Source organism: Pristiophorus japonicus, unplaced genomic scaffold (assembly GCF_044704955.1).
Source record: "Pristiophorus japonicus isolate sPriJap1 unplaced genomic scaffold, sPriJap1.hap1 HAP1_SCAFFOLD_37, whole genome shotgun sequence".
In the NCBI taxonomy this organism is placed as follows: domain Eukaryota; kingdom Metazoa; phylum Chordata; class Chondrichthyes; family Pristiophoridae; genus Pristiophorus; species Pristiophorus japonicus.
In genome coordinates, this window is record NW_027253543.1 from 1,497,973 (window position 1) to 1,642,151 (window position 144,179).

General features: G+C 45.3%; 26 non-coding genes across 26 annotated transcripts; all 26 read right to left on the reverse strand.

Annotated features, from left to right (window-relative positions):
• Positions 1–2,435: 2,435 nt before the first annotated feature.
• Positions 2,436–2,523, reverse strand: trnap-agg (transfer RNA proline (anticodon AGG)). The gene is given in 2 exon segments: positions 2,436–2,471; positions 2,488–2,523. It is a non-coding gene; the product is annotated as a tRNA-Pro (tRNA).
• A 2,990-nt stretch (positions 2,524–5,513) lies between these two features.
• On the reverse strand, positions 5,514–5,601 carry trnap-agg (transfer RNA proline (anticodon AGG)). Its single transcript is given in 2 exon segments — positions 5,514–5,549; positions 5,566–5,601. It is a non-coding gene; the product is annotated as a tRNA-Pro (tRNA).
• Positions 5,602–8,593: 2,992 nt separating this feature from the next.
• Positions 8,594–8,681, reverse strand: trnap-agg (transfer RNA proline (anticodon AGG)). The gene is given in 2 exon segments: positions 8,594–8,629; positions 8,646–8,681. It is a non-coding gene; the product is annotated as a tRNA-Pro (tRNA).
• A 2,991-nt stretch (positions 8,682–11,672) lies between these two features.
• Positions 11,673–11,760, reverse strand: trnap-agg (transfer RNA proline (anticodon AGG)). The gene is given in 2 exon segments: positions 11,673–11,708; positions 11,725–11,760. It is a non-coding gene; the product is annotated as a tRNA-Pro (tRNA).
• Positions 11,761–17,862: 6,102 nt separating this feature from the next.
• On the reverse strand, positions 17,863–17,950 carry trnap-agg (transfer RNA proline (anticodon AGG)). The gene is given in 2 exon segments: positions 17,863–17,898; positions 17,915–17,950. It is a non-coding gene; the product is annotated as a tRNA-Pro (tRNA).
• Positions 17,951–20,941: 2,991 nt separating this feature from the next.
• On the reverse strand, positions 20,942–21,029 carry trnap-agg (transfer RNA proline (anticodon AGG)). Its single transcript is given in 2 exon segments — positions 20,942–20,977; positions 20,994–21,029. It is a non-coding gene; the product is annotated as a tRNA-Pro (tRNA).
• A 6,102-nt stretch (positions 21,030–27,131) lies between these two features.
• On the reverse strand, positions 27,132–27,219 carry trnap-agg (transfer RNA proline (anticodon AGG)). Its single transcript is given in 2 exon segments — positions 27,132–27,167; positions 27,184–27,219. It is a non-coding gene; the product is annotated as a tRNA-Pro (tRNA).
• A 2,991-nt stretch (positions 27,220–30,210) lies between these two features.
• Positions 30,211–30,298, reverse strand: trnap-agg (transfer RNA proline (anticodon AGG)). Its single transcript is given in 2 exon segments — positions 30,211–30,246; positions 30,263–30,298. It is a non-coding gene; the product is annotated as a tRNA-Pro (tRNA).
• A 2,991-nt stretch (positions 30,299–33,289) lies between these two features.
• Positions 33,290–33,377, reverse strand: trnap-agg (transfer RNA proline (anticodon AGG)). The gene is given in 2 exon segments: positions 33,290–33,325; positions 33,342–33,377. It is a non-coding gene; the product is annotated as a tRNA-Pro (tRNA).
• Positions 33,378–36,368: 2,991 nt separating this feature from the next.
• On the reverse strand, positions 36,369–36,456 carry trnap-agg (transfer RNA proline (anticodon AGG)). The gene is given in 2 exon segments: positions 36,369–36,404; positions 36,421–36,456. It is a non-coding gene; the product is annotated as a tRNA-Pro (tRNA).
• Positions 36,457–39,447: 2,991 nt separating this feature from the next.
• trnap-agg (transfer RNA proline (anticodon AGG)) lies at positions 39,448–39,535 on the reverse strand. Its single transcript is given in 2 exon segments — positions 39,448–39,483; positions 39,500–39,535. It is a non-coding gene; the product is annotated as a tRNA-Pro (tRNA).
• A 2,991-nt stretch (positions 39,536–42,526) lies between these two features.
• trnap-agg (transfer RNA proline (anticodon AGG)) lies at positions 42,527–42,614 on the reverse strand. Its single transcript is given in 2 exon segments — positions 42,527–42,562; positions 42,579–42,614. It is a non-coding gene; the product is annotated as a tRNA-Pro (tRNA).
• Positions 42,615–45,605: 2,991 nt separating this feature from the next.
• On the reverse strand, positions 45,606–45,693 carry trnap-agg (transfer RNA proline (anticodon AGG)). The gene is given in 2 exon segments: positions 45,606–45,641; positions 45,658–45,693. It is a non-coding gene; the product is annotated as a tRNA-Pro (tRNA).
• Positions 45,694–48,684: 2,991 nt separating this feature from the next.
• trnap-agg (transfer RNA proline (anticodon AGG)) lies at positions 48,685–48,772 on the reverse strand. Its single transcript is given in 2 exon segments — positions 48,685–48,720; positions 48,737–48,772. It is a non-coding gene; the product is annotated as a tRNA-Pro (tRNA).
• A 2,991-nt stretch (positions 48,773–51,763) lies between these two features.
• trnap-agg (transfer RNA proline (anticodon AGG)) lies at positions 51,764–51,851 on the reverse strand. The gene is given in 2 exon segments: positions 51,764–51,799; positions 51,816–51,851. It is a non-coding gene; the product is annotated as a tRNA-Pro (tRNA).
• Positions 51,852–54,840: 2,989 nt separating this feature from the next.
• Positions 54,841–54,928, reverse strand: trnap-agg (transfer RNA proline (anticodon AGG)). Its single transcript is given in 2 exon segments — positions 54,841–54,876; positions 54,893–54,928. It is a non-coding gene; the product is annotated as a tRNA-Pro (tRNA).
• A 2,991-nt stretch (positions 54,929–57,919) lies between these two features.
• Positions 57,920–58,007, reverse strand: trnap-agg (transfer RNA proline (anticodon AGG)). The gene is given in 2 exon segments: positions 57,920–57,955; positions 57,972–58,007. It is a non-coding gene; the product is annotated as a tRNA-Pro (tRNA).
• Positions 58,008–60,997: 2,990 nt separating this feature from the next.
• Positions 60,998–61,085, reverse strand: trnap-agg (transfer RNA proline (anticodon AGG)). Its single transcript is given in 2 exon segments — positions 60,998–61,033; positions 61,050–61,085. It is a non-coding gene; the product is annotated as a tRNA-Pro (tRNA).
• A 9,200-nt stretch (positions 61,086–70,285) lies between these two features.
• Positions 70,286–70,373, reverse strand: trnap-agg (transfer RNA proline (anticodon AGG)). The gene is given in 2 exon segments: positions 70,286–70,321; positions 70,338–70,373. It is a non-coding gene; the product is annotated as a tRNA-Pro (tRNA).
• Positions 70,374–73,362: 2,989 nt separating this feature from the next.
• trnap-agg (transfer RNA proline (anticodon AGG)) lies at positions 73,363–73,450 on the reverse strand. Its single transcript is given in 2 exon segments — positions 73,363–73,398; positions 73,415–73,450. It is a non-coding gene; the product is annotated as a tRNA-Pro (tRNA).
• A 2,991-nt stretch (positions 73,451–76,441) lies between these two features.
• Positions 76,442–76,529, reverse strand: trnap-agg (transfer RNA proline (anticodon AGG)). Its single transcript is given in 2 exon segments — positions 76,442–76,477; positions 76,494–76,529. It is a non-coding gene; the product is annotated as a tRNA-Pro (tRNA).
• A 9,174-nt stretch (positions 76,530–85,703) lies between these two features.
• On the reverse strand, positions 85,704–85,791 carry trnap-agg (transfer RNA proline (anticodon AGG)). The gene is given in 2 exon segments: positions 85,704–85,739; positions 85,756–85,791. It is a non-coding gene; the product is annotated as a tRNA-Pro (tRNA).
• Positions 85,792–91,878: 6,087 nt separating this feature from the next.
• Positions 91,879–91,966, reverse strand: trnap-agg (transfer RNA proline (anticodon AGG)). The gene is given in 2 exon segments: positions 91,879–91,914; positions 91,931–91,966. It is a non-coding gene; the product is annotated as a tRNA-Pro (tRNA).
• Positions 91,967–95,002: 3,036 nt separating this feature from the next.
• trnap-agg (transfer RNA proline (anticodon AGG)) lies at positions 95,003–95,090 on the reverse strand. Its single transcript is given in 2 exon segments — positions 95,003–95,038; positions 95,055–95,090. It is a non-coding gene; the product is annotated as a tRNA-Pro (tRNA).
• A 10,961-nt stretch (positions 95,091–106,051) lies between these two features.
• trnap-agg (transfer RNA proline (anticodon AGG)) lies at positions 106,052–106,139 on the reverse strand. The gene is given in 2 exon segments: positions 106,052–106,087; positions 106,104–106,139. It is a non-coding gene; the product is annotated as a tRNA-Pro (tRNA).
• Positions 106,140–115,335: 9,196 nt separating this feature from the next.
• On the reverse strand, positions 115,336–115,423 carry trnap-cgg (transfer RNA proline (anticodon CGG)). Its single transcript is given in 2 exon segments — positions 115,336–115,371; positions 115,388–115,423. It is a non-coding gene; the product is annotated as a tRNA-Pro (tRNA).
• Positions 115,424–144,179: the final 28,756 nt, after the last annotated feature.

The window sequence follows — 144,179 nt, forward strand, 5'->3', positions numbered from 1 at the left end:
CAATCTTTTGATAACATCACCGTTACAATCGAAGTCAGACGACTTATCCATTAGGCCACGCGGCTGCTGCTGCTTGCATGAAATTTGTTGTTTTTTTTATACTGAGAGCAAATTTGGGACAAGGGATCTTTCAAGGAGTGGATTTATGAAAATATGGGCATATTTTGAGTAATGAACCGTTACGCTGCGATATGGATGTGCACGGACACAGGCAACGTCAATGTAGCTTGATACACAACAGTTTAACAATCGGTTATCGCAACTGAAATCACACTCCTTTTAAAATATACAGGATGATCGCGATTATGAGAAAATACGTCTTAAAGGGGCAGTTGATGAACCGGAACTGACAACCATCCCGTTTGAACAGACACCGAATGATCCAGGACAGGAAGCACATCCATCTTACACAGCTGTAGAATGGGCCTTCACGGACAGCACTTCCCTTTCAAAAGATTAAAGTCGGATTTCTATCATTCCTGAAGGCAATTGTGCTGTGCGTGAGTGAGCGCGGATCTCAGGACCACGAGTGGCTGGGACGGTTTTTGAAGCCACAGGTGATTGACAGGCAGGAAGGACGGAGGGAAGTAAAATCAACCCAGACAAAAAGACAATTTAAAACATATATATATTTATCACAATAAGAAAATAAATAAATTTACAGTTTTATTGCAAAAAATTGAATTTAGTTTGATTTCAATAAAGAAATAATTATTTCTTAATCTATATGTTTTTGATTGAACGAAGGCTGTGCGACTGCTTGAAATCCACTGGAAATCAGGGCGTGCAGTCAGTAAATACACAAACAAGTAAGCCCATGGTGTAAGACAAGCCACGAGCGAAGATGTGGGGAACAAAGGCGATCTTTTAAAGTCGCGAGTGCCTTTCTGCTGGATCTGACAGCAGCTGCGTGTGCTGTGAAAGAGCTCAAATGCAAAAGAGCTCAGTGCCGGTAGAACAGAAAAGGCACATTTATTTTGAAAGTTAAAAAGTATGGAATGTATTTTAATATACGCATATATAAATATTAATACATATATTTATATAAACAAAGTCAGTCAGTCAGTCATGTCTTGTCTTGTCTTGATTTGATTTGTATTTGAAAATAAGGAGGAAAGAGCTCATCATGTCACAAAGCCCATCCGCAAGCTCTCGCTCAAATCGCTATGTTTCTAACTTATATAATTTGCCTTCTTTCAGATGTGGAACAGCAAAATCCCACAGCAGATTCTTCTCCTGTCAGGCAGTCCTCGAATGTGTGTTCAATCAAATCAGTGTGGCTTCAAGTTGCATGTAATGCATTTTTTCTCCCATGACATGAAATGCACAGTAAGATCGCGCAGCACGTTTGCACACACTCCCTCGCTACAGAAACACACCAACAAACTAAAATTCCTGCAACCTCCAAAGGCAGTTTTTGAAATTTGTAATTTAAAATCCGGGACAGACAGCACATTCCTTTTAAACAGATACATAATGATCCGATACTGATAGCAACCATTTTGGAGAGACAGAGAATGACCTCGGATAGACAGGACATCACCTTAAAAGCGATACAGAAACACAGTGAACAAAAACAAAGAATTCTGTAAAACTCAGCTGGTCGTGAACATTCTGTGGATGAAGAACCCGGGCTCACGTTCAGTCAGATGATCATTCCGATATTTTAAGAAAAATGTAAAGTTTACAGATTTCTTCCACGAAAATAGCGCCTGGAAAAAAATAGGCAGCGAGGAAGGACAAAAGGGAATGTCTGTGATACAGTGGAGCGTAGGAGTGATTGAATAATAAATGGCACAATGCGAAAAGGCAAAGTGGGTGGTAAGCGGGCAATAAAATAACAAAGGATGGACTAGAGCAGGTGTTAGTGGGAACAGCAGAACCATTAGCAGACAATGAGCGCGGCTTATGATCCAAGACGTTGAATCGAATGTTGAGGCCAGAACACAATAACATGCCTGGAATGTAGGGTCTGAACGCCTTTTAATCAGACCAGGCAGCTTGCCCACCCCGGATTGATTTCCTGTACGGTTTAAATTCGGCAGCCAAGGGACTAAATCCAAAGCCAGCTTCTCCCATCTTTTCAGCGCTGGAGACAGGACCCACTCATATTAAGGGCAGAGTCTGTTTCACGTTGAAGTTGAGATTGACGCTGAATGTATCCATATCCGAATGGAGGTGAGCTCATGCGTGCAGAACGGAAGATGGACTGATCAAGAATTGGCCAGAATCAAACACGGGTTTAGGTTGTCCAATGAGACACTGAGCCGAGCACATCTGAGATGCATGAACTTTACTCAGTTCGGTGAGTTTCACTTTGCTCCTGGGAATCTCCAGGATTTTTGGACGCTGTGTGAACAACGGCGCGCAATCAAACGTTTTAATTTGAAACATGTCGACCGGCTGAGAAGTGTTTTTTTGACTAAAAGTTGTCAGGGCTCGTCCGGGATTTGAACCCGGGACCTCTCGCATTTCAATTATTAAAACCCCTAAGCGAGAATCATACCCCTAGACCAACGAGCCGCCGACAGTAAGGGATCTAGCTCTCAGATTCTGACCTTCGTTTGCTATTCGGCCCATCGTCCCCCTCTCCATAGTCCTGCTCATGTTTTCCCTTTGATGAATAGATTATTCTTTGAGACATTACTTCACCAACGAGCTGCATTCTTGTCAGTAAAAGGTGAATTTGGCAATGAGGTTAAATGTGATTACGGAAAAAAACCGAGTGGAAACGGTTTAACACAATAACGACGAAGTTGAGGGCAGACTGGATCAGCAGTCCATTGCCTGAACTTCTCAGTCACCTTATCTCCTATTTACTGCAACGTCAGACATCCATCCCCTACTTTTTCCATTCAAACAGAAATAATGTGCACGAAAGTCTACTTCACCGCTTGTTTTGCCCGTGCAACCAGATCGACAGTGATGAAAATGTGCCATGAGCTTTTTAAAGCAAACAGCCTTCCTTTACTTTCGGTGAGTGACTGCACGAGATGGTTGGTTTTGAGGCAGAATCAAAATAAAGAATGTAAAATTTCACGCGGCAAGTTAGCTGACCGCGGAAGGACTCGAACCTGCAATCTTTTGATAACATCACAGTTACAATCGAAGTCAGACGACTTATCCATTAGGCCACGCGGCTGCTGCTGCTGGCATGAAATTTGTTGGTTTTTTTATACTGAGAGCAAATTTGGGACAAGGGATCTTTCAAGGAGTGGATTTATGAAAATATGGGCATATTTTGAGTAATGAACCGTTACGCTGCGATATGGATGTGCACGGACACAGGCAACGTCAATGTAGCTTGATACACAACAGTTTAACAATCGGTTATCGCAACTGAAATCACACTCCTTTTAAAATATACAGGATGATCGCGATTATGAGAAAATACGTCTTAAAGGGGCAGTTGATGAACCGGAACTGACAACCATCCCGTTTGAACAGACACCAAATGATCCAGGACAGGAAGCACATCCATCTTACACAGCTGTAGAATGGGCCTTCACGGACAGCACTTCCCTTTCAAAAGATTAAAGTCGGATTTCTATCATTCCTGAAGGCAATTGTGCTGTGCGTGAGTGAGCGCGGATCTCAGGACCACGAGTGGCTGGGACGGTTTTTGAAGCCACAGGTGATTGACAGGCAGGAAGGACGGAGGAAAGTAAAATCAACCCAGACAAAAAGACAATTTAAAACATATATATATTTATCACAATAAGAAAATAAATAAATTTACAGTTTTATTGCAAAAAATTGAATTTAGTTTGATTTCAATAAAGAAATAATTATTTCTTAATCTATATGTTTTTGATTGAACGAAAGCTGTGCGACTGCTTGAAATCCACTGGAAATCAGGGCGTGCAGTCAGTAAATACACAAACAAGTAAGCCCATGGTGTAAGACAAGCCACGAGCGAAGATGTGGGGAACAAAGGCGATCTTTTAAAGTCGCGAGTGCCTTTCTGCTGGATCTGACAGCAGCTGCGTGTGCTGTGAAAGAGCTCAAATGCAAAAGAGCCCAGTGCCGGTAGAACAGAAAAGGCACATTTATTTTGAAAGTTAAAAAGTATGGAATGTATGTTAATATACGCATATATAAATATTAATACATATATTTATATAAACAAAGTCAGTCAGTCAGTCATGTCTTGTCTTGTCTTGATTTGATTTGTATTTGAAAATAAGGAGGAAAGAGCTCATCATGTCACAAAGCCCATCCGCAAGCTCTCGCTCAAATCGCTATGTTTCTAACTTATATAATCTGCCTTCTTTCAGATGTGGAACAGCAAAATCCCACAGCAGATTCTTCTCCTGTCAGGCAGTCCTCGAATGTGTGTTCAATCAAATCAGTGTGGCTTCAAGTTGCATGTAATGCATTTTTCTCCCATGACATGAAATGCACAGTAAGATCGCGCAGCACGTTTGCACACACTCCCTCGCTACAGAAACACACCAACAAACTAAAATTCCTGCAACCTCCAAAGGCAGTTTTTGAAATTTGTAATTTAAAATCCGGGACAGACAGCACATTCCTTTTAAACAGATACATAATGATCCGATACTGATAGCAACCATTTTTGAGAGACAGAGAATGACCTCGGACAGACAGGACATCACCTTAAAAGCGATACAGAAACACAGTGAACAAAAACAAAGAATTCTGTAAAACTCAGCTGGTCGTGAACATTCTGTGGATGAAGAACCCGGGCTCACGTTCAGTCAGATGATCATTCCGATATTTTAAGAAAAATGTAAAGTTTACAGATTTCTTCCACGAAAATAGCGCCTGGAAAAAAATAGGCAGCTAGGAAGGACAAAAGGGAATGTCTGTGATACAGTGGAGCGTAGGAGTGATTGAAAAATAAATGGCACAATGCGAAAAGGCAAAGTGGGTGGTAAGCGGGCAATAAAATAACAAAGGATGGACTAGAGCAGGTGTTAGTGGGAACAGGAGAACCATTAGCAGACAATGAGCGCGGCTTATGATCCAAGACGTTGAATCGAATGTTGAGGCCAGAACACAATAACATGCCTGGAATGTAGGGTCTGAACGCCTTTTAATCAGACCAGGCAGCTTGCCCACCCCGGATTGATTTTCTGTACGGTTTAAATTCGGCAGCCAAGGGACTAAATCCAAAGCCAGCTTCTCCCATCTTTTCAGCGCTGGAGAAACAGGACGCACTCATATTAAGGGCAGAGTCTGTTTCACGTTGAAGTTGAGTTTGACGCTGAATGTATCCATATCCCAATGGAGGTGAGCTCATGCGTGCAGAACGGAAGATGGACTGATCAAGAATTGGCCAGAATCAAACACGGGTTTAGGTTGTCCAATGAGACACTGAGCCGAGCACATCTGAGATGCATGAACTTTGCTCAGTTCGGTGAGTTTCAATTTGCTCCTGGGAATCTCCAGGATTTTTGGACGCTGTGTGAACAACGGCGCGCAATCAAACGTTTTAATTTGAAACATGTCGACCGGCTGAGAAGTGTTTTTTTGACTAAAAGTTGTCAGGGCTCGTCCGGGATTTGAACCCGGGACCTCTCGCATTTCAATTATTAAAACCCCTAAGCGAGAATCATACCCCTAGACCAACGAGCCGCCGACAGTAAGGGATCTAGCTCTCAGATTCTGACCTTCGTTTGCTATTCGGCCCATCGTCCCCCTCTCAATAGTCCTGCTCATGTTTTCCCTTTGATGAATAGATTATTCTTTGAGACATTACTTCACCAACGAGCTGCATTCTTGTCAGTAAAAGGTGAATTTGGCAATGAGGTTAAATGTGATTACGGAAAAAAACCGAGTGGAAACGGTTTAACACAATAACGACGAAGTTGAGGGCAGACTGGATCAGCAGTCCATTGCCTGAACTTCTCAGTCACCTTATCTCCTATTTACTGCAACGTCAGACATCCATCCCCTACTTTTTCCATTCAAACAGAAATAATGTGCACGAAAGTCTACTTCACCGCTTGTTTTGCCCGTGCAACCAGATCGACAGTGATGAAAATGTGCCATGAGCTTTTTAAAGCAAACAGCCTTCCTTTACTTTCGGTGAGTGACTGCACGAGATGGTTGGTTTTGAGGCAGAATCAAAATAAAGAATGTAAAATTTCACGCGGCAAGATAGCTGACCGCGGCAGGACTCGAACCTGCAATCTTTTGATAACATCACAGTTACAATCGAAGTCAGACGACTTATCCATTAGGCCACGCGGCTGCTGCTGCTGGCATGAAATTTGTTGTTTTTTTTATACTGAGAGCAAATTTTCTGACAAGGGATCTTTCAAGGAGTGGATTTATGAAAATATGGGCATATTTTGAGTAATGAACCGTTATGCTGCGATATGAATGTGCACGGACACAGGCAACGTCAATGTAGCTTGATACACAACAGTTTAACAATCGGTTATCGCAACTGCAATCACACTCCTTTTAAAATATACACGATGATCGCGATTATGAGAAAATACGTCTTAAAGGGGCAGTTGATGAACCGGAACTGACAACCATCCCGTTTGAACAGACACCGAATGATCCAGGACAGGAAGCACATCCATCTTACACAGCTGTAGAATGGGCCTTCACGGACAGCACTTCCCTTTCAAAAGATTAAAGTCGGATTTCTATCATTCCTGAAGGCAATTGTGCTGTGCGTGAGTGAGCGCGGATCTCAGGACCACGAGTGGCTGGGACGCTTTTTGAAGCCACAGGTGATTGACAGGCAGGAAGGACGGAGGGAAGTAAAATCAACCCAGACAAAAAGACAATTTAAAACATATATATATTTATCACAATAAGAAAATAAATAAATTTACAGTTTTATTGCAAAAAATTGAATTTAGTTTGATTTCAATAAAGAAATAATTATTTCTTAATCTATATGTTTTTGATTGAACGAAGGCTGTGCGACTGCTTGAAATCCACTGGAAATCAGGGCCTGCAGTCAGTAAATACACAAACAAGAAAGCCCATGGTGTAAGACAAGCCACGAGCGAAGATGTGGGGAACAAAGGCGATCTTTTAAAGTCGCGAGTGCCTTTCTGCTGGATCTGACAGCAGCTGCGTGTGCTGTGAAAGAGCTCAAATGCAATAGAGCCCAGTGCCGGTAGAACAGAAAAGGCACATTTATTTTGAAAGTTAAAAAGTATGGAATGTATGTTAATATACGCATATATAAATATTAATACATATATTTATATAAACAAAGTCAGTCAGTCAGTCATGTCTTGTCTTGTCTTGATTTGATTTGTATTTGAAAATAAGGAGGAAAGAGCTCATCATGTCACAAAGCCCATCCGCAAGCTCTCGCTCAAATCGCTATGTTTCTAACTTATATAATTTGCCTTCTTTCAGATGTGGAACAGCAAAATCCCACAGCAGATTCTTCTCCTGTCAGGCAGTCCTCGAATGTGTGTTCAATCAAATCAGTGTGGCTTCAAGTTGCATGTAATGCATTTTTTCTCCCATGACATGAAATGCACAGTAAGATCGCGCAGCACGTTTGCACACACTCCCTCGCTACAGAAACACACCAACAAACTAAAATTCCTGCAACCTCCAAAGGCAGTTTTTGAAATTTGTAATTTAAAATCCGGGACAGACAGCACATTCCTTTTAAACAGATACATAATGATCCGATACTGATAGCAACCATTTTGGAGAGACAGAGAATGACCTCGGACAGACAGGACATCACCTTAAAAGCGATACAGAAACACAGTGAACAAAAACAAAGAATTCTGTAAAACTCAGCTGGTCGTGAACATTCTGTGGATGAAGAACCCGGGTTCACGTTCAGTCAGATGATCATTCCGATATTTTAAGAAAAATGTAAAGTTTACAGATTTCTTCCACGAAAATAGCGCCTGGAAAAAAATAGGCAGCGAGGAAGGACAAAAGGGAATGTCTGTGATACAGTGGAGCGTAGGAGTGATTGAATAATAAATGGCACAATGCGAAAAGGCAAAGTGGGTGGTAAGCGGGCAATAAAATAACAAAGGATGGACTAGAGCAGGTGTTAGTGGGAACAGCAGAACGATTAGCAGACAATGAGCGCGGCTTATGATCCGAGACGTTGAATCGAATGTTAAGGCCAGAACAAAATAACATGCCTGGAATGTAGGGTCTGAACGCCTTTTAATCAGACCAGGCAGGTTGCCCACCCCGGATTGATTTCCTGTACGGTTTAAATTCGGCAGCCAAGGGACTAAATCCAAAGCCAGCTTCTCCCATCTTTTCAGCGCTGGAGAAACAGGACGCACTCATATTAAGGGCAGAGTCTGTTTCACGTTGAAGTTGAGATTGACGCTGAATGTATCCATATCCCAATGGAGGTGAGCTCATGCGTGCAGAACGGAAGATGGACTGATCAAGAATTGGCCAGAATCAAACACGGGTTTAGGTTGTCCAATGAGACACTGAGCCGAGCACATCTGAGATGCATGAACTTTACTCAGTTCGGTGAGTTTCACTTTGCTCCTGGGAATCTCCAGGATTTTTGGACGCTGTGTGAACAACGGCGCGCAATCAAACGTTTTAATTTGAAACATGTCGACCGGCTGAGAAGTGTTTTTTTGACTAAAAGTTGTCAGGGCTCGTCCGGGATTTGAACCCGGGACCTCTCGCATTTCAATTATTAGAACCCCTAAGCGAGAATCATACCCCTAGACCAACGAGCCGCCGACAGTAAGGGATCTAGCTCTCAGATTCTGACCTTCGTTTGCTATTCGGCCCATCGTCCCCCTCTCCATAGTCCTGCTCATGTTTTCCCTTTGATGAATAGATTATTCTTTGAGACATTACTTCACCAACGAGCTGCATTCTTGTCAGTAAAAGGTGAATTTGGCAATGAGGTTAAATGTGATTCCGGAAAAAAACCGAGTGGAAACGGTTTAACACAATAACGACGAAGTTGAGGGCAGACTGGATCAGCAGTCCATTGCCTGAACTTCTCAGTCACCTTATCTCCTATTTACTGCAACGTCAGACATCCATCCCCTACTTTTTCCATTCAAACAGAAATAATGTGCACGAAAGTCTACTTCACCGCTTGTTTTGCCCGTGCAACCAGATCGACAGTGATGAAAATGTGCCATGAGCTTTTTAAAGCAAACAGCCTTCCTTTACTTTCGGTGAGTGACTGCATGAGATGGTTGGTTTTGAGGCAGAATCAAAATAAAGAATGTAAAATTTCACGCGGCAAGTTAGCTGACCGCGGCAGGACTCGAACCTGCAATCTTTTGATAACATCACAGTTACAATCGAAGTCAGACGACTTATCCATTAGGCCACGCGGCTGCTGCTGCTGGCATGAAATTTGTTGTTTTTTTTATACTGAGAGCAAATTTGGGACAAGGGATCTTTCAAGGAGTGGATTTATGAAAATATGGGCATATTTTGAGTAATGAACCGTTACGCTGCGATATGGATGTGCACGGACACAGGCAACGTCAATGTAGCTTGATACACAACAGTTTAACAATCGGTTATCGCAACTGAAATCACACTCCTTTTAAAATATACAGGATGATCGCGATTATGAGAAAATACGTCTTAAAGGGGCAGTTGATGAACCGGAACTGACAACCATCCCGTTTGAACAGACACCGAATGATCCAGGACAGGAAGCACATCCATCTTACACAGCTGTAGAATGGGCCTTCACGGACAGCACTTCCCTTTCAAAAGATTAAAGTCGGATTTCTATCATTCCTGAAGGCAATTGTGCTGTGCGTGAGTGAGCGCGGATCTCAGGACCACGAGTGGCTGGGACGGTTTTTGAAGCCACAGGTGATTGACAGGCAGGAAGGACGGAGGGAAGTAAAATCTACCCAGACAAAAAGACAATTTAAAACATATATATATTTATCACAATAAGAAAATAAATAAATTTACAGTTTTATTGCAAAAAATTGAATTTAGTTTGATTTCAATAAAGAAATAATTATTTCTTAATCTATATGTTTTTGATTGAACGAAGGCTGTGCGACTGCTTGAAATCCACTGGAAATCAGGGCGTGCAGTCAGTAAATACACAAACAAGTAAGCCCATGGTGTAAGACAAGCCACGAGCGAAGATGTGGGGAACAAAGGCGATCTTTTAAAGTCGCGAGTGCCTTTCTGCTGGATCTGACAGCAGCTGCGTGTGCTGTGAAAGAGCTCAAATGCAATAGAGCCCAGTGCCGGTCGAACAGAAAAGGCACATTTATTTTGAAAGTTAAAAAGTATGGAATGTATGTTAATATACGCATATATAAATATTAATACATATATTTATATAAACAAAGTCAGTCAGTCAGTCATGTCTTGTCTTGTCTTGATTTGATTTGTATTTGAAAATAAGGAGGAAAGAGCTCATCATGTCACAAAGCCCATCCGCAAGCTCTCGCTCAAATCGCTATGTTTCTAACTTATATAATTTGCCTTCTTTCAGATGTGGAACAGCAAAATCTCACAGCAGATTCTTCTCCTGTCAGGCAGTCCTCGAATGTGTGTTCAATCAAATCAGTGTGGCTTCAAGTTGCATGTAATGCATTTTTTCTCCCATGACATGAAATGCACAGTAAGATCGCGCAGCACGTTTGCACACACTCCCTCGCTACAGAAACACACCAACAAACTAAAATTCCTGCAACCTCCAAAGGCAGTTTTTGAAATTTGTTATTTAAAATCAGGGACAGACAGCACATTCCTTTTAAACAGATACATAATGATCCGATACTGATAGCAACCATTTTGGAGAGACAGAGAATGACCTCGGACAGACAGGACATCACCTTAAAAGCGATATAGAAACACAGTGAACAAAAACAAAGAATTCTGTAAAACTCAGCTGGTCGTGAACATTCTGTGGATGAAGAACCCGGGCTCACGTTCAGTCAGATGATCATTCCGATATTTTAAGAAAAATGTAAAGTTTACAGATTTCTTCCACGAAGATTGCGCCTGGAAAAAAATAGGCAGCGAGGAAGGACAAAAGGGAATGTCTGTGATACAGTGGAGCGTAGGAGTGATTGAATAATAAATGGCACAATGCGAAAAGGCAAAGTGGGTGGTAAGCGGGCAATAAAATAACAAAGGATGGACTAGAGCAGGTGTTAGTGGGAACAGCAGAACCATTAGCAGACAATGAGCGCGGCTTATGATCCGAGACGTTGAATCGAATGTTGAGGCCAGAACACAATAACATGCCTGGAATGTAGGGTCTGAACGCCTTTTAATCAGACCAGGCAGGTTGCCCACCCCGGATTGATTTCCTGTACGGTTTAAATTCGGCAGCCAAGGGACTAAATCCAAAGCCAGCTTCTCCCATCTTTTCAGCGCTGGAGAAACAGGACGCACTCATATTAAGGGCAGAGTCTGTTTCACGTTGAAGTTGAGATTGACGCTGAATGTATCCATATCCCAATGGAGGTGAGCTCATGCGTGCAGAACGGAAGATGGACTGATCAAGAATTGGCCAGAATCAAACACGGGTTTAGGTTGTCCAATGAGACACTGAGCCGAGCACATCTGAGATGCATGAACTTTACTCAGTTCGGTGTGTTTCACTTTGCTCCTGGGAATCTCCAGGATTTTTGGACGCTGTGTGAACAACGGCGCGCAATCAAACGTTTTAATTTGAAACATGTCGACCGGCTGAGAAGTGTTTTTTTGACTAAAAGTTGTCAGGGCTCGTCCGGGATTTGAACTCGGGACCTCTCGCATTTCAATTATTAAAACTCCTAAGCGAGAATCATACCCCTAGACCAACGAGCCGCCGACAGTAAGTGATCTAGCTCTCAGATTCTGACCTTCGTTTGCTATTCGGCCCATCGTCCCCCTCTCCATCGTCCTGCTCATGTTTTCCCTTTGATGAATAGATTATTCTTTGAGACATTACTACACCAACGAGCTGCATTCTTGTCAGTAAAAGGTGAATTTGGCAATGTGGTTAAATGTGATTACGGAAAAAGACCGAGTGGAAACGGTTTAACACAATAACGACGAAGTTGAGGGCAGACTGGATCAGCAGTCCATTGCCTGAACTTCTCAGTCACCTTATCTCCTATTTACTGCAACGTCAGACATCCATCCCCTACTTTTCCCATTCAAACAGAAATAATGTGCACGAAAGTCTACTTCACCGCTTGTTTTGCCCGTGCAACCAGATCGACAGTGATGAAAATGTGCCATGAGCTTTTTAAAGCAAACAGCCTTCCTTTTCTTTCGGTGAGTGACTGCACGAGATGGTTGGTTTTGAGGCAGAATCAAAATAAAGAATGTAAAATTTCACGCGGCAAGTTAGCTGACCGCGGCAGGACTCGAACCTGCAATCTTTTGATAACATCACAGTTACAATCGAAGTCAGACGACTTATCCATTAGGCCACGCGGCTGCTGCTGCTGGCATGGAATTTGTTGTTTTTTTTATACTGAGAGCAAATTTGGGACAAGGGATCTTTCAAGGAGTGGATTTATGAAAATATGGGCATATTTTGAGTAATGAACCGTTACGCTGCGATATGGATGTGCACGGACACAGGCAACGTCAATGTAGCTTGATACACAACAGTTTAACAATCGGTTATCGCAACTGAAATCACACTCCTTTTAAAATATACAGGTTGATCGCGATTATGAGAAAATACGTCTTAAAGGGGCAGTTGATGAACCGGAACTGACAACCATCCCGTTTGAACAGACACCGAATGATCCAGGACAGGAAGCACATCCATCTTACACAGCTGTAGAATGGGCCTTCACGGACAGCACTTCCCTTTCAAAAGATTAAAGTCGGATTTCTATCATTCCTGAAGGCAATTGTGCTGTGCGTGAGTGAGCGCGGATCTCAGGACCACGAGTGGCTGGGACGGTTTTTGAAGCCACAGGTGATTGACAGGCAGGAAGGACGGAGGGAAGTAAAATCAACCCAGACAAAAAGACAATTTAAAACATATATATATTTATCACAATAAGAAAATCAATAAATTTACAGTTTTATTGCAAAAAATTGAATTTAGTTTGATTTCAATAAAGAAATAATTATTTCTTAATCTATATGTTTTTGATTGAACGAAGGCTGTGCGACTGCTTGAAATCCACTGGAAATCAGGGCGTGCAGTCAGTAAATACACAAACAAGTAAGCCCATGGTGTAAGACAAGCCACGAGTGAAGATGTGGGGAACAAAGGCGATCTTTTAAAGTCGCGAGTGCCTTTCTGCTGGATCTGACAGCAGCTGCGTGTGCTGTGAAAGAGCTCAAATGCAATAGAGCCCAGTGCCGGTAGAACAGAAAAGGCACATTTATTTTGAAAGTTAAAAAGTATGGAATGTATGTTAATATACGCATATATAAATATTAATACATATATTTATATAAACAAAGTCAGTCAGTCAGTCATGTCTTGTCTTGTCTTGATTTGATTTGTATTTGAAAATAAGGAGGAAAGAGCTCATCATGTCACAAAGCCCATCCGCAAGCTCTCGCTCAAATCGCTATGTTTCTAACTTATATAATTTGCCTTCTTTCAGATGTGGAACAGCAAAATCCCACAGCAGATTCTTCTCTTGTCAGGCAGTCCTCGAATGCGTGTTCAATCAAATCAGTGTGGCTTCAAGTTGCATGTAATGCATTTTTTCTCCCATGACATGAAATGCACAGTAAGATCGCGCAGCACGTTTGCACACACTCCCTCGCTACACAAACACACCAACAAACTAAAATTCCTGCAACCTCCAAAGGCAGTTTTTGAAATTTGTAATTTAAAATCCGGGACAGACATCACATTCCTTTTAAACAGATACATAATGATCCGATACTGATAGCAACCATTTTGGAGAGACAGAGAATGACCTCGGACAGACAGGACATCACCTTAAAAGCGATACAGAAACACAGTGAACAAAAACAAAGAATTCTGTAAAACTCACCTGGTCGTGAACATTCTGTGGATGAAGAAGCCGGGCTCACGTTCAGTCAGATGATCATTCCGATATTTTAAGAAAAATGTAAAATTTACAGATGTTTTCCACGAAAATAGCACCTGGAAAAAAATAGGCAGCGAGGAAGGACAAAAGGGAATGTCTGTGATACAGTGGAGCGTAGGAATGATTGAATAATAAATGGCACAATACGAAAAGGCAAAGTGGGTGGTAAGCGGGCAATAAAATAACAAAGGATGGACCAGAGCAGGTGTTAGTGGGAACAGCAGAACGATTAGCAGACAATGAGCGCGGCTTATGATCCGATACGTCGAACCGAATGTTGAGGCCAGATCACAATAACATGCCTGGAATGTAGGGTCTGAACGCCTTTTAATCAGACCAGGCAGCTTGCCCAACCCGGATTGATTTCCTGAACGGTTTAAATTCGATAGCCAAGGGACTAAATCCAAAGCCAGCTTGTCCCATCTTTTCAGCGCTGGAGAAACAGGACGCACTCATATTAAGGGCAGAGTCTGTTTCACGTTGAAGTTGAGATTGACGCTGAATGTATCCAAATCCCAATGGAGGTGAGCTCATGCGTGCAGAACGGAAGATGGACTGATCAAGAATTGGCCAGAATCAAAAACGGGTTTAGGTTGTCCAATGAGACACTGAGCCGAGCACATCTGAGATGCATGAACTTTACTCAGTTCGGTGAGTTTCACTTTGCTCCTGGGAATCTCCAGGATTTTTGGACGCTGTGTGAACAACGGCGCGCAATCAAACGTTTTAATTTGAAACATGTCGACCGGCTGAGAAGTGTTTTTTTGACTAAAAGTTGTCAGGGCTCGTCCGGAATTTGAACCCGGGACCTCTCGCATTTCAATTATTAGAACCCCTAAGCGAGAATCATACCCCTAGTCCAACGAGCCGCCGAGAGTAAGGGATCTAGCTCTCAGATTCTGACCTTCGTTTGCTATTCGGCCCATCGTGCCTGTGCTGATTCTCAGAGACCTATCTCATGAGTCCCCCTCTCCATAGTCCTGCTAATGTTTTCCCTTTGATGAATAGATTATTCTTTGAGACATTACTTCACCAACGAGCTGTATTCTTGTCAGTAAAAGGTGAATTTGGCAATGAGGTTAAATGTGATTGCCGAAAAAAAACGAGTGGAAACGGTTTAACACAATAACGACGAAGTTGAGGGCATACTGGATCAGCAGTCCTTTGCCTGAACTTCTCAGTCACCTTATCTCCTATTTACTGCAACGTCAGACATCCATCCCCTACTTTTTCCATTCAAACAGAAATAATGTGCACGAAAGTCTACTTCACCGCTTGTTTTGCCCTTCAACCAGATCGACAGTGATGAAAATGTGCCATTCGCTTTTTAAAGCAAACAGCCTTCCTTTACTTTAGGTGAGTGACTGCACGAGATGGTTGGTTTTGAGGCAGAATCAAAATAAAGAATATAAAATTTCACGCGGCAATTTAGCTGACCGCGGCAGGACTCGAACCTGCAATCTTTTCATAACATCACAGTTGCAATCGAAGTCAGACGACTTATCCATTAGGCCACGCGGCCGCTGCTGCTGGCATGAAATTTGTTATTTTTTTATACTGAGAGCAAATTTGGGACATGGGATCTTTCAAGGAGTGGATTTATGAAAATATGGGAATATTTTGAGTAATAAATCGATGCGCTGCGATATGGATGTGCACGGACACAGGCAACGTCAATGTAGCTTGATACACATCAGTTTAACAATCGGTTATCGCAACTGAATTCACACTCCTTTTAAAATATACAGGATGATCCCGATTATGAGAAAATACGTCTTAAAGGGGCAGTTGATGAAACGGAACTGACAACCATCCCGTTTTAACAGACACCGAATGATCCAGGACAGGAAGCACATCCCTCTTACACAGCTGTAGAATGGGCTTTCACGGACAGCACTTCCCTTTCAAAAGATTAAAGTCGGATTTCTATCATTCCTGAAGGCAATTGTGCTGTGCGTGAGTGAGCGCGGATCTCAGGACCACGAGTGGCTGGGACGGTTTTTTAGCCACAGGTGATTGACAGGCAGGAAGGACGGAGGGAAGTAAAATCAACCCAGACAAAAAGACAATTTAAAACATATATATATTTATCACAATAAGAAAATCAATAAATTTACAGTTTTATTGCAAAAAATTGAATTTAGTTTGATTTCAATAAAGAAATAATTATTTCTTAATCTATATGTTTTTGATTGAACGAAGGCTGTGCGACTGCTTGAAATCCACTGGAAATCAGGGCGTGCAGTCAGTAAATACACAAACAAGTAAGCCCATGGTGTAAGACAAGCCACGAGCGAAGATGTGGGGAACAAAGGCGATCTTTTAAAGTCGCGAGTGCCTTTCTGCTGGATCTGACAGCAGCTGCGTGTGCTGTGAAAGAGCTCAAATGCAATAGAGCCCGGTGCCGGTAGAACAGAAAAGGCACATTTATTTTGAAAGTTAAAAAGTATGGAATGTATGTTAATATACGCATATATAAATATTAATACATATATTTATATAAACAAAGTCAGTCAGTCAGTCATGTCTTGTCTTGTCTTGATTTGATTTGTATTTGAAAATAAGGAGGAAAGAGCTCATCATGTCACAAAGCCCATCCGCAAGCTCTCGCTCAAATCGCTATGTTTCTAACTTATATAATTTGCCTTCTTTCAGATGTGGAACAGCAAAATCCCACAGCAGATTCTTCTCCTGTCAGGCAGTCCTCGAATGCGTGTTCAATCAAATCAGTGTGGCTTCAAGTTGCATGTAATGCATTTTTTCTGCCATGACATGAAATGCACAGTAAGATCGCGCAGCACGTTTGCACACACTCCCTCGCTACACAAACACACCAACAAACTAAAATTCCTGCAACCTCCAAAGGCAGTTTTTGAAATTTGTAATTTAAAATCCGGGACAGACATCACATTCCTTTTAAACAGATACATAATGATCCGATACTGATAGCAACCATTTTGGAGAGACAGAGAATGACCTCGGACAGACAGGACATCACCTTAAAAGCGATACAGAAACACAGTGAACAAAAACAAAGAATTCTGTAAAACTCAGCTGGTCGTGAACATTCTGTGGATGAAGAAGCCGGGCTTACGTTCAGTCAGATGATCATTCCGATATTTTAAGAAAAATGTAAAATTTACAGATTTTTTCCACGAAAATAGCACCTGGAAAAAAATAGGCAGCGAGGAAGGACAAAAGGGAATATCTGTGATACAGTGGAGCGTAGGAATGATTGAATAATAAATGGCACAATACGAAAAGGCAAAGTGGGTGGTAAGCGGGCAATAAAATAACAAAGGATGGACCAGAGCAGGTGTTAGTGGGAACAGCAGAATGATTAGCAGACAATGAGCGCGGCTTATGATCCGATACGTCGAACCGAATGTTGAGGCCAGAACACAATAACATGCCTGGAATGTAGGGTCTGAACGCCTTTTAATCAGACCAGGCAGCTTGCCCAACCCGGATTGATTTCCTGAACGGTTTAAATTCGATAGCCAAGGGACTAAATCCAAAGCCAGCTTGTCCCATCTTTTCAGCGCTGGAGAAACAGGACGCACTCATATTAAGGGCAGAGTCTGTTTCACGTTGAAGTTGAGATTGACGCTGAATGTATCCATATCCCAATGGAGGTGAGCTCATGAGTGCAGAACGGAAGATGGACTGATCAAGAATTGGCCAGAATCAAACACGGGTTTAGGTTGTCCAATGAGACACTGAGCCGAGCACATCTGAGATGCATGAACTTTACTCAGTTCGGTGAGTTTCACTTTGCTCCTGGGAATCTCCAGGATTTTTGGACGCTGTGTGAACAACGGCGCGCAATCAAACGTTTTAATTTGAAACATGTCGACCGGCTGAGAAGTGTTTTTTTGACTAAAAGTTGTCAGGGCTCGTCCGGGATTTGAACCCGGGACCTCTCGCATTTCAATTATTAAAACCCCTAAGCGAAAATCATACCCCTAGACCAACGAGCCGCCGACAGTAAGGGATCTAGCTCTCAGATTCTGACCTTCGTTTGCTATTCGGCCCATCGTCCCCCTCTCCATAGTCCTGCTCATGTTTTCCCTTTGATGAATAGATTATTCTTTGAGACATTACTTCACCAACGATCTGCATTCTTGTCAGTAAAAGGTGAATTTGGCAATGAGGTTAAATGTGATTACGGAAAAAAACCGAGTGGAAACGGTTTAACACAATAACGACGAAGTTGAGGGCAGACTGGATCAGCAGTCCATTGCCTGAACTTCTCAGTCACCTTATCTCCTATTTACTGCAACGTCAGACATCCATCCCCTACTTTTTCCATTCAAACAGAAATAATGTGCACGAAAGTCTACTTCACCGCTTGTTTTGCCCGTGCAACCAGATCGACAGTGATGAAAATGTGCCATGAGCTTTTTAAAGCAAACAGCCTTCCTTTACTTTCGGTGAGTGACTGCATGAGATGGTTGGTTTTGAGGCAGAATCAAAATAAAGAATGTAAAATTTCACGCGGCAAGTTAGCTGACCGCGGCAGGACTCGAACCTGCAATCTTTTGATAACATCACAGTTACAATCGAAGTCAGACGACTTATCCATTAGGCCACGCGGCTGCTGCTGCTGGCATGAAATTTGTTGTTTTTTTTATACTGAGAGCAAATTTGGGACAAGGGATCTTTCAAGGAGTGGATTTATGAAAATATGGGCATATTTTGAGTAATGAACCGTTACGCTGCGATATGGATGTGCACGGACACAGGCAACGTCAATGTAGCTTGATACACAACAGTTTAACAATCGGTTATCGCAACTGAAATCACACTCCTTTTAAAATATACAGGATGATCGCGATTATGAGAAAATACGTCTTAAAGGGGCAGTTGATGAACCGGAACTGACAACCATCCCGTTTGAACAGACACCGAATGATCCAGGACAGGAAGCACATCCATCTTACACAGCTGTAGAATGGGCCTTCACGGACAGCACTTCCCTTTCAAAAGATTAAAGTCGGATTTCTATCATTCCTGAAGGCAATTGTGCTGTGCGTGAGTGAGCGCGGATCTCAGGACCACGAGTGGCTGGGACGGTTTTTGAAGCCACAGGTGATTGACAGGCAGGAAGGACGGAGGGAAGTAAAATCTACCCAGACAAAAAGACAATTTAAAACATATATATATTTATCACAATAAGAAAATAAATAAATTTACAGTTTTATTGCAAAAAATTGAATTTAGTTTGATTTCAATAAAGAAATAATTATTTCTTAATCTATATGTTTTTGATTGAACGAAGGCTGTGCGACTGCTTGAAATCCACTGGAAATCAGGGCGTGCAGTCAGTAAATACACAAACAAGTAAGCCCATGGTGTAAGACAAGCCACGAGCGAAGATGTGGGGAACAAAGGCGATCTTTTAAAGTCGCGAGTGCCTTTCTGCTGGATCTGACAGCAGCTGCGTGTGCTGTGAAAGAGCTCAAATGCAATAGAGCCCAGTGCCGGTCGAACAGAAAAGGCACATTTATTTTGAAAGTTAAAAAGTATGGAATGTATGTTAATATACGCATATATAAATATTAATACATATATTTATATAAACAAAGTCAGTCAGTCAGTCATGTCTTGTCTTGTCTTGATTTGATTTGTATTTGAAAATAAGGAGGAAAGAGCTCATCATGTCACAAAGCCCATCCGCAAGCTCTCGCTCAAATCGCTATGTTTCTAACTTATATAATTTGCCTTCTTTCAGATGTGGAACAGCAAAATCTCACAGCAGATTCTTCTCCTGTCAGGCAGTCCTCGAATGTGTGTTCAATCAAATCAGTGTGGCTTCAAGTTGCATGTAATGCATTTTTTCTCCCATGACATGAAATGCACAGTAAGATCGCGCAGCACGTTTGCACACACTCCCTCGCTACAGAAACACACCAACAAACTAAAATTCCTGCAACCTCCAAAGGCAGTTTTTGAAATTTGTTATTTAAAATCAGGGACAGACAGCACATTCCTTTTAAACAGATACATAATGATCCGATACTGATAGCAACCATTTTGGAGAGACAGAGAATGACCTCGGACAGACAGGACATCACCTTAAAAGCGATATAGAAACACAGTGAACAAAAACAAAGAATTCTGTAAAACTCAGCTGGTCGTGAACATTCTGTGGATGAAGAACCCGGGCTCACGTTCAGTCAGATGATCATTCCGATATTTTAAGAAAAATGTAAAGTTTACAGATTTCTTCCACGAAGATTGCGCCTGGAAAAAAATAGGCAGCGAGGAAGGACAAAAGGGAATGTCTGTGATACAGTGGAGCGTAGGAGTGATTGAATAATAAATGGCACAATGCGAAAAGGCAAAGTGGGTGGTAAGCGGGCAATAAAATAACAAAGGATGGACTAGAGCAGGTGTTAGTGGGAACAGCAGAACCATTAGCAGACAATGAGCGCGGCTTATGATCCGAGACGTTGAATCGAATGTTGAGGCCAGAACACAATAACATGCCTGGAATGTAGGGTCTGAACGCCTTTTAATCAGACCAGGCAGGTTGCCCACCCCGGATTGATTTCCTGTACGGTTTAAATTCGGCAGCCAAGGGACTAAATCCAAAGCCAGCTTCTCCCATCTTTTCAGCGCTGGAGAAACAGGACGCACTCATATTAAGGGCAGAGTCTGTTTCACGTTGAAGTTGAGATTGACGCTGAATGTATCCATATCCCAATGGAGGTGAGCTCATGCGTGCAGAACGGAAGATGGACTGATCAAGAATTGGCCAGAATCAAACACGGGTTTAGGTTGTCCAATGAGACACTGAGCCGAGCACATCTGAGATGCATGAACTTTACTCAGTTCGGTGTGTTTCACTTTGCTCCTGGGAATCTCCAGGATTTTTGGACGCTGTGTGAACAACGGCGCGCAATCAAACGTTTTAATTTGAAACATGTCGACCGGCTGAGAAGTGTTTTTTTGACTAAAAGTTGTCAGGGCTCGTCCGGGATTTGAACTCGGGACCTCTCGCATTTCAATTATTAAAACTCCTAAGCGAGAATCATACCCCTAGACCAACGAGCCGCCGACAGTAAGTGATCTAGCTCTCAGATTCTGACCTTCGTTTGCTATTCGGCCCATCGTCCCCCTCTCCATCGTCCTGCTCATGTTTTCCCTTTGATGAATAGATTATTCTTTGAGACATTACTACACCAACGAGCTGCATTCTTGTCAGTAAAAGGTGAATTTGGCAATGTGGTTAAATGTGATTACGGAAAAAGACCGAGTGGAAACGGTTTAACACAATAACGACGAAGTTGAGGGCAGACTGGATCAGCAGTCCATTGCCTGAACTTCTCAGTCACCTTATCTCCTATTTACTGCAACGTCAGACATCCATCCCCTACTTTTCCCATTCAAACAGAAATAATGTGCACGAAAGTCTACTTCACCGCTTGTTTTGCCCGTGCAACCAGATCGACAGTGATGAAAATGTGCCATGAGCTTTTTAAAGCAAACAGCCTTCCTTTTCTTTCGGTGAGTGACTGCACGAGATGGTTGGTTTTGAGGCAGAATCAAAATAAAGAATGTAAAATTTCACGCGGCAAGTTAGCTGACCGCGGCAGGACTCGAACCTGCAATCTTTTGATAACATCACAGTTACAATCGAAGTCAGACGACTTATCCATTAGGCCACGCGGCTGCTGCTGCTGGCATGGAATTTGTTGTTTTTTTTATACTGAGAGCAAATTTGGGACAAGGGATCTTTCAAGGAGTGGATTTATGAAAATATGGGCATATTTTGAGTAATGAACCGTTACGCTGCGATATGGATGTGCACGGACACAGGCAACGTCAATGTAGCTTGATACACAACAGTTTAACAATCGGTTATCGCAACTGAAATCACACTCCTTTTAAAATATACAGGTTGATCGCGATTATGAGAAAATACGTCTTAAAGGGGCAGTTGATGAACCGGAACTGACAACCATCCCGTTTGAACAGACACCGAATGATCCAGGACAGGAAGCACATCCATCTTACACAGCTGTAGAATGGGCCTTCACGGACAGCACTTCCCTTTCAAAAGATTAAAGTCGGATTTCTATCATTCCTGAAGGCAATTGTGCTGTGCGTGAGTGAGCGCGGATCTCAGGACCACGAGTGGCTGGGACGGTTTTTGAAGCCACAGGTGATTGACAGGCAGGAAGGACGGAGGGAAGTAAAATCAACCCAGACAAAAAGACAATTTAAAACATATATATATTTATCACAATAAGAAAATCAATAAATTTACAGTTTTATTGCAAAAAATTGAATTTAGTTTGATTTCAATAAAGAAATAATTATTTCTTAATCTATATGTTTTTGATTGAACGAAGGCTGTGCGACTGCTTGAAATCCACTGGAAATCAGGGCGTGCAGTCAGTAAATACACAAACAAGTAAGCCCATGGTGTAAGACAAGCCACGAGTGAAGATGTGGGGAACAAAGGCGATCTTTTAAAGTCGCGAGTGCCTTTCTGCTGGATCTGACAGCAGCTGCGTGTGCTGTGAAAGAGCTCAAATGCAATAGAGCCCAGTGCCGGTAGAACAGAAAAGGCACATTTATTTTGAAAGTTAAAAAGTATGGAATGTATGTTAATATACGCATATATAAATATTAATACATATATTTATATAAACAAAGTCAGTCAGTCAGTCATGTCTTGTCTTGTCTTGATTTGATTTGTATTTGAAAATAAGGAGGAAAGAGCTCATCATGTCACAAAGCCCATCCGCAAGCTCTCGCTCAAATCGCTATGTTTCTAACTTATATAATTTGCCTTCTTTCAGATGTGGAACAGCAAAATCCCACAGCAGATTCTTCTCTTGTCAGGCAGTCCTCGAATGCGTGTTCAATCAAATCAGTGTGGCTTCAAGTTGCATGTAATGCATTTTTTCTCCCATGACATGAAATGCACAGTAAGATCGCGCAGCACGTTTGCACACACTCCCTCGCTACACAAACACACCAACAAACTAAAATTCCTGCAACCTCCAAAGGCAGTTTTTGAAATTTGTAATTTAAAATCCGGGACAGACATCACATTCCTTTTAAACAGATACATAATGATCCGATACTGATAGCAACCATTTTGGAGAGACAGAGAATGACCTCGGACAGACAGGACATCACCTTAAAAGCGATACAGAAACACAGTGAACAAAAACAAAGAATTCTGTAAAACTCACCTGGTCGTGAACATTCTGTGGATGAAGAAGCCGGGCTCACGTTCAGTCAGATGATCATTCCGATATTTTAAGAAAAATGTAAAATTTACAGATGTTTTCCACGAAAATAGCACCTGGAAAAAAATAGGCAGCGAGGAAGGACAAAAGGGAATGTCTGTGATACAGTGGAGCGTAGGAATGATTGAATAATAAATGGCACAATACGAAAAGGCAAAGTGGGTGGTAAGCGGGCAATAAAATAACAAAGGATGGACCAGAGCAGGTGTTAGTGGGAACAGCAGAACGATTAGCAGACAATGAGCGCGGCTTATGATCCGATACGTCGAACCGAATGTTGAGGCCAGATCACAATAACATGCCTGGAATGTAGGGTCTGAACGCCTTTTAATCAGACCAGGCAGCTTGCCCAACCCGGATTGATTTCCTGAACGGTTTAAATTCGATAGCCAAGGGACTAAATCCAAAGCCAGCTTGTCCCATCTTTTCAGCGCTGGAGAAACAGGACGCACTCATATTAAGGGCAGAGTCTGTTTCACGTTGAAGTTGAGATTGACGCTGAATGTATCCAAATCCCAATGGAGGTGAGCTCATGCGTGCAGAACGGAAGATGGACTGATCAAGAATTGGCCAGAATCAAAAACGGGTTTAGGTTGTCCAATGAGACACTGAGCCGAGCACATCTGAGATGCATGAACTTTACTCAGTTCGGTGAGTTTCACTTTGCTCCTGGGAATCTCCAGGATTTTTGGACGCTGTGTGAACAACGGCGCGCAATCAAACGTTTTAATTTGAAACATGTCGACCGGCTGAGAAGTGTTTTTTTGACTAAAAGTTGTCAGGGCTCGTCCGGAATTTGAACCCGGGACCTCTCGCATTTCAATTATTAGAACCCCTAAGCGAGAATCATACCCCTAGTCCAACGAGCCGCCGAGAGTAAGGGATCTAGCTCTCAGATTCTGACCTTCGTTTGCTATTCGGCCCATCGTGCCTGTGCTGATTCTCAGAGACCTATCTCATGAGTCCCCCTCTCCATAGTCCTGCTAATGTTTTCCCTTTGATGAATAGATTATTCTTTGAGACATTACTTCACCAACGAGCTGTATTCTTGTCAGTAAAAGGTGAATTTGGCAATGAGGTTAAATGTGATTGCCGAAAAAAAACGAGTGGAAACGGTTTAACACAATAACGACGAAGTTGAGGGCATACTGGATCAGCAGTCCTTTGCCTGAACTTCTCAGTCACCTTATCTCCTATTTACTGCAACGTCAGACATCCATCCCCTACTTTTTCCATTCAAACAGAAATAATGTGCACGAAAGTCTACTTCACCGCTTGTTTTGCCCTTCAACCAGATCGACAGTGATGAAAATGTGCCATTCGCTTTTTAAAGCAAACAGCCTTCCTTTACTTTAGGTGAGTGACTGCACGAGATGGTTGGTTTTGAGGCAGAATCAAAATAAAGAATATAAAATTTCACGCGGCAATTTAGCTGACCGCGGCAGGACTCGAACCTGCAATCTTTTCATAACATCACAGTTGCAATCGAAGTCAGACGACTTATCCATTAGGCCACGCGGCCGCTGCTGCTGGCATGAAATTTGTTATTTTTTTATACTGAGAGCAAATTTGGGACATGGGATCTTTCAAGGAGTGGATTTATGAAAATATGGGAATATTTTGAGTAATAAATCGATGCGCTGCGATATGGATGTGCACGGACACAGGCAACGTCAATGTAGCTTGATACACATCAGTTTAACAATCGGTTATCGCAACTGAATTCACACTCCTTTTAAAATATACAGGATGATCCCGATTATGAGAAAATACGTCTTAAAGGGGCAGTTGATGAAACGGAACTGACAACCATCCCGTTTTAACAGACACCGAATGATCCAGGACAGGAAGCACATCCCTCTTACACAGCTGTAGAATGGGCTTTCACGGACAGCACTTCCCTTTCAAAAGATTAAAGTCGGATTTCTATCATTCCTGAAGGCAATTGTGCTGTGCGTGAGTGAGCGCGGATCTCAGGACCACGAGTGGCTGGGACGGTTTTTTAGCCACAGGTGATTGACAGGCAGGAAGGACGGAGGGAAGTAAAATCAACCCAGACAAAAAGACAATTTAAAACATATATATATTTATCACAATAAGAAAATCAATAAATTTACAGTTTTATTGCAAAAAATTGAATTTAGTTTGATTTCAATAAAGAAATAATTATTTCTTAATCTATATGTTTTTGATTGAACGAAGGCTGTGCGACTGCTTGAAATCCACTGGAAATCAGGGCGTGCAGTCAGTAAATACACAAACAAGTAAGCCCATGGTGTAAGACAAGCCACGAGCGAAGATGTGGGGAACAAAGGCGATCTTTTAAAGTCGCGAGTGCCTTTCTGCTGGATCTGACAGCAGCTGCGTGTGCTGTGAAAGAGCTCAAATGCAATAGAGCCCGGTGCCGGTAGAACAGAAAAGGCACATTTATTTTGAAAGTTAAAAAGTATGGAATGTATGTTAATATACGCATATATAAATATTAATACATATATTTATATAAACAAAGTCAGTCAGTCAGTCATGTCTTGTCTTGTCTTGATTTGATTTGTATTTGAAAATAAGGAGGAAAGAGCTCATCATGTCACAAAGCCCATCCGCAAGCTCTCGCTCAAATCGCTATGTTTCTAACTTATATAATTTGCCTTCTTTCAGATGTGGAACAGCAAAATCCCACAGCAGATTCTTCTCCTGTCAGGCAGTCCTCGAATGCGTGTTCAATCAAATCAGTGTGGCTTCAAGTTGCATGTAATGCATTTTTTCTGCCATGACATGAAATGCACAGTAAGATCGCGCAGCACGTTTGCACACACTCCCTCGCTACACAAACACACCAACAAACTAAAATTCCTGCAACCTCCAAAGGCAGTTTTTGAAATTTGTAATTTAAAATCCGGGACAGACATCACATTCCTTTTAAACAGATACATAATGATCCGATACTGATAGCAACCATTTTGGAGAGACAGAGAATGACCTCGGACAGACAGGACATCACCTTAAAAGCGATACAGAAACACAGTGAACAAAAACAAAGAATTCTGTAAAACTCAGCTGGTCGTGAACATTCTGTGGATGAAGAAGCCGGGCTTACGTTCAGTCAGATGATCATTCCGATATTTTAAGAAAAATGTAAAATTTACAGATTTTTTCCACGAAAATAGCACCTGGAAAAAAATAGGCAGCGAGGAAGGACAAAAGGGAATATCTGTGATACAGTGGAGCGTAGGAATGATTGAATAATAAATGGCACAATACGAAAAGGCAAAGTGGGTGGTAAGCGGGCAATAAAATAACAAAGGATGGACCAGAGCAGGTGTTAGTGGGAACAGCAGAATGATTAGCAGACAATGAGCGCGGCTTATGATCCGATACGTCGAACCGAATGTTGAGGCCAGAACACAATAACATGCCTGGAATGTAGGGTCTGAACGCCTTTTAATCAGACCAGGCAGCTTGCCCAACCCGGATTGATTTCCTGAACGGTTTAAATTCGATAGCCAAGGGACTAAATCCAAAGCCAGCTTGTCCCATCTTTTCAGCGCTGGAGAAACAGGACGCACTCATATTAAGGGCAGAGTCTGTTTCACGTTGAAGTTGAGATTGACGCTGAATGTATCCATATCCCAATGGAGGTGAGCTCATGAGTGCAGAACGGAAGATGGACTGATCAAGAATTGGCCAGAATCAAACACGGGTTTAGGTTGTCCAATGAGACACTGAGCCGAGCACATCTGAGATGCATGAACTTTACTCAGTTCGGTGAGTTTCACTTTGCTCCTGGGAATCTCCAGGATTTTTGGACGCTGTGTGAACAACGGCGCGCAATCAAACGTTTTAATTTGAAACATGTCGACCGGCTGAGAAGTGTTTTTTTGACTAAAAGTTGTCAGGGCTCGTCCGGGATTTGAACCCGGGACCTCTCGCATTTCAATTATTAAAACCCCTAAGCGAAAATCATACCCCTAGACCAACGAGCCGCCGACAGTAAGGGATCTAGCTCTCAGATTCTGACCTTCGTTTGCTATTCGGCCCATCGTCCCCCTCTCCATAGTCCTGCTCATGTTTTCCCTTTGATGAATAGATTATTCTTTGAGACATTACTTCACCAACGATCTGCATTCTTGTCAGTAAAAGGTGAATTTGGCAATGAGGTTAAATGTGATTACGGAAAAAAACCGAGTGGAAACGGTTTAACACAATAACGACGAAGTTGAGGGCAGACTGGATCAGCAGTCCATTGCCTGAACTTCTCAGTCACCTTATCTCCTATTTACTGCAACGTCAGACATCCATCCCCTACTTTTTCCATTCAAACAGAAATAATGTGCACGAAAGTCTACTTCACCGCTTGTTTTGCCCGTGCAACCAGATCGACAGTGATGAAAATGTGCCATGAGCTTTTTAAAGCAAACAGCCTTCCTTTACTTTCGGTGAGTGACTGCACGAGATGGTTGGTTTTGAGGCAGAATCAAAATAAAGAATGTAAAATTTCACGCGGCAAGTTAGCTGACCGCGGCAGGACTCGAACCTGCAATCTTTTGATAACATCACAGTTACAATCGAAGTCAGACGACTTATCCATTAGGCCACGCGGCTGCTGCTGCTGGCATGAAATTTGTTGTTTTTTTTATACTGAGAGCAAATTTGGGACAAGGGGTCTTTCAAGGAGTGGATTTATGAAAATATGGGCATATTTTGAGTAATGAACCGTTACGCTGCGATATGGATGTGCACGGACACAGGCAACGTCAATGTAGCTTGATACACAACAGTTTAACAATCGGTTATCGCAACTGAAATCACACTCCTTTTAAAATATACAGGATGATCGCGATTATGAGAAAATACGTCTTAAAGGGGCAGTTGATGAACCGGAACTGACAACCATCCCGTTTGAACAGACACCGAATGATCCAGGACAGGAAGCACATCCATCTTACACAGCTGTAGAATGGGCCTTCACGGACAGCACTTCCCTTTCAAAAGATTAAAGTCGGATTTCTATAATTCCTGAAGGCAATTGTGCTGTGCGTGAGTGAGCGCGGATCTCAGGACCACGAGTGGCTGGGACGGTTTTTGAAGCCACAGGTGATTGACAGGCAGGAAGGACGGAGGGAAGTAAAATCAACCCAGACAAAAAGACAATTTAAAACATATATATATTTATCACAATAAGAAAATAAATAAATTTACAGTTTTATTGCAAAAAATTGAATTTAGTTTGATTTCAATAAAGAAATAATTATTTCTTAATCTATATGTTTTTGATTGAACGAAGGCTGTGCGACTGCTTGAAATCCACTGGAAATCAGGGCGTGCAGTCAGTAAATACACAAACAAGAAAGCCCATGGTGTAAGACAAGCCACGAGCGAAGATGTGGGGAACAAAGGCGATCTTTTAAAGTCGCGAGTGCCTTTCTGCTGGATCTGACAGCAGCTGCGTGTGCTGTGAAAGAGCTCAAATGCAATAGAGCCCAGTGCCGGTAGAACAGAAAAGGCACATTTATTTTGAAAGTTAAAAAGTATGGAATGTATGTTAATATACGCATATATAAATATTAATACATATATTTATATAAACAAAGTCAGTCAGTCAGTCATGTCTTGTCTTGTCTTGATTTGATTTGTATTTGAAAATAAGGAGGAAAGAGCTCATCATGTCACAAAGCCCATCCGCAAGCTCTCGCTCAAATCGCTATGTTTCTAACTTATATAATTTGCCTTCTTTCAGATGTGGAACAGCAAAATCCCACAGCAGATTCTTCTCCTGTCAGGCAGTCCTCGAATGTGTGTTCAATCAAATCAGTGTGGCTTCAAGTTGCATGTAATGCATTTTTTCTCCCATGACATGAAATGCACAGTAAGATCGCGCAGCACGTTTGCACACACTCCCTCGCTACACAAACACACGAACAAACTAAAATTCCTGCAACCTCCAAAGGCAGTTTTTGAAATTTGTAATTTAAAATCCGGGACAGACAGCACATTCCTTTTAAACAGATACATAATGATCCGATACTGATAGCAACCATTTTGGAGAGACAGAGAATGACCTCGGACAGACAGGACCTCACCTTAAAAGCGATACAGAAACACAGTGAACAAAAACAAAGAATTCTGTAAAACTCAGCTGGTCGTGAACATTCTGTGGATGAAGAACCCGGGCTCACGTTCAGTCAGATGATCATTCCGATATTTTAAGGAAAATGTAAAGTTTACAGATTTCTTCCACGAAAATAGCGCCTGGAAAAAAATAGGCAGCGAGGAAGGACAAAAGGGAATGTCTGTGATACAGTGGAGCGTAGGAGTGATTGAATAATAAATGGCACAATGCGAAAAGGCAAAGTGGGTGGTAAGCGGGCAATAAAATAACAAAGGATGGACTAGAGCAGGTGTTAGTGGGAACAGCAGAACCATTAGCAGACAATGAGCGCGGCTTATGATCCGAGACGTTGAATCGAATGTTGAGGCCAGAACACAATAACATGCCTGGAATGTAGGGTCTGAACGCCTTTTAATCTGACCAGGCAGCTTGCCCACCCCGGATTGATTTCCTGTACGGTTTAAATTCGGCAGCCAAGGGACTAAATCCAAAGCCAGCTTCTCCCATCTTTTCAGCGCTGGAGAAACAGGACGCACTCATATTTAGGGCAGAGTCTGTTTCACGTTGAAGTTGAGATTGACGCTGAATGTATCCATATCCCAATGGAGGTGAGCTCATGCGTGCAGAACGGAAGATGGACTGATCAAGAATTGGCCAGAATCAAACACGGGTTTAGGTTGTCCAATGAGACACTGAGCCGAGCACATCTGAGATGCATGAACTTTACTCAGTTCGGTGAGTTTCACTTTGCTCCTGGGAATCTCCAGGATTTTTGGACGCTGTGTGAACAACGGCGCGCAATCAAACGTTTTAATTTGAAACATGTCGACCGGCTGAGAAGTGTTTTTTTGACTAAAAGTTGTCAGGGCTCGTCCGGGATTTGAACCCGGGACCTCTCGCATTTCAATTATTAAAACCCCTAAGCGAGAATCATACCCCTAGACCAACGAGCCGCCGACAGTAAGGGATCTAGCTCTCAGATTCTGACCTTCGTTTGCTATTCGGCCCATCGTCCCCCTCTCCATAGTCCTGCTCATGTTTTCCCTTTGATGAATAGATTATTCTTTGAGACATTACTTCACCAACGAGCTGCATTCTTGTCAGTAAAAGGTGAATTTGGCAATGAGGTTAAATGTGATTACGGAAAAAAACCGACTGGAAACGGTTTAACACAATAACGACGAAGTTGAGGGCAGACTGGATCAGCAGTCCATTGCCTGAACTTCTCAGTCACCTTATCTCCTATTTACTGCAACGTCAGACATCCATCCCCTACTTTTTCCATTCAAACAGAAATAATGTGCACGAAAGTCTACTTCACCGCTTGTTTTGCCCGTGCAACCAGATCGACAGTGATGAAAATGTGCCATGAGCTTTTTAAAGCAAACAGCCTTCCTTTACTTTCGGTGAGTGACTGCACGAGATGGTTGGTTTTGAGGCAGAATCAAAATAAAGAATGTAAAATTTCAAGCGGCAGGTTAGCTGACCGCGGCAGGACTCGAACCTGCAATCTTTTGATAACATCACAGTTACAATCGAAGTCAGACGACTTATCCATTAGGCCACGCGGCTGCTGCTGCTGGCATGAAATTTGTTGTTTTTTTTATACTGAGAGCAAATTTGGGACAAGGGATCTTTCAAGGAGTGGATTTATGAAAATATGGGCATATTTTGAGTAATGAACCGTTATGCTGCGATATGGATGTGCACGGACACAGGCAACGTCAATGTAGCTTGATACACAACAGTTTAACAATCGGTTATCGCAACTGAAATCACACTCCTTTTAAAATATACAGGATGATCGCGATTATGAGAAAATACGTCTTAAAGGGGCAGTTGATGAACCGGAACTGACAACCATCCCGTTTGAACAGACACCGAATGATCCAGGACAGGAAGCACATCCATCTTACACAGCTGTAGAATGGGCCTTCACGGACAGCACTTCCCTTTCAAAAGATTAAAGTCGGATTTCTATCATTCCTGAAGGCAATTGTGCTGTGCGTGAGTGAGCGCGGATCTCAGGACCACGTGTGGCTGGGACGGTTTTTGAAGCCACAAGTGATTGACAGGCAGGAAGGACGGAGGGAAGTAAAATCAACCCAGACAAAAAGACAATTTAAAACATATATATATTTATCACAATAAGAAAATAAATAAATTTACAGTTTTATTGCAAAAAATTGAATTTAGTTTGATTTCAATAAAGAAATAATTATTTCTTAATCTATATGTTTTTGATTGAACGAAGGCTGTGCGACTGCTTGAAATCCACTGGAAATCAGGCCGTGCAGTCAGTAAATACACAAACAAGTAAGCCCATGGTGTAAGACAAGCCACGAGCGAAGATGTGGGGAACAAAGGCGATCTTTTAAAGTCGCGAGTGCCTTTCTGCTGGATCTGACAGCAGCTGCGTGTGCTGTGAAAGAGCTCAAATGCAAAAGAGCCCAGTGCCGGTAGAACAGAAAAGGCACATTTATTTTGAAAGTTAAAAAGTATGGAATGTATGTTAATATACGCATATATAAATATTAATACATATATTTATATAAACAAAGTCAGTCAGTCAGTCATGTCTTGTCTTGTCTTGATTTGATTTGTATTTGAAAATAAGGAGGAAAGAGCTCATCATGTCACAAAGCCCATCCGCAAGCTCTCGCTCAAATCGCTATGTTTCTAACTTATATAATTTGCCTTCTTTCAGATGTGGAACAGCAAAATCCCACAGCAGATTCTTCTCCTGTCAGGCAGTCCTCGAATGTGTGTTCAATCAAATCAGTGTGGCTTCAAGTTGCATGTAATGCATTTTTTCTCCCATGACATGAAATGCACAGTAAGATCGCGCAGCACGTTTGCACACACTCCCTCGCTACAGAAACACACCAACAAACTAAAATTCCTGCAACCTCCAAAGGCAGTTTTTGAAATTTGTAATTTAAAATCCGGGACAGACAGCACATTCCTTTTAAACAGATACATAATGATCCGATACTGATAGCAACCATTTTGGAGAGACAGAGAATGACCTCGGACAGACAGGACCTCACCTTAAAAGCGATACAGAAACACAGTGAACAAAAACAAAGAATTCTGTAAAACTCAGCTGGTCGTGAACATTCTGTGGATGAAGAACCCGGGCTCACGTTCAGTCAGATGATCATTCCGATATTTTAAGGAAAATGTAAAGTTTACAGATTTCTTCCACGAAAATAGCGCCTGGAAAAAAATAGGCAGCGAGGAAGGACAAAAGGGAATGTCTGTGATACAGTGGAGCGTAGGAGTGATTGAATAATAAATGGCACAATGCGAAAAGGCAAAGTGGGTGGTAAGCGGGCAATAAAATAACAAAGGATGGACTAGAGCAGGTGTTAGTGGGAACAGCAGAACCATTAGCAGACAATGAGCGCGGCTTATGATCCGAGACGTTGAATCGAATGTTGAGGCCAGAACACAATAACATGCCTGGAATGTAGGGTCTGAACGCCTTTTAATCTGACCAGGCAGCTTGCCCACCCCGGATTGATTTCCTGTACGGTTTAAATTCGGCAGCCAAGGGACTAAATCCAAAGCCAGCTTCTCCCATCTTTTCAGCGCTGGAGAAACAGGACGCACTCATATTTAGGGCAGAGTCTGTTTCACGTTGAAGTTGAGATTGACGCTGAATGTATCCATATCCCAATGGAGGTGAGCTCATGCGTGCAGAACGGAAGATGGACTGATCAAGAATTGGCCAGAATCAAACACGGGTTTAGGTTGTCCAATGAGACACTGAGCCGAGCACATCTGAGATGCATGAACTTTACTCAGTTCGGTGAGTTTCACTTTGCTCCTGGGAATCTCCAGGATTTTTGGACGCTGTGTGAACAACGGCGCGCAATCAAACGTTTTAATTTGAAACATGTCGACCGGCTGAGAAGTGTTTTTTTGACTAAAAGTTGTCAGGGCTCGTCCGGGATTTGAACCCGGGACCTCTCGCATTTCAATTATTAAAACCCCTAAGCGAGAATCATACCCCTAGACCAACGAGCCGCCGACAGTAAGGGATCTAGCTCTCAGATTCTGACCTTCGTTTGCTATTCGGCCCATCGTCCCCCTCTCCATAGTCCTGCTCATGTTTTCCCTTTGATGAATAGATTATTCTTTGAGACATTACTTCACCAACGAGCTGCATTCTTGTCAGTAAAAGGTGAATTTGGCAATGAGGTTAAATGTGATTACGGAAAAAAACCGACTGGAAACGGTTTAACACAATAACGACGAAGTTGAGGGCAGACTGGATCAGCAGTCCATTGCCTGAACTTCTCAGTCACCTTATCTCCTATTTACTGCAACGTCAGACATCCATCCCCTACTTTTTCCATTCAAACAGAAATAATGTGCACGAAAGTCTACTTCACCGCTTGTTTTGCCCGTGCAACCAGATCGACAGTGATGAAAATGTGCCATGAGCTTTTTAAAGCAAACAGCCTTCCTTTACTTTCGGTGAGTGACTGCACGAGATGGTTGGTTTTGAGGCAGAATCAAAATAAAGAATGTAAAATTTCAAGCGGCAGGTTAGCTGACCGCGGCAGGACTCGAACCTGCAATCTTTTGATAACATCACAGTTACAATCGAAGTCAGACGACTTATCCATTAGGCCACGCGGCTGCTGCTGCTGGCATGAAATTTGTTGTTTTTTTTATACTGAGAGCAAATTTGGGACAAGGGATCTTTCAAGGAGTGGATTTATGAAAATATGGGCATATTTTGAGTAATGAACCGTTATGCTGCGATATGGATGTGCACGGACACAGGCAACGTCAATGTAGCTTGATACACAACAGTTTAACAATCGGTTATCGCAACTGAAATCACACTCCTTTTAAAATATACAGGATGATCGCGATTATGAGAAAATACGTCTTAAAGGGGCAGTTGATGAACCGGAACTGACAACCATCCCGTTTGAACAGACACCGAATGATCCAGGACAGGAAGCACATCCATCTTACACAGCTGTAGAATGGGCCTTCACGGACAGCACTTCCCTTTCAAAAGATTAAAGTCGGATTTCTATCATTCCTGAAGGCAATTGTGCTGTGCGTGAGTGAGCGCGGATCTCAGGACCACGTGTGGCTGGGACGGTTTTTGAAGCCACAAGTGATTGACAGGCAGGAAGGACGGAGGGAAGTAAAATCAACCCAGACAAAAAGACAATTTAAAACATATATATATTTATCACAATAAGAAAATAAATAAATTTACAGTTTTATTGCAAAAAATTGAATTTAGTTTGATTTCAATAAAGAAATAATTATTTCTTAATCTATATGTTTTTGATTGAACGAAGGCTGTGCGACTGCTTGAAATCCACTGGAAATCAGGCCGTGCAGTCAGTAAATACACAAACAAGTAAGCCCATGGTGTAAGACAAGCCACGAGCGAAGATGTGGGGAACAAAGGCGATCTTTTAAAGTCGCGAGTGCCTTTCTGCTGGATCTGACAGCAGCTGCGTGTGCTGTGAAAGAGCTCAAATGCAAAAGAGCCCAGTGCCGGTAGAACAGAAAAGGCACATTTATTTTGAAAGTTAAAAAGTATGGAATGTATGTTAATATACGCATATATAAATATTAATACATATATTTATATAAACAAAGTCAGTCAGTCAGTCATGTCTTGTCTTGTCTTGATTTGATTTGTATTTGAAAATAAGGAGGAAAGAGCTCATCATGTCACAAAGCCCATCCGCAAGCTCTCGCTCAAATCGCTATGTTTCTAACTTATATAATTTGCCTTCTTTCAGATGTGGAACAGCAAAATCCCACAGCAGATTCTTCTCCTGTCAGGCAGTCCTCGAATGTGTGTTCAATCAAATCAGTGTGGCTTCAAGTTGCATGTAATGCATTTTTTCTCCCATGACATGAAATGCACAGTAAGATCGCGCAGCACGTTTGCACACACTCCCTCGCTACAGAAACACACCAACAAACTAAAATTCCTGCAACCTCCAAAGGCAGTTTTTGAAATTTGTAATTTAAAATCCGGGACAGACAGCACATTCCTTTTAAACAGATACATAATGATCCGATACTGATAGCAACCATTTTGGAGAGACAGAGAATGACCTCGGACAGACAGGACCTCACCTTAAAAGCGATACAGAAACACAGTGAACAAAAACAAAGAATTCTGTAAAACTCAGCTGGTCGTGAACATTCTGTGGATGAAGAACCCGGGCTCACGTTCAGTCAGATGATCATTCCGATATTTTAAGGAAAATGTAAAGTTTACAGATTTCTTCCACGAAAATAGCGCCTGGAAAAAAATAGGCAGCGAGGAAGGACAAAAGGGAATGTCTGTGATACAGTGGAGCGTAGGAGTGATTGAATAATAAATGGCACAATGCGAAAAGGCAAAGTGGGTGGTAAGCGGGCAATAAAATAACAAAGGATGGACTAGAGCAGGTGTTAGTGGGAACAGCAGAACCATTAGCAGACAATGAGCGCGGCTTATGATCCGAGACGTTGAATCGAATGTTGAGGCCAGAACACAATAACATGCCTGGAATGTAGGGTCTGAACGCCTTTTAATCTGACCAGGCAGCTTGCCCACCCCGGATTGATTTCCTGTACGGTTTAAATTCGGCAGCCAAGGGACTAAATCCAAAGCCAGCTTCTCCCATCTTTTCAGCGCTGGAGAAACAGGACGCACTCATATTTAGGGCAGAGTCTGTTTCACGTTGAAGTTGAGATTGACGCTGAATGTATCCATATCCCAATGGAGGTGAGCTCATGCGTGCAGAACGGAAGATGGACTGATCAAGAATTGGCCAGAATCAAACACGGGTTTAGGTTGTCCAATGAGACACTGAGCCGAGCACATCTGAGATGCATGAACTTTACTCAGTTCGGTGAGTTTCACTTTGCTCCTGGGAATCTCCAGGATTTTTGGACGCTGTGTGAACAACGGCGCGCAATCAAACGTTTTAATTTGAAACATGTCGACCGGCTGAGAAGTGTTTTTTTGACTAAAAGTTGTCAGGGCTCGTCCGGGATTTGAACCCGGGACCTCTCGCATTTCAATTATTAAAACCCCTAAGCGAGAATCATACCCCTAGACCAACGAGCCGCCGACAGTAAGGGATCTAGCTCTCAGATTCTGACCTTCGTTTGCTATTCGGCCCATCGTCCCCCTCTCCATAGTCCTGCTCATGTTTTCCCTTTGATGAATAGATTATTCTTTGAGACATTACTTCACCAACGAGCTGCATTCTTGTCAGTAAAAGGTGAATTTGGCAATGAGGTTAAATGTGATTACGGAAAAAAACCGACTGGAAACGGTTTAACACAATAACGACGAAGTTGAGGGCAGACTGGATCAGCAGTCCATTGCCTGAACTTCTCAGTCACCTTATCTCCTATTTACTGCAACGTCAGACATCCATCCCCTACTTTTTCCATTCAAACAGAAATAATGTGCACGAAAGTCTACTTCACCGCTTGTTTTGCCCGTGCAACCAGATCGACAGTGATGAAAATGTGCCATGAGCTTTTTAAAGCAAACAGCCTTCCTTTACTTTCGGTGAGTGACTGCACGAGATGGTTGGTTTTGAGGCAGAATCAAAATAAAGAATGTAAAATTTCAAGCGGCAGGTTAGCTGACCGCGGCAGGACTCGAACCTGCAATCTTTTGATAACATCACAGTTACAATCGAAGTCAGACGACTTATCCATTAGGCCACGCGGCTGCTGCTGCTGGCATGAAATTTGTTGTTTTTTTTATACTGAGAGCAAATTTGGGACAAGGGATCTTTCAAGGAGTGGATTTATGAAAATATGGGCATATTTTGAGTAATGAACCGTTATGCTGCGATATGGATGTGCACGGACACAGGCAACGTCAATGTAGCTTGATACACAACAGTTTAACAATCGGTTATCGCAACTGAAATCACACTCCTTTTAAAATATACAGGATGATCGCGATTATGAGAAAATACGTCTTAAAGGGGCAGTTGATGAACCGGAACTGACAACCATCCCGTTTGAACAGACACCGAATGATCCAGGACAGGAAGCACATCCATCTTACACAGCTGTAGAATGGGCCTTCACGGACAGCACTTCCCTTTCAAAAGATTAAAGTCGGATTTCTATCATTCCTGAAGGCAATTGTGCTGTGCGTGAGTGAGCGCGGATCTCAGGACCACGTGTGGCTGGGACGGTTTTTGAAGCCACAAGTGATTGACAGGCAGGAAGGACGGAGGGAAGTAAAATCAACCCAGACAAAAAGACAATTTAAAACATATATATATTTATCACAATAAGAAAATAAATAAATTTACAGTTTTATTGCAAAAAATTGAATTTAGTTTGATTTCAATAAAGAAATAATTATTTCTTAATCTATATGTTTTTGATTGAACGAAGGCTGTGCGACTGCTTGAAATCCACTGGAAATCAGGCCGTGCAGTCAGTAAATACACAAACAAGTAAGCCCATGGTGTAAGACAAGCCACGAGCGAAGATGTGGGGAACAAAGGCGATCTTTTAAAGTCGCGAGTGCCTTTCTGCTGGATCTGACAGCAGCTGCGTGTGCTGTGAAAGAGCTCAAATGCAAAAGAGCCCAGTGCCGGTAGAACAGAAAAGGCACATTTATTTTGAAAGTTAAAAAGTATGGAATGTATGTTAATATACGCATATATAAATATTAATACATATATTTATATAAACAAAGTCAGTCAGTCAGTCATGTCTTGTCTTGTCTTGATTTGATTTGTATTTGAAAATAAGGAGGAAAGAGCTCATCATGTCACAAAGCCCATCCGCAAGCTCTCGCTCAAATCGCTATGTTTCTAACTTATATAATTTGCCTTCTTTCAGATGTGGAACAGCAAAATCCCACAGCAGATTCTTCTCCTGTCAGGCAGTCCTCGAATGTGTGTTCAATCAAATCAGTGTGGCTTCAAGTTGCATGTAATGCATTTTTTCTCCCATGACATGAAATGCACAGTAAGATCGCGCAGCACGTTTGCACACACTCCCTCGCTACAGAAACACACCAACAAACTAAAATTCCTGCAACCTCCAAAGGCAGTTTTTGAAATTTGTAATTTAAAATCCGGGACAGACAGCACATTCCTTTTAAACAGATACATAATGATCCGATACTGATAGCAACCATTTTGGAGAGACAGAGAATGACCTCGGACAGACAGGACCTCACCTTAAAAGCGATACAGAAACACAGTGAACAAAAACAAAGAATTCTGTAAAACTCAGCTGGTCGTGAACATTCTGTGGATGAAGAACCCGGGCTCACGTTCAGTCAGATGATCATTCCGATATTTTAAGGAAAATGTAAAGTTTACAGATTTCTTCCACGAAAATAGCGCCTGGAAAAAAATAGGCAGCGAGGAAGGACAAAAGGGAATGTCTGTGATACAGTGGAGCGTAGGAGTGATTGAATAATAAATGGCACAATGCGAAAAGGCAAAGTGGGTGGTAAGCGGGCAATAAAATAACAAAGGATGGACTAGAGCAGGTGTTAGTGGGAACAGCAGAACCATTAGCAGACAATGAGCGCGGCTTATGATCCGAGACGTTGAATCGAATGTTGAGGCCAGAACACAATAACATGCCTGGAATGTAGGGTCTGAACGCCTTTTAATCTGACCAGGCAGCTTGCCCACCCCGGATTGATTTCCTGTACGGTTTAAATTCGGCAGCCAAGGGACTAAATCCAAAGCCAGCTTCTCCCATCTTTTCAGCGCTGGAGAAACAGGACGCACTCATATTTAGGGCAGAGTCTGTTTCACGTTGAAGTTGAGATTGACGCTGAATGTATCCATATCCCAATGGAGGTGAGCTCATGCGTGCAGAACGGAAGATGGACTGATCAAGAATTGGCCAGAATCAAACACGGGTTTAGGTTGTCCAATGAGACACTGAGCCGAGCACATCTGAGATGCATGAACTTTACTCAGTTCGGTGAGTTTCACTTTGCTCCTGGGAATCTCCAGGATTTTTGGACGCTGTGTGAACAACGGCGCGCAATCAAACGTTTTAATTTGAAACATGTCGACCGGCTGAGAAGTGTTTTTTTGACTAAAAGTTGTCAGGGCTCGTCCGGGATTTGAACCCGGGACCTCTCGCATTTCAATTATTAAAACCCCTAAGCGAGAATCATACCCCTAGACCAACGAGCCGCCGACAGTAAGGGATCTAGCTCTCAGATTCTGACCTTCGTTTGCTATTCGGCCCATCGTCCCCCTCTCCATAGTCCTGCTCATGTTTTCCCTTTGATGAATAGATTATTCTTTGAGACATTACTTCACCAACGAGCTGCATTCTTGTCAGTAAAAGGTGAATTTGGCAATGAGGTTAAATGTGATTACGGAAAAAAACCGACTGGAAACGGTTTAACACAATAACGACGAAGTTGAGGGCAGACTGGATCAGCAGTCCATTGCCTGAACTTCTCAGTCACCTTATCTCCTATTTACTGCAACGTCAGACATCCATCCCCTACTTTTTCCATTCAAACAGAAATAATGTGCACGAAAGTCTACTTCACCGCTTGTTTTGCCCGTGCAACCAGATCGACAGTGATGAAAATGTGCCATGAGCTTTTTAAAGCAAACAGCCTTCCTTTACTTTCGGTGAGTGACTGCACGAGATGGTTGGTTTTGAGGCAGAATCAAAATAAAGAATGTAAAATTTCAAGCGGCAGGTTAGCTGACCGCGGCAGGACTCGAACCTGCAATCTTTTGATAACATCACAGTTACATTCGAAGTCAGACGACTTATCCATTAGGCCACGCGGCTGCTGCTGCTGGCATGAAATTTGTTGTTTTTTTTATACTGAGAGCAAATTTGGGACAAGGGATCTTTCAAGGAGTGGATTTATGAAAATATGGGCATATTTTGAGTAATGAACCGTTATGCTGCGATATGGATGTGCACGGACACAGGCAACGTCAATGTAGCTTGATACACAACAGTTTAACAATCGGTTATCGCAACTGAAATCACACTCCTTTTAAAATATACAGGATGATCGCGATTATGAGAAAATACGTCTTAAAGGGGCAGTTGATGAACCGGAACTGACAACCATCCCGTTTGAACAGACACCGAATGATCCAGGACAGGAAGCACATCCATCTTACACAGCTGTAGAATGGGCCTTCACGGACAGCACTTCCCTTTCAAAAGATTAAAGTCGGATTTCTATCATTCCTGAAGGCAATTGTGCTGTGCGTGAGTGAGCGCGGATCTCAGGACCACGTGTGGCTGGGACGGTTTTTGAAGCCACAAGTGATTGACAGGCAGGAAGGACGGAGGGAAGTAAAATCAACCCAGACAAAAAGACAATTTAAAACATATATATATTTATCACAATAAGAAAATAAATAAATTTACAGTTTTATTGCAAAAAATTGAATTTAGTTTGATTTCAATAAAGAAATAATTATTTCTTAATCTATATGTTTTTGATTGAACGAAGGCTGTGCGACTGCTTGAAATCCACTGGAAATCAGGCCGTGCAGTCAGTAAATACACAAACAAGTAAGCCCATGGTGTAAGACAAGCCACGAGCGAAGATGTGGGGAACAAAGGCGATCTTTTAAAGTCGCGAGTGCCTTTCTGCTGGATCTGACAGCAGCTGCGTGTGCTGTGAAAGAGCTCAAATGCAAAAGAGCCCAGTGCCGGTAGAACAGAAAAGGCACATTTATTTTGAAAGTTAAAAAGTATGGAATGTATGTTAATATACGCATATATAAATATTAATACATATATTTATATAAACAAAGTCAGTCAGTCAGTCATGTCTTGTCTTGTCTTGATTTGATTTGTATTTGAAAATAAGGAGGAAAGAGCTCATCATGTCACAAAGCCCATCCGCAAGCTCTCGCTCAAATCGCTATGTTTCTAACTTATATAATTTGCCTTCTTTCAGATGTGGAACAGCAAAATCCCACAGCAGATTCTTCTCCTGTCAGGCAGTCCTCGAATGTGTGTTCAATCAAATCAGTGTGGCTTCAAGTTGCATGTAATGCATTTTTTCTCCCATGACATGAAATGCACAGTAAGATCGCGCAGCACGTTTGCACACACTCCCTCGCTACACAAACACACGAACAAACTAAAATTCCTGCAACCTCCAAAGGCAGTTTTTGAAATTTGTAATTTAAAATCCGGGACAGACAGCACATTCCTTTTAAACAGATACATAATGATCCGATACTGATAGCAACCATTTTGGAGAGACAGAGAATGACCTCAGACAGACAGGACATCACCTTAAAAGCGATACAGAAACACAGTGAACAAAAACAAAGAATTCTGTAAAACTCAGCTGGTCGTGAACATTCTGTGGATGAAGAACCCGGGCTCACGTTCAGTCAGATGATCATTCCGATATTTTAAGAAAAATGTAAAGTTTACAGATTTCTTCCACGAAAATAGCGCCTGGAAAAAAATAGGCAGCGAGGAAGGACAAAAGGGAATGTCTGTGATACAGTGGAGCGTAGGAGTGATTGAATAATAAATGGCACAATGCGAAAAGGCAAAGTGGGTGGTAAGCGGGCAATAAAATAACAAAGGATGGACTAGAGCAGGTGTTAGTGGGAACAGCAGAACCATTAGCAGACAATGAGCGCGGCTTATGATCCGAGACGTTGAATCGAATGTTGAGGCCAGAACACAATAACATGCCTGGAATGTAGGGTCTGAACGCCTTTTAATCAGACCAGGCAGCTTGCCCACCCCGGATTGATTTTCTGTACGGTTTAAATTCGGCAGCCAAGGGACTAAATCCAAAGCCAGCTTCTCCCATCTTTTCAGCGCTGGAGAAACAGGACGCACTCATATTAAGGGCAGAGTCTGTTTCACGTTGAAGTTGAGATTGACGCTGAATGTATCCATATCCCAATGAAGGTGAGCTCATGAGTGCAGAACGGAAGATGGACTGATCAAGAATTGGCCAGAATCAAACACGGGTTTAGGTTGTCCAATGAGACACTGAGCCGAGCACATCTGAGATGCATGAACTTTACTCAGTTCGGTGAGTTTCACTTTGCTCCTGGGAATCTCCAGGATTTTTGGACGCTGTGTGAACAACGGCGCGCAATCAAACGTTTTAATTTGAAACATGTCGACCGGCTGAGAAGTGTTTTTTTGACTAAAAGTTGTCAGGGCTCGTCCGGGATTTGAACCCGGGACCTCTCGCATTTCAATTATTAAAAACCCTAAGCGAAAATCATACCCCTAGACCAACGAGCCGCCGACAGTAAGGGATCTAGCTCTCAGATTCTGACCTTCGTTTGCTATTCGGCCCATCGTCCCCCTCTCCATAGTCCTGCTCATGTTTTCCCTTTGATGAATAGATTATTCTTTGAGACATTACTTCACCAACGAGCTGCATTCTTGTCAGTAAAAGGTGAATTTGGCAATGAGGTTAAATGTGATTACGGAAAAAAACCGACTGGAAACGGTTTAACACAATAACGACGAAGTTGAGGGCAGACTGGATCAGCAGTCCATTGCCTGAACTTCTCAGTCACCTTATCTCCTATTTACTGCAACGTCAGACATCCATCCCCTACTTTTTCCATTCAAACAGAAATAATGTGCACGAAAGTCTACTTCACCGCTTGTTTTGCCCGTGCAACCAGATCGACAGTGATGAAAATGTGCCATGAGCTTTTTAAAGCAAACAGCCTTCCTTTACTTTCGGTGAGTGACTGCACGAGATGGTTGGTTTTGAGGCAGAATCAAAATAAAGAATGTAAAATTTCACGCGGCAAGTTAGCTGACCGCGGCAGGACTCGAACCTGCAATCTTTTGATAACATCACAGTTACAATCGAAGTCAGACGACTTATCCATTAGGCCACGCGGCTGCTGCTGCTGGCATGAAATTTGTTGTTTTTTTTATACTGAGAGCAAATTTGGGACAAGGGATCTTTCAAGGAGTGGATTTATGAAAATATGGGCATATTTTGAGTAATGAACCGTTACGCTGCGATATGGATGTGCACGGACACAGGCAACGTCAATGTAGCTTGATACACAACAGTTTAACAATCGGTTATCGCAACTGAAATCACACTCCTTTTAAAATATACAGGATGATCGCGATTATGAGAAAATACGTCTTAAAGGGGCAGTTGATGAACCGGAACTGACAACCATCCCGTTTGAACAGACACCGAATGATCCAGGACAGGAAGCACATCCATCTTACACAGCTGTAGAATGGGCCTTCACGGACAGCACTTCCCTTTCAAAAGATTAAAGTCGGATTTCTATAATTCCTGAAGGCAATTTTGCTGTGCGTGAGTGAGCGCGGATCTCAGGACCACGAGTGGCTGGGACGGTTTTTGAAGCCACAGGTGATTGACAGGCAGGAAGGACGGAGGGAAGTAAAATCAACCCAGACAAAAAGACAATTTAAAACATATATATATTTATCACAATAAGAAAATAAATAAATTTACAGTTTTATTGCAAAAAATTGAATTTAGTTTGATTTCAATAAAGAAATAATTATTTCTTAATCTATATGTTTTTGATTGAACGAAGGCTGTGCGACTGCTTGAAATCCACTGGAAATCAGGGCGTGCAGTCAGTAAATACACAAACAAGAAAGCCCATGGTGTAAGACAAGACACGAGCGAAGATGTGGGGAACAAAGGCGATCTTTTAAAGTCGCGAGTGCCTTTCTGCTGGATCTGACAGCAGCTGCGTGTGCTGTGAAAGAGCTCAAATGCAAAAGAGCCCAGTGCCGGTAGAACAGAAAAGGCACATTTATTTTGAAAGTTAAAAAGTATGGAATGTATGTTAATATACGCATATATAAATATTAATACATATATTTATATAAACAAAGTCAGTCAGTCAGTCATGTCTTGTCTTGTCTTGATTTGATTTGTATTTGAAAATAAGGAGGAAAGAGCTCATCATGTCACAAAGCCCATCCGCAAGCTCTCGCTCAAATCGCTATGTTTCTAACTTATATAATTTGCCTTCTTTCAGATGTGGAACAGCAAAATCCCACAGCAGATTCTTCTCCTGTCAGGCAGTCCTCGAATGTGTGTTCAATCAAATCAGTGTGGCTTCAAGTTGCATGTAATGCATTTTTTCTCCCATGACATGAAATGCACAGTAAGATCGCGCAGCACGTTTGCACACACTCCCTCGCTACACAAACACACGAACAAACTAAAATTCCTGCAACCTCCAAAGGCAGTTTTTGAAATTTGTAATTTAAAATCCGGGACAGACAGCACATTCCTTTTAAACAGATACATAATGATCCGATACTGATAGCAACCATTTTGGAGAGACAGAGAATGACCTCAGACAGACAGGACATCACCTTAAAAGCGATACAGAAACACAGTGAACAAAAACAAAGAATTCTGTAAAACTCAGCTGGTCGTGAACATTCTGTGGATGAAGAACCCGGGCTCACGTTCAGTCAGATGATCATTCCGATATTTTAAGAAAAATGTAAAGTTTACAGATTTCTTCCACGAAAATAGCGCCTGGAAAAAAATAGGCAGCGAGGAAGGACAAAAGGGAATGTCTGTGATACAGTGGAGCGTAGGAGTGATTGAATAATAAATGGCACAATGCGAAAAGGCAAAGTGGGTGGTAAGCGGGCAATAAAATAACAAAGGATGGACTAGAGCAGGTGTTAGTGGGAACAGCAGAACCATTAGCAGACAATGAGCGCGGCTTATGATCCGAGACGTTGAATCGAATGTTGAGGCCAGAACACAATAACATGCCTGGAATGTAGGGTCTGAACGCCTTTTAATCAGACCAGGCAGCTTGCCCACCCCGGATTGATTTTCTGTACGGTTTAAATTCGGCAGCCAAGGGACTAAATCCAAAGCCAGCTTCTCCCATCTTTTCAGCGCTGGAGAAACAGGACGCACTCATATTAAGGGCAGAGTCTGTTTCACGTTGAAGTTGAGATTGACGCTGAATGTATCCATATCCCAATGAAGGTGAGCTCATGAGTGCAGAACGGATGATGGACTGATCAAGAATTGGCCAGAATCAAACACGGGTTTAGGTTGTCCAATGAGACACTGAGCCGAGCACATCTGAGATGCATGAACTTTACTCAGTTCGGTGAGTTTCACTTTGCTCCTGGGAATCTCCAGGATTTTTGGACGCTGTGTGAACAACGGCGCGCAATCAAACGTTTTAATTTGAAACATGTCGACCGGCTGAGAAGTGTTTTTTTGACTAAAAGTTGTCAGGGCTCGTCCGGGATTTGAACCCGGGACCTCTCGCATTTCAATTATTAAAACCCCTAAGCGAAAATCATACCCCTAGACCAACGAGCCGCCGACAGTAAGGGATCTAGCTCTCAGATTCTGACCTTCGTTTGCTATTCGGCCCATCGTCCCCCTCTCCATAGTCCTGCTCATGTTTTCCCTTTGATGAATAGATTATTCTTTGAGACATTACTTCACCAACGAGCTGCATTCTTGTCAGTAAAAGGTGAATTTGGCAATGAGGTTAAATGTGATTACGGAAAAAAACCGAGTGGAAACGGTTTAACACAATAACGACGAAGTTGAGGGCAGACTGGATCAGCAGTCCATTGCCTGAACTTCTCAGTCACCTTATCTCCTATTTACTGCAACGTCAGACATCCATCCCCTACTTTTTCCATTCAAACAGAAATAATGTGCACGAAAGTCTACTTCACCGCTTGTTTTGCCCGTGCAACCAGATCGACAGTGATGAAAATGTGCCATGAGCTTTTTAAAGCAAACAGCCTTCCTTTACTTTCGGTGAGTGACTGCACGAGATGGTTGGTTTTGAGGCAGAATCAAAATAAAGAATGTAAAATTTCACGCGGCAAGTTAGCTGACCGCGGCAGGACTCGAACCTGCAATCTTTTGATAACATCACAGTTACAATCGAAGTCAGACGACTTATCCATTAGGCCACGCGGCTGCTGCTGCTGGCATGAAATTTGTTGTTTTTTTTATACTGAGAGCAAATTTGGGACAAGGGATCTTTCAAGGAGTGGATTTATGAAAATATGGGCATATTTTGAGTAATGAACCGTTACGCTGCGATATGGATGTGCACGGACACAGGCAACGTCAATGTAGCTTGATACACAACAGTTTAACAATCGGTTATCGCAACTGAAATCACACTCCTTTTAAAATATACAGGATGATCGCGATTATGAGAAAATACGTCTTAAAGGGGCAGTTGATGAACCGGAACTGACAACCATCCCGTTTGAACAGACACCGAATGATCCAGGACAGGAAGCACATCCATCTTACACAGCTGTAGAATGGGCCTTCACGGACAGCACTTCCCTTTCAAAAGATTAAAGTCGGATTTCTATAATTCCTGAAGGCAATTTTGCTGTGCGTGAGTGAGCGCGGATCTCAGGACCACGAGTGGCTGGGACGGTTTTTGAAGCCACAGGTGATTGACAGGCAGGAAGGACGGAGGGAAGTAAAATCAACCCAGACAAAAAGACAATTTAAAACATATATATATTTATCACAATAAGAAAATAAATAAATTTACAGTTTTATTGCAAAAAATTGAATTTAGTTTGATTTCAATAAAGAAATAATTATTTCTTAATCTATATGTTTTTGATTGAACGAAGGCTGTGCGACTGCTTGAAATCCACTGGAAATCAGGGCGTGCAGTCAGTAAATACACAAACAAGAAAGCCCATGGTGTAAGACAAGACACGAGCGAAGATGTGGGGAACAAAGGCGATCTTTTAAAGTCGCGAGTGCCTTTCTGCTGGATCTGACAGCAGCTGCGTGTGCTGTGAAAGAGCTCAAATGCAATAGAGCCCAGTGCCGGTAGAACAGAAAAGGCACATTTATTTTGAAAGTTAAAAAGTATGGAATGTATGTTAATATACGCATATATAAATATTAATACATATATTTATATAAACAAAGTCAGTCAGTCAGTCATGTCTTGTCTTGTCTTGATTTGATTTGTATTTGAAAATAAGGAGGAAAGAGCTCATCATGTCACAAAGCCCATCCGCAAGCTCTCGCTCAAATCGCTATGTTTCTAACTTATATAATTTGCCTTCTTTCAGATGTGGAACAGCAAAATCCCACAGCAGATTCTTCTCCTGTCAGGCAGTCCTCGAATGTGTGTTCAATCAAATCAGTGTGGCTTCAAGTTGCATGTAATGCATTTTTTCTCCCATGACATGAAATGCACAGTAAGATCGCGCAGCACGTTTGCACACACTCCCTCGCTACACAAACACACGAACAAACTAAAATTCCTGCAACCTCCAAAGGCAGTTTTTGAAATTTGTAATTTAAAATCCGGGACAGACAGCACATTCCTTTTAAACAGATACATAATGATCCGATACTGATAGCAACCATTTTGGAGAGACAGAGAATGACCTCAGACAGACAGGACATCACCTTAAAAGCGATACAGAAACACAGTGAACAAAAACAAAGAATTCTGTAAAACTCAGCTGGTCGTGAACATTCTGTGGATGAAGAACCCGGGCTCACGTTCAGTCAGATGATCATTCCGATATTTTAAGAAAAATGTAAAGTTTACAGATTTCTTCCACGAAAATAGCGCCTGGAAAAAAATAGGCAGCGAGGAAGGACAAAAGGGAATGTCTGTGATACAGTGGAGCGTAGGAGTGATTGAATAATAAATGGCACAATGCGAAAAGGCAAAGTGGGTGGTAAGCGGGCAATAAAATAACAAAGGATGGACTAGAGCAGGTGTTAGTGGGAACAGCAGAACCATTAGCAGACAATGAGCGCGGCTTATGATCCGAGACGTTGAATCGAATGTTGAGGCCAGAACACAATAACATGCCTGGAATGTAGGGTCTGAACGCCTTTTAATCAGACCAGGCAGCTTGCCCACCCCGGATTGATTTTCTGTACGGTTTAAATTCGGCAGCCAAGGGACTAAATCCAAAGCCAGCTTCTCCCATCTTTTCAGCGCTGGAGAAACAGGACGCACTCATATTAAGGGCAGAGTCTGTTTCACGTTGAAGTTGAGATTGACGCTGAATGTATCCATATCCCAATGAAGGTGAGCTCATGAGTGCAGAACGGAAGATGGACTGATCAAGAATTGGCCAGAATCAAACACGGGTTTAGGTTGTCCAATGAGACACTGAGCCGAGCACATCTGAGATGCATGAACTTTACTCAGTTCGGTGAGTTTCACTTTGCTCCTGGGAATCTCCAGGATTTTTGGACGCTGTGTGAACAACGGCGCGCAATCAAACGTTTTAATTTGAAACATGTCGACCGGCTGAGAAGTGTTTTTTTGACTAAAAGTTGTCAGGGCTCGTCCGGGATTTGAACCCGGGACCTCTCGCATTTCAATTATTAAAAACCCTAAGCGAAAATCATACCCCTAGACCAACGAGCCGCCGACAGTAAGGGATCTAGCTCTCAGATTCTGACCTTCGTTTGCTATTCGGCCCATCGTCCCCCTCTCCATAGTCCTGCTCATGTTTTCCCTTTGATGAATAGATTATTCTTTGAGACATTACTTCACCAACGAGCTGCATTCTTGTCAGTAAAAGGTGAATTTGGCAATGAGGTTAAATGTGATTACGGAAAAAAACCGACTGGAAACGGTTTAACACAATAACGACGAAGTTGAGGGCAGACTGGATCAGCAGTCCATTGCCTGAACTTCTCAGTCACCTTATCTCCTATTTACTGCAACGTCAGACATCCATCCCCTACTTTTTCCATTCAAACAGAAATAATGTGCACGAAAGTCTACTTCACCGCTTGTTTTGCCCGTGCAACCAGATCGACAGTGATGAAAATGTGCCATGAGCTTTTTAAAGCAAACAGCCTTCCTTTACTTTCGGTGAGTGACTGCACGAGATGGTTGGTTTTGAGGCAGAATCAAAATAAAGAATGTAAAATTTCACGCGGCAAGTTAGCTGACCGCGGCAGGACTCGAACCTGCAATCTTTTGATAACATCACAGTTACAATCGAAGTCAGACGACTTATCCATTAGGCCACGCGGCTGCTGCTGCTGGCATGAAATTTGTTGTTTTTTTTATACTGAGAGCAAATTTGGGACAAGGGATCTTTCAAGGAGTGGATTTATGAAAATATGGGCATATTTTGAGTAATGAACCGTTACGCTGCGATATGGATGTGCACGGACACAGGCAACGTCAATGTAGCTTGATACACAACAGTTTAACAATCGGTTATCGCAACTGAAATCACACTCCTTTTAAAATATACAGGATGATCGCGATTATGAGAAAATACGTCTTAAAGGGGCAGTTGATGAACCGGAACTGACAACCATCCCGTTTGAACAGACACCGAATGATCCAGGACAGGAAGCACATCCATCTTACACAGCTGTAGAATGGGCCTTCACGGACAACACTTCCCTTTCAAAAGATTAAAGTCGGATTTCTATAATTCCTGAAGGCAATTTTGCTGTGCGTGAGTGAGCGCGGATCTCAGGACCACGAGTGGCTGGGACGGTTTTTGAAGCCACAGGTGATTGACAGGCAGGAAGGACGGAGGGAAGTAAAATCAACCCAGACAAAAAGACAATTTAAAACATATATATATTTATCACAATAAGAAAATAAATAAATTTACAGTTTTATTGCAAAAAATTGAATTTAGTTTGATTTCAATAAAGAAATAATTATTTCTTAATCTATATGTTTTTGATTGAACGAAGGCTGTGCGACTGCTTGAAATCCACTGGAAATCAGGGCGTGCAGTCAGTAAATACACAAACAAGAAAGCCCATGGTGTAAGACAAGACACGAGCGAAGATGTGGGGAACAAAGGCGATCTTTTAAAGTCGCGAGTGCCTTTCTGCTGGATCTGACAGCAGCTGCGTGTGCTGTGAAAGAGCTCAAATGCAAAAGAGCCCAGTGCCGGTAGAACAGAAAAGGCACATTTATTTTGAAAGTTAAAAAGTATGGAATGTATGTTAATATACGCATATATAAATATTAATACATATATTTATATAAACAAAGTCAGTCAGTCAGTCATGTCTTGTCTTGTCTTGATTTGATTTGTATTTGAAAATAAGGAGGAAAGAGCTCATCATGTCACAAAGCCCATCCGCAAGCTCTCGCTCAAATCGCTATGTTTCTAACTTATATAATTTGCCTTCTTTCAGATGTGGAACAGCAAAATCCCACAGCAGATTCTTCTCCTGTCAGGCAGTCCTCGAATGTGTGTTCAATCAAATCAGTGTGGCTTCAAGTTGCATGTAATGCATTTTTTCTCCCATGACATGAAATGCACAGTAAGATCGCGCAGCACGTTTGCACACACTCCCTCGCTACACAAACACACGAACAAACTAAAATTCCTGCAACCTCCAAAGGCAGTTTTTGAAATTTGTAATTTAAAATCCGGGACAGACAGCACATTCCTTTTAAACAGATACATAATGATCCGATACTGATAGCAACCATTTTGGAGAGACAGAGAATGACCTCAGACAGACAGGACATCACCTTAAAAGCGATACAGAAACACAGTGAACAAAAACAAAGAATTCTGTAAAACTCAGCTGGTCGTGAACATTCTGTGGATGAAGAACCCGGGCTCACGTTCAGTCAGATGATCATTCCGATATTTTAAGAAAAATGTAAAGTTTACAGATTTCTTCCACGAAAATAGCGCCTGGAAAAAAATAGGCAGCGAGGAAGGACAAAAGGGAATGTCTGTGATACAGTGGAGCGTAGGAGTGATTGAATAATAAATGGCACAATGCGAAAAGGCAAAGTGGGTGGTAAGCGGGCAATAAAATAACAAAGGATGGACTAGAGCAGGTGTTAGTGGGAACAGCAGAACCATTAGCAGACAATGAGCGCGGCTTAAGATCCGAGACGTTGAATCGAATGTTGAGGCCAGAACACAATAACATGCCTGGAATGTAGGGTCTGAACGCCTTTTAATCAGACCAGGCAGCTTGCCCACCCCGGATTGATTTTCTGTACGGTTTAAATTCGGCAGCCAAGGGACTAAATCCAAAGCCAGCTTCTCCCATCTTTTCAGCGCTGGAGAAACAGGACGCACTCATATTAAGGGCAGAGTCTGTTTCACGTTGAAGTTGAGATTGACGCTGAATGTATCCATATCCCAATGAAGGTGAGCTCATGAGTGCAGAACGGATGATGGACTGATCAAGAATTGGCCAGAATCAAACACGGGTTTAGGTTGTCCAATGAGACACTGAGCCGAGCACATCTGAGATGCATGAACTTTACTCAGTTCGGTGAGTTTCACTTTGCTCCTGGGAATCTCCAGGATTTTTGGACGCTGTGTGAACAACGGCGCGCAATCAAACGTTTTAATTTGAAACATGTCGACCGGCTGAGAAGTGTTTTTTTGACTAAAAGTTGTCAGGGCTCGTCCGGGATTTGAACCCGGGACCTCTCGCATTTCAATTATTAAAACCCCTAAGCGAAAATCATACCCCTAGACCAACGAGCCGCCGACAGTAAGGGATCTAGCTCTCAGATTCTGACCTTCGTTTGCTATTCGGCCCATCGTCCCCCTCTCCATAGTCCTGCTCATGTTTTCCCTTTGATGAATAGATTATTCTTTGAGACATTACTTCACCAACGAGCTGCATTCTTGTCAGTAAAAGGTGAATTTGGCAATGAGGTTAAATGTGATTACGGAAAAAAACCGAGTGGAAACGGTTTAACACAATAACGACGAAGTTGAGGGCAGACTGGATCAGCAGTCCATTGCCTGAACTTCTCAGTCACCTTATCTCCTATTTACTGCAACGTCAGACATCCATCCCCTACTTTTTCCATTCAAACAGAAATAATGTGCACGAAAGTCTACTTCACCGCTTGTTTTGCCCGTGCAACCAGATCGACAGTGATGAAAATGTGCCATGAGCTTTTTAAAGCAAACAGCCTTCCTTTACTTTCGGTGAGTGACTGCACGAGATGGTTGGTTTTGAGGCAGAATCAAAATAAAGAATGTAAAATTTCACGCGGCAAGTTAGCTGACCGCGGCAGGACTCGAACCTGCAATCTTTTGATAACATCACAGTTACAATCGAAGTCAGACGACTTATCCATTAGGCCACGCGGCTGCTGCTGCTGGCATGAAATTTGTTGTTTTTTTTATACTGAGAGCAAATTTGGGACAAGGGATCTTTCAAGGAGTGGATTTATGAAAATATGGGCATATTTTGAGTAATGAACCGTTACGCTGCGATATGGATGTGCACGGACACAGGCAACGTCAATGTAGCTTGATACACAACAGTTTAACAATCGGTTATCGCAACTGAAATCACACTCCTTTTAAAATATACAGGATGATCGCGATTATGAGAAAATACGTCTTAAAGGGGCAGTTGATGAACCGGAACTGACAACCATCCCGTTTGAACAGACACCGAATGATCCAGGACAGGAAGCACATCCATCTTACACAGCTGTAGAATGGGCCTTCACGGACAGCACTTCCCTTTCAAAAGATTAAAGTCGGATTTCTATCATTCCTGAAGGCAATTGTGCTGTGCGTGAGTGAGCGCGGATCTCAGGACCACGAGTGGCTGGGACGGTTTTTGAAGCCACAGGTGATTGACAGGCAGGAAGGACGGAGGGAAGTAAAATCAACCCAGACAAAAAGACAATTTAAAACATATATATATTTATCACAATAAGAAAATAAATAAATTTACAGTTTTATTGCAAAAAATTGAATTTAGTTTGATTTCAATAAAGAAATAATTATTTCTTAATCTATATGTTTTTGATTGAACGAAGGCTGTGCGACTGCTTGAAATCCACTGGAAATCAGGGCGTGCAGTCAGTAAATACACAAACAAGTAAGCCCATGGTGTAAGACAAGCCACGAGCGAAGATGTGGGGAACAAAGGCGATCTTTTAAAGTCGCGAGTGCCTTTCTGCTGGATCTGACAGCAGCTGCGTGTGCTGTGAAAGAGCTCAAATGCAAAAGAGCTCAGTGCCGGTAGAACAGAAAAGGCACATTTATTTTGAAAGTTAAAAAGTATGGAATGTATTTTAATATACGCATATATAAATATTAATACATATATTTATATAAACAAAGTCAGTCAGTCAGTCATGTCTTGTCTTGTCTTGATTTGATTTGTATTTGAAAATAAGGAGGAAAGAGCTCATCATGTCACAAAGCCCATCCGCAAGCTCTCGCTCAAATCGCTATGTTTCTAACTTATATAATTTGCCTTCTTTCAGATGTGGAACAGCAAAATCCCACAGCAGATTCTTCTCCTGTCAGGCAGTCCTCGAATGTGTGTTCAATCAAATCAGTGTGGCTTCAAGTTGCATGTAATGCATTTTTTCTCCCATGACATGAAATGCACAGTAAGATCGCGCAGCACGTTTGCACACACTCCCTCGCTACAGAAACACACCAACAAACTAAAATTCCTGCAACCTCCAAAGGCAGTTTTTGAAATTTGTAATTTAAAATCCGGGACAGACAGCACATTCCTTTTAAACAGATACATAATGATCCGATACTGATAGCAACCATTTTGGAGAGACAGAGAATGACCTCGGATAGACAGGACATCACCTTAAAAGCGATACAGAAACACAGTGAACAAAAACAAAGAATTCTGTAAAACTCAGCTGGTCGTGAACATTCTGTGGATGAAGAACCCGGGCTCACGTTCAGTCAGATGATCATTCCGATATTTTAAGAAAAATGTAAAGTTTACAGATTTCTTCCACGAAAATAGCGCCTGGAAAAAAATAGGCAGCGAGGAAGGACAAAAGGGAATGTCTGTGATACAGTGGAGCGTAGGAGTGATTGAATAATAAATGGCACAATGCGAAAAGGCAAAGTGGGTGGTAAGCGGGCAATAAAATAACAAAGGATGGACTAGAGCAGGTGTTAGTGGGAACAGCAGAACCATTAGCAGACAATGAGCGCGGCTTATGATCCAAGACGTTGAATCGAATGTTGAGGCCAGAACACAATAACATGCCTGGAATGTAGGGTCTGAACGCCTTTTAATCAGACCAGGCAGCTTGCCCACCCCGGATTGATTTCCTGTACGGTTTAAATTCGGCAGCCAAGGGACTAAATCCAAAGCCAGCTTCTCCCATCTTTTCAGCGCTGGAGACAGGACCCACTCATATTAAGGGCAGAGTCTGTTTCACGTTGAAGTTGAGATTGACGCTGAATGTATCCATATCCCAATGGAGGTGAGCTCATGCGTGCAGAACGGAAGATGGACTGATCAAGAATTGGCCAGAATCAAACACGGGTTTAGGTTGTCCAATGAGACACTGAGCCGAGCACATCTGAGATGCATGAACTTTACTCAGTTCGGTGAGTTTCACTTTGCTCCTGGGAATCTCCAGGATTTTTGGACGCTGTGTGAACAACGGCGCGCAATCAAACGTTTTAATTTGAAACATGTCGACCGGCTGAGAAGTGTTTTTTTGACTAAAAGTTGTCAGGGCTCGTCCGGGATTTGAACCCGGGACCTCTCGCATTTCAATTATTAAAACCCCTAAGCGAGAATCATACCCCTAGACCAACGAGCCGCCGACAGTAAGGGATCTAGCTCTCAGATTCTGACCTTCGTTTGCTATTCGGCCCATCGTCCCCCTCTCCATAGTCCTGCTCATGTTTTCCCTTTGATGAATAGATTATTCTTTGAGACATTACTTCACCAACGAGCTGCATTCTTGTCAGTAAAAGGTGAATTTGGCAATGAGGTTAAATGTGATTACGGAAAAAAACCGAGTGGAAACGGTTTAACACAATAACGACGAAGTTGAGGGCAGACTGGATCAGCAGTCCATTGCCTGAACTTCTCAGTCACCTTATCTCCTATTTACTGCAACGTCAGACATCCATCCCCTACTTTTTCCATTCAAACAGAAATAATGTGCACGAAAGTCTACTTCACCGCTTGTTTTGCCCGTGCAACCAGATCGACAGTGATGAAAATGTGCCATGAGCTTTTTAAAGCAAACAGCCTTCCTTTACTTTCGGTGAGTGACTGCACGAGATGGTTGGTTTTGAGGCAGAATCAAAATAAAGAATGTAAAATTTCACGCGGCAAGTTAGCTGACCGCGGAAGGACTCGAACCTGCAATCTTTTGATAACATCACAGTTACAATCGAAGTCAGACGACTTATCCATTAGGCCACGCGGCTGCTGCTGCTGGCATGAAATTTGTTGGTTTTTTTATACTGAGAGCAAATTTGGGACAAGGGATCTTTCAAGGAGTGGATTTATGAAAATATGGGCATATTTTGAGTAATGAACCGTTACGCTGCGATATGGATGTGCACGGACACAGGCAACGTCAATGTAGCTTGATACACAACAGTTTAACAATCGGTTATCGCAACTGAAATCACACTCCTTTTAAAATATACAGGATGATCGCGATTATGAGAAAATACGTCTTAAAGGGGCAGTTGATGAACCGGAACTGACAACCATCCCGTTTGAACAGACACCAAATGATCCAGGACAGGAAGCACATCCATCTTACACAGCTGTAGAATGGGCCTTCACGGACAGCACTTCCCTTTCAAAAGATTAAAGTCGGATTTCTATCATTCCTGAAGGCAATTGTGCTGTGCGTGAGTGAGCGCGGATCTCAGGACCACGAGTGGCTGGGACGGTTTTTGAAGCCACAGGTGATTGACAGGCAGGAAGGACGGAGGAAAGTAAAATCAACCCAGACAAAAAGACAATTTAAAACATATATATATTTATCACAATAAGAAAATAAATAAATTTACAGTTTTATTGCAAAAAATTGAATTTAGTTTGATTTCAATAAAGAAATAATTATTTCTTAATCTATATGTTTTTGATTGAACGAAAGCTGTGCGACTGCTTGAAATCCACTGGAAATCAGGGCGTGCAGTCAGTAAATACACAAACAAGTAAGCCCATGGTGTAAGACAAGCCACGAGCGAAGATGTGGGGAACAAAGGCGATCTTTTAAAGTCGCGAGTGCCTTTCTGCTGGATCTGACAGCAGCTGCGTGTGCTGTGAAAGAGCTCAAATGCAAAAGAGCCCAGTGCCGGTAGAACAGAAAAGGCACATTTATTTTGAAAGTTAAAAAGTATGGAATGTATGTTAATATACGCATATATAAATATTAATACATATATTTATATAAACAAAGTCAGTCAGTCAGTCATGTCTTGTCTTGTCTTGATTTGATTTGTATTTGAAAATAAGGAGGAAAGAGCTCATCATGTCACAAAGCCCATCCGCAAGCTCTCGCTCAAATCGCTATGTTTCTAACTTATATAATCTGCCTTCTTTCAGATGTGGAACAGCAAAATCCCACAGCAGATTCTTCTCCTGTCAGGCAGTCCTCGAATGTGTGTTCAATCAAATCAGTGTGGCTTCAAGTTGCATGTAATGCATTTTTTCTCCCATGACATGAAATGCACAGTAAGATCGCGCAGCACGTTTGCACACACTCCCTCGCTACAGAAACACACCAACAAACTAAAATTCCTGCAACCTCCAAAGGCAGTTTTTGAAATTTGTAATTTAAAATCCGGGACAGACAGCACATTCCTTTTAAACAGATACATAATGATCCGATACTGATAGCAACCATTTTTGAGAGACAGAGAATGACCTCGGACAGACAGGACATCACCTTAAAAGCGATACAGAAACACAGTGAACAAAAACAAAGAATTCTGTAAAACTCAGCTGGTCGTGAACATTCTGTGGATGAAGAACCCGGGCTCACGTTCAGTCAGATGATCATTCCGATATTTTAAGAAAAATGTAAAGTTTACAGATTTCTTCCACGAAAATAGCGCCTGGAAAAAAATAGGCAGCTAGGAAGGACAAAAGGGAATGTCTGTGATACAGTGGAGCGTAGGAGTGATTGAAAAATAAATGGCACAATGCGAAAAGGCAAAGTGGGTGGTAAGCGGGCAATAAAATAACAAAGGATGGACTAGAGCAGGTGTTAGTGGGAACAGCAGAACCATTAGCAGACAATGAGCGCGGCTTATGATCCAAGACGTTGAATCGAATGTTGAGGCCAGAACACAATAACATGCCTGGAATGTAGGGTCTGAACGCCTTTTAATCAGACCAGGCAGCTTGCCCACCCCGGATTGATTTTCTGTACGGTTTAAATTCGGCAGCCAAGGGACTAAATCCAAAGCCAGCTTCTCCCATCTTTTCAGCGCTGGAGAAACAGGACGCACTCATATTAAGGGCAGAGTCTGTTTCACGTTGAAGTTGAGTTTGACGCTGAATGTATCCATATCCCAATGGAGGTGAGCTCATGCGTGCAGAACGGAAGATGGACTGATCAAGAATTGGCCAGAATCAAACACGGGTTTAGGTTGTCCAATGAGACACTGAGCCGAGCACATCTGAGATGCATGAACTTTGCTCAGTTCGGTGAGTTTCAATTTGCTCCTGGGAATCTCCAGGATTTTTGGACGCTGTGTGAACAACGGCGCGCAATCAAACGTTTTAATTTGAAACATGTCGACCGGCTGAGAAGTGTTTTTTTGACTAAAAGTTGTCAGGGCTCGTCCGGGATTTGAACCCGGGACCTCTCGCATTTCAATTATTAAAACCCCTAAGCGAGAATCATACCCCTAGACCAACGAGCCGCCGACAGTAAGGGATCTAGCTCTCAGATTCTGACCTTCGTTTGCTATTCGGCCCATCGTCCCCCTCTCAATAGTCCTGCTCATGTTTTCCCTTTGATGAATAGATTATTCTTTGAGACATTACTTCACCAACGAGCTGCATTCTTGTCAGTAAAAGGTGAATTTGGCAATGAGGTTAAATGTGATTACGGAAAAAAACCGAGTGGAAACGGTTTAACACAATAACGACGAAGTTGAGGGCAGACTGGATCAGCAGTCCATTGCCTGAACTTCTCAGTCACCTTATCTCCTATTTACTGCAACGTCAGACATCCATCCCCTACTTTTTCCATTCAAACAGAAATAATGTGCACGAAAGTCTACTTCACCGCTTGTTTTGCCCGTGCAACCAGATCGACAGTGATGAAAATGTGCCATGAGCTTTTTAAAGCAAACAGCCTTCCTTTACTTTCGGTGAGTGACTGCACGAGATGGTTGGTTTTGAGGCAGAATCAAAATAAAGAATGTAAAATTTCACGCGGCAAGATAGCTGACCGCGGCAGGACTCGAACCTGCAATCTTTTGATAACATCACAGTTACAATCGAAGTCAGACGACTTATCCATTAGGCCACGCGGCTGCTGCTGCTGGCATGAAATTTGTTGTTTTTTTTATTCTGAGAGCAAATTTTCTGACAAGGGATCTTTCAAGGAGTGGATTTATGAAAATATGGGCATATTTTGAGTAATGAACCGTTACGCTGCGATATGGATGTGCACGGACACAGGCAACGTCAATGTAGCTTGATACACAACAGTTTAACAATCGGTTATCGCAACTGAAATCACACTCCTTTTAAAATATACAGGATGATCGCGATTATGAGAAAATACGTCTTAAAGGGTCAGTTGATTAACCGGAACTGACAACCATCCCGTTTGAACAGACACCGAATGATCCAGGACAGGAAGCACATCCATCTTACACAGCTGTAGAATGGGCCTTCACGGACAGCACTTCCCTTTCAAAAGATTAAAGTCGGATTTCTATCATTCCTGAAGGCAATTGTGCTGTGCGTGAGTGAGCGCGGATCTCAGGACCACGAGTGGCTGGGACGGTTTTTGAAGCCACAGGTGATTGACAGGCAGGAAGGACGGAGGGAAGTAAAATCAACCCAGACAAAAAGACAATTTAAAACATATATATATTTATCACAATAAGAAAATCAATAAATTTACAGTTTTATTGCAAAAAATTGAATTTAGTTTGATTTCAATAAAGAAATAATTATTTCTTAATCTATATGTTTTTGATTGAACGAAGGCTGTGCGACTGCTTGAAATCCACTGGAAATCAGGGCGTGCAGTCAGTAAATACACAAACAAGTAAGCCCATGGTGTAAGACAAGCCACGAGCGAAGATGTGGGGAACAAAGGCGATCTTTTAAAGTCGCGAGTGCCTTTCTGCTGGATCTGACAGCAGCTGCGTGTGCTGTGAAAGAGCTCAAATGCAATAGAGCCCAGTGCCGGTAGAACAGAAAAGGCACATTTATTTTGAAAGTTAAAAAGTATGGAATGTATGTTAATATACGCATATATAAATATTAATACATATATTTATATAAACAAAGTCAGTCAGTCAGTCATGTCTTGTCTTGTCTTGATTTGATTTGTATTTGAAAATAAGGAGGAAAGAGCTCATCATGTCACAAAGCCCATCCGCAAGCTCTCGCTCAAATCGCTATGTTTCTAACTTATATAATTTGCCTTCTTTCAGATGTGGAACAGCAAAATCCCACAGCAGATTCTTCTCCTGTCAGGCAGTCCTCGAATGCGTGTTCAATCAAATCAGTGTGGCTTCAAGTTGCATGTAATGCATTTTTTCTCCCATGACATGAAATGCACAGTAAGATCGCGCAGCACGTTTGCACACACTCCCTCGCTACACAAACACACCAACAAACTAAAATTCCTGCAACCTCCAAAGGCAGTTTTTGAAATTTGTAATTTAAAATCCGGGACAGACATCACATTCCTTTTAAACAGATACATAATGATCCGATACTGATAGCAACCATTTTGGAGAGACAGAGAATGACCTCGGACAGACAGGACATCACCTTAAAAGCGATACAGAAACACAGTGAAAAAAACAAAGAATTCTGTAAAACTCAGCTGGTCGTGAACATTCTGTGGATGAAGAAGCCGGGCTCACGTTCAGTCAGATGATCATTCCGATATTTTAAGAAAAATGTAAAATTTACAGATTTTTCCACGAAAATAGCGCCTGGAAAAAAATAGGCAGCGAGGAAGGACAAAAGGGAATGTCTGTGATACAGTGGAGCGTAGGAGTGATTGAATAATAAATGGCACAATGCGAAAAGGCAAAGTGGTTGGTAAGCGGGCAATAAAATAACAAAGGATGGACTAGAGCAGGTGTTAGTGGGAACAGCAGAACCATTAGCAGACAATGAGCGCGGCTTATGATCCGAGACGTTGAATCGAATGTTGAGGCCAGAACACAATAACATGCCTGGAATGTAGGGTCTGAACGCCTTTTAATCAGACCAGGCAGCTTGCCCACCCCGGATTGATTTCCTGTACGGTTTAAATTCGGCAGCCAAGGGACTAAATCCAAAGCCAGCTTCTCCCATCTTTTCAGCGCTGGAGAAACAGGACGCACTCATATTAAGGTCAGAGTCTGTTTCACGTTGAAGTTGAGATTGACGCTGAATGTATCCATATCCCAATGGAGGTGAGCTCATGCGTGCAGAACGGAAGATGGACTGATCAAGAATTGGCCAGAATCAAACACGGGTTTAGGTTGTCCAATGAGACACTGAGCCGAGCACATCTGAGATGCATGAACTTTACTCAGTTCGGTGAGTTTCACTTTGCTCCTGGGAATCTCCAGGATTTTTGGACGCTGTGTGAACAACGGCGCGCAATCAAACGTTTTAATTTGAAACATGTCGACCGGCTGAGAAGTGTTTTTTTGACTAAAAGTTGTCAGGGCTCGTCCGGGATTTGAACCCTGGACCTCTCGCATTTCAATTATTAAAACCCCTAAGCGAGAATCATACCCCTAGACCAACGAGCCGCCGACAGTAAGGGATCTAGCTCTCAGATTCTGACCTTCGTTTGCTATTCGGCCCATCGTCCCCCTCTCCATAGTCCTGCTCATGTTTTCCCTTTGATGAATAGATTATTCTTTGAGACATTACTTCACCAACGAGCTGCATTCTTGTCAGTAAAAGGTGAATTTGGCAATGAGGTTAAATGTGATTACGGAAAAAAACCGAGTGGAAACGGTTTAACACAATAACGACGAAGTTGAGGGCAGACTGGATCAGCAGTCCATTGCCTGAACTTCTCAGTCACCTTATCTCCTATTTACTGCAACGTCAGACATCCATCCCCTACTTTTTCCATTCAAACAGAAATAATGTGCACGAAAGTCTACTTCACCGCTTGTTTTGCCCGTGCAACCAGATCGACAGTGATGAAAATGTGCCATGAGCTTTTTAAAGCAAACAGCCTTCCTTTACTTTCGGTGAGTGACTGCACGAGATGGTTGGTTTTGAGGCAGAATCAAAATAAAGAATGTAAAATTTCACGCGGTAAGTTAGCTGACCGCGGCAGGACTCGAACCTGCAATCTTTTGATAACATCACAGTTACAATCGAAGTCAGACGACTTATCCATTAGGCCACGCGGCTGCTGCTGCTGGCATGAAATTTGTTGTTTTTTTTATTCTGAGAGCAAATTTGGGACAAGGGATCTTTCAAGGAGTGGATTTATGAAAATATGGGCATATTTTGAGTAATGAACCGTTACGCTGCGATATGGATGTGCACGGACACAGGCAACGTCAATGTAGCTTGATACACAACAGTTTAACAATCGGTTATCGCAACTGAAATCACACTCCTTTTAAAATATACAGGATGATCGCGATTATGAGAAAATACGTCTTAAAGGGTCAGTTGATTAACCGGAACTGACAACCATCCCGTTTGAACAGACACCGAATGATCCAGGACAGGAAGCACATCCATCTTACACAGCTGTAGAATGGGCCTTCACGGACAGCACTTCCCTTTCAAAAGATTAAAGTCGGATTTCTATCATTCCTGAAGGCAATTGTGCTGTGCGTGAGTGAGCGCGGATCTCAGGACCACGAGTGGCTGGGACGGTTTTTGAAGCCACAGGTGATTGACAGGCAGGAAGGACGGAGGGAAGTAAAATCAACCCAGACAAAAAGACAATTTAAAACATATATATATTTATCACAATAAGAAAATCAATAAATTTACAGTTTTATTGCAAAAAATTGAATTTAGTTTGATTTCAATAAAGAAATAATTATTTCTTAATCTATATGTTTTTGATTGAACGAAGGCTGTGCGACTGCTTGAAATCCACTGGAAATCAGGGCGTGCAGTCAGTAAATACACAAACAAGTAAGCCCATGGTGTAAGACAAGCCACGAGCGAAGATGTGGGGAACAAAGGCGATCTTTTAAAGTCGCGAGTGCCTTTCTGCTGGATCTGACAGCAGCTGCGTGTGCTGTGAAAGAGCTCAAATGCAATAGAGCCCAGTGCCGGTAGAACAGAAAAGGCACATTTATTTTGAAAGTTAAAAAGTATGGAATGTATGTTAATATACGCATATATAAATATTAATACATATATTTATATAAACAAAGTCAGTCAGTCAGTCATGTCTTGTCTTGTCTTGATTTGATTTGTATTTGAAAATAAGGAGGAAAGAGCTCATCATGTCACAAAGCCCATCCGCAAGCTCTCGCTCAAATCGCTATGTTTCTAACTTATATAATTTGCCTTCTTTCAGATGTGGAACAGCAAAATCCCACAGCAGATTCTTCTCCTGTCAGGCAGTCCTCGAATGCGTGTTCAATCAAATCAGTGTGGCTTCAAGTTGCATGTAATGCATTTTTTCTCCCATGACATGAAATGCACAGTAAGATCGCGCAGCACGTTTGCACACACTCCCTCGCTACACAAACACACCAACAAACTAAAATTCCTGCAACCTCCAAAGGCAGTTTTTGAAATTTGTAATTTAAAATCCGGGACAGACATCACATTCCTTTTAAACAGATACATAATGATCCGATACTGATAGCAACCATTTTGGAGAGACAGAGAATGACCTCGGACAGACAGGACATCACCTTAAAAGCGATACAGAAACACAGTGAAAAAAACAAAGAATTCTGTAAAACTCAGCTGGTCGTGAACATTCTGTGGATGAAGAAGCCGGGCTCACGTTCAGTCAGATGATCATTCCGATATTTTAAGAAAAATGTAAAATTTACAGATTTTTCCACGAAAATAGCACCTGGAAAAAAATAGGCAGCGAGGAAGGACAAAAGGGAATGTCTGTGATACAGTGGAGCGTAGGAATGATTGAATAATAAATGGCACAATACGAAAAGGCAAAGTGGGTGGTAAGCGGGCAATAAAATAACAAAGGATGGACCAGAGCAGGTGTTAGTGGGAACAGCAGAACGATTAGCAGACAATGAGCGCGGCTTATGATCCGATACGTCGAACCGAATGTTGAGGCCAGAACACAATAACATGCCTGGAATGTAGGGTCTGAACGCCTTTTAATCAGACCAGGCAGCTTGCCCAACCCGGATTGATTTCCTGAACGGTTTAAATTCGATAGCCAAGGGACTAAATCCAAAGCCAGCTTGTCCCATCTTTTCAGCGCTGGAGAAACAGGACGCACTCATATTAAGGGCAGAGTCTGTTTCACGTTGAAGTTGAGATTGACGCTGAATGTATCCAAATCCCAATGGAGGTGAGCTCATGCGTGCAGAACGGAAGATGGACTGATCAAGAATTGGCCAGAATCAAACACGGGTTTAGGTTGTCCAATGAGACACTGAGCCGAGTACATCTGAGATGCATGAACTTTACTCAGTTCGGTGAGTTTCACTTTGCTCCTGGGAATCTCCAGGATTTTTGGACGCTGTGTGAACAACGGCGCGCAATCAAACGTTTTAATTTGAAACATGTCGACCGGCTGAGAAGTGTTTTTTTGACTAAAAGTTGTCAGGGCTCGTCCGGAATTTGAACCCGGGACCTCTCGCATTTCAATTATTAGAACCCCTAAGCGAGAATCATACCCCTAGTCCAACGAGCCGCCGAGAGTAAGGGATCTAGCTCTCAGATTCTGACCTTCGTTTGCTATTCGGCCCATCGTGCCTGTGCTGACTCTCAGAGACCTATCTCATGAGTCCCCCTCTCCATATTCCTGCTAATGTTTTCCCTTTGATGAATAGATTATTCTTTGAGACATTACTTCACCAACGAGCTGCATTCTTGTCAGTAAAAGGTGAATTTGGCAATGAGGTTAAATGTGATTGCCGAAAAAAAACGAGTGGAAACGGTTTAACACAATAACGACGAAGTTGAGGGCATACTGGATCAGCAGTCCTTTGCCTGAACTTCTCAGTCACCTTATCTCCTATTTACTGCAACGTCAGACATCCATCCCCTACTTTTTGCATTCAAACAGAAATAATGTGCACGAAAGTCTACTTCACCGCTTGTTTTGCCCTTCAACCAGATCGACAGTGATGAAAATGTGCCATTCGCTTTTTAAAGCAAACAGCCTTCCTTTACTTTCGGTGAGTGACTGCACGAGATGGTTGGTTTTGAGGCAGAATCAAAATAAAGAATGTAAAATTTCACGCGGCAAGTTAGCTGACCGCGGAAGGACTCGAACCTGCAATCTTTTGATAACATCACAGTTACAATCGAAGTCAGACGACTTATCCATTAGGCCACGCGGCTGCTGCTGCTGGCATGAAATTTGTTGTTTTTTTTATACTGAGAGCAAATTTGGGACAAGGGATCTTTCAAGGAGTGGATTTATGAAAATATGGGCATATTTTGAGTAATGAACCGTTACGCTGCGATATGGATGTGCACGGACACAGGCAACGTCAATGTAGCTTGATACACAACAGTTTAACAATCGGTTATCGCAACTGAAATCACACTCCTTTTAAAATATACAGGATGATCGCGATTATGAGAAAATACGTCTTAAAGGGGCAGTTGATGAACCGGAACTGACAACCATCCCGTTTGAACAGACACCGAATGATCCAGGACAGGAAGCACATCCATCTTACACAGCTGTAGAATGGGCCTTCACGGACAGCACTTCCCTTTCAAAAGATTAAAGTCGGATTTCTATCATTCCTGAAGGCAATTGTGCTGTGCGTGAGTGAGCGCGGATCTCAGGACCACGAGTGGCTGGGACGGTTTTTGAAGCCACAGGTGATTGACAGGCAGGAAGGACGGAGGGAAGTAAAATCAACCCAGACAAAAAGACAATTTAAAACATATATATATTTATCACAATAAGAAAATCAATAAATTTACAGTTTTATTGCAAAAAATTGAATTTAGTTTGATTTCAATAAAGAAATAATTATTTCTTAATCTATATGTTTTTGATTGAACGAAGGCTGTGCGACTGCTTGAAATCCACTGGAAATCAGGGCGTGCAGTCAGTAAATACACAAACAAGTAAGCCCATGGTGTAAGACAAGCCACGAGCGAAGATGTGGGGAACAAAGGCGATCTTTTAAAGTCGCGAGTGCCTTTCTGCTGGATCTGACAGCAGCTGCGTGTGCTGTGAAAGAGCTCAAATGCAATAGAGCCCAGTGCCGGTAGAACAGAAAAGGCACATTTATTTTGAAAGTTAAAAAGTATGGAATGTATGTTAATATACGCATATATAAATATTAATACATATATTTATATAAACAAAGTCAGTCAGTCAGTCATGTCTTGTCTTGTCTTGATTTGATTTGTATTTGAAAATAAGGAGGAAAGAGCTCATCATGTCACAAAGCCCATCCGCAAGCTCTCGCTCAAATCGCTATGTTTCTAACTTATATAATTTGCCTTCTTTCAGATGTGGAACAGCAAAATCCCACAGCAGATTCTTCTCCTGTCAGGCAGTCCTCGAATGCGTGTTCAATCAAATCAGTGTGGCTTCAAGTTGCATGTAATGCATTTTTTCTCCCATGACATGAAATGCACAGTAAGATCGCGCAGCACGTTTGCACACACTCCCTCGCTACACAAACACACCAACAAACTAAAATTCCTGCAACCTCCAAAGGCAGTTTTTGAAATTTGTAATTTAAAATCCGGGACAGACATCACATTCCTTTTAAACAGATACATAATGATCCGATACTGATAGCAACCATTTTGGAGAGACAGAGAATGACCTCGGACAGACAGGACATCACCTTAAAAGCGATACAGAAACACAGTGAAAAAAACAAAGAATTCTGTAAAACTCAGCTGGTCGTGAACATTCTGTGGATGAAGAAGCCGGGCTCACGTTCAGTCAGATGATCATTCCGATATTTTAAGAAAAATGTAAAATTTACAGATTTTTCCACGAAAATAGCACCTGGAAAAAAATAGGCAGCGAGGAAGGACAAAAGGGAATGTCTGTGATACAGTGGAGCGTAGGAATGATTGAATAATAAATGGCACAATACGAAAAGGCAAAGTGGGTGGTAAGCGGGCAATAAAATAACAAAGGATGGACCAGAGCAGGTGTTAGTGGGAACAGCAGAACGATTAGCAGACAATGAGCGCGGCTTATGATCCGATACGTCGAACCGAATGTTGAGGCCAGAACACAATAACATGCCTGGAATGTAGGGTCTGAACGCCTTTTAATCAGACCAGGCAGCTTGCCCAACCCGGATTGATTTCCTGAACGGTTTAAATTCGATAGCCAAGGGACTAAATCCAAAGCCAGCTTGTCCCATCTTTTCAGCGCTGGAGAAACAGGACGCACTCATATTAAGGGCAGAGTCTGTTTCACGTTGAAGTTGAGATTGACGCTGAATGTATCCAAATCCCAATGGAGGTGAGCTCATGCGTGCAGAACGGAAGATGGACTGATCAAGAATTGGCCAGAATCAAACACGGGTTTAGGTTGTCCAATGAGACACTGAGCCGAGTACATCTGAGATGCATGAACTTTACTCAGTTCGGTGAGTTTCACTTTGCTCCTGGGAATCTCCAGGATTTTTGGACGCTGTGTGAACAACGGCGCGCAATCAAACGTTTTAATTTGAAACATGTCGACCGGCTGAGAAGTGTTTTTTTGACTAAAAGTTGTCAGGGCTCGTCCGGAATTTGAACCCGGGACCTCTCGCATTTCAATTATTAGAACCCCTAAGCGAGAATCATACCCCTAGTCCAACGAGCCGCCGAGAGTAATGGATCTAGCTCTCAGATTCTGACCTTCGTTTGCTATTCGGCCCATCGTGCCTGTGCTGACTCTCAGAGACCTATCTCATGAGTCCCCCTCTCCATATTCCTGCTAATGTTTTCCCTTTGATGAATAGATTATTCTTTGAGACATTACTTCACCAACGAGCTGCATTCTTGTCAGTAAAAGGTGAATTTGGCAATGAGGTTAAATGTGATTGCCGAAAAAAAACGAGTGGAAACGGTTTAACACAATAACGACGAAGTTGAGGGCATACTGGATCAGCAGTCCTTTGCCTGAACTTCTCAGTCACCTTATCTCCTATTTACTGCAACGTCAGACATCCATCCCCTACTTTTTGCATTCAAACAGAAATAATGTGCACGAAAGTCTACTTCACCGCTTGTTTTGCCCTTCAACCAGATCGACAGTGATGAAAATGTGCCATTCGCTTTTTAAAGCAAACAGCCTTCCTTTACTTTAGGTGAGTGACTGCACGAGATGGTTGGTTTTGAGGCAGAATCAAAATAAAGAATATAAAATTTCACGCGGCAATTTAGCTGACCGCGGCAGGACTCGAACCTGCAATCTTTTCATAACATCACAGGTGCAATCGAAGTCAGACGACTTATCCATTAAGCCACGCGGCCGCTGCTGCTGGCATGAAATTTGTTATTTTTTTATACTGAGAGCAAATTTGGGACATGGGATCTTTCAAGGAGTGGATTTATGAAAATATGGTAATATTTTGAGTAATAAATCGATGCGCTGCGATATGGATGTGCACGGACACAGGCAACGTCAATGTAGCTTGATACACATCAGTTTAACAATCGGTTATCGCAACTGAATTCAAACTCCTTTTAAAATATACAGGATGATCCCGATTATGAGAAAATACGTCTTAAAGGGGCAGTTGATGAACCGGAACTGACAACCATCCCGTTTGAACAGACACCGAATGATCCAGGACAGGAAGCACATCCCTCTTACACAGCTGTAGAATGGGCCTTCACGGACAGCACTTCCCTTTCAAAAGATTAAAGTGGGATTTCTATCATTCCTGAAGGCAATTGTGCTGTGCGTGAGTGAGCGCGGGTCTCAGGACCACGCGAGGCTGGGACGGATGTCGAAGCCACAGGTGATTGACAGGCAGGAAGGAGGGAGGGAAGTCAAACCAACCCAGACAAAAAGACAATTTAAAACATATATATATTTATCACAATAAGAAAATAAATAAATTTACAGTTTTATTGCAAAAAATTGAATTTGGTTTGATTTAAATAAATAAATAATTATTTCTTAATCTATATATTTTTGATTGAACGAAGGCTGTGCGACTGCATGAAATCCACTGGAAATCAGAGCGTGCAGTCAGTAAATACCCAAACACAGTAAGCCCATGGTGTAAGACAAGCCACGAGGGAAGATATGGGGAACAAAGGCGATCTTTTAAAGTCGCGAGTGCCTTTCTGCTGGATCTGACAGCAGCTGCGTGTGCTGTGAAAGAGCTCAAATGTAATAGAGCCCAGTGCTGGCAGAACAGAAAAGGCACATTTATTGTGAAAGTTAAAAAGTACGGATTGTTTGTAAATATACGTATAAATTAATATTTATATATATATCTGTATAAACAAAGTCAGTCAGTCAGTCATGTCTTGTCTTGTCTTGATTTGATTTGTGTTTGAAAATAAGGGAGTAGGAGCTCATCATTTCACACAGCCCAACCGCAAGCTCTCGCTAAAATCGCTATGTTTCTAACTTATATAATTTGCCTTCTTTCAGATGTGGAACAGCAAAATCCCACAGCAGATTCTTCTCCTGTCAGGCAGTCCTCGAATGTGTGTTCAATCAAATCAGTGTGGCTTCAAGTTGCATGTCATGCATTTTTTCTCCCATGACATGAAATGCACAGTAAGATCGCGCAGCACGTTTGCACACACTCCCTCGCTACACAAACACACCAACAAACTAAAATTCCTGCAACCTCCAAAGGCAGTTTTTGAAATTTGTAATTTAAAATCCGGGACAGACAGCACATTCCTTTTAAACAGATACATAATGATCCGATACTGATAGCAACCATTTTGGAGAGACAGAGAATGACCTCGGACAGACAGGACATCACCTTGAAAGCGATACAGAAACACAGTGAACAAAAACAAAGAATTCTGTAAAACTCAGCTGGTCGTGAACATTCTGTGGATGAAGAACCCGGGCTCACGTTCAGTCAGATGATCATTCCGATATTTTAAGAAAAATGTAAAGTTTACAGATTTCTTCCACGAAAATAGCGCCTGGAAAAAAATAGGCAGCGAGGAAGGAAAAAAGGGAATGTCTGTGATACAGTGGAGCGTAGGAGTGATTGAATAATAAATGGCCCAATGCGAAAAGGCAAAGTGGGTGGTAAGCGGGCAATAAAATAACAAAGGATGGACCAGAGCAGGTGTTAGTGGGAACAGCAGAACCATTAGCAGACAATGAGCGCGGCTTATGATCCGAGACGTTGAATCGAATGTTGAGGCCAGAACACAATAACATGCCTGGAATGTCGGGTCTGAACGCCTTTTAATCAGACCAGGCAGGATTGATTTCCTGTACGGTTTTAATTCGGCAGCCAAGGGACTAAATCCAAAGCCAGCTTCTCCCATCTTTTCAGCGCTGGAGAAACAGGACGCACTCATATTAAGGGCAGAGTCTGTTTCACGTTGAAGTTGAGATTGACGCTGAATGTATCCATATCCCAATGGAGGTGAGCTCATGCGTGCAGAACGGAAGATGGACTGATCAAGAATTGACAAGAATCAAACACGGGTTTAGGTTGTCCAATGAGACACTGAGCCGAGCACATCTGAGATGCATGAACTTTCCTCAGTTCGGTGAGTTTCACTTTGCTCCTGGTAATCTCCAGGATTTTTGGACGCTGTGTGAACAACGGCGCGCAATCAAACGTTTTAATTTGAAACATGTCGACCGGCTGAGAAGTGTTTTTTTGACTAAAAGTTGTCAGGGCTCGTCCGGGATTTGAACCCGGGACCTCTCGCATTTCAATTATTAAAACCCCTAAGCGAGAATCATACCCCTAGACCAACGAGCCGCCGACAGCAAGGGATCTAGCTCTCAGATTCTGACCTTCGTTTGCTATTCGGCCCATCGACCCCTCTCCATAGTCCTGCTCATGTTTTCCCTTTGATGAATAGATTATTCTTTGAGACATTACTTCACCAACGAGCTGCATTCTTGTCAGTAAAAGGTGAATTTGGCAATGTGGTTAAATGTAATTACGGAAAAAAACCGAGTGGAAACGGTTTAACACAATAACGACGAAGTTGAGGGCAGACTGGATCAGCAGTCCATTACCTGAACTTCTCAGTCAACTTGTCTCCTATTTACTGCAACGTCAGACATCCATCCCCTACTTTTTCCATTCAAACAGAAATAATGTGCACGAAAGTCTACTTCACCGCTTGTTTTGCCCGTGCAACCAGATCGACAGTGATGAAAATGTGCCATGAGCTTTTTAAAGCAAACAGCCTTCCTTTACTTTCGGTGAGTGACTGCACGAGATGGTTGGTTTTGAGGCAGAATCAAAATAAAGAATGTAAAATTTCACGCGGCAAGTTAGCTGACCGCGGAAGGACTCGAACCTGCAATCTTTTGATAACATCACAGTTACAATCGAAGTCAGACGACTTATCCATTAGGCCACGCGGCTGCTGCTGCTGGCATGAAATTTGTTGTTTTTTTTATACTGAGAGCAAATTTGGGACAAGGGATCTTTCAAGGAGTGGATTTATGAACATATGGGCATATTTTGAGTAATGAACCGTTACGCTGCGATATGGATGTGCACGGACACAGGCAACGTCAATGTAGCTTGATACACAACAGTTTAACAATCGGTTATCGCAACTGAAATCACACTCCTTTTAAAATATACAGGATGATCGCGATTATGAGAAAATACGTCTTAAAGGGGCAGTTGATGAACCGGAACTGACAACCATCCCGTTTGAACAGACACCGAATGATCCAGGACAGGAAGCACATCCATCTTACACAGCTGTAGAATGGGCCTTCACGGACAGCACTTCCCTTTCAAAAGATTAAAGTCGGATTTCTATCATTCCTGAAGGCAATTGTGCTGTGCGTGAGTGAGCGCGGATCTCAGGACCACGAGTGGCTGGGACGGTTTTTGAAGCCACAGGTGATTGACAGGCAGGAAGGACGGAGGGAAGTAAAATCAACCCAGACAAAAAGACAATTTAAAACATATATATATTTATCACAATAAGCAAATCAATAAATTTACAGTTTTATTGCAAAAAATTGAATTTAGTTTGATTTCAATAAAGAAATAATTATTTCTTAATCTATATGTTTTTGATTGAACGAAGGCTGTGCGACTGCTTGAAATCCACTGGAAATCAGGGCGTGCAGTCAGTAAATACACAAACAAGTAAGCCCATGGTGTAAGACAAGCCACGAGCGAAGATGTGGGGAACAAAGGCGATCTTTTAAAGTCGCGAGTGCCTTTCTGCTGGATCTGACAGCAGCTGCGTGTGCTGTGAAAGAGCTCAAATGCAATAGTGCCCAGTGCCGGTAGAACAGAAAAGGCACATTTATTTTGAAAGTTAAAAAGTATGGAATGTATGTTAATATACGCATATATAAATATTAATACATATATTTATATAAACAAAGTCAGTCAGTCAGTCATGTCTTGTCTTGTCTTGATTTGATTTGTATTTGAAAATAAGGAGGAAAGAGCTCATCATGTCACAAAGCCCATCCGCAAGCTCTCGCTCAAATCGCTGTGTTTCTAACTTATATAATTTGCCTTCTTTCAGATGTGGAACAGCAAAATACCACAGCAGATTCTTCTCCTGTCAGGCAGTCCTCGAATGTGTGTTCAATCAAATCAGTGTGGCATCAAGTTGCATGTAATGCATTTTTTCTCCCATGACATGAAATGCACAGTAAGATCGCGCAGCACGTTTGCACACACTCCCTCGCTACAGAAACACACCAACAAACTAAAATTCCTGCAACCTCCAAAGGCAGTTTTTGAAATTTGTAATTTAAAATCCGGGACAGACAGCACATTCCTTTTAAACAGATACATAATGATCCGATACCGATAGCAACCATTTTGGAGAGACAGAGAATGACCTCGGACAGACAGGACATCACCTTAAAAGCGATATAGAAAAAAGTGAACAAAAACAAAGAATTCTGTAAAACTCAGCTGGTCGTGAACATTCCGTGGATGAAGACCCCGGGCTCACGTTCAGTCAGATGATCATTCCGATATTTTAAGAAAAATGTAAAGTTTACAGATTTCTTCCACGAAAATAGCGCCTGGAAAAAAATAGGCAGCGAGGAAGGACAAAAGGGAATGTCTGTGATACAGTGGAGCGTAGGAGTGATTGAATAATAAATGGCACAATGCGAAAAGGCAAAGTGGGTGGTAAGCGGGCAATAAAATAACAAAGGATGGACTAGAGCAGGTGTTAGTGGGAACAGCAGAACCATTAGCAGACAATGAGCGCGGCTTATGATCCGAGACGTTGAATCGAATGTTGAGGCCAGAACACAATAACATGCCTGGAATGTAGGGTCTGAACGCCTTTTAATCAGACCAGGCAGCTTGCCCACCCCGGATTGATTTCCTGTACTGTTTAAATTCGGCAGCCAAGGGACTAAATCCAAAGCCAGCTTCTCCCATCTTTTCAGCGCTGGAGAAACAGGACGCACTCATATTAAGGGCAGAGTCTGTTTCACGTTGAAGTCGAGATTGACGCTGAATGTATCCATATCCCAATGGAGGTGAGCTCATGCGTGCAGAACGGAAGATGGACTGATCAAGAATTGGCCAGAATCAAACACGGGTTTAGGTTGTCCAATGAGACACTGAGCCGAGCACATCTGAGATGCATGAACTTTCCTCAGTTCGGTGAGTTTCACTTTGCTCCTGGTAATCTCCAGGATTTTTGGACGCTGTGTGAACAACGGCGCGCAATCAAACGTTTTAATTTGAAACATGTCGACCGGCTGAGAAGTGTTTTTTTGACTAAAAGTTGTCAGGGCTCGTCCGGGATTTGAACCCGGGACCTCTCGCATTTCAATTATTAAAACCCCTAAGCGAGAATCATACCCCTAGACCAACGAGCCGCCGACAGTAAGGGATCTAGCTCTCAGATTCTGACCTTCGTTTGCTATTCGGCCCTTCGTCCCCCTCTCCATAGTCCTGCTCATGTTTTCCCTTTGATGAATAGATTATTCTTTGAGACATTACTTCACCAACGAGCTGCATTCTTGTCAGTAAAAGGTGAATTTGGCAATGTGGTTAAATGTGATTACGGAAAAAAACCGAGTGGAAACGGTTTAACACAATAACGACGAAGTTGAGGGCAGACTGGATCAGCAGTCCATTACCTGAACTTCTCAGTCACCTTGTCTCCTATTTACTGCAACGTCAGACATCCATCCCCTACTTTTTCCATTCAAACAGAAATAATGTGCACGAAAGTCTACTTCACCGCTTGTTTTGCCCGTGCAACCAGATCGACAGTGATGAAAATGTGCCATGAGCTTTTTAAAGCAAACAGCCTTCCTTTACTTTCGGTGAGTGACTGCACGAGATGGTTGGTTTTGAGGCAGAATCAAAATAAAGAATGTAAAATTTCACGCGGCAAGTTAGCTGACCGCGGAAGGACTCGAACCTGCAATCTTTTGATAACATCACAGTTACAATCGAAGTCAGACGACTTATCCATTAGGCCACGCGGCTGCTGCTGCTGGCATGAAATTTGTTGTTTTTTTTATACTGAGAGCAAATTTGGGACAAGGGATCTTTCAAGGAGTGGATTTATGAAAATATGGGCATATTTTGAGTAATGAACCGTTACGCTGCGATATGGATGTGCACGGACACAGGCAACGTCAATGTAGCTTGATACACAACAGTTTAACAATCGGTTATCGCAACTGAAATCACACTCCTTTTAAAATATACAGGATGATCGCGATTATGAGAAAATACGTCTTAAAGGGGCAGTTGATGAACCGGAACTGACAACCATCCCGTTTGAACAGACACCGAATGATCCAGGACAGGAAGCACATCCATCTTACACAGCTGTAGAATGGGCCTTCACGGACAGCACTTCCCTTTCAAAAGATTAAAGTCGGATTTCTATCATTCCTGAAGGCAATTGTGCTGTGCGTGAGTGAGCGCGGATCTCAGGACCACGAGTGGCTGGGACGGTTTTTGAAGCCACAGGTGATTGACAGGCAGGAAGGACGGAGGGAAGTAAAATCAACCCAGACAAAAAGACAATTTAAAACATATATATATTTATCACAATAAGAAAATCAATAAATTTACAGTTTTATTGCAAAAAATTGAATTTAGTTTGATTTCAATAAAGAAATAATTATTTCTTAATCTATATGTTTTTGATTGAACGAAGGCTGTGCGACTGCTTGAAATCCACTGGAAATCAGGGCGTGCAGTCAGTAAATACACAAACAAGTAAGCCCATGGTGTAAGACAAGCCACGAGCGAAGATGTGGGGAACAAAGGCGATCTTTTAAAGTCGCGAGTGCCTTTCTGCTGGATCTGACAGCAGCTGCGTGTCCTGTGAAAGAGCTCAAATGCAATAGTGCCCAGTGCCGGTAGAACAGAAAAGGCACATTTATTTTGAAAGTTAAAAAGTATGGAATGTATGTTAATATACGCATATATAAATATTAATACATATATTTATATAAACAAAGTCAGTCAGTCAGTCATGTCTTGTCTTGTCTTGATTTGATTTGTATTTGAAAATAAGGAGGAAAGAGCTCATCATGTCACAAAGCCCATCCGCAAGCTCTCGCTCAAATCGCTGTGTTTCTAACTTATATAATTTGCCTTCTTTCAGATGTGGAACAGCAAAATACCACAGCAGATTCTTCTCCTGTCAGGCAGTCCTCGAATGTGTGTTCAATCAAATCAGTGTGGCATCAAGTTGCATGTAATGCATTTTTTCTCCCATGACATGAAATGCACAGTAAGATCGCGCAGCACGTTTGCACACACTCCCTCGCTACAGAAACACACCAACAAACTAAAATTCCTGCAACCTCCAAAGGCAGTTTTTGAAATTTGTAATTTAAAATCCGGGACAGACAGCACATTCCTTTTAAACAGATACATAATGATCCGATACTGATAGCAACCATTTTGGAGAGACAGAGAATGACCTCGGACAGACAGGACATCACCTTAAAAGCGATATAGAAACACAGTGAACAAAAACAAAGAATTCTGTAAAACTCAGCTGGTCGTGAACATTCCGTGGATGAAGAACCCGGGCTCACGTTCAGTCAGATGATCATTCCGATATTTTAAGAAAAATGTAAAGTTTACAGATTTCTTCCACGAAAATAGCGCCTGGAAAAAAATAGGCAGCGAGGAAGGACAAAAGGGAATGTCTGTGATACAGTGGAGCGTAGGAGTGATTGAATAATAAATGGCACAATGCGAAAAGGCAAATTGGGTGGTAAGCGGGCAATAAAATAACAAAGGATGGACTAGAGCAGGTGTTAGTGGGAACAGCAGAACCATTAGCAGACAATGAGCGCGGCTTATGATCCGAGACGTTGAATCGAATGTTGAGGCCAGAACACAATAACATGCCTGGAATGTAGGGTCTGAACGCCTTTTAATCAGACCAGGCAGCTTGCCCACCCCGGATTGATTTCCTGTACGGTTTAAATTCGGCAGCCAAGGGACTAAATCCAAAGCCAGCTTCTCCCATCTTTTCAGCGCTGGAGAAACAGGACGCACTCATGTTAAGGGCAGAGTCTGTTTCACGTTGAAGTTGAGATTGACGCTGAATGTATCCATATCCCAATGGAGGTGAGCTCATGCGTGCAGAACGGAAGATGGACTGATCAAGAATTGGCCAGAATCAAACACGGGTTTAGGTTGTCCAATGAGACACTGAGCCGAGCACATCTGAGATGCATGAACTTTACTCAGTTCGGTGAGTTTCACTTTGCTCCTGGGAATCTCCAGGATTTTTGGACGCTGTCTGAACAACGGCGCGCAATCAAACGTTTTAATTTGAAACATGTCGACCGGCTGAGAAGTGTTTTTTTGACTAAAAGTTGTCAGGGCTCGTCCGGGATTTGAACCCGGGACCTCTCGCATTTCAATTATTAAAACCCCTAAGCGAGAATCATACCCCTAGACCAACGAGCCGCCGACAGTAAGGGATCTAGCTCTCAGATTCTGACCTTCGTTTGCTATTCGGCCCATCGTCCCCCTCTCCATAGTCCTGCTCATGTTTTCCCTTTGATGAATAGATTATTCTTTGAGACATTACTTCACCAACGAGCTGCATTCTTGTCAGTAAAAGGTGAATTTGGCAATGAGGTTAAATGTGATTACGGAAAAAAACCGAGTGGAAACGGTTTAACACAATAACGACGAAGTTGAGGGCAGACTGGATCAGCAGTCCATTGCCTGAACTTCTCACTCAGCTTATCTCCTATTTACTGCAATGTCAGACATCCATCCCCTACTTTTTCCATTCAAACAGAAATAATGTGCACGAAAGTCTACTTCACCGCTTGTTTTGCCCGTGCAACCAGATCGACAGTGATGAAAATGTGCCATGAGCTTTTTAAAGCAAACAGCCTTCCTTCACTTTCGGGGAGTGACTGCACGAGATGGTTGGTTTTGAGGCAGAATCAAAATAAAGAATGTAAAATTTCACGCGGCAAGTTAGCTGACCGCGGCAGGACTCGAACCTGCAATCTTTTGATAACATCACAGTTACAATCGAAGTCAGACGACTTATCAATTAGGCCACGCGGCTGCTGCTGCTGGCATGAAATTTGTTGTTTTTTTTATACTGAGAGCAAATTTGGGACAAGGGATCTTTCAAGGAGTGGATTTATGAAAATATGGGCATATTTTGAGTAATGAACCGTTACGCTGCGATATGGATGTGCACGGACACAGGCAACGTCAATGTAGCTTGATACACAACAGTTTAACAATCGGTTATCGCAACTGAAATCACACTCCTTTTAAAATATACAGGATGATCGCGATTATGAGAAAATACGTCTTAAAGGGGCAGTTGATGAACCGGAACTGACAACCATCCCGTTTGAACAGACACCGAATGATCCAGGACAGGAAGCACATCCATCTTACACAGCTGTAGAATGGGCCTTCACGGACAGCACTTCCCTTTCAAAAGATTAAAGTCGGATTTCTATCATTCCTGAAGGCAATTGTGCTGTGCGTGAGTGAGCGCGGATCTCAGGACCACGAGTGGCTGGGACGGTTTTTGAAGCCACAGGTGATTGACAGGCAGGAAGGACGGAGGGAAGTAAAATCAACCCAGACAGAAAGACAATTTAAAACATATATATATTTATCACAATAAGAAAATCAATAAATTTACAGTTTTATTGCAAAAAATTGAATTTAGTTTGAGTTCAATAAAGAAATAATTATTTCTTAATCTATATGTTTTTGATTGAACGAAGGCTGTGCGACTGCTTGAAATCCACTGGAAATCAGGGCGTGCAGTCAGTAAATACACAAACAAGTAAGCCCATGGTGTAAGACAAGCCACGAGCGAAGATGTGGGGAACAAAGGCGATCTTTTAAAGTCGCGAGTGCCTTTCTGCTGGATCTGACAGCAGCTGCGTGTGCTGTGAAAGAGCTCAAATGCAATAGAGCCCAGTGCCGGTAGAACAGAAAAGGCACATTTATTTTGAAAGTTAAAAAGTATGGAATGTATGTTAATATACGCATATATAAATATTAATACATATATTTATATAAACAAAGTCAGTCAGTCAGTCATGTCTTGTCTTGTCTTGATTTGATTTGTATTTGAAAATAAGGAGGAAAGAGCTCATCATGTCACAAAGCCCATCCGCAAGCTCTCGCTCAAATCGCTATGTTTCTAACTTATATAATTTGCCTTCTTTCAGATGTGGAACAGCAAAATCCCACAGCAGATTCTTCTCCTGTCAGGCAGTCCTCGAATGCGTGTTCAATCAAATCAGTGTGGCTTCAAGTTGCATGTAATGCATTTTTTCTCCCATGACATGAAATGCACAGTAAGATCGCGCAGCACGTTTGCACACACTCCCTCGCTACACAAACACACCAACAAACTAAAATTCCTGCAACCTCCAAAGGCAGTTTTTGAAATTTGTAATTTAAAATCCGGGACAGACATCACATTCCTTTTAAACAGATACATAATGATCCGATACTGATAGCAACCATTTTGGAGAGACAGAGAATGACCTCGGACAGACAGGACATCACCTTAAAAGCGATACAGAAACACAGTGAACAAAAACAAAGAATTCTGTAAAACTCAGCTGGTCGTGAACATTCTGTGGATGAAGAAGCCGGGCTCACGTTCAGTCAGATGATCATTCCGATATTTTAAGAAAAATGTAAAATTTACAGATTTTTTCCACGAAAATAGCACCTGGAAAAAAATAGGCAGCGAGGAAGGACAAAAGGGAATGTCTGTGATACAGTGGAGCGTAGGAATGATTGAATAATAAATGGCACAATACGAAAAGGAAAAGTGGGTGGTAAGCGGGCAATAAAATAACAAAGGATGGACCAGAGCAGGTGTTAGTGGGAACAGCAGAACGATTAGCAGACAATGAGCGCGGCTTATGATCCGATACGTCGAACCGAATGTTGAGGCCAGAACACAATAACATGCCTGGAATGTAGGGTCTGAACGCCTTTTTATCAGACCAGGCAGCTTGCCCAACCCGGATTGATTTCCTGAACGGTTTAAATTCGATAGCCAAGGGACTAAATCCAAAGCCAGCTTGTCCCATCTTTTCAGCGCTGGAGAAACAGGACGCACTCATATTAAGGGCAGAGTCTGTTTCACGTTGAAGTTGAGATTGACGCTGAATGTATCCAAATCCCAATGGAGGTGAGCTCATGCGTGCAGAACGGAAGATGGACTGATCAAGAATTGGCCAGAATCAAACACGGGTTTAAGTTTTCCAATGAGACACTGTGCCGAGTACATCTGAGATGCATGAACTTTACTCAGTTCGGTGAGTTTCACTTTGCTCCTGGGAATCTCCAGGATTTTTGGACGCTGTGTGAACAACGGCGCGCAATCAAACGTTTTAATTTGAAACATGTCGACCGGCTGAGAAGTGTTTTTTTGACTAAAAGTTGCCAGGGCTCGTCCGGAATTTGAACCCGGGACCTCTCGCATTTCAATTATTAGAACCCCTAAGCGAGAATCATACCCCTAGTCCAACGAGCCGCCGAGAGTAAGGGATCTAGCTCTCAGATTCTGACCTTCGTTTGCTATTCGGCCCATCGTGCCTGTGCTGACTCTCAGAGACCTATCTCATGAGTCCCCCTCTCCATAGTCCTGCTAATGTTTTCCCTTTGATGAATAGATTATTCTTTGAGACATTACTTCACCAACGAGCTGCATTCTTGTCAGTAAAAGGTGAATTTGGCAATGAGGTTAAATGTGATTGCCGAAAAAAAACGAGTGGAAACGGTTTAACACAATAACGACGAAGTTGAGGGCATACTGGATCAGCAGTCCTTTGCCTGAACTTCTCAGTCACCTTATCTCCTATTTACCGCAACGTCAGACATCCATCCCCTACTTTTTGCATTCAAACAGAAATAATGTGCACGAAAGTCTACTTCACCGCTTGTTTTGCCCTTCAACCAGATCGACAGTGATGAAAATGTGCCATTCGCTTTTTAAAGCAAACAGCCTTCCTTTACTTTAGGTGAGTGACTGCACGAGATAGTTGGTTTTGAGGCAGAATCAAAATAAAGAATATAAAATTTCACGCGCCAATTTAGCTGACCGCGGCAGGACTCGAACCTGCAATCTTTTCATAACATCACAGTTGCAATCGAAGTCAGACGACTTATCCATTAGGCCACGCGGCCGCTGCTGCTGGCATGAAATTTGTTATTTTTTTATACTGAGAGCAAATTTGGGACGTGGGATCTATCAAGGAGTGGATTTATGAAAATATGGGAATATTTTGAGTAATAAATCGATGCGCTGCGATATGGATGTGCAAGGACACAGGCAACGTCAATGTAGCTTGATACACATCAGTTTAACAATCGGTTATCGCAACTGAATTCACACTCCTTTTAAAATATACAGGATGATCCCGATTATGAGAAAATACGTCTTAAAGGGGCAGTTGATGAACCGGAACTGACAACCATCCCGTTTGAACAGACACCGAATGATCCAGGACAGGAAGCACATCCCTCTTACACAGCTGTAGAATGGGCCTTCACGGACAGCACTTCCCTTTCAAAAGGTTAAAGTGGGATTTCTATCATTCCTGAAGGCAATTGTGCTGTGCGTGAGTGAGCGCGGGTCTCAGGACCACGCGAGGCTGGGACGGATGTTGAAGCCACAGGTGATTGACAGGCAGGAAGGAGGGAGGGAATTCAAACCAACCCAGACAAAAAGACAATTTAAAACATATATATATTTATCACAATAAGAAAATAAATACATTTACAGTTTTATTGCAAAAAATTGAATTTGGTTTGATTTAAATAAATAAATAATTATTTCTTAATCTATATATTTTTGATTGAACGAAGGCTGTGCGACTGCATGAAATCCACTGGAAATCAGAGCGTGCAGTCAGTAAATACCTAAACACAGTAAGCCCATGGTGTAAGACAAGCCACGAGGGAAGATATGGGGAACAAAGGCGATCTTTTAATGTCGCGAGTGCCTTTCTGCTGGATCTGACAGCAGCTGCGTGTACTGTGAAAGAGCTCAAATGTAATAGAGCCCAGTGCTGGCAGAACAGAAAAGGCACATTTATTGTGAAAGTTAAAAAGTACGGATTGTTTGTAAATATACGTATAAATTAATATTTATATATATATCTGTATAAACAAAGTCAGTCAGTCAGTCATGTCTTGTCTTGTCTTGATTTGATTTGTGTTTGAAAATAAGGGGGTAGGAGCTCATCATTTCACACAGCCCAACCGCAAGCTCTCGCTAAAATCGCAATGTTTCTAACTTATATAATTTGCCTTCTTTCAGATGTGGAACAGCAAAATCCCACAGCAGATTCTTCTCCTGTCAGGCAGTCTTCGAATGCGTGTTCAATCAAATCAGTGTGGCTTCAAGTTGCATGCAATGCATTTTTTCTCCCATGACATGAAATGCACAGTAAGATCGCGCAGCATGTTTGCACACACTCCCTCGCTACACAAACACACCAACAAACTAAAATTCCTGCAACCTCCAAAGGCAGTTTTTGAAATTTGTAATTTAAAATCCGGGACAGACAGCACATTCCTTTTAAACAGATACATAATGATCCGATACTGATAGCAACCATTTTGGAGAGACAGAGAATGTCCCAGGACAGACGAGCACATAACCTTAAAAGGGATACAGAAACACAGTGTAAAAAACAAAGAATTCTGTAAAACTCAGCTGGTCGTGTACATTCTGTGGATGAAGATCCCGGGCTCACGTTCAGTCAGATGATCATTCCGATATTTTAAGAAAAATGTAAAGATTACAGATTTTTTCCACGAAAATAGCGACTGGAAATAAATAGGCAGCGAGGAAGGACAAAATGTCTGTGATACAGTGGAGCGCAGGAGTGATTGAATAATAAATGGCACAATGCGAAAAGGCAAATTGGGTGGTAAGCGGGCAATACAGTAACAAAGGATGGACCAGAGGAGGTGTTATTGGGAACTGCAGAACCATTAGCAGACAATGGGAGCGGTGCTCATGATCCGATACGTCGAACCGAATGTTGAGGCCAGAACACTATAACATGCCTGGAATGTAGGGTCTGAACGCCTTTTAATCAGACCAGGCAGCTTGCCCACCCCGGATTGATTTCCTGTACGGTTTAAATTCGGCAGCCAAGGGACTAAATCCAAAGCCAGCTTCTCCCATCTTTTCAGCGCCAGAGAAGTTGAGATTGACGCTGAATGTATCCATATCCCAATGGAGGTGAGCTCATGCGTGCATAAAGGAAGATGGACTGATCAAGTATTGCCCAGAATCAAACACGGGTTTCGGTTGTCCATTGAGACACAGAGCCTATTACATCTGAGATACATGAACTTGACTCAGTTCGGTGAGTTTCACTTTGCTCCTGGGAATCTCCAGGATTTTTGGACGCTGTGTGAACAACGACGGGCAATCAAACGTTTTAATTTGAAACATGTCCACCGGCTGAGAAGTGTTTTTTTGACTAAAAGTTGTCAGGGCTCGTCCGGGATTTGAACCCGGGATCACTCGCATTTCAATTATTAGAACCCCGAAGCGAGAATCATCCCCCTAGACCAACGAGCCGCCGACAGTAAGGGATCTAGCTCTCAGATTCTGACGTTCGTTTGCTATTCGGCCCATCGTGCCTGTGCTGACTCTCTGAGACCGATCTCATGAGTCTCCCTCTCCATAGTCCTGCTAATGTTTTTCCTTTGATGAATAGATTATTCTTTGAGACATTACTTCACCAACGAGCTGCATCCTTGTCAGTAAAAGGTGAATTTGGAAATGAGGTTAAATGTGATTACCGAAAAAAAACGAGTGGAAACGGTTTAACACAATAACGACGAAGTTGAGGGCATACTGGATAAGCAGTCCATTGCCTGAACTACTCAGTCACCTTAACTCCTAATTACTGCAACGTCAGACATCCATCCACTACTTTTTCCATTCAAACAGAAATAATGTGCACGAAAGTCTACTTCACCGCTTGTTTTGCCCGTGCAACCAGATCGACAGTGATGAAAATGTGCCATGAGCTTTTTAAAGCAAAGAGCCTTCCTTTACTTTCGGTGAGTGACTGCACGAGATGGTTGGTTTTGAGGAAGAATCAAAATAAACAATGTAAAGTGTCACCGGCAAGTTAGCTGATCGCGGCAGGACTCGAACCTGCAATCTTTTGATAACATCACAGTTACAATCGAAGTCAAACGACTTATCCATTAGGCCACGCGGATGCTGCTACTGGCATGAAATTTGTTGTATTTTTATACTGAGAGCAAATTTGGGACAAGGGATCTTTCAAGGAGTGGATTTATGAAAATATGGGCATATTTTGAGTAATGAACCGTTGCGCTGCGATATGGATGTGCACGGACACAGGCAACCTCAATGTTGCTTGATACGCAACAGTTTAACAATCGGTTATCGCAACTGAAATCACACTCCTTTTAAAATATACAGGATGATCCCGTTAATGAGAAAATACGTCTTTAAGGGGCAGTTGATGAACCGGAACTGACAACCATCCCGTTTGAACAGACACCGAATGATCCAGGACAGGAAGCACATCCATCTTTCACAGCTGTAGAATGGGCCTTCACCGACAGCACTTCCCTTTCAAAAGATTAAAGTGGGATTTCTATCATTCCTGAAGGCAATTGTGCTGTGCGTGAGTGAGCGCGGATCACAGGAGCAGGAGGGGCTGAGAAGGTTTTTGAAGCCACAGGTGATTGACAGGCACGAAGGAGGGAGGGAAGTAAAACCAACCCAGACAAAGAGACAATTTGAAACATATATATATTTATCACAATAAGAAAATAAATAAATTTACAGTTTTATTGCAAAAAATTGAATTTAGTTTGATTTAAATAAATACATAATTATTTCTTAATCTATATATTTTTGATTGAACGAAGGCTGTGCGACTGCATGAAATCCACTGGAAATCAGGGCGTGCAGTCAGTAAATACACAAACAAGTAAGCCCATGGTGCAAGACAAGCCACGAGCGAAGATATGGGGAACAAAGGCGATCTTTTAAAGTCGCGAGTGCCTTTCTGCTGGATCTGACAGCAGCTGCGTGTGCTGTGAAAGAGCTCAAATGTAATAGAGCCCAGTGCTGGCAGAACAGAAAAGGCACATTTATTTTGAAAGTTAAAAAGTAGGGATTGTTTGTAAATATACGAATACATTAATATTTATATATATATCTATAAAAACAAAGTCAGTCAGTCAGTCATGTCTTGTCTTGTCTTGTCTTGATTTGATTTGTATTTGAAAATAAGGAGGAAAGAGCTCATCATGTCATAAAGCCCATCCGCAAGCACTCGCTAAAATCGCTATGTTTCTAACTTATATAATTTGGCTTCTTTCAGATGTGGAACAGCAAAATCCCACAGCAGATTCTTCTCCTGTTAGGCAGTCCTCGAATGCGTGTTCAATCAAATCAGTGTGGCTTCAAGTTGCATGTAATGCATGTTTTCTCCCATGACATGAAATGCACAGTAAGATCGCGCAGCACGTTTGCACACACTCCCTCGCTACACAAACACACCAACAAACCAAAATTCTTGCAACCTCCAAAGGCAGTTTTTGAAATTTGTAATTTAAAATCCGGGACAGGCAGCACATTCCTTTTAAACAGATACATAATGATCCGATACTGATAGCAACCATTTTGGAGAGACAGAGAATGACCTCGGACAGACAGGACATCACCTTAAAAGCGATACAGAAACACAGTGAACAAAAACAAAGAATTCTGTAAAACTCAGCTGGTCGTGAACATTCTGTGGATGAAGAACCCGGGCTCACGTTCAGTCAGATGATCATTCCGATATTTTAAGAAAAATGTAAAGTTTACAGATTTTTTCCACGAAAATAGCGCCTGGAAATAAATAGGCAGCGAGGAAGGACAAAAGGGAATGTCTGTGATACAGTGGAGCGTAGGAGTGATTGAATAATAAATGGCACAATGCGTAAAGGCAAAGTTGGTGGTAAGCGGGCAATAAAATAACAAAGGATGGACCAGAGGAGGTGTTAGTGGGAACAGCAGAACCATTAGCAGACAATGAGCGTGGCTAATGATCCGAGACGTTGAATCGAATGTTGAGGCCAGAACACTATAACATTCCTGGAATGTAGGGTCTGAACGCCTTTTAATCAGACGAGGCAGCTTGCCCACTCCGGATTGATTTCCTGTACGGTTCAAATTCGGCAGCCAAGGGACTAAATCCAAAGCCAGCTTCTCCCACCTTTTCAGCGCTAGAGAAACAGGACGCACTCATATTCAGGGCAGAGTCTGTTTCACGTTGAAGTTGAGATTGACGCTGAATGTATCCATATCCCAATGGAGGTGAGCTCATGCGTGCAGAACGGAAGATGGACTGATCAAGAATTGGCAAGAATCAAACACGGGTTTAGGTTGTCCAATGAGACACAGAGCCGAGTACATCTGAGATGCATGAACTTTACTCAGTTCGGTGAGTTTCACTTTGCTCCTGGGAATCTCCAGGATTTTTGGAGGCTGTGTGAACAAAGGCGCGCAATCAAACGTTTTGATTTGAAACATGTCGACCGGCTGAGAAGTGTTTTTTTGACTAAAAGTTGTCAGGGCTCGTCCAGGATTTGAACCCGGGACCTCTCGCATTTCAATTATTAGAACCCCTAAGCGAGAATCATACCCCTAGACCAACGAGCCGCCGACAGTAAGGAATCTAGCTCTCAGATTCTGACGTTCGTTTGCTATTCGGCCCATCGTGCCTGTGCTGACTCTCAGAGACCTATCTCATGAGTCTCTCTCTCCATTGTCCAGCTGATGTTTTCCCTTTGATGAATAGATTATTCTTTGAGACATTACTTCACCAATGAGCTGCATCCTTGTCAGTAAAAGGTGAATTTGCAATGAGGTTAAATGTGATTGGCCAAAAAAAACGAGTGGAAACGGTTTAACACAATAACGACGAAGTTGAGGGCATACTGGATCAGCAGTCCATTGCCTGAACTTTTCAGTCACCTTATCTCCTATTTACTGCAACGTCAGACATCCATCCCCTACTTTTTCCATTCAAACAGAAATAATGTGCACGAAAGTCTACTTCACCGCTTGTTTTGCCCGTGCAACCAGATCGACAGTGATGAAAATGTGCCATGAGCTTTTTAAAGCAAACAGCCTTCCTTTACTTTTGGTGAGTGACTGCACGAGATGGTTGGTTTTGAGGCAGAATCAAAATAAAGAATATAAAATTTCACGCGGCAAGTTAGCTGACCGCGGCAGGACTCAAACCTGCAATCTTCTGATAACATCACAGTTACAATCGAAGTCACACGATTTATCCATTAGGCCACGCGGCTTCTGCTGCTGGCATGAAATTTGTTGTTTTCTTATACTGAGAGCAAATTTGGGACAAGGGATCTTTCAAGGAGTGGATTTATGAAAATATGGGCATATTTTGAGTAATGAACCGATGCGCTGCGATATGGATGTGCACGGACACAGGCAACGTCAATGTAGCTTGATACACAACAGTTTAACAATCGGTTATCGCAACTGAAGTCAAACTCCTTTTAAAATATGCAGGATGATCCCGATTATGAGAAAATACGTCTTCAAGAGGCAGTTGATGAACCGGAACTGACAACCATCCCGTTTGAACAGACACCGAATGATCCAGGACAGGAAGCACATCCATCTTACACAGCTGTAGAATGGGCCTTCACGGACAGCACGTCCCTTTCAAAAGATTAAAGTGGGATTTCTATCATTCCTGAAGGCAATTGTGCTGTGCGTGAGTGAGCGCGGATCTCAGGACCACGAGGGGCTGGGACGGTTTTTGAAGCCACAGGTGATTGACAGGCAGGAAGGAGGGAGGGAAGTCAAACCAACCCAGACAAAAAGACAATTTAAAACATATATATATTTATCACAATAAGAAAATAAATACATTTACAGTTTTATTGCAAAAAATTGAATTTGGTTTGATTTAAATAAATAAATAATTTTTCTTAATCTATATATTTTTGATTGAACGAAGGCTGTGCGACTGCATGAAATCCACTGGAAATCAGTGCGTGCAGTCAGCAAATACCCAAACACAGTAAGCCCATGGTGTAAGACAAGCCACGAGGGAAGATATGGGGAACAAAGGCGATCTTTTAAAGTCGCGAGTGCCTTTCTGCTTGATCTGACAGCAGCTGCATGTGCTGTGAAAGAGCTCAAATGTAATAGACACCAGTGCTGGCAGAACAGAAAAGGCACATTTATTGTGAAAGTTAAAAAGTACGGATTGTTTGTAAATATACGTATACATAAATATTTATACATATATTTATATAAACAAAGTCAGTCAGTCAGTCATGTCTGGTCTTGTCTTGATTTGATTTGTATTTGAAAATAAGGGGGAAAGAGCTCATCATGTCACAAAGCCCATCCGCAAGCTCTCGCTCAAATCGCTATGTTTCTAACTTATATAACTTGACTTCTTTCATATGTGGAACAGCAAAATCCCACAGCAGATTCTTCTCCTGTCAGGCCGTCTTCGAATGCGTGTTCAATCAAATCAGTGTGGCTTCAAGTTGCATGTAATGCATTTTTTCTCCCATGACATGAAATGCACAGTAAGATCGCGCAGCACGTTTGCACACACTCCCTCGCTACACAAACACACCAACAAACTAAAATTCCTGCAACCTCCAAAGGCAGTTTTTGAAATTTGTAATTTAAAATCCGGGACAGACAGCACATTCCTTTTAAACAGATACATAATGATCCGATACTGATAGCAACCATTTTGGAGAGACAGAGAATGTCCCCGGACAGACCAGCACATCACCTTAAAAGGGATACAGAAACACAGTGTAAAAAACAAAGAATTCTGTAAAACTCAGCTGGTCGTGTACATTCTGTGGATGAAGATCCCGGGCTCACGTTCAGTCAGATGATCATTCCGATATTTTAAGAAAAATGTAAAGATTACAGATTTTTTCCACGAAAATAGCGCCTGGAAATAAATAGGCAGCGAGGAAGGACAAAATGTCTGTGATACAGTGGAGCGCAGGAGTGATTGAATAATAAATGGCACAATGCGAAAAGGCAAAGTGGGTGGTAAGCGGGCAACACAGTAACAAAGGATGGACCAGAGGAGGTGTTATTGGGAACTGCAGAACCATTAGCAGACAATGGGAGCGGTGCTTATGATCCGATACGTCGAACCGAATGTTGAAGCCAGAACACTATAACATGCCTGGAATGTAGGGTCTGATCGCCTTTTAATCAAACCAGGCAGCTTCCCCACCCCGGATTCATTTCCTGTACGGTTTAAATTCGGCAGCCAAGGGACTAAATCCAAAGCCAGATTCTCCCATCTTTTCAGCGCTAGAGAAGTTGAGATTGACGCTGAATGTATCCATATCCCAATGGAGGTGAGCTCATGCGTGCATAAAGGAAGATGGACTGATCAAGTATTGCCCAGATTCAAACACGGGTTTAGGTTGTCCATTGAGACACAGAGCCGATTACATCTGAGATACACGAACTTTACTCAGTTCGGTGAGTTTCACTTTGCTCCTGGGAATCTCCAGGATTTTTGGACGCTGTGTGAACAACGACGGGCAATCAAACGTTTTAATTTGAAACATGTCCACCGGCTGAGAAGTGTTTTTTTGACTAAAAGTTGTCAGGGCTCGTCCGGGATTTGAACCCGGGATCACTCGCATTTCAATTATTAGAACCCCGAAGCGAGAATCATACCCCGAGACCAACGAGCCGCCGACAGTAAGGGATCTAGCTCTCAGATTCTGACGTTCGTTTGCTATTCGGCCCATCGTGCCTGTGCTGACTCTCTGAGACCGATCTCATGAGTCTCCCTCTCCATAGTCCTGTTAATGTTTTCCCTTTGATGAATAGATTATTCTTTGAGACATTACTTCACCAACGAGCTGCATCCTTGTCAGTAAACGGTGAATTTGGAAATGAGGTTAAATGTGATTACCGAAAAAAAACGAGTGGAAACGGTTTAACACAATAACGACGAAGTTGAGGGCATACTGGATCAGCAGTCCATTGCCTGAACTACTCAGTCACATTATCTCCTAATTACTGCAACGTCAGACATCCATTTCCTACTTTTTCCATTCAAACAGAAATAATGTGCACGAAAGTCTACTTCACCGCTTGTTTTGCCCGTGCAACCAGATCGACAGTGATGAAAATGTGCCATGAGCTTTTTAAAGCAAACAGCCTTCCTTTACTTTCGGTGAGTGACTGCACGAGATGGTTGGTTTTGAGGAAGAATCAAAATAAAGAATGTAAAGTTTCACCGGCAAGTTAGCTGACCGCGGCAGGACTAGAACCTGCAATCTTTTGATAACATCACAGTTACAATCGAAGTCAGACGACTTATCCATTAGGCCACGCGGATGCTGCTGCTGGCATGAAATTTGTTGTCTTTTTATACTGAGAGCAAATTTGGGACAAGGGATCTTTCAAGGAGTGGATTTATGAAAATATGGGCATATTTTGAGTAATGAACCGTTGCGCTGCGATATGGATGTGCACGGACACAGGCAACCTCAATGTTGCTTGATACACAACAGTTTAACAATCGGTTATCGCAACTGAAATCACACTCCTTTTAAAATATACAGGATGATCCCGATAATGAGAAAATACGTCTTAAAGGGGCAGTTGATGAACCGGAACTGACAACCATCCCGTTTGAACAGACACCGAATGATCCAGGACAGGAAGCACATCCATCTTACACAGCTGTAGAATGGGCCTTCACCGACAGCACTTCCCTTTCAAAAGATTAAAGTGGGATTTCTATCATTCCTGAAGGCAATTGTGCTGTGCGTGAGTGAGCGCGGATCTCAGGAGCAGGAGGGGCTGGGACGGTTTTTGAAGCCACAGGTGATTGACAGGCACGAAGGAGGGAGAGAAGTAAAACCAACCCAGACAAAGAGACAATTTAAAACATATATATATTTATCACAATAAGAAAATAAATAAATTTACAGTTTTATTGCAAAAAATTGAATTTAGTTTGATTTAAATAAATAAATAATTATTTCTTAATCTATATATTTTTGATTGAACGAAGGCTGTGCGACTGCATGAAATCCACTGGAAATCAGGGCGTGCAGTCAGTAAATACACAAACAAGTAAGCCCATGGTGCAAGACAAGCCACGAGCGAAGATATGGGGAACAAAGGCGATCTTTTAAAGTCGCGAGTGCCTTTCTGCTGGATCTGACAGCAGCTGCGTGTGCTGTGAAAGAGCTCAAATGTAATAGAGCCCAGTGCTGGCAGAACAGAAAAGGCACATTTATTTTGAAAGTTAAAAAGTAGGGATTGTTTGTAAATATACGAATACATTAATATTTATATATATATCTATAAAAACAAAGTCAGTCAGTCAGTCATGTCTTGTCTTGTCTTGATTTGATTTGTATTTGAAAATAAGGGGGAAAGAGCTCATCATGTCACAAAGCCCATCCGCAAGCTCTCGCTAAAATCGCTATGTTTCTAACTTATATAATTTGGCTTCTTTCAGATGTGGAACAGCAAAATCCCACAGCAGATTCTTCTCCTGTTAGGCAGTCCTCGAATGCGTGTTCAATCAAATCAGTGTGGCTTCAAGTTGCATGTAATGCATTTTTTCTCCCTTGACATGAAATGCACAGTAAGATCACGCAGCACGTTTGCACACACTCCCTCGCTACACAAACACACCAACAAACTAAAATTCCTGCAAATTCCAAAGGCAGTTTTTGAAATTTGAAATTTAAAATCCGGGACAGACAGCACATTCCTTTTAAACAGATACATAATGATCCGATACTGATAGCACACCATTTTGGAGAGACAGAGAATGTCCCCGGACAGACCAGCACATCACCTTAAAAGGGATACAGAAACACAGTGAACAAAAACAAAGAATTCTGTAAAACTCAGCTGGTCGTGTACATTCTGTGGATGAAGATCCCGGGCTCACGTTCAGTCAGATGATCATTCCGATATTTTAAGAAAAATGTAAAGTTTACAGATTTTTTCCACGAAAATAGCGCCTGGAAATAAATAGGCAGCGAGGAAGGACAAAATGTCTGTGATACAGTGGAGCTTAGGAGTGATTGAATAATAAATGGCACAATGCGAAAAGGCAAAGTGGGTGGTAAGCGGGCAATACAGTAACAAAGGAGGAACCAGAGGAGGTGTTAGTGGGAACTGCAGAACCATTAGCAGACAATGGGAACGGTGCTTATGATCCGAGACGTCGAACCGAATGTTGAGGCCAGAACACCATCACATGCCTGGAATGTCGGGTCTGAACGCCTTTTAATCAGACCAGGCAGCTTGCCCACCCGGATTGATTTCCTGTACGGTTTAAATTCCGCAGCCAAGGGACTAAATCCAAAGCCAGCTTCTCCCATCTTTTCAGCGCTAGAGAAACAGGACGCACTCATATTCAGGGCAGAGTGTGTTTCACGTTGAAGTTGAGATTGACGCTGAATATATCCATATCCCAATGGAGGTGAACTCATGCGTGCAGAACGGAAGATGGACTGATCCAGAATTGGCGAGAATCAAACACGGGTTTAAGTTGTCCAATGAGACACTGAGCCGAGTACATCTGAGATGCATGAATTTTACTCAGTTCGGTGAGTTTCACTTTGCTCCTGGGAATCTCCAGGATTTTTGGACGCTGTGTGAACAACGACGGGCAATCAAACGTTTTAATTTGAAACATGTCCACCGGCTGAGAAGTGTTTTTTTGACTAAAAGTTGTCAGGGCTCGTCCGGGATTTGAACCCGGGTTCTCTCGCATTTCAATTATTAGAACCCCTAAGCGAGAATCATCCCCCTAGACCAACGAGCCGCCGACAGTAAGGGATCTAGCTCTCCGATTCTGACGTTCGTTTGCTATTCGGCCCATCGTGCCTGTGCTGACTCTCTGAGACCGATCTCATGAGTTTCCCTCTCCATAGTCCTGCTAATGTTTTCCCTTTGATGAATAGATTATTCTTTGAGACATTACTTCACCAACGAGCTGCATCCTTGTCAGTAAAAGGTGAAGTTGGCAATGAGGTTAAATGTGATTACCGAAAAAAAACGAGTGGAAACGGTTTAACACAATAACGACGAAGTTGAGGGCATACTGGATCAGCAGTCCATTGCCTGAACTACTCAGTCACCTTATCTCCTATTTACTGCAACGTCAGACATCCATCCCCTACTTTTTCCATTCAAACAGAAATATTGTGCACGAAAGTCTACTTCACCGCTTGTTTTGCCCGTGCAACCAGATCGACAGTGATGAAAATGTGCCATGAGCTTTTTAAAGCAAACAGCCTTCCTTTACTTTTGGTGAGTGACTGCACGAGATGGTTGGTTTTGAGGCAGAATCAAAATAAAGAATATAAAATTTCACGCGGCAAGTTAGCTGACCGCGGCAGGACTCGAACCTGCAATCTTCTGATAACATCACAGTTACAATCGAAGTCACACGATTTATCCATTAGGCCACGCGGCTGCTGCTGCTGGCATGAAATGTGTTGTTTTCTTATACTGAGAGCAAATTTCGGTCAAGGGATCTTTCAAGGAGTGGATTTATGAAAATATGGGCATATTTTGAGTAATGAACCGATGCGCTGCGATATGGATGTGCACGGACACAGGCAACGTCAATGTAGATTGATACACAACAGTTTAACAATCGGTTATCGCAACTGAAGTCAAACTCCTTTTAAAATATGCAGGATGATCCCGATTATGAGAAAATACGTCTTCAAGGGGCAGTTGATGAACCGGAACTGACAACCATCCCGTTTGAACAGACACCGAATGATCCAGGACAGGAAGCACATCCATCTTACACAGCTGTAGAATGGGCTTTCACGGACAGCACGTCTCTTTCAAAAGATTAAAGTGGGATTTCTATCATTCCTGAAGGCAATTGTGCTGTGCGTGAGTGAGCGCGGATCTCAGGAGCAGGAGGGGCTGGGACGGTTTTTGAAGCCACAGGTGATTGACAGGCAGGAAGGAGGGAGGGAAGTAAAACGAACCCAGAAAAAAAGACAATTTAAAACATATATATATTGATCACAATAAGAAAATAAATACATTTACAGTTTTATTGCAAAAAATTTAATTTGGTTTGATTTAAATAAATAAATCATTATTACTTAATCTATATATTTTTGATTGAACGAAGGCTGTGCGACTTCATGAAATCCACTGGAAATCAGAGCGTGCAGTCAGTAAATACCCAAACACAGTAAGCCCATGGTGTAAGGCAAGCCACGAGGGAAGATATGGGGAACAAAGGCGATCTTTTAAAGTCGCGAGTGCCTTTCTGCTGGATCTGACAGCAGCTGCATGTGCTGTCAAAGAGCTCAAATGTAATAGAGCCCAGTGCAGGCAGAACAGAAATGGCACATTTATTGTGAAAGTTAAAAAGTACAGATTGTTTGTAAATATGCGTATACATTAATATTTATATATATATATCTGTATAAACAAAGTCAGGCAGTCAATCATGTCTTGTCTTGTCGTGTCTGGTCTTGATTTGATTTGTATTTGAAAATAAGGGGGAAGGAGCTCATCATGTCACACAGCCCAACCGCAAGCTCTCGCTAAAATCGCTATGTTTCTAACTTATATAATTTGCCTTCTTTCAGATGTGGAACAGCAAAATCCCACAACAGATTCTTCTCCTGTCAGGCAGTCCTCGAATGCATGTTCAATTAAAACAGTGTGGCTTCAAGTTGCATGTAATGCATTTTTTCTCCCATGAAATGAAATGCACAGTAAGATCGCGCAGCACGTTTGCACACACTCCCTCGCTACACAAACACACCAACAAACTAAAATTCCTGCAACTTCTAAAGGCAGTTTTTGAAATTTGAAATTTAAAATCCGGGACAAACAGCACATTCCTTTTAAACAGATACATAATGATCCGATACTGAGAGCACACCATTTTGGTGTGACAGAGAATGTCCCCGGACAGACCAGCACATCACCTTAAAAGCGATACAGAAACACAGTGAACAAAAACAAAGAATTCTGTAAAACTCAGCTGGTCGTGAACATTCTGTGGATGAAGAACTCGGGCTCACGTTCAGTCAGATGATCATTCCGATATTTTAAGAAAAATGTAAAGTTTACAGATTTTTTCCACGAAAATAGCGCCTGGAAATAAATAGGCAGCGAGGAAGGACAAAATGTCTGTGATACAGTGGAGCTTAGGAGTGATTGAATAATAAATGGCACAATGCGAAAAGGCAAAGTGGGTGGTAAGCGGGCAATACAGTAACAAAGGAGGAACCAGAGGAGGTGTTAGTGGGAACTGCAGAACCATTAGCAGACAATGGGAACGGTGCTTATGATCCGAGACGTCGAACCGAATGTTGAGGCCAGAACACTATCACATGCCTGGAATGTCGGGTCTGAACGCCTTTTAATCAGACCAGGCAGCTTGCCCACCCGGATTGATTTCCTGTACGGTTTAAATTCCGCAGCCAAGGGACTAAATCCAAAGCCAGCTTCTCCCATCTTTTCAGCGCTAGAGAAACAGGACGCACTCATATTCAGGGCAGAGTGTGTTTCACGTTGAAGTTGAGATTGACGCTGAATATATCCATATCCCAATGGAGGTGAACTCATGCGTGCAGAACGGAAGATGGACTGATCCAGAATTGGCGAGAATCAAACACGGGTTTAAGTTGTCCAATGAGACACTGAGCCGAGTACATCTGAGATGCATGAATTTTACTCAGTTCGGTGAGTTTCACTTTGCTCCTGGGAATCTCCAGGATTTTTGGACGCTGTGTGAACAACGACGGGCAATCAAACGTTTTAATTTGAAACATGTCCACCGGCTGAGAAGTGTTTTTTTGACTAAAAGTTGTCAGGGCTCGTCCGGGATTTGAACCCGGGTTCTCTCGCATTTCAATTATTAGAACCCCTAAGCGAGAATCATCCCCCTAGACCAACGAGCCGCCGACAGTAAGGGATCTAGCTCTCCGATTCTGACGTTCGTTTGCTATTCGGCCCATCGTGCCTGTGCTGACTCTCTGAGACCGATCTCATGAGTTTCCCTCTCCATAGTCCTGCTAATGTTTTCCCTTTGATGAATAGATTATTCTTTGAGACATTACTTCACCAACGAGCTGCATCCTTGTCAGTAAAAGGTGAAGTTGGCAATGAGGTTAAATGTGATTACCGAAAAAAAACGAGTGGAAACGGTTTAACACAATAACGACGAAGTTGAGGGCATACTGGATCAGCAGTCCATTGCCTGAACTACTCAGTCACCTTATCTCCTATTTACTGCAACGTCAGACATCCATCCCCTACTTTTTCCATTCAAACAGAAATATTGTGCACGAAAGTCTACTTCACCGCTTGTTTTGCCCGTGCAACCAGATCGACAGTGATGAAAATGTGCCATGAGCTTTTTAAAGCAAACAGCCTTCCTTTACTTTTGGTGAGTGACTGCACGAGATGGTTGGTTTTGAGGCAGAATCAAAATAAAGAATATAAAATTTCACGCGGCAAGTTAGCTGACCGCGGCAGGACTCGAACCTGCAATCTTCTGATGACATCACAGTTACAATCGAAGTCACACGATTTATCCATTAGGCCACGCGGCTGCTGCTGCTGGCATGAAATGTGTTGTTTTCTTATACTGAGAGCAAATTTCGGTCAAGGGATCTTTCAAGGAGTGGATTTATGAAAATATGGGCATATTTTGAGTAATGAACCGATGCGCTGCGATATGGATGTGCACGGACACAGGCAACGTCAATGTAGATTGATACACAACAGTTTAACAATCGGTTATCGCAACTGAAGTCAAACTCCTTTTAAAATATGCAGGATGATCCCGATTATGAGAAAATACGTCTTCAAGGGGCAGTTGATGAACCGGAACTGACAACCATCCCGTTTGAACAGACACCGAATGATCCAGGACAGGAAGCACATCCATCTTACACAGCTGTAGAATGGGCTTTCACGGACAGCACGTCTCTTTCAAAAGATTAAAGTGGGATTTCTATCATTCCTGAAGGCAATTGTGCTGTGCGTGAGTGAGCGCGGATCTCAGGAGCAGGAGGGGCTGGGACGGTTTTTGAAGCCACAGGTGATTGACAGGCAGGAAGGAGGGAGGGAAGTAAAACGAACCCAGAAAAAAAGACAATTTAAAACATATATATATTGATCACAATAAGAAAATAAATACATTTACAGTTTTATTGCAAAAAATTTAATTTGGTTTGATTTAAATAAATAAATCATTATTACTTAATCTATATATTTTTGATTGAACGAAGGCTGTGCGACTTCATGAAATCCACTGGAAATCAGAGCGTGCAGTCAGTAAATACCCAAACACAGTAAGCCCATGGTGTAAGGCAAGCCACGAGGGAAGATAGGGGGAACAAAGGCGATCTTTTAAAGTCGCGAGTGCCTTTCTGCTGGATCTGACAGCAGCTGCATGTGCTGTGAAAGAGCTCAAATGTAATAGAGCCCAGTGCAGGCAGAACAGAAATGGCACATTTATTGTGAAAGTTAAAAAGTACAGATTGTTTGTAAATATGCGTATACATTAATATTTATATATATATATCTGTATAAACAAAGTCAGGCAGTCAATCATGTCTTGTCTTGTCGTGTCTGGTCTTGATTTGATTTGTATTTGAAAATAAGGGGGAAGGAGCTCATCATGTCACACAGCCCAACCGCAAGCTCTCGCTAAAATCGCTATGTTTCTAACTTATATAATTTGCCTTCTTTCAGATGTGGAACAGCAAAATCCCACAACAGATTCTTCTCCTGTCAGGCAGTCCTCGAATGCATGTTCAATTAAAACAGTGTGGCTTCAAGTTGCATGTAATGCATTTTTTCTCCCATGAAATGAAATGCACAGTAAGATCGCGCAGCACGTTTGCACACACTCCCTCGCTACACAAACACACCAACAAACTAAAATTCCTGCAACTTCTAAAGGCAGTTTTTGAAATTTGAAATTTAAAATCCGGGACAAACAGCACATTCCTTTTAAACAGATACATAATGATCCGATACTGAGAGCACACCATTTTGGTGTGACAGAGAATGTCCCCGGACAGACCAGCACATCACCTTAAAAGCGATACAGAAACACAGTGAACAAAAACAAAGAATTCTGTAAAACTCAGCTGGTCGTGAACATTCTGTGGATGAAGAACTCGGGCTCACGTTCAGTCAGATGATCATTCCGATATTTTAAGAAAAATGTAAAGTTTACAGATTTTTTCCACGAAAATAGCGCCTGGAAATAAATAGGCAGCGAGGAAGGACAAAATGTCTGTGATACAGTGGAGCTTAGGAGTGATTGAATAATAAATGGCACAATGCGAAAAGGCAAAGTGGGTGGTAAGCGGGCAATACAGTAACAAAGGAGGAACCAGAGGAGGTGTTAGTGGGAACTGCAGAACCATTAGCAGACAATGGGAACGGTGCTTATGATCCGAGACGTCGAACCGAATGTTGAGGCCAGAACACTATAACATGCCTGGAATGTCGGGTATGAACGCCTTTTAATCAGACCAGGCAGCTTGCCCACCCCGGATTGATTTCCTGAACGGTTTAAATTCGATAGCCAAGGGACTAAATCCAAAGCCAGCTTCTCCCATCTTTTCAGCGCTGGAGAAACAGAACGCACTCATATTAAGGGCAGAGTCTGTTTCACGTTGAAGTTGAGATTGACGCTGAATGTATCCATATCCCAATGGAGGTGAGCTCATGCGGGCAGAACGGAAGATGGACTGATCAAGAATTGGCCAGAATCAAACACGGGTTTAGGTTGTCCAATGAGACACTGAGCCGAGTACAACTGAGATGCATGAACTTTACTCAGTTCGGTGAGTTTCACTTTGCTCCTGGGAATCTCCAGGGAATCTCCAGGATTTTTGGACGCTGTGTGAACAACGGCGCGCAATCAAACGTTTTAATTTGAAACATGTCGACCGGCTGAGAAGTGTTTTTTTGACTAAAAGTTGTCAGGGCTCGTCCGGAATTTGAAACCGGGACCTCTCGCATTTCAATTATTAGAACCCCTAAGCGAGAATCATACCCCTAGTCCAACGAGCCGCCGACAGTAAGGGATCTAGCTCTCAGATTCTGACCTTCGTTTGCTATTCGGCCCATCGTGCCTGTGCTGACTCTCAGAGACCTATCTCATGAGTCCCCCTCTCCATAGTCCTGCTAATGTTTTCCCTTTGATGAATAGATTATTCTTTGAGACATTACTTCACCAACGAGCTGCATTCTTGTCAGTAAAAGGTGAATTTGGCAATGAGGTTAAATGTGATTGCCGAAAAAAAACGAGTGGAAACGGTTTAACACAATAACGACGAAGTTGAGGGCATACTGGATCAGCAGTCCATTGCCTGAACTTCTCAGTCACCTTATCTCCTATTTAGTGCAACGTCAAACATCCATCCCCTACTTTTTCCATTCAATCAGAAATAATGTGCACGAAAGTCTACTTCACCGCTTGTTTTGCCCGTGCAACCAGATCGACAGTGATAAAAATGTGACATGAGCTTTCTAAAGCAAACAGCCTTCCTTTACTTTAGGTGAGTGACTGCACGAGATGGTTGGTTTTGAGGCAGAATCAAAATAAAGAATATAAAATTTCACGCGGCAATTTAGCTGACCGCGGCAGGACTCGAACCTGCAATCCTTTCATAACATCACAGTTGCGATAGAAGTCAGACGACTTATCCATTAGGCCACGCGGCCGCTGCTGCTGGCATGAAATTTGTTATTTTTTTATACTGAGAGCAAATTTGGGACATGGGATCTTTCAAGGAGTGGATTTATGAAAATATGGGAATATTTTGAGTAATGAATCGATGCGCTGCGATATGGATGTGCACGGACACAGGCAACGTCAATGTAGCTTGATACACATCAGTTTAACATAGAAACATAGAAAATAGGTGCAGGAGCAGGCCATTCAGCCCTTCTAGCCTGCACCGCCATTCAATGAGTTCATGGCTGAACATGAAACTTCAGTACCCCCTTCCTGCTTTCTCGCCATAACCCTTGATCCCCCGAGTAGTAAGGACTTCATCTAACTCCCTTTTGAATATATTTAGTGAATTGGCCTCAACTACTTTCTGTGGTAGAGAATTCCACAGGTTCACCACTCTCTGGGTGAAGAAGTTTCTCCTCATCTCGGTCCTAAATGGCTTACCCCTTATCCTCAGACTGTGACCCCTGGTTCTGGACTTCCCCAACATTGGGAACATTCTTTCTGCATCTAACCTGTCTAAACCCGTCAGAATTTTAAACGTTTCTATGAGGTCCCCTCTCATTCTTCTGAACTCCAGTGAATACAATCCCAATTGATCCAATCTTTCTTGATAGGTCAGTCCCGCCATCCCGGGAATCAATCTGGTGAACCTTCGCTGCACTCCCTCAATAGCAAGAATGTCCTTCCTCAAGTTAGGAGACCAAAACTGTACACAATACTCCAGGTGTGGCCTCACCAAGGCCCTGTACAACTGTAGCAACACCTCCCTGCCCCTGTATTCAAATCCCCTCGCTATGAAGGCCAACATGCCATTTGCTTTCTTAACCGCCTGCTGTACCTGCATGCCAACCTTCAATGACTGATGTACCATGACACCCAGGTCTCGTTGCACCTTCCCTTTTCCTAATCTGTCACCATTCAGATAATAGTCTGTCTCTCTGTTTTTACCACCAAAGTGGATAACCTCACATTTATCCACATTATACTTCATCTGCCATGCATTTGCCCACTCACCTAACCTATCCAAGTCACTCTGCAGCCTAATAGCATCCTCCTCGCAGCTCACACTGCCACCCAACTTAGTATCATCCGCAAATTTGGAGATACTGCATTTAATCCCCTCGTCTAAATCATTAATGTACAATGTAAACAGCTGGGACCCCAGCACAGAACCTTGCGGCACTCCACTATTCACTGCCTGCCATTCTGAAAAGTACCCGTTTACTCCTACTCTTTGCTTCCTGTCTGACAACCAGTTCTCAATCCACGTCAGCACACTACCCCCAATCCCATGTGCTTTAACTTTGCACATTAATCTCTTGTGTGGGACCTTGTCGAAAGCCTTCTGAAAGTCCAAATATACCACATCAACTGGTTCTCCCTTGTCCACTTTACTGGAAACATCCTCAAAAAATTCCGGAAGATTTGTCAAGCATGATTTCCCTTTCACAAATCCATGCTGACTTGCACCTATCATGTCACTATTTTCCAGATGCACTGCTATGACATCCTTAATAATTGATTCCATCACTTTACCCACTACTGAGGTCAGGCTGACCGGTCTATAATTCCCTGTTTTCTCTCTCCCTCCTTTTTTAAAAAGTGGGGTTACATTGGCTACCCTCCACTCCATAGGAACTGATCCAGAGTCAATGGAATGTTGGAAAATGACTGTCAATGCATCCGCTATTTCCAAGGCCACCTCCTTAAGTACTCTAGGATGCAGTCCATCAGGCCCTGGGGATTTATCGGCCTTCAATCCTATCAATTTCCCCAACACAATTTCCCGACTAATAAAGATTTCCCTCAGTTCCTCTTCCTTACTAGACCCTCTGACCCCTTTTATATCCGGAAGGTTGTTTGTATCCTCCTTAGTGAATACCGAACCAAAGAACCAAACAATCGGTTATCGCAACTGAAATCACACTCCTTTTAAAATATACAGGATGATCCCGATTATGAGAAAATACGTCTTAAAGGGGCAGTTGATGAACCGGAACTGACAACCATCCCGTTTGAACAGACACCGAATGATCCAGGACAGGAAGCACATCCCTCTTACACAGCTGTAGAATGGGCCTTCACGGACAGCACTTCCCTTTCAAAAGATTAAAGTGGGATTTCCATCATTCCTGAAGGCAATTGTGCTGTGCGTGAGTGAGCGCGGGTCTCAGGACCACGCGGGGCTGGGACGGATGTTGAAGCCACAGGTGATTGACAGGCAGGAAGGAGGGAGGGAACTCAAACCAACCCAGACAAAAAGACAATTTAAAACATATATATATTTATCACAATAAGAAAATAAATAAATTTACAGTTTTATTGCAAAAAATTGAATTTGGTTTGATTTAAATAAATAAATAATTTTTCTTAATCTATATATTTTTGATTGAACGAAGGCTGTGCGACTGCATGAAATCCACTGGAAATCAGAGCGTGCAGTCAGTAAATACCCAAACACAGTAAGCCCATGGTGTAAGACAAGCCACGAGGGAAGATATGGGGAACAAAGGCGATCTTTTAAAGTCGCGAGTGCCTTTCTGCTTGATCTGACAGCAGCTGCATGTGCTGTGAAAGAGCTCAAATGTAATAGACACCAGTGCTGGCAGAACAGAAAAGGCACATTTATTGTGAAAGTTGAAAAGTACGGATTGTTTGTAAATATACGTATACATAAATATTTATACATATATTTATATAAACAAAGTCAGTCAGTCAGTCATGTCTTGTCTTGTCTTGATTTGATTTGTATTTGAAAATAAGGGGGAAAGAGCTCATCATGTCACAAAGCCCTTCCGCAAGCTCTCGCTCAAATCGCTATGTTTCTAACTTATATAACTTGCCTTCTTTCAGATGTGGAACAGCAAAATCCCACAGCAGATTCTTCTCCTGTCAGGCAGTCTTCGAATGCGTGTTCAATCAAATCAGTGTGGCTTCAAGTTGCATGCAATGCATTTTTTCTCCCATGACATGAAATGCACAGTAAGATCGCGCAGCATGTTTGCACACACTCCCTCGCTACACAAACACACCAACAAACTAAAATTCCTGCAACCTCCAAAGGCAGTTTTTGAAATTTGTAATTTAAAATCCGGGACAGACAGCACATTCCTTTTAAACAGATACATAATGATCCGATACTGATAGCAACCATTTTGGAGAGACAGAGAATGTCCCAGGACAGACGAGCACATCACCTTAAAAGGGATACAGAAACACAGTGTAAAAAACAAAGAATTCTGTAAAACTCAGCTGGTCGTGTACATTCTGTGGATGAAGATCCCGGGCTCACGTTCAGTCAGATGATCATTCCGATATTTTAAGAAAAATGTAAAGATTACAGATTTTTTCCACGAAAATAGCGCCTGGAAATAAATAGGCAGCGAGGAAGGACAAAATGTCTGTGATACAGTGGAGCGCAGGAGTGATTGAATAATAAATGGCACAATGCGAAAAGGCAAAGTGGGTGGTAAGCGGGCAATACAGTAACAAAGGATGGACCAGAGGAGGTGTTATTGGGAACTGCAGAACCATTAGCAGACAATGGGAGCGGTGCTCATGATCCGATACGTCGAACCGAATGTTGAGGCCAGAACACTATAACATGCCTGGAATGTAGGGTCTGAACGCCTTTTAATCAGACCAGGCAGCTTGCCCACCCCGGATTGATTTCCTGTACGGTTTAAATTCGGCAGCCAAGGGACTAAATCCAAAGCCAGCTTCTCCCATCTTTTCAGCGCTAGAGAAGTTGAGATTGACGCTGAATGTATCCATATCCCAATGGAGGTGAGCTCATGCGTGCATAAAGGAAGATGGACTGATTAAGTATTGCCCAGAATCAAACACGGGTTTCGGTTGTCCATTGAGACACAGAGCCTATTTCATCTGAGATACATGAACTTGACTCAGTTCGGTGAGTTTCACTTTGCTCCTGGGAATCTCCAGGATTTTTGGACGCTGTGTGAACAACGACGGGCAATCAAACGTTTTAATTTGAAACATGTCCACCGGCTGAGAAGTGTTTTTTTGACTAAAAGTTGTCAGGGCTCGTCCGGGATTTGAACCCGGGATCACTCGCATTTCAATTATTAGAACCCCGAAGCGAGAATCATCCCCCTAGACCAACGAGCCGCCGACAGTAAGGGATCTAGCTCTCAGATTCTGACGTTCGTTTGCTATTCGGCCCATCGTGCCTGTGCTGACTCTCTGAGACCGATCTCATGAGTCTCCCTCTCCATAGTCCTGCTAATGTTTTTCCTTTGATGAATAGATTATTCTTTGAGACATTACTTCACCAACGAGCTGCATCCTTGTCAGTAAAAGGTGAATTTGGAAATGAGGTTAAATGTGATTACCGAAAAAAAACGAGTGGAAACGGTTTAACACAATAACGACGAAGTTGAGGGCATACTGGATCAGCAGTCCATTGCCTGAACTACTCAGTCACCTTATCTCCTAATTACTGCAACGTCAGACATCCATCCACTACTTTTTCCATTCAAACAGAAATAATGTGCACGAAAGTCTACTTCACCGCTTGTTTTGCCCGTGCAACCAGATCGACAGTGATGAAAATGTGCCATGAGCTTTTTAAAGCAAACAGCCTTCCTTTACTTTCGGTGAGTGACTGCACGAGATGGTTGGTTTTGAGGAAGAATCAAAATAAAGAATGTAAAGTTTCACCGGCAAGTTAGCTGACCGCGGCAGGACTCGAACCTGCAATCTTTTGATAACATCACAGTTACAATCGAAGTCAAACGACTTATCCATTAGGCCACGCGGATGCTGCTACTGGCATGAAATTTGTTGTATTTTTATACTGAGAGCAAATTTGGGACAAGGGATCTTTCAAGGAGTGGATTTATGAAAATATGGGCATATTTTGAGTAATGAACCGTTGCGCTGCGATATGGATGTGCACGGACACAGGCAACCTCAATGTTGCTTGATACGCAACAGTTTAACAATCGGTTATCGCAACTGAAATCACACTCCTTTTAAAATATACAGGATGATCCCGTTAATGAGAAAATACGTCTTTAAGGGGCAGTTGATGAACCGGAACTGACAACCATCCCGTTTGAACAGACACCGAATGATCCAGGACAGGAAGCACATCCATCTTACACAGCTGTAGAATGGGTCTTCACCGACAGCACTTCCCTTTCAAAAGATTAAAGTGGGATTTCTATCATTCCTGAAGGCAATTGTGCTGTGCGTGAGTGAGCGCGGATCACAGGAGCAGGAGGGGCTGAGAAGGTTTTTGAAGCCACAGGTGATTGACAGGCACGAAGGAGGGAAGGAAGTAAAACCAACCCAGACAAAGAGACAATTTGAAACATATATATATTTATCACAATAAGAAAATAAATAAATTTACAGTTTTATTGCAAAAAATTGAATTTAGTTTGATTTAAATAAATAAATAATTATTTCTTAATCTATATATTTTTGATTGAACGAAGGCTGTGCGACTGCATGAAATCCACTGGAAATCAGGGCGTGCAGTCAGTAAATACACAAACAAGTAAGCCCATGGTGCAAGACAAGCCACGAGCGAAGATATGGGGAACAAAGGCGATCTTTTAAAGTCGCGAGTGCCTTTCTGCTGGATCTGACAGCAGCTGCGTGTGCTGTGAAAGAGCTCAAATGTAATAGAGCCCAGTGCTGGCAGAACAGAAAAGGCACATTTATTTTGAAAGTTAAAAAGTAGGGATTGTTTGTAAATATACGAATACATTAATATTTATATATATATCTATAAAAACAAAGTCAGTCAGTCAGTCATGTCTTGTCTTGTCTTGATTTGATTTGTATTTGAAAATAAGGAGGAAAGAGCTCATCATGTCATAAAGCCCATCCGCAAGCACTCGCTAAAATCGCTATGTTTCTAACTTATAAAATTTGGCTTCTTTCAGATGTGGAACAGCAAAATCCCACAGCAGATTCTTCTCCTGTTAGGCAGTCCTCGAATGCGTGTTCAATCAAATCAGTGTGGCTTCAAGTTGCATGTAATGCATGTTTTCTCCCATGACATGAAATGCACAGTAAGATCGCGCAGCACGTTTGCACACACTCCCTCGCTACACAAACACACCAACAAACCAAAATTCTTGCAACCTCCAAAGGCAGTTTTTGAAATTTGTAATTTAAAATCCGGGACAGGCAGCACATTCCTTTTAAACAGATACATAATGATCCGATACTGATAGCAACCATTTTGGAGAGACAGAGAATGACCTCGGACAGACAGGACATCACCTTAAAAGCGATACAGAAACACAGTGAACAAAAACAAAGAATTCTGTAAAACTCAGCTGGTCGTGAACATTCTGTGGATGAAGAACCCGGGCTCACGTTCAGTCAGATGATCATTCCGATATTTTAAGAAAAATGTAAAGTTTACAGATTTTTTCCACGAAAATAGCGCCTGGAAATAAATAGGCAGCGAGGAAGGACAAAAGGGAATGTCTGTGATACAGTGGAGCGTAGGAGTGATTGAATAATAAATGGCACAATGCGTAAAGGCAAAGTTGGTGGTAAGCGGGCAATAAAATAACAAAGGATGGACCAGAGGAGGTGTTAGTGGGAACAGCAGAACCATTAGCAGACAATGAGCGTGGCTAATGATCCGAGACGTTGAATCGAATGTTGAGGCCAGAACACTATAACATTCCTGGAATGTAGGGTCTGAACGCCTTTTAATCAGACGAGGCAGCTTGCCCACTCCGGATTGATTTCCTGTACGGTTCAAATTCGGCAGCCAAGGGACTAAATCCAAAGCCAGCTTCTCCCACCTTTTCAGCGCTAGAGAAACAGGACGCACTCATATTCAGGGCAGAGTCTGTTTCACGTTGAAGTTGAGATTGACGCTGAATGTATCCATATCCCAATGGAGGTGAGCTCATGCGTGCAGAACGGAAGATGGACTGATCAAGAATTGGCAAGAATCAAACACGGGTTTAGGTTGTCCAATGAGACACAGAGCCGAGTACATCTGAGATGCATGAACTTTACTCAGTTCGGTGAGTTTCACTTTGCTCCTGGGAATCTCCAGGATTTTTGGAGGCTGTGTGAACAAAGGCGCGCAATCAAACGTTTTGATTTGAAACATGTCGACCGGCTGAGAAGTGTTTTTTTGACTAAAAGTTGTCAGGGCTCGTCCAGGATTTGAACCCGGGACCTCTCGCATTTCAATTATTAGAACCCCTAAGCGAGAATCATACCCCTAGACCAACGAGCCGCCGACAGTAAGGAATCTAGCTCTCAGATTCTGACGTTCGTTTGCTATTCGGCCCATCGTGCCTGTGCTGACTCTCAGAGACCTATCTCATGAGTCTCTCTCTCCATTGTCCAGCTGATGTTTTCCCTTTGATGAATAGATTATTCTTTGAGACATTACTTCACCAATGAGCTGCATCCTTGTCAGTAAAAGGTGAATTTGCAATGAGGTTAAATGTGATTGGCCAAAAAAAACGAGTGGAAACGGTTTAACACAATAACGACGAAGTTGAGGGCATACTGGATCAGCAGTCCATTGCCTGAACTTTTCAGTCACCTTATCTCCTATTTACTGCAACGTCAGAAATCCATCCCCTACTTTTTCCATTCAAACAGAAATAATGTGCACGAAAGTCTACTTCACCGCTTGTTTTGCCCGTGCAACCAGATCGACAGTGATGAAAATGTGCCATGAGCTTTTTAAAGCAAACAGCCTTCCTTTACTTTTGGTGAGTGACTGCACGAGATGGTTGGTTTTGAGGCAGAATCAAAATAAAGAATATAAAATTTCACGCGGCAAGTTAGCTGACCGCGGCAGGACTCAAACCTGCAATCTTCTGATAACATCACAGTTACAATCGAAGTCACACGATTTATCCATTAGGCCACGCGGCTTCTGCTGCTGGCATGAAATTTGTTGTTTTCTTATACTGAGAGCAAATTTGGGACAAGGGATCTTTCAAGGAGTGGATTTATGAAAATATGGGCATATTTTGAGTAATGAACCGATGCGCTGCGATATGGATGTACACGGACACAGGCAACGTCAATGTAGCTTGATACACAACAGTTTAACAATCGGTTATCGCAACTGAATTCAAACTCCTTTTAAAATATGCAGGATGATCCCGATTATGAGAAAATACGTCTTCAAGAGGCAGTTGATGAACCGGAACTGACAACCATCCCGTTTGAACAGACACCGAATGATCCAGGACAGGAAGCACATCCATCTTACACAGCTGTAGAATGGGCCTTCACGGACAGCACGTCCCTTTCAAAAGATTAAAGTGGGATTTCTATCATTCCTGAAGGCAATTGTGCTGTGCGTGAGTGAGCGCGGATCTCAGGACCACGAGGGGCTGGGACGGTTTTTGAAGCCACAGGTGATTGACAGGCAGGAAGGAGGGAGGGAAGTCAAACCAACCCAGACAAAAAGACAATTTAAAACATATATATATTTATCACAATAAGAAAATAAATACATTTACAGTTTTATTGCAAAAAATTGAATTTGGTTTGATTTAAATAAATAAATAATTTTTCTTAATCTATATATTTTTGATTGAACGAAGGCTGTGCGACTGCATGAAATCCACTGGAAATCAGTGCGTGCAGTCAGCAAATACCCAAACACAGTAAGCCCATGGTGTAAGACAAGCCACGAGGGAAGATATGGGGAACAAAGGCGATCTTTTAAAGTCGCGAGTGCCTTTCTGCTTGATCTGACAGCAGCTGCATGTGCTGTGAAAGAGCTCAAATGTAATAGACACCAGTGCTGGCAGAACAGAAAAGGCACATTTATTGTGAAAGTTAAAAAGTACGGATTGTTTGTAAATATACGTATACATAAATATTTATACATATATTTATATAAACAAAGTCAGTCAGTCAGTCATGTCTGGTCTTGTCTTGATTTGATTTGTATTTGAAAATAAGGGGGAAAGAGCTCATCATGTCACAAAGCCCATCCGCAAGCTCTCGCTCAAATCGCTATGTTTCTAACTTATATAACTTGACTTCTTTCAATGTGGAACAGCAAAATCCCACAGCAGATTCTTCTCCTGTCAGGCCGTCTTCGAATGCGTGTTCAATCAAATCAGTGTGGCTTCAAGTTGCATGTAATGCATTTTTTCTCCCATGACATGAAATGCACAGTAAGATCGCGCAGCACGTTTGCACACACTCCCTCGCTACACAAACACACCAACAAACTAAAATTCCTGCAACCTCCAAAGGCAGTTTTTGAAATTTGTAATTTAAAATCCGGGACAGACAGCACATTCCTTTTAAACAGATACATAATGATCCGATACTGATAGCAACCATTTTGGAGAGACAGAGAATGTCCCCGGACAGACCAGCACATCACCTTAAAAGGGATACAGAAACACAGTGTAAAAAACAAAGAATTCTGTAAAACTCAGCTGGTCGTGTACATTCTGTGGATGAAGATCCCGGGCTCACGTTCAGTCAGATGATCATTCCGATATTTTAAGAAAAATGTAAAGATTACAGATTTTTTCCACGAAAATAGCGCCTGGAAATAAATAGGCAGCGAGGAAGGACAAAATGTCTGTGATACAGTGGAGCGCAGGAGTGATTGAATAATAAATGGCACAATGCGAAAAGGCAAAGTGGGTGGTAAGCGGGCAACACAGTAACAAAGGATGGACCAGAGGAGGTGTTATTGGGAACTGCAGAACCATTAGCAGACAATGGGAGCGGTGCTTATGATCCGATACGTCGAACCGAATGTTGAAGCCAGAACACTATAACATGCCTGGAATGTAGGGTCTGATCGCCTTTTAATCAAACCAGGCAGCTTCCCCACCCCGGATTCATTTCCTGTACGGTTTAAATTCGGCAGCCAAGGGACTAAATCCAAAGCCAGATTCTCCCATCTTTTCAGCGCTAGAGAAGTTGAGATTGACGCTGAATGTATCCATATCCCAATGGAGGTGAGCTCATGCGTGCATAAAGGAAGATGGACTGATCAAGTATTGCCCAGAATCAAACACGGGTTTAGGTTGTCCATTGAGACACAGAGCCGATTACATCTGAGATACACGAACTTTACTCAGTTCGGTGAGTTTCACTTTGCTCCTGGGAATCTCCAGGATTTTTGGACGCTGTGTGAACAACGACGGGCAATCAAACGTTTTAATTTGAAACATGTCCACCGGCTGAGAAGTGTTTTTTTGACTAAAAGTTGTCAGGGCTCGTCCGGGATTTGAACCCGGGATCACTCGCATTTCAATTATTAGAACCCCGAAGCGAGAATCATACCCCGAGACCAACGAGCCGCCGACAGTAAGGGATCTAGCTCTCAGATTCTGACGTTCGTTTGCTATTCGGCCCATCGTGCCTGTGCTGACTCTCTGAGACCGATCTCATGAGTCTCCCTCTCCATAGTCCTGCTAATGTTTTCCCTTTGATGAATAGATTATTCTTTGAGACATTACTTCACCAACGAGCTGCATCCTTGTCAGTAAAAGGTGAATTTGGAAATGAGGTTAAATGTGATTACCGAAAAAAAACGAGTGGAAACGGTTTAACACAATAACGACGAAGTTGAGGGCATACTGGATCAGCAGTCCATTGCCTGAACTACTCAGTCACATTATCTCCTAATTACTGCAACGTCAGACATCCATCCCCTACTTTTTCCATTCAAACAGAAATAATGTGCACGAAAGTCTACTTCACCGCTTGTTTTGCCCGTGCAACCAGATCGACAGTGATGAAAATGTGCCATGAGCTTTTTAAAGCAAACAGCCTTCCTTTACTTTCGGTGAGTGACTGCACGAGATGGTTGGTTTTGAGGAAGAATCAAAATAAAGAATGTAAAGTTTCACCGGCAAGTTAGCTGACCGCGGCAGGACTAGAACCTGCAATCTTTTGATAACATCACAGTTACAATCGAAGTCAGACGACTTATCCATTAGGCCACGCGGATGCTGCTGCTGGCATGACATTTGTTGTCTTTTTATACTGAGAGCAAATTTGGGACAAGGGATCTTTCAAGGAGTGGATTTATGAAAATATGGGCATATTTTGAGTAATGAACCGTTGCGCTGCGATATGGATGTGCACGGACACAGGCAACCTCAATGTTGCTTGATACACAACAGTTTAACAATCGGTTATCGCAACTTAAATCACACTCCTTTTAAAATATACAGGATGATCCCGATAATGAGAAAATACGTCTTAAAGGGGCAGTTGATGAACCGGAACTGACAACCATCCCGTTTGAACAGACACCGAATGATCCAGGACAGGAAGCACATCCATCTTACACAGCTGTAGAATGGGCCTTCACCGACAGCACTTCCCTTTCAAAAGATTAAAGTGGGATTTCTATCATTCCTGAAGGCAATTGTGCTGTGCGTGAGTGAGCGCGGATCTCAGGAGCAGGAGGGGCTGGGACGGTTTTTGAAGCCACAGGTGATTGACAGGCACGAAGGAGGGAGAGAAGTAAAACCAACCCAGACAAAGAGACAATTTAAAACATATATATATTTATCACAATAAGAAAATAAATAAATTTACAGTTTTATTGCAAAAAATTGAATTTAGTTTGATTTAAATAAATAAATAATTATTTCTTAATCTATATATTTTTGATTGAACGAAGGCTGTGCGACTGCATGAAATCCACTGGAAATCAGGGCGTGCAGTCAGTAAATACACAAACAAGTAAGCCCATGGTGCAAGACAAGCCACGAGCGAAGATATGGGGAACAAAGGCGATCTTTTAAAGTCGCGAGTGCCTTTCTGCTGGATCTGACAGCAGCTGCGTGTGCTGTGAAAGAGCTCAAATGTAATAGAGCCCAGTGCTGGCAGAACAGAAAAGGCACATTTATTTTGAAAGTTAAAAAGTTGGGATTGTTTGTAAATATACGAATACATTAATATTTATATATATATCTATAAAAACAAAGTCAGTCAGTCAGTCATGTCTTGTCTTGTCTTGATTTGATTTGTATTTGAAAATAAGGGGGAAAGAGCTCATCATGTCACAAAGCCCATCCGCAAGCTCTCGCTAAAATCGCTATGTTTCTAACTTATATAATTTGGCTTCTTTCAGATGTGGAACAGCAAAATCCCACAGCAGATTCTTCTCCTGTTAGGCAGTCCTCGAATGCGTGTTCAATCAAATCAGTGTGGCTTCAAGTTGCATGTAATGCATTTTTTCTCCCTTGACATGAAATGCACAGTAAGATCACGCAGCACGTTTGCACACACTCCCTCGCTACACAAACACACCAACAAACTAAAATTCCTGCAAATTCCAAAGGCAGTTTTTGAAATTTGAAATTTAAAATCCGGGACAGACAGCACATTCCTTTTAAACAGATACATAATGATCCGATACTGATAGCACACCATTTTGGAGAGACAGAGAATGTCCCCGGACAGACCAGCACATCACCTTAAAAGGGATACAGAAACACAGTGAACAAAAACAAAGAATTCTGTAAAACTCAGCTGGTCGTGTACATTCTGTGGATGAAGATCCCGGGCTCACGTTCAGTCAGATGATCATTCCGATATTTTAAGAAAAATGTAAAGTTTACAGATTTTTTCCACGAAAATAGCGCCTGGAAATAAATAGGCAGCGAGGAAGGACAAAATGTCTGTGATACAGTGGAGCTTAGGAGTGATTGAATAATAAATGGCACAATGCGAAAAGGCAAAGTGGGTGGTAAGCGGGCAATACAGTAACAAAGGAGGAACCAGAGGAGGTGTTAGTGGGAACTGCAGAACCATTAGCAGACAATGGGAACGGTGCTTATGATCCGAGACGTCGAACCGAATGTTGAGGCCAGAACACTATCACATGCCTGGAATGTCGGGTCTGAACGCCTTTTAATCAGACCAGGCAGCTTGCCCACCCGGATTGATTTCCTGTACGGTTTAAATTCCGCAGCCAAGGGACTAAATCCAAAGCCAGCTTCTCCCATCTTTTCAGCGCTAGAGAAACAGGACGCACTCATATTCAGGGCAGAGTGTGTTTCACGTTGAAGTTGAGATTGACGCTGAATATATCCATATCCCAATGGAGGTGAACTCATGCGTGCAGAACGGAAGATGGACTGATCAAGAATTGGCGAGAATCAAACACGGGTTTAAGTTGTCCAATGAGACACTGAGCCGAGTACATCTGAGATGCATGAATTTTACTCAGTTCGGTGAGTTTCACTTTGCTCCTGGGAATCTCCAGGATTTTTGGACGCTGTGTGAACAACGACGGGCAATCAAACGTTTTAATTTGAAACATGTCCACCGGCTGAGAAGTGTTTTTTTGACTAAAAGTTGTCAGGGCTCGTCCGGGATTTGAAACCGGGACCTCTCGCATTTCAATTATTAGAACCCCTAAGCGAGAATCATACCCCTAGTCCAACGAGCCGCCGACAGTAAGGGATCTAGCTCTCAGATTCTGACGTTCGTTTGCTATTCGGCTCATCGTGCCTGTGCTGACTCTCAGAGACCGATCTCATGAGTCCCCCTCTCCATTGTCCAGCTAATGTTTTCCCTTTGATGAATAGATTATTCTTTGAGACATTACTTCACCAACGAGCTGCATCCTTGTCAGTAAAAGGTGAAGTTGGCAATGAGGTTAAATGTGATTACCGAAAAAAAACGAGTGGAAACGGTTTAACACAATAACGACGAAGTTGAGGGCATACTGGATCAGCAGTCCATTGCCTGAACTACTCAGTCACCTTATCTCCTATTTACTGCAACGTCAGACATCCATCCCCTACTTTTTCCATTCAAACAGAAATAATGTGCACGAAAGTCTACTTCACCGCTTGTTTTGCCCGTGCAACCAGATCGACAGTGATGAAAATGTGCCATGAGCTTTTTAAAGCAAACAGCCTTCCTTTACTTTCGGTGAGTGACTGCACGAGATGGTTGGTTTTGAGGAAGAATCAAAATAAAGAATGTAAAGTTTCACCGGCAAGTTAGCTGACCGCGGCAGGACTAGAACCTGCAATCTTTTGATAACATCACAGTTACAATCGAAGTCAGACGACTTATCCATTAGGCCACGCGGATGCTGCTGCTGGCATGAAATTTGTTGTCTTTTTATACTGAGAGCAAATTTGGGACAAGGGATCTTTCAAGGAGTGGATTTATGAAAATATGGGCATATTTTGAGTAATGAACCGTTGCGCTGCGATATGGATGTGCACGGACACAGGCAACCTCAATGTTGCTTGATACACAACAGTTTAACAATCGGTTATCGCAACTTAAATCACACTCCTTTTAAAATATACAGGATGATCCCGATAATGAGAAAATACGTCTTAAAGGGGCAGTTGATGAACCGGAACTGACAACCATCCCGTTTGAACAGACACCGAATGATCCAGGACAGGAAGCACATCCATCTTACACAGCTGTAGAATGGGCCTTCACCGACAGCACTTCCCTTTCAAAAGATTAAAGTGGGATTTCTATCATTCCTGAAGGCAATTGTGCTGTGCGTGAGTGAGCGCGGATCTCAGGAGCAGGAGGGGCTGGGACGGTTTTTGAAGCCACAGGTGATTGACAGGCACGAAGGAGGGAGAGAAGTAAAACCAACCCAGACAAAGAGACAATTTAAAACATATATATATTTATCACAATAAGAAAATAAATAAATTTACAGTTTTATTGCAAAAAATTGAATTTAGTTTGATTTAAATAAATAAATAATTATTTCTTAATCTATATATTTTTGATTGAACGAAGGCTGTGCGACTGCATGAAATCCACTGGAAATCAGGGCGTGCAGTCAGTAAATATACAAACAAGTAAGCCCATGGTGCAAGACAAGCCACGAGCGAAGATATGGGGAACAAAGGCGATCTTTTAAAGTCGCGAGTGCCTTTCTGCTGGATCTGACAGCAGCTGCGTGTGCTGTGAAAGAGCTCAAATGTAATAGAGCCCAGTGCTGGCAGAACAGAAAAGGCACATTTATTTTGAAAGTTAAAAAGTTGGGATTGTTTGTAAATATACGAATACATTAATATTTATATATATATCTATAAAAACAAAGTCAGTCAGTCAGTCATGTCTTGTCTTGTCTTGATTTGATTTGTATTTGAAAATAAGGGGGAAAGAGCTCATCATGTCACAAAGCCCATCCGCAAGCTCTCGCTAAAATCGCTATGTTTCTAACTTATATAATTTGGCTTCTTTCAGATGTGGAATAGCAAAATCCCACAGCAGATTCTTCTCCTGTTAGGCAGTCCTCGAATGCGTGTTCAATCAAATCAGTGTGGCTTCAAGTTGCATGTAATGCATTTTTTCTCCCTTGACATGAAATGCACAGTAAGATCACGCAGCACGTTTGCACACACTCCCTCGCTACACAAACACACCAACAAACTAAAATTCCTGCAAATTCCAAAGGCAGTTTTTGAAATTTGAAATTTAAAATCCGGGACAGACAGCACATTCCTTTTAAACAGATACATAATGATCCGATACTGATAGCACACCATTTTGGAGAGACAGAGAATGTCCCCGGACAGACCAGCACATCACCTTAAAAGGGATACAGAAACACAGTGAACAAAAACAAAGAATTCTGTAAAACTCAGCTGGTCGTGTACATTCTGTGGATGAAGATCCCGGGCTCACGTTCAGTCAGATGATCATTCCGATATTTTAAGAAAAATGTAAAGTTTACAGATTTTTTCCACGAAAATAGCGCCTGGAAATAAATAGGCAGCGAGGAAGGACAAAATGTCTGTGATACAGTGGAGCTTAGGAGTGATTGAATAATAAATGGCACAATGCGAAAAGGCAAAGTGGGTGGTAAGCGGGCAATACAGTAACAAAGGAGGAACCAGAGGAGGTGTTAGTGGGAACTGCAGAACCATTAGCAGACAATGGGAACGGTGCTTATGATCCGAGACGTCGAACCGAATGTTGAGGCCAGAACACTATCACATGCCTGGAATGTCGGGTCTGAACGCCTTTTAATCAGACCAGGCAGCTTGCCCACCCGGATTGATTTCCTGTACGGTTTAAATTCCGCAGCCAAGGGACTAAATCCAAAGCCAGCTTCTCCCATCTTTTCAGCGCTGGAGAAACAGGACGCACTCATATTCAGGGCAGAGTGTGTTTCACGTTGAAGTTGAGATTGACGCAGAATATATCCATATCCCAATGGAGGTGAACTCATGCGTGCAGAACGGAAGATGGACTGATCAAGAATTGGCGAGAATCAAACACGGGTTTAAGTTGTCCAATGAGACACTGAGCCGAGTACATCTGAGATGCATGAATTTTACTCAGTTCGGTGAGTTTCACTTTGCTCCTGGGAATCTCCAGGATTTTTGGACGCTGTGTGAACAACGACGGGCAATCAAACGTTTTAATTTGAAACATGTCCACCGGCTGAGAAGTGTTTTTTTGACTAAAAGTTGTCAGGGCTCGTCCGGGATTTGAACCCGGGTTCTCTCGCATTTCAATTATTAGAACCCCGAAGCGAGAATCATCCCCCTAGACCAACGAGCCGCCGACAGTAAGGGATCTAGCTCTCCGATTCTGACGTTCGTTTGCTATTCGGCCCATCGTGACTGTGCTGACTCTCTGAGACCGATCTCATGAGTTTCCCTCTCCATAGTCCTGCTAATGTTTTCCCTTTGATGAATAGATTATTCTTTGAGACATTACTTCACCAACGAGCTGCATCCTTGTCAGTAAAAGGTGAAGTTGGCAATGAGGTTAAATGTGATTACCGAAAAAAAACGAGTGGAAACGGTTTAACACAATAACGACGAAGTTGAGGGCATACTGGATCAGCAGTCCATTGCCTGAACTACTCAGTCACCTTATCTCCTATTTACTGCAACGTCAGACATCCATCCCCTACTTTTTCCATTCAAACAGAAATAATGTGCACGAAAGTCTACTTCACCGCTTGTTTTGCCCGTGCAACCAGATCGACAGTGATGAAAATGTGCCATGAGCTTTTTAAAGCAAACAGCCTTCCTTTACTTTTGGTGAGTGACTGCACGAGATGGTTGGTTTTGAGGCAGAATCAAAATAAAGAATATAAAATTTCACGCGGCAAGTTAGCTGACCGCGGCAGGACTCGAACCTGCAATCTTCTGATAACATCACAGTTACAATCGAAGTCACACGATTTATCCATTAGGCCACGCGGCTGCTGCTGCTGGCATGAAATGTGTTGTTTTCTTATACTGAGAGCAAATTTCGGTCAAGGGATCTTTCAAGGAGTGGATTTATGAAAATATGGGCATATTTTGAGTAATGAACCGATGCGCTGCGATATGGATGTGCACGGACACAGGCAACGTCAATGTAGCTTGATACACAACAGTTTAACAATCGGTTATCGCAACTGAAGTCAAACTCCTTTTAAAATATGCAGGATGATCCCGATTATGAGAAAATACGTCTTCAAGGGGCAGTTGATGAACCGGAACTGACAACCATCCCGTTTGAACAGACACCGAATGATCCAGGACAGGAAGCACATCCATCTTACACAGCTGTAGAATGGGCCTTCACGGACAGCACGTCTCTTTCAAAAGATTAAAGTGGGATTTCTATCATTCCTGAAGGCAATTGTGCTGTGCGTGAGTGAGCGCGGATCTCAGGACCACGAGGGGCTGGGACGGTTTTTGAAGCCACAGGTGATTGACAGGCAGGAAGGAGGGAGGGAAGTAAAACGAACCCAGAAAAAAAGACAATTTAAAACATATATATATTGATCACAATAAGAAAATAAATACATTTGCAGTTTTATTGCAAACAATTTAATTTGGTTTGATTTAAATAAATAAATCATTATTACTTAATCTATATATTTTTGATTGAACGAAGGCTGTGCGACTGCATGAAATCCACTGGAAATCAGAGCGTGCAGTCAGTAAATACCCAAACACAGTAAGCCAATGGTGTAAGACAAGCCACGAGGGAAGATATGGGGAACAAAGGCGATCTTTTAAAGTCGCGAGTGCCTTTCTGCTGGATCTGACAGCAGCTGCATGTGCTGTGAAAGAGCTCAAATGTAATAGAGCCCAGTGCCGGTAGAACAGAAAAGGCACATTTATTGTGAAAGTTAAAAAGTACAGATTGTTTGTAAATATGCGTATACATTAATATTTATATATATATATGAATAAACAAAGTCAGTCAGTCAGTCATGTCTTGTCTTGTCTTGATTTGTTTTGTGTTTGAAAATAAGGGGGAAGGAGCTCATCATGTCACACAGCCCAACCGCAAGCTCTCGCTAAAATCGCTATGTTTCTAACTTATATAATTTGCCTTCTTTCTGATGTGGAACAGCAAAATCCCACAGCAGATTCTTCTCCTGTTAGGCAGTCCTCGAATGCGTGTTCAATCAAATCAGTGTGGCTTCAAGTTGCATGTAATGCATTTTTTCTCCCATGACATGAAATGCACAGTAAGATAGCGCAGCACGTTTGCACACACTCCCTCGCTACACAAACACACCAACAAACTAAAATTCCTGCAACCTCCAAAGGCAGTTTTTGAAATCTGTAATTTAAAATCCGGGACAGGCAGCACATTCCTTTTAAACAGATACATAATGATCCGATACTGATAGCAACCATTTTGGAGAGACAGAGAATGACCTCGGACAGACAGGACATCACCTTAAAAGCGATACAGAAACACAGTGAACAAAAACAAAGAATTCTGTAAAACTCAGCTGGTCGTGAACATTCTGTGGATGAAGAACCCGGGCTCACGTTCAGTCAGATGATCATTCCGATATTTTAAGAAAAATGTAAAGTTTACAGATTTTTTCCACGAAAATAGCGCCTGGAAAAAAATAGGCAGCGAGGAAGGACAAAAGGGAATGTCTGTGATACAGTGGAGCGTAGGAGTGATTGAATAATAAATGGCACAATGCGTAAAGGCAAAGTGGGTGGTAAGCGGGCAATACAGTAACAAAGGATGGACCACAGGAGGTGTTAGTGGGAATTGCAGAACCATTATCAGACAATGGGAGCGGTGCTTATGATCCGATACGTCGAACCGAATGTTGAGGCCAGAACACTATAACATGCCTGGAATGTAGGGTCTGAATGCCTTTTAATCAGACAAGGCAGCTTGCCCACCCCGGATTGATTTCCTGTACTGTTTAAATTCGGCAGCCAAGGGACTAAATCCAAAGCCAGCTTCTCCCATCTTTTCAGCGCTAGAGAAACAGGACGCACTCATATTCAGGGCAGAGTCTGTTTCACGTTGAAGTTGAGATTGACGCTGAATGTATCCATATCCCAATGGAGGTGAGCTCATGCGTGCAGAAAGGAAGATGGACTGATCAAGTATTGGCCAGAATCAAACACGGGTTTAGGTTGTCCAATGAGACACAGAGCCGAGTGCATCTGAGATACATGAACTTTACTCAGTTCGGTGAGATTCACTTTGCTCCTGGGAATCTCCAGGATTTTTGGACGCTGTGTGAACAAAGGTGCGCAATCAAACGTTTTAATTTGAAACATGTCGACCGGCTGAGAAGTGTTTTTTTGACTAAAAGTTGTCAGGGCTCGTCCGGAATTTGAAACCGGGACCTCTCGCATTTCAATTATTAGAACCCCTAAGCGAGAATCATACCCCTAGTCCAACGAGCCGCCGACAGTAAGGGATCTAGCTCTCAGATTCTGACGTTCGTTTGCTATTCGGCTCATCGTGCCTGTGCTGACTCTCAGAGACCGATCTCATGAGTCCCCCTCTCCATTGTCCAGCTAATGTTTTCCCTTTGATGAATAGATTATTCTTTGAGACATTACTTCACCAACGAGCTGCATCCTTGTCAGTAAAATGTGAATTTGGCAATGAGGTTAAATGTGATTGCCGAAAAAAACCGAGTGGAAACGTTTTAACACAATAACGACGAAGTTGAGGGCATACTGGATCAGCAGTCCATTGCCTGAACTTCTCAGTCATCTTATCTCCTATTTAGTGCAACGTCAGACATCCATCCCCTACTTTTTCCATTCAAACAGAAATAATGTGCACGAAAGTCTACTTCACCGCTTGTTTTGCCCGTGCAACCAGATCGACAGTGGTGAAAATGTGCCATGAGCTTTTTAAAGCAAACAGCCTTCCTTTACTTTCGGTGAGTGACTGCACGAAATGGTTGGTTTTGAGGCAGAATCAAAATAAAGAATATAAAATTTCACGCGGCAAGTTAGCTGACCGCGGCAGGACTCGAACCTGCAATCTTTTGATAACATCACAGTTGCAATCGAAGTCAGACGACTTATCCATTAGGCCACGCGGCTGCTGCTGCTGGCATGAAATTTGTTGTTTTTTTATACCGAGAGCAAATTTGGGACAAGGGATCTTTCAAGGAGTGGATTTATGAAAATATGGGCATATTTTGAGTAATGAACCGATGCGCTGCGATATGGATGTGCACGGACACAGGCAACGTCAATGTAACTTGATACACAACAGTTTAACAATCGGTTATCGCAACTGAAATCAAACTCCTTTTAAAATATACAGGATGATCCCGATTATGAGAAAATACGTCTTAAAGGGGCAGTTGATGAACCGGAACTGACAACCATCCCGTTTGAACAGATACCGAATGATCCAGGACAGGAAGCACATCCATCTTACACAGCTGTAGAATGGGCCTTCACGGACAGCACTTCCCTTTCAAAAGATTAAAGTCGGATTTCTATCATTCCTGAAGGCAATTGTGCTGTGCGTGAGCGAGCGCGGATCTCAGGACCACGAGGGGCTGAGACGGTTTTTGAAGCCACAGGTGATTGACAGGCAGGAACGAGGGAGGGAAGTAAAACCAACCCAGACAAAAAGACAATTTAAAACATATATATATTTATTACAATAAGAAAATAAATAAATTTACAGTTTTATTGCAAAAAATTGAATTTAGTTTGATTTAAATAAATAAATAATTATTTCTTAATCTACATATTTTTGATTGAACGAAGGCTGTGCGACTGCATGAAATCCACTTGAAATCAGGGCGTGCAGTCAGTAAATACCCAAACAAGTAAGCCCATGGTGTAAGACAAGCCACGAGGGAAGATATGGGGAACAAAGGCGATCTTTTAAAGTCGCGAGTGGATCTGACAGCAGCTGCGTGTGCTGTGAAAGAGCTCAAATGTAATAGAGCCCAGTGCTGGCAGAACAGAAAAGGCACATTTATTTTGAAAGTTAAAAAGTAGGGATTGTTTGTAAATATACGTATACATTAATATTTATATATATATCTGTATAAACAAAGTCAGGCAGTCAGTCATGTCTTGTCTTGTCTTGTCTTGTCTTGATTTGATTTTTATTTGAAAATAAGGGGGAAGGAGCTCATCATGTCATGCAGCCCATCCGCAAGCTCTCGCTAAAATCGCTATGTTTCTAACTTATATAATTTGCCTTCTTTCAGATGTGGAACAGCAAAATCCCACAGCAGATTCTTCTCCTGTCAGGCAGTCCTCGAATGCATTTTCAATCAAATCAGTGTGGCTTCAAGTTGCATGTAATGCATTTTTTCTCCCATGAAATGAAATGCACAGTAAGATCGCGCAGCACGTTTGCACACACTCCCTCGCTACACAAACACACCAACAAACTAAAATTCCTGCAACTTCTAAAGGCAGTTTTTGAAATTTGAAATTTAAAATCCGGGACAGACAGCACATTCCTTTTAAACAGATACATAATGATCCGATACTGAGAGCACACCATTTTGGTGTGACAGAGAATGTCCCCGGACAGACCAGCACATCACCTTAAAAGCGATACAGAAACACAGTGAACAAAAACAAAGAATTCTGTAAAACTCAGCTGGTCGTGAACATTCTGTGGATGAAGAACCGGGGCTCACGTTCAGTCAGATGATCGTTCCGATATTTTAAGAAAAATGTAAAGTTTACAGATTTTTTCCACGAAAATAGCGCCTGGAAATAAATAGGCAGCGAGGAAGGACAAAAGGGAATGCCTGTGATACAGTGCAGCGTAGGAGTGATTGAATAATAAATGGCACAATGCGAAAAGGCAAAGTGGGTGGTAAGCGGGCAATACAGTAACAAAGAATGGACCACCGGAGGTGCAAGTGGGAACTGCAGAACCATTAGCAGACAATGGGAGCGGTGCTTGTGATCCGATACGTCGAACCGAATGTTGAGGCCAGAACACTATAACATGCCTGGAATGTAGGATCTGAACGCCTTTTAATCAGACAAGGCAGCTTGCCCACCCCGGATTGATTTCCTGTACGGTTTAAATTCGGCAGCCAAGGGAATAAATCCAAAGCCAGCTTCTCCCATCTTTTCAGCGCTAGAGAAACAGGACGCACTCATATTCAGGGCAGAGTCTGTTTCACGTTGAAGTTGAGATTGACGCTGAATGTATCCATATCCCAATGGAGGTGAGCTCATGCGTGCAGAAAGGAAGATGGACTGATCAAGTATTGGCCAGAATCAAACACGGGTTTAGGTTGTCCAATGAGACACAGAGCCGAGTACATCTGAGATACATGAACTTTACTCAGTTCGGTGAGTTTCACTTTGCTCCTGGGAATCTCCAGGATTTTTGGACGCTGTGTGAATAACGGAGCGCAATCAAACGTTTTAATTTGAAACATGGCAGTTTTCTCACATGTCGACCGGCTAAAAGTGTTTTTTTGACTAAAAATTGTCAGGACTCGTCCGGGATCTCTCGCATTTCAATTATTAGAATCCCTAAGCGAGAATCATACCCCGAGACCAACGAGCCGCCGACAGTAATGGATCTAGCGCTCAGATTCTGACGTTAGTTTGCTATTCGGCCCATCGTGCCTGTGCTGACTCTCAGAGACCTATCTCATGAGTCCCCCTCTCCATCGTCCTGCTAATGTTTTCCCTTTGATGAATAGATTATTCTTTGAGACATTACTTCACCAATGAGCTGCATCCTTGTCAGTAAAGGTGAATTTGGCAATGAGGTTAAATGTGATTGCCGAAAAAAAACGTGTGGAAACGGTTTAACACAATAACGACGAATTTGAGGGCATACTGGATCAGCAGTCCATTGCCTGAACTGCTCAGTCACCTTATCTCCTATTTACTGCAACTTCAGACATCCATCCCCTACTTTTTACATTTAAACAGAAATAATGTGCATGAAAGTCTACTTCACCGCTTGTTTTGCCCGTGCAACCAGATCGACAGTGATGTAAATGTGCCATTCGCTTTTTAAAGCAAACAGCCTTCCTTTACTTTAGGTGAGTGACTGCACGAGATGGTTGGTTTTGAGGCAGAATCAAAATAAAGAATATAAAATTTCACGCGGCAAGTTAGCTGACCGCGGCAGGACTCGAACCTGAAATCTTATGATAACATCACAGTTGCAATCGAAGTCAGACGACTTATCCATGAGGTCACGCGGCCGCTGCTGGTGGCATGAAACTTGTTGTTTTTTTATAGTGAGAGCAAATTTGGGACAAGGGATCTTTCAAGGAGTGGATTTATGAAAATATGGGCATATTTTGAGTAATGAACCGATGCGCTGCGATATGGATGTGCACGGACACAGGCAACGTCAATGTATCTTGAAACACAACAGTTTAACAATCGGTTATCGCAACTGAAATCACACTCCTTTTAAAATATACAGGATGATCCCGATTATGAGAAAATACGTCTTAAAGGGGCAATTGATGAACCGGAACTGACAACCATCCCGTTTGAACAGACACCGAATGATCCAGGACAGGAAGCACATCCATCTTACACAGCTGTAGAATGGGATTTCACGGACAGCACTTCCCTTTCAAAAGATTAAAGTGGGATTTCTATCATTCCTGAAGGCAATTGTGCTGTGCGTGAGTGAGCGAGGGTCTCAGGATCACGAGGGGCTGGGACGGTTGTTGAAGCCACAGGTGAGTGACAGGCAGGAAGGAGGGAGGGAAGTAAAACCAACCCTGACAAAAAGACAATTTAAAACATATATACATATGATTCCCAGTTTCTCCCTCCCTCTCTCCCCTGGAGGTACTGAGGCTCACGCTCACTCCTTCCCTGCTTGAGGGTATTGAGGCCCGCACTATCTCCCTCCATGTCCTGGGGGTTCTGAGGCCCAAAGTCCCTCCCTCCCTGCCCTCGGGGTAATGAGGCCCAATCTCCCTCCCACCCTGAGCTGGGAGTGCTGAGGCCAACACTCGTTCTCTATCTGGGGGTACTGAGCCCCACAGATCCTCCCTCTCTGCCCTGCGGGTACTGAGGCCCACACTTCCTCACTCCTCCCTGTACTCGTGGAACAGAGGCCCACAATCCCTCCGTCTCTGCCCTTCGGGTGCTGGGGCCCACACTCCCTCCCTCCCAGCACTGGAGGTGCTGAGGCGCAAACTCACTCCCTCCCAGCCCTGGGTGTACGGAGGCACATATTCCCTCGCTTCCCGCCCTCGGGTACTGAGGCTCACACTCCCTCCCTCCCTGCTTGGGGGAACTGAGGCTCACACTCCCTGCCTCTCTGCTATGGGGTACTGAGGCACACACTCTGTCTCTCTCCCTGCCCTAGGGGCCCTGAGGCCCACACTCATTCCCACCCTACACTGGAGGTACTCAGGCCGACACTCCTTCCCTCCCTGCCCTCGTGTTCCTGAGGCCCACTCTCACTCCCTCCCTCCATGTTCTCCGGCTACTGAGGCTCACACTCCCTCCCTACCCTGGGCGTACTGAGGACCAAACTCCCTCCCTATCTGGAGCTTCTGAGGTGCACACTCAGTTCCTCTCTGCCCCGAGTGTACTGAGGCCCACACTCCATCCCTTTCTGTCCTGGGGGTACTGAGGCCCACTCTCACTCTCTCCCTGTCCTGGGGGTACTGAGTCCCTCACTCCCTCCCACCCTGTCTTGGGGGTACTGAAGCCCACACTCACTCCCTCCCTGTCCTGGGTATGCTGAGTCCCACATTCCCTCCCCCGCCTGCTTTGGGAGTACTGAGGCCCACACTCACTCACTCCCTGCCCTGGTGGTACTGAGGCCCAATCTCCCTCCCTCCATGAGCTGGGAATGCTGAGTTCCACGCTCTCTCACTGCCCTGGAGGTGCTGGGGCCCACATTTCCTCCCTCCAGGTACTGAGGCCCGCACTCCCTCCCTCACTGCCGGAGTGGTCCTGAGGCCCACACTCACTACCTCCAACACTGCCCTGAGAGTACTGAGGCCCACACTCGCTCCCTGACTGCCCTGGGGTACTGAGTCCCATACTCTCACCCTCCCTCCCTGGGGGTATTGAGACTCACGCTCCCTCCCTCACAGCCTGGCCCGGGGGCCCTGAGGCCCAGACTCCCTCCCTCCCTGCTCTTGAAGTACAGAGGCCCAAACTCCCACGCTACCTTGCCAGAGGTGCTGAGGCCCACACTCACTCCCTCCCTGCCCTGACGCTCCTGAGGTCCACTCTCACTCCCTGTCCTGAGGGTCCTGACGCCCGTACTCCCTCTTTACCTGCTCTGGGGTTACTGAGGCCCACAGTCCCTCCCTCCCTTCTTGTCTTTTGTGTTACGGAGGCCCTCACTCGCTTCCTGCCCTGGGGGTACTGAGGCTCACACTCCCTTCCTCTGGGTACTGAGGCCGACACTCCTTGCCTCGCTGCCCTGAGGGTACTGAGGCTCACATGCCCTCCCACCCTCCCTGCCCTGCGGGTATTGTGGCTCTCACGCCCTCGCACTTTTACTTGGGGGTAATGAGGCTCACACTCACCCCCACCCTCGCTGCACTGTGGGTACTGAGGCCCACACTCCCTTCCTCACTGCCCTTCGATTTCTGAGGCCCACACTCCCTCCCTCTCTCCGGGTACTGACGCCCAGACTCCCTCCGTCCCAGCCCTAGGTGTACTGAGAACCCCCTCCCTGGGGGAACTGAGGCACAAACTTCCTTCCTCCATGCCCTGGATGCACTTACGCCCACACACTCTCCCTCCCTGCCCCTGTAGTCCTGAGGCCCACACAGCCTCCCTTACTGCAGTGGGGGTACTGAGTCCCACATTCCCTCCCTCTTTGCACTGGGGATACTGAGGCCCACAATCCCACGCTCCCTGACCTGAGAATACTGGGGACCACACTCCCTCCCTCCCTGCCCTGGGGGTTCTGAGGCCCACACTCCCACCCTCCCTGCCCTGGGGGTACTTAGGCCCACACACCCACCCTCCCTGACCTCCCCTAGGGTTACTGAGGCCGACCCGCCCTCCCTCCCTGCCCGGCGATACTGAGGCCCACACTCCCACCCTCCTTGCCCTGGAAAACGGAGGCCACACTCCCTCACTCCCTCCCTGCCCTGGCGTTCTAAGGCCCAGAGGCCATCCCATGCCTTTTGGTGCAGAGGCCCACACACCCTCCCTCACAGCCCTTGGGTACTGAGGCCCTCACTCCCTCTCTCCCTCCTGTCCTTGTGGGAATGAGGCCAAAACTCCCTACCTTACCTGGGGATACGGAGGCCCAGACTCCCATCCTCCCTCCTTGGAGGTACTGAGTTTCACACTACCTCACACTTTGATTTGGGGGTACTGAGGCCCACAAACCTTCCCTCTCTCCCTGCCCTGGGGTACTGAGGCTCACAGACCCTCACACTCTTACTTGGGGGTACTGATGCCCACACTTCCTCCCTCCTTGCCCTGGTGTAACTGAGGCCCACACCCCCTACCTGCCCTGGGGGTACTGAGGCCCACATTCCCTCCCTACCTGCCCAGGCTGTACTGAGTCCCATTCTCTCTCCCTGTCCTGGGGGTACTGATGTCCACACTCCCACCCTCAGTACCCTGAATGTACTGAGGCCCACACTCCCTCCCTCCCACCCTTGGGAAACTGAGGCACACACTCCCTCCCTCCCTCCCCTGGGGGTACTGAGGGCCACACTCGCTCACTCACAGCCCTGGAGTTATTGAGGCTCACATACCCTTCCTTCCTGCCCTCGGGTTACTGAGGCCCACACTCACTCCATCCTTGCCCTGGGGGTACTGAGGCAAACACACCCTCACTCCCTCCCTCCCTGCCCTGGATGCACTGAGGCCTACACACCCTCCCGACCTGCACAGATTGTACTGAGGCCCACTCGCTCTCCCTACTCTGGGGGTACTGAGACGCACACTCCCTTCATGTTCAGCCATGAACTCATTGAATGGCGGTGCAGGCTAGAAGGGCTGAATGGCCTGCTCCTGCACCTATTTTCTTTGTTTTTATTTCCATCCCTGCCCTGGGCGTACAGAGGCTAACACATTCCTCAGTCCCTCCCTCCCTGTTCTGGAGGTACTGAGGCCCATACTCCCTCCATCCCTGCCCATGGGGTACTGAAGCAAACACATTCTTCACTCCCTCATTCCCAGCCACGGGGTACTGAGGCCCACACTCCCTGCCTGCCTGCCATTGGGTTTCTGAGGCCCACAATCCCTGCTATGGGGGTACTGAGACCCACACGCCTTCCCATTCTCTCTGCCCTCAGTGTATTGAGGCCCACACTGCCTCCCTCCCTCCCTTGGGAAACAGAGACACACACTACCTCCCTCGCTCCCCTGGGGGTACTGAGGGCCACACTCGCTCACTCACAGCCCTGGGTTCATTGAGGCTCACATACCCTCCCTTCCTGCCCTAGGGTTACTGAGGCCCACACTCACTCCCTCCCTGACCTAGGCATACTGAGGCATACACTCACTCTCTCCCTCACAAGGGGTACTGAGGCCCACACTCACTCTCTATCTCCCTGTCCTGGGGATAATGAGGCCCACACTCTCTCCCTCCCTGCCCTAGGGTTACTGAGGCCCACACTCACTCCCTCCCTGCCCTGGGGATACTGATGCACGTACTCCCTCTCTCCATCACTGTGGGTTCTGAGGCCCGCACTCACTCTCTCCCTCCCTGCCCTGAAGGTACTGAGGCCCACACTCGCTCACTCCCTCCTTCCCTCCCTGCTCTGGGGATCTGAGGTGCACACTCCCTCCCTGGGATACTGAGGCACACCCTCCCTCCCTCTATGGCCTTTTGGTACTGAGGCCCACATTCACTCCCTCCCTCCCTCCCTGGTGAACTGAGGCCCACACTCCCTCCTTATCAGGGTGTACTGAGGCCCATACTCTATCCCTCCCTGCCCTAGGTGTACTGAGGCCCACAGTCCCTACCTCCCTGCCGTGGGGTATGAAGGCCAACAATCCATCCCTGCCCTGGGGGTCCTGAGGCCCACACTCCCTCCCTCCATCCCTGCCCCAGGGGTACTGCGGCCCACATTCCCTCCCTCCCTGCCCTGGGCTTACTGAGACCCACAGTCCCTCCCTATCTGGGGGTACTGAGCCCCACACTGCCTCGCTCTCTCTCTGGGGGTACTGAGGCTCACACTTTCTCACTCCCTCCCTAACCTGGAGGGATTGAGACCCACACGCCCTCCCTACCTGCACAGGGTTACTGAGGCCCACTCTCTCTCTCTCTCTTCTCTGGGCGTATAGAGGCAAACACATTCCTCACTCCATCCCTCCCTGCCCTGGAGGCACTAAGGCCTACACATCCTCCCGACCTGCACAGGGTTACTGAGGCACACTGTCTCTCCCTGACCTGGGGGTACAGAGGCCCTCACTCCCTCCATTCCTGCCCTGGGCGTACAGAGGCTAACACATTCCTCACTCCCTCGCTCCCTGCCCTGGGGTACTGAGACCCACACTCCCTGCATCCCTGCCATGGGGGCACTGAGGCCCACACACCCTGCTATGAGGGTACTGAGACCCACACTCCCTGCCTGCCTGCCATGGGCGTTCTGAGGCCCACACTCCCTGCTATGGGGGTACTGAGGCTCACACGCCTTCCCAGCCTCTCTGCCCTCAGTATATTGAGGCCCAGACACCCTCCCTCCCTGCCCTGGAGGTAATGAGGCCCACACACCCTCCATACCTGCACAGGGGCTACTGAGGCCCAATCTCTCTCCCTGCTCTGGGGGTTCGGAGGCCCACACTCCCTCCCTACCTGCCCTGGGGGTAATGAGGACGACACGCCCTCCCTCCCTGCCCAGGGGTACTGAGGACCACATTCTCTCCCTGCGCTGGGGGTACTGAGGCCCACACTCCCACCCTCCCTCCCACTCTGGAGGTACTGAGGCCCTACATCCCTCCCTGCACTGGGGGTACGGAGATCACACTCCCCCCTCCCTCCCTGGAGGCACTGAGTCCCTCACTCACTCCCTGGAGGAACATGAGGCCCTCACTCCCTCTGTGCCCTGGAGGTACTGAGGCCCCGACTCCCTCACTCCCTCCTTGGAGGTACTGAGGGCCACACTCACTCACTCCCTGCCCTGGGGGCCCTGATTCCCACTCTCATACCCTCCCTCCCTTTCCTCGGGGTACTGAGGCCCACACTCGTTTGCTCCCTGCTCTGGGGTTACTGAGGCAAACAGTCCCTCCCTCCCTTCCAGCCCTGGAGGTACTGAGGCCCACATTCCCTCCCTCCTTGCCCTGGAGGTAAGCAGGCCCACACTCCATCACTTCCTCCCTGACCTGGGGTTCTGAGGCTCACAGGCCCTACCTGACCTTGTGGTACTGAGGCCCGCAGTCCCTCCCTCCCTGCCATGGGGTACGAAGGCCCACACTCCCTCCCTGCCCTGGAGGAACTGAGGCCCACATTCTCACCCTTCCTCCATGGAGGTACTGAGGCCCTCACTCTCTCCCTGCCCTGGAGGTACTGAGGCCCATATTCCTCCCTCCTTGCCCTGGGATTCCTGAGGCCCACTCTCACTCACTCCTTCCCTGCCCTAACGGTATTAAGTCCCGAACCTGAGAGTACTGAGGACCACACACCCTCCTTCCCTCAATGCTCTGGTGGTACTGAGGCTCACACAGCCTGCCTCCCGGCCATGGGGGTACTGTGGCCCACACTGCCTCCCTCCCTGCCTGCGCTATGGCTACTGAGGCCCACAATCGCTCACTCACTGCCCTGGGGTTACTGAGGCCCACACGCCATCTCTCACTCACAGCCCTGGAGGTCCTGAGGCCCACAGTTCCTCTCTTCCTGCCCTGGTGGCACTGAGGATCACACTCCCTCCCTCCCTGCCCTGGAGGTACTGAGGCCCACACTCGCTCCCTCCCTCCGTGCAATTTGGGTACTGAGGCCCACACTCCCTTATTCCCTGCCCTGCGCATACTGAGGCCACACACCCTACCTGCCCTGCATGTACTGAGGCCCACTCTCCCTCGCTCCCTGCCCTCAGGTTACAGAGGCCCACACTCCCTCCCTCGATCTCTACCCCGTTGGTCCTGAGGCCCACACTCCCTCCCTGCCCTGGTGGTACTGTGACCCACACTCCCATCCTCCCTCCCTGGAGATACTGTGACCCTCAATCCCTCCCTGCCCTGGAGGTACAGCGGCCCACATTCCCTCCCTCCTGGTCCTGGGTGTACTGAGGCCCACACTCCCTCCCTCCCACCCTGCCGAGGGGTTCCTGAGGCCCACACTCCCTATCTCCCTGCCCTGGAGGTACTGAGGCCCACACTCCCTCTATACCTGCCCAGGAGTACTGAGGCCCTCTCTCGCTCCCTGCCCTGGGATCCTGAGGCCCACACAACCTCCCTCACTGCCTTGGGGGTACAGAGGCCAACACTCCTTCCTAACCTGCCGAGGGTTACAGAGGCCCATCTCTCTCCCTGCCCTGGGGGTACTGAGGCACACGCACCATCCCTCCCCTGGGGTACTGCGGCCCGCACTCCCTCCCTCCCTCCCTCAGAAGCCTGTGGTGACTGTGGCCCTCACTCCCTCCCACCCTGTCCTGCGGGTACTGAGGCCCACTCTTCCTCCCTCCCTGCCCTGGGGTTCCTGAGGACCACACTTACTCCGTCCCACCCTGCCCTTCGTGTCCTCAGGACCATACTCCCTCCCTCCCTACCCTGGAAGTACTGAGGCAAACACTCCCTCCCTACCTATCCTCTGGGCACTGAGGCCCATGCTCACGCCCTCCCTGCCCTGGGGTACTGAGGCCCACAGTCCCTCCCTCCCCGCTCAAGGGGTCCTGAGGCCCACTCTAATTCCCTCTCTCCCTGCGCTGGGTGTATTGAGGCCCACAATCCCTCCCTCCCTCCCTCCTTCCCTGCCCTGCGGGTATTGAGGCCCACATTCCCTCCCTGCCCTGGGAGTACTGAAGCCCACACTCGCTCCTTCGATGCCCTGGGGAACCTGAGGGCCACAGTCCCTCCCTCTCTACCCTGGGGATACAATGGCCCACTGACTCTCCCTCGCTGCCCTCGGGATTCTGAGGCTCAATCTCCCTCTCTCCCTGCCCTGGGGGTACTGAGGCCCACACTCCCTCCTTCGATGCCCTGGGGGTCCAGAGGAGCACACTCCCTCCCTCCCTGCCCTGGGGATATAAAGGCCCACACACCCTCCCTACCTGCACTGGAGGTACTGAGGCTCAATCTCATTCCCACCCTCCCTATCATCGGGGTACTATCGCCCATACTCCCTCCTTCCCTCCCTGGGGTTACTGAGGCCCACACTCACTCTCTTCCTCCCTGGTGGTACTGAGGCCCACACACCCTCTCTCCCTCCCTGGGTTACTGAGGCCCACACTCCCTCTCTCCCTCCCTGTGTTACTGAGGCCCACACTCGCTTCCTCCCGCCCTCGGGGTCCTGAGGACAACTCTAACTCGCTCTCTCCTCCCTCCCTGGGGATACTGAAGTCCACACTACCTCACACATTGACCTGGGGGTACTGAGGGCCACACTTCCTCATACACTGCCCTAGGTGTAATGAGGCTCACACTCACTCCCTCCCTGGCCTTGTGGTACTGAGGCCCTAACTCCCTCTATCTATCCCTGGCCTGGTGGTACTGAGGACAACACTCACTCCCTCCCTGGCTGTATTAAGGCCCACACTCCCTGCCTCTCTGCCCTGGGTATACTGAGGCCACACTTCCTCCGTACCTACCCAAGGGTACTGAGGCCCACGCTCGCTCCCTGCCCTTGGGGCACAGAAGCCCACACACCCTCCCTCCCGCTTTGGGGGAACTGAGTTCCACACACCCTCCCTACCTGCTCTGTGGGTACTGTGGCCAACAACCTCTCCCTCCCTCCCTGCCCTGATGGTACTGAGGCCCACACTCCCTCACTCACTGCCCTGCCTGTTCTGAGGTCCACACTCCCTCCTTCGCTGCCCTGGCAGGTCCTGAGGCCCACATTCACTCCCTCGCTGCTCTGGGGTACTGAAACCCACAATCCCTACCTCCCTCCCAACCCTGTGTGTACAGAGGCCCAGACTCCCTCCCTCCCTGACCTGGTGGTAGAGGCCCACAAACCCTCGCTCCTTGGAAGTACTGAGGCCCACTCGCGCTCACTCCCTGCCCTGGTAGTACTGAGGACCACACTCCCTCACTCCCTGGCCTGGGGGTCCTGAGGCTACACTTCCTACCTCGCTGCCCTGGGGGTCCTGAGGCCCACTTTCACTTCCTTCCTCCCTGTCCTCGGGGTACTGAGGCCCATACCTCCGGACCTGTCTGCCCTTCGGGTACACATGGCCATACTCCCTCGCTTCTCTGAGGGTACTGAGGCCCACACTCCCTCCCTACCTCCCTACCCCGGGGGTACTGAGGCCCATACTACCTCCCACCCCCCTGGAGGTACTGAGGCCCAATCTTCCTCCCTCCCTGAGCTGGGAGTGCTGCGGTCCACACTCCCTCTCTCCCAACCTGCGGGTACTGAGGCCCATACTCCCGCCCTCCCCCCTGGGATACTGAGGCCCACATTCCCTCCCTCGCTCCCTGGGGGCAGTGAGGCCTACAGTCCCTTTCTACCTGCCCAGGGGGCACTGAGGCGCACACACCCTCTCTCCCTCCCTGGAATAACTGAGGCCCACATTCCCTACCTCCCTGCCCTGAGGGTACTGAGGCCCACACTCCGTCCCTGTCTGCCCTGGGGGTATTGAGGACCATACTCCGTCCCTCCCTGACCTGAGGGTACTGAGGCCTGCACTACCTCCATCCCTCCACAGGAGGTACTGAGGCCCACACACACTCCCTCCCTGGCCTTATTTTACTGAGGCCCACACACCCTCCCTCCATCCCTGCGCTGGCGGTATTGGGGCCCACACAACCGTCCTACTTCCCTGGAGGTACTGAGGCCGTCACTCGCTCCCTGCCCTGGATGTACTGAGGCCCAAACACCCTCCCTCCATGCCCTGGAGGAACTGAGGCCCAAACTCCCTCACTGCTCTGGGGGTACTGAGACCTACACTCACTCCCTCCCTCTCCTCGGTATACTAAGGTCCAACTCCCTCCTTCCCTGACCTGGGAGTGCTGAGGCCCACACTCCCTCCATCCTTGCCCTGGGGTTCCTGAGGCCCACACTCCGTCCCTCACTGCCGTCGGGGTATTGAGGACCACACCCCATCCGTCTCTGCCCTGGGGTTACTAAGGCCCACATTCCCTCCCTGTCTAGGGATACTGAGGTTCACACTCCCTGCCACTCTGCCCTGAGTGTACTGAGGCCCACTCTCGCCCTGGCCTTGGGGTACAGAGATCCAAACACCCTCCCTCACTCTTTGGGAGAACTGAGGTCCACCCACCCTCCCTACCTGCTCTGGGGTTACTGTGGCCAACACCCCCTCCCTCCCTCCCTGTTCTGGGGGTACTGAGGCCCACACTCCCTCACGACCTGCCCTGCGTGTCCTGAGGTCCACACTCTCTCCTTTGCTGCCCTGGGTTTCCTGAGGCCCACATTCCCTCCCTCGCTGCTTGGGGTACTGATTCACTCACTCCCTTCCAACCCTGAGTGTATGGATGGCCAGACTCCCTCCCTCCTTGCCGTGGGGGTAGAGGCCCCAAATTCCTCGCTCCTTGGAGGTACTGAGGCCCACTCACGCTCACTCCCTGCCCTAGGAGTACTGAGGCCCACACTCCCTGCCTCGCTGCGCTGGGGTGCTGAGACCTACACTCCCTCCCTCCCTCCCAACCCTGCGTGTACGGAGGCCCAAACTCCCTCCCTCCCTGCCCTGCAGGTAGAGGCCCACAATACCTCGCTCCTTGGAGGTACTGAGGCCCACTCATGCTCAATTCCTGCCCTGGGGATCCTGAGGCTACACTCCATCCATCCCTGCCCTGGTGGTCCTGAGGCCCACTCTCACTTTCGTCCTCCCTGTCCTCGGCTTACTGAGGCCCAACTCCCTCCCTGCCCTGGGGATATGGTGGCCACACTCCCTCAATATCTGGGCGTACTGATGCCCACTCCGTCCGTCTCTGCCCTGGGGGTACACAGGCCTACACTCCCTCCATTCTCTGGGGGTACTGAGGCCCACACTCCCTCCCTACCTCCCTGCCCTGGTGGTACTGAGACCCATACTCTCTTCCTCCCCCACTGGAGGTATGAGGCCCAATCTCGCTCTCTACCTGAGCTGGGAGTGCTAAGGTCCACACTCGCTCTCTCCCTCCCTGGGGGTACTGAGGCCCATACTCCCTTCCTCCTCCCTTGGGGTACTGAGGCCCACATGCCCTCGCTCCCTCCCTGGTTGCACTGAGGCCCACATTCCCTTCCTCTCTGCCCTGAGGGTCCTGAGGCGCACGCTCCGTCCCTGTCTGCCCTGGGGTACTGAGGCCCACACCCCATCCCTCCCTGCCCTGGCGGTACTGAGGCCTGCACTCCCTCTCCCTCCACAGGAGGTCCTGATGTTCACACACCCTCCCTCCCTGGCCTTTTGGTACTGAGGCCCACACTCCCTCCTTCCCTGCCCTGGAGTACTGAGACACTCAGTCCCTCCCAACCCTGTGTGTATGAAGGCCCAGACTGCCCCCCTCCTTGCCGTGCGGATAGAAGCCCCAAATCCCTCGCACCTTGGAGGTACTGGGGCCCACTCACGCTCACTCCCTGACCTGGGAGTACTGAGGCCGACACTCCCTCACACTCTGACCTGGGTGTCCTGAGGCCCACCCTCCCTCCTTCCCTGCGCTGGGGGTATTGAGGCCCACACTACCGTCCGAGCTCCCTGGACGAACTGAGGCCATCACTCACTCCCTGCCCTGGAGGTACTGAGGCCCAAACTACCTAACTGCCCCGGGGGTACTTAGGCCTACACTAACACCCTCCCTGCCCTCCGGGTACTAAGGTCCACACTCCCTCCTTCCCTGCCCTGGGGGAGCTGAGGCCCACACTCCCTCCCTCCTTGCCCTGGGGGTCCTGAGGCCCACACACCCTGCCTGCTAGTCCTGGGGGTACTGATGACGACACTCCCTTCTTCCCTGCCCTTGGGATACTGAGGCCCACACTCCCTACCTCACTGCCATCGGCGTACTGAGGCCCACATTCCCTCTCTCCCTCCTTGTAGTATTGAGGCCCACTCTCTCTCCCTGCCCTGGAGGTACTGAGACTCGCACTCCCTCCCGCCCTGGCCTTGTGGAACTGAGGCCCACACACTCTTCTTCCATTCCTGCCCTGTTTTTACTGAGGCCAACACTCCCTTCCTCCCTGACTACCCTGGTGGTACTGAAGCCCACACTCCCTCCCTCCCTGCCCTCGGGGTATTGAGGCCCAATCTCCCTCACACTCAGACCTGGGGGGACTGAGGCCCACAAGCACTTCCTCCCTCCCTCCCTGGGGTTACTGAGGTTCACACTCATTCTCTCTTGCCCCTGGAGGTACTGAGGCCCATACTCGCTCCCTGCCCTGGAGGTACTGAGGCCCACACTCCCTGTCTCCCTGCCATGGGGGCACTGAGGCCCACACATCCCTCCCACACTGCTGTGGGGGTACTGAGGCCCACACTCCCTCCCTACCTGTATAGGAGGTACTGAGGCCCACAATCTCTATCTCCCTTCCTGCGGATGCTGATGTCCACATTCCCTCCCTTCCTCTCTGCTCTCAGAGAACTGAGGCCCAGACTCCCTCGCTCCCTCCCTGCGCTCGAGGTACTGAGGCGCGCACTCCCACCATCCCTCACTGCCCTGGGGGTACTGAGGGGCACAATCCAACCCTACCTCCCTATCTGCCCTGGGGGTACTGAGGCCCACACTCCGTCCCTCCCTCCCTCGCTTCCCTCGGAGTACTGAGGCCCAAACTCCTTCCCTCAATGCCTTGGGCATACTGAGGCCCACAATCCCTCCTTATCTGGGGATACTGAGGCCCACTCGCCCACACTCTCTCCTAGTCCTGGGGGTACTGAGGCCCATATTCCCTCCCACCCACCCTCCCTGGCCTGGAGGTACTGAAGTGCAAACTCACTCCCTGCCCCAGGGATACTGAGGTCCACACTCCCTCCTACCCTGCCCTGCGGGTGCTGAGGCCAACACTCCCTTCCTCCTTGCCCTGGGGGTCCTGGGGCCCACACACCCTCCATCCTTGTGTTGGGGGTATGGAGGTCCAGTTCCCTCGCTCCCTCCTTGAAGGTACTGAGGCCCCCACTAGTTCCCTCCCTGTCCTTGGTGTACTGATGCCCACAATCACTCCCTCCTTACCCTGAGGGTCCTGAGGCCCACACTCACTCCATCCCTGCCCTCGGAGTACTGTGACCCAAGCACCCTACCTGCCCTGAAGGTACCGATGCCCACACTTCCTCTCTCCTTGTCCTGGGTGTCCTGAGGTCCATGCTCGCTGCCTGCCTGCCCTGCGGGTACTGAGGCACACACCCTCCCTATCTACCCTGGGCGTATTGAGGCCCAGACTCCCTCCCTCTCTGCTTGGAGGTACTGAGGCCCACACTCCCTCCCTCCCTGCCCTGAGGGTCCGGAGGCCGTCTGACTCCTTCCCTCCCTGCCCTGGGGTACTGATGTCGACACACCCTCCCACCCTGCCCTTGGGTTAATGAGGCCCACACTCCCTCCTTCCCTGCCCTTGAGGCACTGAGGTTCACACTCCCTCCTTGCCTGCCCTTGTGGTACTGAGGCCCAATCCCACTGTCTCCCTGCCCGGCGATGCTGAGGCCCACACAACCTCCCTCACTGCCATCGGGGTACTGAGGCCCACATTCCCTCTCTCCCTCCTTGTGGTACTGAGGCCCACTCTCTCTCCCAGCCCTGGAGGTACTGAGACTCACACTCCCTCCCGCCCTGGCATTGTGGAACTGAGGCCCACACACCCTCCCTCCATTCCTGCCCTGGTGGTACTGAGGCCAACACTCCCTACCTCCCTTACTGCCCTGGTGGTACTGAAGCCCACGCTCCCTCCCCTCCCTGCCCTCGGGGTACTGAGGCCCAATCTACCTCACACTCAGACCTGAGGGGACTGATGCCCACACGCACTTCCTCCCTCCCTCCCTTGGGTTACTGAGGCCCACACTCATTCTCTCTTGCCACTGGAGGTACTGAGGCCCATACTCGCTCCCTGCCCTGGAGGTACTGAGGCCCATACTCCCTGTCTCCCTGCCATGGGGGTACTGAGGCCCACACTCCCTCCCTCACTGCTGTGGGTACTGAGGCCCACACTCCCTCCCTACCTGTACAGGAGGTACTGAGGCCTACACTCTCTATCTCCCTTCCTGCGTGTACTGAGGCCCACATTCCCTACCTTCCACTCTGCCCTTGGGGTTCTGAGGCCCAGACTCCCTCCCTCCCTCCCTGCCCTCGAGGTACTGAGGCCCGCACTCCCTCCCTCCCTCCCTACCTGCCCTGGGAATACTGAGGCCCACACTCCGTCCCTCCCTCCCTCCCTGTTCTAGAGGTATAGAGGCCCAAACTCTGTCCCTCAATGTCTTGGGCATACTGAGGCCCACATTTCCTCTCTCCCTCCTTGTGGTACTGAGGCCCACTCTCTCTCCCTGCCCTGGAGGTACTGAAACTCACACTTCCTCCCGCCCTGGCCTTGTGCAACTGAGGCCCACACACCCTCCCTCCATTCATGCCCTGTTGGTACTGATGCCAAAACTCACTACCTCCCTTTCTGCCCTGGTGGTACTGAAGCCAACGCTCCCTCCCTCCCTGCCCTCTGGGTACTGAGGCCCAATCTCCCTCACACTCAGACCTGAGGGGACTGAGGCCCACACGCACATCATCCCTCCCTCCCTGGGGTTACTGAGGCCCACACTCCTTCTCTCTTGCAACTGGAGGTACTGAGGCCCATACTCGCTCCCTGCCCTGGAGATACTGAGGACCATACTCCCTGTCTCCCTGCCATGGGGGTACTGTGGCCCACATTCCCTCTCTCCCTCCTTGTGGTACTGAGGCCCACTCTCTCTCCCTGCCCTGGAGGTACTGAGACTCACACTCCCTCCCGCCCTGGCCTTGTGGAAATGAGGCCCACACACCCTCCCTCCATTCATGCCCTGGTAGTACTGATGCCAAAACTCACTACCTCCCTTTCTGCCCTGGTGGTACTGAAGCCAACGCTCCCTCCCTCCCTGCCCTCTGGGTACTGAGGCCCAATCTCCCTCACACTCAGACCTGAGGGGACTGAGGCCCACACGCACATGCTCCCTCCCTCCCTGGGGTTACTGAGGCCCACACTCCTTCGCTCTTGCAACTGGAGGTACTGAGGCCCATACTCGCTCCCTGCCCTGGAGATACTGAGGCCCATACTCGCTGTCTCCCTGCCCTGGGGGTACTGTGGCCCACACTCCCTCCCTCACTGCTGTAGGTGTTCTGAGGCCCACACTCCCTCCCTACCTGTACAGGAGGTACTGAGGCCCACACTCTCTATCTTCCTTCCTGCGGGTACTGAGGCCAACATTCCCTCCCTTCCCCTGTCTGCCCTTGGGTTACAGAGGCCCAGACTCCCTCCCTCTCTCCCTGCCCTCGAGGTACTGAGGCCCGCACTCCATCCCTCCCTCCCTACCTACCCTGGGGGTACTGAGGCCCACACTCCGTCCCTACCTCCCTCCCTGCCCTCGAGGTATAGATGCCAAAACTCCGTCCCTCAATGTCTTGGGCGTACTGAGGCCCACAATCCCTACTTATCTGGGGATACTGAGGCCCACTCGCCCACCCTCTCTCCTAGTCCCGAGGGTACTGAGGCACATACTCCCTCCCTCCCTCCCTCCCCGCCCTGTGGGTACTCAGTCCCCCTCTCCCTCTCTTCCTGCCCTGGGGATCTGAGGCCCACACTCCCTCTCTACCTGCCTGGAGGTACTGAGGCCCATACTCCCTCTCTACCTGCCCTGAGGGTACTGAGGCCCACAATCCCTTCCTCCTTACCCTGAGGGTCCTGAGGCCCACACTCATTCCCTCCCTGCCCTCGGGGTACTGTGGACCAAGCACCCTACCTGCCCTGGATGTACGGACGCCCACACTCCCACCCTCCTTGCCCTGGGGGTCCTGAGGCTCACGCTCGCTGGCTGCCTGCCCTGCGGGTACTGAGGCACACACCCTCCCTAACTGCCCTGGGGATATTGAGGCCCAGACTCCCTCCCTCTCTGCTTGGAGGTACTGAGGCCCACACTCCCTCCCTCCCTGCCCTGGGGGTGTTGAGGCCCAGTCTCACTCCTTCCCTCCCTGCCCTAGGGGTACTGATAACAACACTCCCTCCCAGCCTGCCCTTGGGGTACTGAGGCCCACACTTCCTCCTTCCCTGCCCTTGAGGTACTGAGGCCCACACTCCCTCCTTGCCTGCCCTTGAGGTACTGAGGCCCAATCCCCCTCTCTCCCTGCCCGGCGATGCTGAGGCCCACACTCCCTCCCTCACTGCCGTCGGAGTACAGAGGCCCACATTCCCTCTCTCCCTCCTTTTGGTACTGAGGCCCACTCTTTCCCTGCCCTGGAGGTACTGAGACTCACACTCCCTCTCGCCCTGGCCTTGTAGAACTGAGGCCCACACACTCACCCTCCATTCCTGCCCAGGTGGTACTGAGGCCACACTCACTTTCTCCCTTAATGCCCTGGGGGGACTGAGGCCCACATGCTCTTCCTCCCTGCCTCCCTCGGGTTACTGAGGCCCACACTCCTTCTCTCTTGCCCCTGGAGGTATTAAAGCCCATACTCGCTCCCTGCGCTGGAGGTACTGAGGCCCATACTCCCTGTCGCCCTGCCATGGGGGTACTGAGGCCCACACTCCCTCCCTCACTGCTGTGGGGGTACTGAGGCCTACACTCCCTCCCTAACTGTACAGGAGTTACTGAGGCCCACACTCTCCATCTCCCTTCCTGCGGGTACTGAGGCTCACATTCCCTCCATTCCTCTTTGCCCTGGGGGTAATGAGGCCCAGCCTCCCTCCCTCCCTCCCTGCCCTCGTGGTACTGAGACCCGCACTCCATCCCTCCCTCCCTGCCCTGGGGGTACTGATGCCCACACTCCGTCCCTCAATGCCTTGGGTGTACTGAGGCCCACAATCCCTCCTTATCTGGGGATTCTGAAGCCCACTCGCCCACCCACTCTCCTCGTCCTGCGGGTACTGAGGCCCATACTCCCTCCCTCCCTCCCTCCCTGCCCTGGAGGTACTGAAGCACAAACTCCCTCCCTGCCCCGGGGGTACTGAGGCCCACACTCACTCATTCCCTGCCCTCAGTGTACTAAAGTCCACACACCCTCCTTCCCTGCCTTGTGGGTGCTGAGGCCCACACTCCCTCCCTCTTTGCACTTGGTGTCCTGAGGCCCACACACCCACCTTCCTTGCCCTGGGAGTACTGAGCCCACACACACTCCATCCCCGCCCTGGGGATCCTGAGGCCCAGTCTCACTCCTTCCCTCCCTGCCCTGGTGTTACTGATGTCGACACTCCCTCCCACCCTGCCCTTGGGGTACTGAGGCCCGCACTCCCTACTTCCCTGCCCTTGTTGTACTGAGGCCCACACACCCTCCTTTCCTGCCCTTGAGGTACTGAGGCTCAATCTCCCTCTCTCCCTGCCCGCCGATGCTGAGGCCCACAATCCCTCCCTCACTGTTATCGGGGTACTGAGGCCCACATTCCCTCTCTCCCTCCTTGTGGTACTGAGGCCCACTCTCTCTCCCTGCCCTGGAGGTACTGAGACTCACAATCCGTCCCGCCCTGGCCTTCTGGAACTGAGGCCAACACTCACTTCCTCCCTTACTGCCATGGTGGTACTGAAGCCCACACTCCCTCCCTCCCTGCCCTCGGTGTACTGATGCCCAATCTCCCTCACACTCAGACCTGGGGGGACTGAGGCCCACAAGCTCTTCCTCCTTCCCTCCCTGGGGTTACTAAGGCCCAGAATCCTTCTCTCTTGCCCCTGGAGGTACTGAGGCCCATACTCGCTCCCAGCCCTGGAGGTACTGAGGCCCATACTCCCTGTCTCCCTGCTCTGGAGGTACTGAGGCCAACACTCCCTCCATCCCTGCCCTTCGGGTACTGAGGCCCACACTCTCTTTCTCACTGCTGTGGGGGTACTGAGGCCCACACTCCCTCCCTAACTGTACAGGAGGTATTGAGGCCCACACTCTTTCCCTCCCTCCCTGTCCTGGGGGTACTGAGGCCCGCACTCCCTCCCTCCCTCCCTGCCCTGGGGGTACTGAGGCCCACAATCCCTCCCTCCCTCCCTCCCTGCCCTGGGGGTACTGAGACCCAAACTCCGTCCCTCAATGCCTTGGGCGTACTGAGGCCCACAATCCCGCCTTATCTGGGGATACGGAGGCTCACTCACCCATCCTCTCACCTAGCCCTGGCGGTACAGAGGCCCATACTCTCTCCCTCCCTCCCTACCTGCCCTGTGGGTACTGAGACCCACACTCTCTCTCTACCTGCCCCTGTGGATCTGAGGTCCACACTCCCTCTCTACCTGCCCTATGGTTACTGAGGCCCAAACTCCCTCTCTCCCTGCCCTGGAGTGCTGAAGCCCACACTCCCTCTCTCCCTGCCCTGGGTAACTGAGGCCCACCCTGCCTCTCTACCTGCCGTCGGGGTACTGAGGCCCAATCTCTCTCACACTCAGGTCTGGGGGGACTGAGGCGCAGACGCACTTCCTCCCTCCCTCCCTCAGGTTACTGAGGCCCACAGTCCTTAACTCTTGCCCCTGGAGGTACTGAGGCCAATACTTGCTCTCTGTCTACGAGGTACTGAGGCCCATACTCCCTGTCTCCCTACCATGGGGGAACTGAGGCCCACACTCCCTCCTTCCCTCCGTGCCCGGGGGTATTGAGGGCCACTCTCGCTCACTCACTGCCCTGGAGTACTGAGGTTTGCACTCCCTCCCTTCCTCTGCTTTGGTGTTTCTGAGGCTCATCCTCCCTCACTCCCTGCCCTGAAGGTTTGACGGCCACACTCACTTCTTCCCGCCTTGCTCTCGAGGTACTTTGGCGCAAACTCCTTCCATCCCTGCCCTGGGGGAACTGAGTTTCACACTCCTTCAGGCCCTGTCCTGAGGCTTCTGTGCCCCACACCCCCACCTCCCTCCCTGGAGGTACGGAGGCCCTTACACGCTCCGTCCTTGACTGCCCTGGACAACATTCACACCCTCCCTGCCCTTGGGGTACTGAGGCCATCACACCCTACCTTCCCTCGGTGTACTAAGGTCCACACTCACTCCTTCCTTGCCCTGGGATCCTGAGGCCCACACTCCCTCCCTCCTTGCCCTAGGGGTACGGAGGCCGACACTACCTCCCTCCCTGCCCTTGGGGTACTGATTCCCACACTCCCTCCTATCTTACCCTGGGGGTCCTGAGGCACACACTCACTCCCTCCCTGACATCGGGGTACTGAGGCCCACGCTCCCTACCTGCCCTGGAGGTTTTGAGGCCAACACTCTCTCCCTCCTGCCCTGGGGGTACTGAGGCCCACAATCGCTCCCTCCCTCCCTACCTGCCGTGGGGGTATGGAGGCCCACACTCCGTCCCGCCCTCCCTCCCTGCCCTGGGGGTACTGATGCCCACACTCCGTCCCTCAATGCCTTGGGTGTACTGAGGCCCACAATCCCTCCTTATCTGGGGATTCTGAAGCCCACTCGCCCACCCACTCTCCTCGTCCTGCGGGTACTGAGGCCCATACTCCCTCCCTCCCTCCCTCCCTGCCCTGGAGGTACTGAAGCACAAACTCCCTCCCTGCCCCGGGGGTACTGAGGCCCACACTCACTCATTCCCTGCCCTCAGTGTACTAAAGTCCACACACCCTCCTTCCCTGCCTTGTGGGTGCTGAGGCCCACACTCCCTCCCTCTTTGCACTTGGTGTCCTGAGGCCCACACACCCACCTTCCTTGCCCTGGGAGTACTGAGCCCACACACACTCCATCCCCGCCCTGGGGATCCTGAGGCCCAGTCTCACTCCTTCCCTCCCTGCCCTGGTGTTACTGATGTCGACACTCCCTCCCACCCTGCCCTTGGGGTACTGAGGCCCGCACTCCCTACTTCCCTGCCCTTGTTGTACTGAGGCCCACACACCCTCCTTTCCTGCCCTTGAGGTACTGAGGCTCAATCTCCCTCTCTCCCTGCCCGCCGATGCTGAGGCCCACAATCCCTCCCTCACTGTTATCGGGGTACTGAGGCCCACATTCCCTCTCTCCCTCCTTGTGGTACTGAGGCCCACTCTCTCTCCCTGCCCTGGAGGTACTGAGACTCACAATCCGTCCCGCCCTGGCCTTCTGGAACTGAGGCCAACACTCACTTCCTCCCTTACTGCCATGGTGGTACTGAAGCCCACACTCCCTCCCTCCCTGCCCTCGGTGTACTGATGCCCAATCTCCCTCACACTCAGACCTGGGGGGACTGAGGCCCACAAGCTCTTCCTCCTTCCCTCCCTGGGGTTACTAAGGCCCAGAATCCTTCTCTCTTGCCCCTGGAGGTACTGAGGCCCATACTCGCTCCCAGCCCTGGAGGTACTGAGGCCCATACTCCCTGTCTCCCTGCTCTGGAGGTACTGAGGCCAACACTCCCTCCATCCCTGCCCTTCGGGTACTGAGGCCCACACTCTCTTTCTCACTGCTGTGGGGGTACTGAGGCCCACACTCCCTCCCTAACTGTACAGGAGGTATTGAGGCCCACACTCTTTCCCTCCCTCCCTGTCCTGGGGGTACTGAGGCCCGCACTCCCTCCCTCCCTCCCTGCCCTGGGGGTACTGAGGCCCACAATCCCTCCCTCCCTCCCTCCCTGCCCTGGGGGTACTGAGACCCAAACTCCGTCCCTCAATGCCTTGGGCGTACTGAGGCCCACAATCCCGCCTTATCTGGGGATACGGAGGCTCACTCACCCATCCTCTCACCTAGCCCTGGCGGTACAGAGGCCCATACTCTCTCCCTCCCTCCCTACCTGCCCTGTGGGTACTGAGACCCACACTCTCTCTCTACCTGCCCCTGTGGATCTGAGGTCCACACTCCCTCTCTACCTGCCCTATGGTTACTGAGGCCCAAACTCCCTCTCTCCCTGCCCTGGAGTGCTGAAGCCCACACTCCCTCTCTCCCTGCCCTGGGTAACTGAGGCCCACCCTGCCTCTCTACCTGCCGTCGGGGTACTGAGGCCCAATCTCTCTCACACTCAGGTCTGGGGGGACTGAGGCGCAGACGCACTTCCTCCCTCCCTCCCTCAGGTTACTGAGGCCCACAGTCCTTAACTCTTGCCCCTGGAGGTACTGAGGCCAATACTTGCTCTCTGTCCACGAGGTACTGAGGCCCATACTCCCTGTCTCCCTACCATGGGGGAACTGAGGCCCACACTCCCTCCTTCCCTCCGTGCCCGGGGGTATTGAGGGCCACTCTCGCTCACTCACTGCCCTGGAGTACTGAGGTTTGCACTCCCTCCCTCCCTCTGCTTTGGTGTTTCTGAGGCTCATCCTCCCTCACTCCCTGCCCTGAAGGTTTGACGGCCACACTCACTTCTTCCCGCCTTGCTCTCGAGGTACTTTGGCGCAAACTCCTTCCATCCCTGCCCTGGGGGAACTGAGTTTCACACTCCTTCAGGCCCTGTCCTGAGGCTTCTGTGCCCCACACCCCCACCTCCCTCCCTGGAGGTACGGAGGCCCTTACACGCTCCGTCCTTGACTGCCCTGGACAACATTCACACCCTCCCTGCCCTTGGGGTACTGAGGCCATCACACCCTACCTTCCCTCGGTGTACTAAGGTCCACACTCACTCCTTCCTTGCCCTGGGATCCTGAGGCCCACACTCCCTCCCTCCTTGCCCTAGGGGTACGGAGGCCGACACTACCTCCCTCCCTGCCCTTGGGGTACTGATTCCCACACTCCCTCCTATCTTACCCTGGGGGTCCTGAGGCACACACTCACTCCCTCCCTGACATCGGGGTACTGAGGCCCACGCTCCCTACCTGCCCTGGAGGTTTTGAGGCCAACACTCTCTCCCTCCTGCCCTGGGGGTACTGAGGCCCACAATCGCTCCCTCCCTCCCTACCTGCCGTGGGGGTATGGAGGCCCACACTCCGTCCCGCCCTCCCTCCCTGCCCTGGGGGTATTGAGGCCCAAACTCCGTCCCTCAATGCCTTGGGCGTAATGAGGCCC